Source organism: Pezoporus wallicus, unplaced genomic scaffold, assembly GCF_028554395.1.
Source record: "Pezoporus wallicus isolate ANWC-B61680 ecotype Strahan unplaced genomic scaffold, APGP_CSIRO_Pwel_v1 contig_6814, whole genome shotgun sequence".
NCBI lineage: Eukaryota > Metazoa > Chordata > Aves > Psittaciformes > Psittacidae > Pezoporus > Pezoporus wallicus.
The window spans coordinates 2,214,439-2,358,617 of record NW_026639755.1 but is presented as its reverse complement, the minus strand read 5'-3'; the positions used below and the strand labels follow the sequence as shown (position 1 = coordinate 2,358,617).

At 41.5% G+C, this 144,179-nt stretch overlaps 4 protein-coding genes across 11 annotated transcripts in view; 2 read left to right on the top strand and 2 right to left on the bottom strand.

The window, feature by feature from the left end:
- The window catches only part of KEL (Kell metallo-endopeptidase (Kell blood group)), a 17,766-nt gene extending 13,677 nt beyond the window's left edge, over positions 1–4,089 (top strand). The window contains exons 15-18 of the mRNA XM_057415952.1: positions 1,785–1,852; positions 2,091–2,248; positions 2,490–2,585; positions 3,864–4,089. Coding sequence (XP_057271935.1) covers positions 1,785–1,852; positions 2,091–2,248; positions 2,490–2,585; positions 3,864–4,040 — 499 coding nt within the window. The 3' untranslated portion in view covers positions 4,041–4,089. The remainder of the gene's footprint in view (positions 1–1,784; positions 1,853–2,090; positions 2,249–2,489; positions 2,586–3,863) is intronic.
- A 2,159-nt stretch (positions 4,090–6,248) lies between these two features.
- Positions 6,249–7,816, bottom strand: LLCFC1 (LLLL and CFNLAS motif containing 1). Its single transcript, XM_057416007.1, has 2 exons — positions 7,619–7,816; positions 6,249–6,488 (listed from the first exon to the last, which is right to left on the bottom strand). The coding sequence occupies exons 1-2, from the start codon at positions 7,788–7,790 to the stop codon at positions 6,310–6,312; spliced, it is 351 nt and encodes a 116-aa protein (XP_057271990.1). The 5' UTR covers positions 7,791–7,816; the 3' UTR covers positions 6,249–6,309.
- Positions 7,817–22,332: 14,516 nt separating this feature from the next.
- LOC130602741 (transient receptor potential cation channel subfamily V member 6-like) lies at positions 22,333–47,885 on the top strand. Of its 4 annotated transcripts, XM_057415929.1 has the most exons (16): positions 28,504–28,642; positions 28,724–28,834; positions 37,836–37,933; positions 38,438–38,560; positions 39,499–39,639; positions 40,189–40,287; positions 40,490–40,665; positions 41,518–41,664; positions 42,438–42,650; positions 42,974–43,060; positions 44,182–44,258; positions 44,512–44,677; positions 44,936–45,002; positions 45,917–46,185; positions 47,215–47,321; positions 47,603–47,885. In XM_057415929.1, the coding sequence occupies exons 4-16, from the start codon at positions 38,485–38,487 to the stop codon at positions 47,874–47,876; spliced, it is 1,899 nt and encodes a 632-aa protein (XP_057271912.1). In that variant the 5' UTR covers positions 28,504–28,642; positions 28,724–28,834; positions 37,836–37,933; positions 38,438–38,484; the 3' UTR covers positions 47,877–47,885. The 4 variants fall into 4 exon arrangements, with proteins under 4 accessions (XP_057271910.1, XP_057271911.1, XP_057271909.1 ...); XM_057415927.1 differs by lacking the exons at positions 28,504–28,642; positions 28,724–28,834 and adding an exon at positions 22,333–22,543; XM_057415928.1 differs by lacking the exon at positions 28,724–28,834 and having other exon boundaries at positions 27,974–28,642; positions 42,438–42,476.
- A 24,504-nt stretch (positions 47,886–72,389) lies between these two features.
- On the bottom strand, positions 72,390–138,696 carry EPHB6 (EPH receptor B6). 5 transcript variants are annotated; one of them, XM_057415944.1, is made up of 19 exons: positions 138,415–138,429; positions 129,104–129,201; positions 122,153–122,371; positions 116,279–116,351; positions 111,440–111,504; positions 108,013–108,709; positions 102,291–102,446; positions 99,922–100,260; positions 92,995–93,119; positions 91,766–91,928; positions 90,828–90,942; positions 88,139–88,194; positions 87,904–88,023; positions 87,250–87,497; positions 86,118–86,333; positions 85,110–85,259; positions 84,742–84,935; positions 83,465–83,620; positions 81,945–82,436 (listed from the first exon to the last, which is right to left on the bottom strand). In XM_057415944.1, exons 4-19 carry the CDS (start codon positions 116,283–116,285, stop codon positions 82,328–82,330), a joined length of 2,916 nt encoding a protein of 971 aa, XP_057271927.1. In that variant the 5' UTR covers positions 116,286–116,351; positions 122,153–122,371; positions 129,104–129,201; positions 138,415–138,429; the 3' UTR covers positions 81,945–82,327. The 5 variants fall into 5 exon arrangements, with proteins under 5 accessions (XP_057271929.1, XP_057271927.1, XP_057271925.1 ...); XM_057415942.1 differs by lacking the exon at positions 116,279–116,351; XM_057415946.1 differs by lacking the exons at positions 116,279–116,351; positions 129,104–129,201; positions 138,415–138,429 and adding an exon at positions 72,390–72,557 and having other exon boundaries at positions 82,332–82,436; positions 122,153–122,367.
- Positions 138,697–144,179: the final 5,483 nt, after the last annotated feature.

Sequence of the window (144,179 nt, the reverse complement as noted above, 5' to 3'; positions counted from 1 at the left end):
TTTTAGATAAACCTTTTCAAATAAGCAAATACATTTTTAATTCCAAGTCTTTCCCTGCTACAATGACAATTCTGTAGACCAGATTTTTCCAGTTGGGTTCTTTCATCATATAGAACAGATCTGTTAAGCATTTTTTTTTTTATGTTAAAAGCATTTAAAACAGTTGACTGTAAAAATATTATTTGATGTCTTTTTTTTTTTTTTTTGCATGATAATGTTCAGATAGATTTCCTAATCCCATTGTACTGAAAGGTAAGTGGGGTAGGCTATCACTTACAATATTCTTCCTCTCTGAAAAGGTATCCATAGCTTCTGGTTCTTTTTGTATTCCATGTTAGTAAAATACATTTTTCTCACTGTCATCCCAGTTGAGTAGACTGGTAAGTCAAACCTGATCAGCTTTTGGTGAGTTGGCACAATAGCTTTTACCTCGGATGATGCTCCAAAAGTTTAAACCTGACTGACAAAAGCCAATTCAAATGACTGTGAGGATAGCTTTTAAAATAAGAAGTCAGCGAAGCAGTACAATTGTTATAGAATCATAGAACGGTTTGTGTTGGAAGGGACCTTTAAAAATATCTGGTCCAACCATCCTGCTAGATTATGTTCCTCAAAGCGCCACCCGATTGGACAGTTCTAATGGTGAGGCATCTGCAACATTTTTGGGCAACCATAAGAAGTTATCAGGTACAGAGCTTCTGAAAGATCAGTTCTAAGAGAAAATGAGTTGTTCTGTTCTTTTCACTTCCTACTGAGTTGCAAGCGATGTAATAATGATCTACTACAAACATTTCATGCTTCAACAGCATTAATAAGTGCATGCAAAGAAAGAATGAGCCCATCATTCCATATTATGGAAATATATTTTGAGGGTACTCCTGCTTGTGTGACTATTTTAGATTCATTGCATAGAATGATAGAAATTCAGATTGGAAAGAACTGCTGGAGATCTCTATTACAAATCTCTATTTTCATCAGGGACTGTAGTGATAGGACAAGGGGAGATGGGTTCAAACTGAAACAGGGGAAGTTCAGGCTGGATATAAGGAAAAAGTTCTTTGCTGTGAGGGTGGTGAAGCACTGGAACAGGCTGCCCAGAGAAGTGGTAAATCCTTGGCAGTGTTCAAGGCCAGGTTGGACAGAGTCTTGGGTGATATGGTCTATCGTGAGGTGTTGCTCCCAATGGCAGAGGGTTGGAACTGGATGATCTTAAGGTCCCTTCCAACCCTAACTATTCTATGATTCTGTGATTACAATCTCTTGCTTGTAGCAAGATCACCAGTGCTAGACAAGAGAAACTGTAGTCAAATCTTCATTATTTTAATTTGTCTTGCCATTTTTATATTATTTTTCACTAGAGAACTGTTGCAAGATTGTTTCTCCATCCATCCTGCTCTTGTATGATTACCATTGCCATCACTGTTTGTGCAGCAGTTCAGCCAGTAATGGGTAAATAAGGACGTAACTCAGTAACAGTAGATGTCATTAGAATTCATAAAGGCAGAATCTCATTCGCAGACTCTTCATTATTATGATGACTTATTAGCTATAAATACTTTAATACAAGTCCATAGTAAAAATTTAAGCATTGGTAGAATAATTTGCACTAGTATTCGCATTTTTACACAGTGTACCTTGTCTGAGAGACAGTAAATAGGAAGTGCTTCTGAGTGCTCTCAGGGTAGAACGCTTCTGTGCAGCCCAGTTGTGCTCAATGGCCATAAGGAATGCTCACCTGCCCCCTTTTTCTTTCCAAAAGCACTCCTTTCGTGTTTCTTTTTCAGTGCTGTGAACTTCGGAGCCATCGGGGTCTTCATGGCACATGAACTCCTTCACACGTTCTATGGTTATGGTGGGTACCTCCTGTGGTGTCTTTGTTTATTCTTCTAGGTCCCCTCTGGTACTTTCTCTCAGGGGATCTTAAATCCTGGCCCCTCTACGAATGTACACCTATACTATTAAGGTAGATGAAGCTAAGAAAAACCTACTACAGGCCATGCTGACTGCTAAGATGACTCAATGATTAATGTGAAGAATACAGGTGAATGCCAGAAAAACCTTTACTTTTTAGTATATTTTTTCTCCCACAGTGCTGCCTGGGGGCTGTCCTACATGCAACAGGGGTGCACTACAGAACTCTATAGACTGCTTGGTTGAACAGTATGAAAGCTATGGCTTTAAGGTCAATGGTACTTTTACACTGTTGGAGAATACAGCTGACACTGGAGGGCTTGCCATTGCTTACCAGGTATTGTGGGATACTTACCTCTCTAATCTCACAGTCTCACCACACAACTCAGCTGCTGTGTCTCAAGATTGTTATGCTGTTTTTATTAAGGCCATGGTCAGCAGCAGAATGAAGAGAGAGAGATACAAAATTACTAATTTATTAAATATATACTAGATTTATATATTTCACTGAGAGAAGACATGGGTTTGGGACACTATCTGAAGGGGGATTTAGTATTATTGATTTTCTCTCTCCACAGGCCTATAAGAATTGGCTGAAAAAGCACAAAGAAGAGAAGGATTTACCTGATATTGGACTTTCACATGACCAGCTTTTCTACCTCAGTTTTGCTCATGTAATGAATTTTAGGCTACTTGTGTCTCTCTCACTCTCTATTGTCTTTCACATTATTGCAGTTTGTCTTTCTCAATATTCAATCACTTTTTCCCCCTCCTCCCAGAACTGGGAATAACCAGTGTGTTCAAGAGAAAAGAAAACTAAAATTCACATATAGGACCCCATACTGTTATGGATCTCAAAGCTAACAAAAGACCTGTCTGCAATTATATTTTTTCCAAAGCCCTAAAGTCTACAAAAATTAAGTTGTAGCAAGCAAGTTGTATCAGTGAAAGCATGCTTCACTGCCAGGTTCTAAGTACTTCTTTACTGTTGTGAGCGATCTTGAACATGGAAAGTGGAATTTTACTGGAAAAGGCACCTATGTCTCCATGCCTTCCTTCACTCACATCTCCGTCATGGTGAATAACTAGAGGTCATATCATTCTGAGTAACTGAGAATGAAAAAAAGGATTTTGAATGTTAATTAGAGGTAAAGAACTAGAAGTACATGCACGCATCATGGAAGATTTCTGTGGAAACCTGGCTTAATGATTTCTGCAAAGTTGTACCTTTGTCATGGTGCTGTTGATTTCCTCATAATAGATCACTGGATTTCTCTAGTCTGAAAAGTCACACTCTTACAAGTGACTGTAATTGTGTAAAGGAAAAGGTTTTGTGCATGTATTTACGTTAGGTCAGAGCAGTGGGTAGAAAAGCAGTTCTGAAATCACAGATTCCTGGGTCTTGGTGGCAAGTTTTGCATTTCAGAGGCTGTCTGACAGCTATTGCATCATTTGTCAATGAATAAAAACTGGAAACACAAAAGTGAAGACTTAGATTGCTAGTTGAATACTGGTAAAGTCACATAACCTTCCACCCAGTCTTTCAAATAGTAAAGGGATGTTGTCTAAGGATAAGCACTCATTGCTTTTGCTTAAGAATCTGTATCTAGACACTAAGACTACATCTACACCATTATTTTAGATGGAATTCAAGTCTGCATGAGCTTAGACACCAAGCTGGTCTAAATTCTCTGTGTTCTGTACTACGCAGCATAGAAAAGGAGCAGATAGCTAGTCAGATAGGGAAACAGGGACAGAGAGGCTTAGCGAAAGGGAAAAGAGTCAGAAAGCGTGGTGATGGAAGGAAAGACCTGAACATAGTTGGCATCCATGTGTGTTTCCTTGTTTACTCCAGCAGCCTCAGTCAAATGTACAGGGGCTTGAGGAGCCTAAAGTCTTGTTTCTATGAGGACTTTCAGTCAGATTGACTTCCCTGGTTTGCTTCCTTTCAGGCAATGTGTGGACACCAGGATCCTGAGAAATTACAGTCTTCCCTGAACACAGATCCACACAGTCCCCTGCCACTACGTGTCTGTGGGCCTGTCAGCAACAGCCAGGACTTTGCCAAGCACTTCCACTGTCCCAGTGGATCCCAAATGAACCCAGACAAGAAATGCCACATCTGGTGATCTGCATGGAAAAAGAGGAAGAGAGGTGTGACCACAGGGAGAGGAAGGCCTGACCTATAAAAGTATGACCATCTTCTCAGGGCCCCGAGGGTGATGCAGTGCTCTTACTCTCCTACCTACCTTTTCTTAGTACCTTTTTCTCAGCAGTTGGTTGTAGCAAAATCATAAGAGCTCATAAGAGGGTCTTCTACTGCTCTCAACGCTGTCCCAGATGTGACAGCTCTAGAGTTTAGCAAGTCCTAAGGTAGCAAGATGACTACCTAGTAAACAACGATTTCTGAGTCATAAAAAGAAGGACTGTTACATTATTAGTCCCCCTGTTCAGTGCATTCCCTGACTACTCCTGCAACCTCACAGTCATGTTGAATGGGCAGGGCAATAAGCTGGAGCTCTAAGACCTGTTCACATAAGATATGCTGTTAGGGAAATCCTATGGGTTACTGTGTGTCGTGGTTTAAGACCAGCCGGTAACTCAGACACACGTGTGGCAAACCACACATGTAGGTTACCAGAGAGGGAAGAATCCTCTCCTCCTCTACTGCCAATAAATGGGTAAAGGAACTAGGAAAGACTCAAGGCTCTAGCTTCTAGGCTGAAAGATAAGTCACCTAATAATGAAGGTTGCTGAAGACTTTCCCAGTTCTCTGTTTCATCAGCAAAACTCCTAAGGGACAAAAGAGGGAAGAGGAAAGCATCCTCATTAGTGGGAGCAGGACTGGGAGCTGGGAAGAGTCTGACTTTCCTCTTTCTTTCTTCTCCAAAAAGATTCTTTATGTTTTAGTCTATATTTCGAGTTGAGGATGTGGTTGAGGGTGGAGGAACAGTCACAAGGGGTTTTAGAAGTCTCTGAAGACTGAACAACTGGAATTCCAAGAACTTCTCGGATCCTGAACCTGGTTCTCTCATCCCTATATTTGCGAATATATAACATCCAAACAGAGGACTAGAGCTGCTGTAAGGTTTTACTTTCTATTTGAAATTTGATTTTATGTATTAAATGTATTAAAGAGCAAGAAGTACTATATTTTAGGGTAGCAGGAGACACTCGAAAGCATATTCTCAAGAGCAGCCTCATAATTGCATCAAGTTCAGGTTCTGAATTAGAAAATATAGATCAATGTTCTAGAATTTATCTAAGTTGTTAAATATACAAAACACAACTCCCTTATGCATGTTCTTCAGAGTGTTCTTGATTATGGGAGAATTGTGTTTTTACGTCTTATACTGGCTGCCTCGGGATTGTTTGTGGAAGAGGTGCAAGTGGAAATAGCCCTTTTCAATGTAAGCATTGTACAAATTCTTAAAATCCTAATTACTCCGTTGTCCTGTTCCAGTACTGACTAATGCGGGTAAATATTTTCCAAGAACGGACTTTTCAGAGATTTTGTTTTCATTAATTAACTAAAATGCTAGTAAAGAGTTTGCTTCAGTGACAAAAGTTGTTTGGATTGCAAACTCTTTATGACCAGACCTGTTTCTTTGTTCGGTATTTGCACTGTACCCAGCATGACTGAAGTTCATAGCTGAACCTCGCAAGTAATAAATAATAGTACCTAGAATTCATTTTATACATTTGCATCATAACAAATAACAAATTGGGCTTGTGCTTGTTTTTACTCTTTAAACCGTGTATGCTCTTCCTCCACTCATTTGATGAATTTTGTCCTAGCAATATGTCCAGACTATCTCTTAGATTAATAGCAATTAACATTGTGCCAGAACTTGTGTGTAATATAGAAGTTATTTCAGTGTGCTGAGACTACTTAGCTTCTTTGTGGGGTCAGCAAAAGCTGTTGACAGTCTGCATTTTGAAGAGTCCTCAACTTTTCTTGTATCTATCTTGTGCATGACAGGGACAGGTCCCTCGAATATGCAGTTTTTTCTTGTTCTTACTATGTATGATGAATTTATTAATATTTTGTTTTAAAGACAAGGTCACTTTGAAGTTGGTGAGTTGGATCAATTCTTGTTTATTGCTATGATGCTTTTTACACAAAGAACATGTGGAAAGTGTAAGAAGAGATGTTTAGCTTACAAAAAAAAATGCATACACCTTGGACTGAGAATTTATTGTGTTTCTCAAGGAGAGAAGGAAACACTCTCAATAACTATGCAAGATCCCAGCCCATGTCTCAGTGTTGCAAGTTCCTTGGGATCTGATTGGTGAAGAGAAGCCATGCTGCCTAATAGCTGACCATAAAACACAGGTAGATGTTCAAACTGTTATCATCAATTATCATAGCAATTATTTCATGCTTTATGTAACACATTAAAAAAAGAACACAATGCTGCCAGTGCTCAGAGCAAGAGCCAGATCCAGCACCAGATCCTTCACTGCTGAATTCCTCAGTCCCTCTGAATCCTCGTGCTGCACCATGTCGATCACCTCCGTTCCTTCCCCTGTTGATGAGGCCACAAATGTTTCCTCCATTTTCTCCCAGTCTTTACCTAGGGGAGGTTAGGGACAAGATCAGCTTTCTTCTAGTTTTCTTTCTTCATACTTGGATATTTTCACCTCTGTTTCCCTTCCTGTTTTCTCTCCCTGTTTTCTAAACTTTCAACTCTGTTTTCTCCTTCATACTCAACAACTTTTCATTCATAACCCCCTTTCTTTTGTCCTTTTCTTGTTTCTATTCTTCCTCATTCAGTATATATTCTTCTATGCTCACTGTCCCCGTAGCATCCTCATGATTCTCAAGTGTGGTTTCGTGGTGTGTATGGATGTGAGCATGCAAATGTGGTCTAAACTTCTCTCTCTTTACCTTGCAGCAGGGTAGTGAGTGGTCATCCAGGAAGGTGAGACCATCATTGCTGTTTTACAAAGGTATAAAAGGAGCAAGACACTGGAAGAACTGGGGACTGGAATCTGGTTTCCTGTGGTTTGACACCTGCAGGATAGTTTCTTTTCCCACCACAATCTTTTCCTGTCCTCTTGTTACAAGTGTATCTTTTCTTCCACGGATTTTCTCTTTCCTCATTCCCTCATTCGCGTATTTGACCCATTTCCAGTGCTTCACCACCCTCACAGTAAAGAACTTCTTCCTTATATCTAAACTGAATTTCCCCTGTTTCAGTTTAAACCCATTACCCCTTGTCCTATCGCTACAGTCCCTAATGAAGAGTCCCTCTCCAGCATCCCTATAGGCCCCCTTCAGATACTGGAAGCTGCTCTGAGGTCTCCATGCAGCCTTCTCTTCTCCAGGCTGAACAGCCCCAACGTTCTCAGCCTGTCTTCACACAGGAGGTGCTCCAGCCCCTGATCATCCTCGTGGCCTCCTCTGGACTTGTTCCAACATGTCCTTCTGTTGAGGACCCCAGAACTGCACACAGTGCTACAAGTGTGGTCTCACAAGATCAGAGCAGAGGGGCAGGATCACCTCCTTTGACCTCCTCCTTAGGGGCCATCTGACCCCCACTGCCCCTTGACACACATCTTTCCAATCCTCTTATTTATTTTCTTTTTTTGCAAACCCAAGCTTCTGTGTCCATCCCCCATCTCATTTTCTGCTTTTTTTTTTTGCTTTCCAGGCCTCCTCTTTCTCATCCTCTCACTTCAACCTATCAACCTATCCTCTCACCTGCTGATGGACTGTTTTGCTCTTGCTGTTCATTTGTGGCTATACGAATCTTGATCTTGCTTTTCAGTGGTATGAAGGCATTAGAGAAGACTGGACAGTAAGTGGCTGGGAATATGCCCATCATATAGATGGTAAATCCCAGGAAAACTGTCAGGGTTAGTTTACCCGCCATCCAATTCTCCTGTCCAGCACAAGACACTTTTGACCTCCCTCCTTTTCAGCCAGTGGTGTTGTGATTTCTCTAGCAGCGGTCTCACCTGGCACACATTGTGACATCATTGGACTCGTCTTCCATACAAAGGTGTTAGGCAGAAACACTGTGGACTTTGCATCATGTGTAGCTAACAACATCCTAAAGCATGAAAGGAGTGTGAAAGCTGATGTGAATAATCACACAATCCTAAACATCTCCCCCATACAAGCAGTGCTCACAAGTAACCGACTGAAACTGGACAAGAAATGTCCAGTTAAAAGACTGGTGCAACTAGAGGGGAAAGAAAAGTGTAATGACTTTTCCACTTTGGTGCTTAACCAATTAGTGTTTTGAACTGCCTTTGTGAATAGAAATAAGTTTAAAAACCAAAAACCAGTAGAATGACAAGCATGTGTTTTAAAATGTCCTCTAGATGGTGATCTAACATCAGTGCAGAAACAGTTTACCTTACAAAGCACCTATTTCTACTGGGGGAGAAGGAGGGAGGGAAGGGAATCTCATGGCGTTTAAACCCTTGACATTCCCTGTGTCAATTTGCTTTAATTTGAGTCTATGTCCAGACTACATTTTAAGACTCCAATGATGACTTTCCACCATGTAACCTGGGAGACAATTTTCTACCTATTTTCAAACTCACATTTAAGCCCAACTGTCATCTGCTGTGCCAAATATCTTCCACACTTCCTGAATTTATACACAGTTTCATGTTCCCGATGGTTTTCCCTTTTCGTTTTTTTCCCCTTTTCTACCATTAATAATAGTGGTTTTATTCAAGATCCTCCCTTTTTTTTTCCTGAGTTGCCCAAAAACCTGTCTGGAATTTAGGCAAGTCAGGAATTTAGCTTGTCAAATCACAATGACAATTATTTCAGGCTTATGAAAGTCACTACAGAAGTAAGCACACACAAGGGTATGTACACTGATTTGAAGACACTGAGATTTCTACATCAGATGGTGGTCTTGGGTCAGTCGGCTTGCTATCCAAAACATTAAAGGGTTTCTTATATACTGTCTCCTACTAAATACTATGTATCAGGAATGAGATCAATATACTGGGTATCAGTAACTATATACACTGACACAGGAGAAGGATTAAAGCTTCAGCAGATCTGAAGATGGAGAACATCGGACAGAGTAAGAGAGACTTGGACTGGAATGTGGAACTTTCAGTCCTGCAGGGTGTCTAGTAAAGCAACTTCCCCGGACAAGTTCCCTACAGAGATCTCTGAATCTAAAGGAATCTGTATCCAATTCAGTGTAGGATTGTATATCAAAGGTGTTCTGCATTCCTCACAGGGAGTGTGGAATACTTTCAAGTCCTCACCTGCACCTCTGAAATTCTTTATTTAACCAAAGTAGGTAAGTAAATAGATGCCAGATGTGGAAACTCATACTACTGCTGAGGTCATGGTAGTATGTTCATTCTGGGATAAGTCCAGAGTACTGCCTCAGCAAGGGATCCTGTCACAGGAGACTTATTCCTACATCTTTTCCTGTACTGACAGCAATGTTGGTCTGGCTCAGTTAATGAGGTATACCACACAAAAACCATTTTAAATGCAGGTTTTACTGGGTCACTTTTCTAACAGGTGAGTTTTGGATCCAGTTAACTGTGCTTTCACATAAAGGTTAGTCCGCAGCTAGGCAGTAGAAACAAATGATTGGGATGGGATAGAGGAAGGCTAGACTGCTCTTTACTGAGTGCTGAACACTACAAATTCAATAGAAGCTTTATAAAGGTTTTACAATGCCTTATGAAGAGACACAGTGAGTATGCAGCCCTTGCTTGAGTTCAGAGAGTTCTGCTTCTTTTTTATCCTTGGTTCATGGTTATATATGTTCACCAGCAAAGAATATGTGTAGTGGAAATAGGAAATGGATGTACTAAGATGAAATGTGAAATGGGAAAGGTTTAAGCCAATAGAAGTGCTGCTTCAACACAACTCAAAAAATCAAAATGCAAAATTGTTTAAAAAAAAAAAAAAAAAGAAAACAGATGGAGAACAGAACCAGACTGTCTACCAAATAGGCTTTTACTCAGCAGTAGCATATTCAGTTGAGCATCTCAGACATTGTATTGTGCATTTCTCTGGATGTTCCCTGTTAAGGTGTTTTGTGTGTGGGTACAAGCATGTATCCATTCAGTACAAGAAAAATAGAGCCAAAAAAAGGTTGAAAGAATTAAATGACTATTGACTTTTTTCTACTTCATCTCTATTCCCAGAAATAAATTGCACCTTTTTAGCACTGCCACCACATGTGGAAGCAAAGATTGCTCTACACCATAGAAATCTACCTTTAATAAATGAATTAAACTGATTTGTTTAAAACGTTTTTGGATATTGTGCCTAAATTGGACATACCTTGAACTGAGTCTGATGTGTTTGCAGACTTAGTAGGTTAACACCACTTCCTGCATCACTTCCACTTTGAAGAAGACTGACTTCCATTCAAAAAATCTTACCCTACATGGCCTTATCCTTTGCTAGAATCCTCATGGTTGTGTCTGCTTACGGTCACACTGGTTGCACTGGACAACAGATTCCTTCCTAAGGCTGTGTTTTCCTAACCAGACCAAGAGATACAGACGTATTTCTGTAGCCAGTAAAGTGCAGGCTGCAGGACTGCCCTGGGACACCTCTGAAATAGAGGCTTCAAAGTAGAAAAGAACAATGGATATGGATGCTTCTGTCCATACAGTGGATTTAGAGCAGTGGGGAATGAGCAGCCTATGAAACAGATGAGTACATTGAAACAGTTGGATAGACTAGAGTCATAGAATCACAGAATTGATAGGGTTGAAAGGGAGGTCTGGATATCATCCAGTCCCCCCTGCCAAGGCAGGTTACACAGGAACATGTCCAGGCGGGTTTTGAATGTCTCCAGAGAGGGAGACTCCATAATCCCATGGGCAGCTTGTGCCAGGGCTCTATCATCCTCTGTGTAAAGTTCTTCCTCATGTTGAGGTGATACTTCTTGTGTTTTAGCTCATGGCCATTGCTCCTTGTCCTGTCGCTGGGCAGTGCTGAAAAGAGTGTGGCACCAACCTCCTGGCACCTGCCTTTGAGGTACTGATCTGCATTGATGAGACTGCCTCTCAGTCTTCTCCAGACTAAACAGATCCATCTCCTACAATCTCTCCTCTCATGAGAGATGCTCCAGACCCCCCATTCATAGCAGTAATTTATCTTGCTAGGGATTTTGACTCAATATATCATGTTTTCTTCCATTAGCTACTTCTGAAACATAATCCAATGTGAGGTGTAAAGACAATGAAAATACCCAAGCCAGTACAGCACACTGGCCACCGCTCTCAGATTGGGCTGGGGGAGGGGGATAAGACTAGTTAATGGGAGAAACCTCATCAGGTTGAAAGAGCTGGTGCATGAAATGTAGTAAAGCAGCTCTCCGGTCCAGTGAAGCTCAGGACAATTGGCAGCACCAGGAAGGTTATCACTGTCTGTATCAGATGACTCTCCTATGTGAGGTCAAAACCCCATTGGATTTGTAATAAGGAGGTGGAGGAGGCTGTAAAGTCATTCCCAAGATGGAGCAGTGAGGGCCTTGAGGCAAAAAAGAGCCAATGGAGGGAAGAAAGGAAATGGTCTGAAAGATCATAATCAGTGAATTTCTGCATCCTACCCCAAGGCTCTATTCCTCAGAGAACAGGACAGTGCCCTGCAGCTAAAGGCACACCCACTGGCTGATTTTGATGCCAGGATCAGAAAACTGATAGAGATGGAGAACTTCGGATGCTCCAGTCTGTAACGGGGAACTCCAGAAAATGGCTGAAAGCAGATCCCCTTAGAAATGCCCAGAACTACAACAGCCAGGGCATAGGTATGGGGAAAATGGCACAAGCAGATCTGTGAGGAGACCCCGGAACAAAAATAAATGCAGGGCAGGACAGAGAATTGGCAGAGGCTTTTTTGGACCATAGGGTGGGAAGGATGGGGCAGCTGCAAGGGAGGAATAATGGATGCTGGAAGTTCTGGGTTTGAGATAATGGACTGCTGCAGCTTAGGCCACAGATGATGTAGAGTGGAAGTGTGTGGTGGAGTGCCTGCAGACAGTTCTGTATTATGGCTGCTGATCTGGTGCTGCAGGGAGTCCAAAAGTGCACTGCAAATTCTGAGGAACTCATTTCCCCCTGGCAGACAGTTCTTTTTATTTGTCTGTCATGGTCATTATCAGAAGGTAACCAGTCTGTTGGGATGTGGTTTTTGTTACTGTCACATGCATGACACAGGAAGGCATGCACTCTGCTTTCTCATGCAGAATTCACAGCTTCTAAGCCCTACATGGAAAACTTGGGTGAAAAAGAGCAGTGTTTGGAAAAATGTGGCTATTTTCAGTCACTAATATTGGATCCTGAAAATGGAAATGTCTTGCTTCTTCAAACAGCAGATACCAGCAGTCAGGTTGTATCGTCCCATTCAAGAGATGAAGATAATATCCTTGCCCCAAAGGTTTCATCTATCTCACCATGACACAAGAACAACAAACTAAAAGCTCCTGAGCTGGGAGTGATGGTAACAGTGGCTGATGACTTTCTTTTTAAGCGTGAATTGGATTTATCCTGCGGTCTGGGCTGTATTGTCACTTTCTTCTCTCATTCTCTCTTTGTGCCACGTGCTGGGTGTGTTTTCATCTGCTCTTGTCCTGTTTGCTAATAATTATTTAAAATAATAACAGTGGAAGCATATGCAACATACATAGCGTGATCAAGCCTGTATTAAACCTAGCCTTCTTTAACAGCGACTCACGCCTCCAGGAGGCAATCGCTCTCAAGCATCTCGAACAGCTGGATTAGGACAGAATAAATTGCTTTCTACATTAACTCAGACTTAACGAAATCTTAAATACCTAGATTTAAGTGGGACAAGCACCCCTGCTTGTAATTCTGAAGAAAGGGAATGCAGATAACAAAGGAAGTTCACCGCTGGGAGCTCCTAAATCAGACCATTCCACCCCCTGCCGGGCCTCTGCTTTAAAATGCATGAAGAACCTGATGCCTTCAGCAGAGGAGTCAGCAACAGCCTAGGCAGAAGCTTTAACTCTTGAAGCACCTTTCTGTCTGCCCTGTCAAGCTTCACATCATTTCTTTATGGCAATCATCAACCATCTCCCTGTGCATTCAATGAATGTTGAAATGTCTCCATTATGTTTGGTTTAAAGCATTCTTACGCTCTCTCTCTAATTTACTTCAGGCTACCCTGGCTGAATTCAGACACAAGATAAGCCATAAATGACTTCAAGGGAGTTTCAGCTTCTTAGTATTTCAGAAAGTCACAGTCTTTTGAGCAAGTTCTTAAGGAAATTAATAAACTACCTTTTAGATTATAAGAAACACAGTATGAGAAGTTTTCTTTGCCTTCTGCTCTCTGAACATGTTTGCTTAATGTTTCAGGGTTCCTTTTTTAGGAATGAAATCTAGGAAGTCACCTTTTCAGTAGCTGGCAAAATCCAGGGACTCGGTCCAATATGCACTGTAGGTTTCAAAGGTTTTTATGCAGCAAGCATTGTAGTGCTCGTACAGTGCAAGTTATGTTAATTTCCCATGGAATCTGCATATATACAGCCCTCTGGTTTTTATTCAGCTTTTATGATTTTCTTAATTTGTGAAGCGATTTAAGGCCTAAGGAAAAAGATACAATTTCATGATTATTTAATTAAATTGATAACTGTAATTACTCAATTTTGGTTAATAAAAATTAATATATATCATTATGGCAGTAGATTGCAGCCTACAAATGGGTGGAGTCTACATATCCCCAAGGTTATTGCGAATCTGAATGTGAAGCAACTCTCCATGTGCTTACTGAAACTACAGAGAAGAGGAATGGTATAGCTACTGTGGGAATGCAGAAGTCATCAGGTGCATTGTCTGGGCCTTGAATTGCTTTCTCCCCAGGCAAAACATCAGTGGCATTGTTCTCACATGTTTTCTTTACGACTGGGCAATTATACAAGGTTCTGTCTAAATTTCTCTTGAACCTGTTCTAGAGTTGACCACATCATGTAACTATTCATTAGATAAGGTACACAAATCACTGCTGCAGTCTCCTTTCAGGTTGTAATTTGGTTTGGGGTAAACGAGGGCAGCACAATGATAAGATGGAGATCCAAGATAATAAGGTAGTTTGTAAGAAAGACTGTGATAGTTGGCTTCTGTCAGAGGTGTTACTGTGAACTGCCCCTGAAGCTGCACAGTCTGTGTCATGCAATACATTTCATGTATATATATATATTTCATGTATATATATTTCATGTATATATACTCTTACTAGCAAGGAAGAATATTTAACCTTAAAAGAACTAAATAAATAGTTATTGTCTAAACTATATAATTATTCCAAATATTATTATCAGGAAAATGAGTAATTTTATTCTTGATATTCTAATCATGTTTTCTAAATAGCCACGGAACACTGCGTGTTAACCTTAGTGACTTTCACTTCTGAATGGGAACAAGGGATAGACATGATACCACTTTCTCTCTGTTCAGAGATGATTTACTCTTCCAGTCTCATTCTTTCTTCCTTCTGTATTTGTAAGCCTAGATTGGCAATACTGAATTGCTCTAATGGAAGAGAGAGATGTAAGAGACTGCGCTACTCCTTTAAATGTAACTGGATTTGGATTTTGGAAAGAAGTCAGTTGCAAAATAGAAATGGCTTCATTTGGAGCCAAGATTTTGCTCAAGTAGTGACTGCATTTGTGCTAGCTAAGTGGGAGTATTACAAACAGTCTTCAGGGTGCCTGACGTAGGTACTTACACAATACAATACTCTAGAAGTTTGAGCGCTTTTTCTTTTTTTCGCCTTCAGTTTGCTGGAACAAAACCAGTCAACCCAAAATTGAATGTTCCAATGTTGTTTCTTGCTAAGTTACTGGAGTTGTGTAAACAGTGTTGTCTGGAGAGGGAGAGAGAAGTATTTGTGGACTACTGAAGCATTTGGACTCAGAGGACTATCGCAGGACAGACTGAAAAAGTAGTGGCTGCAGCTGCAAAGATATGACCTGAGATGCTTTGCATTATCTACATCTTCTGTAATGTCCTTCTCTTTATCTACTGGATAAAGCTCTTTTAAATCTAGCCCCCCCCCCCCCCCCCCCCCCCCTTTACAGATAGTCCTTCCAAAATGGGAACACGTTGGTTGATACTGTTTATAATGCAAGTGAATGTATTCTGAAATTGTAATCTGTAATCTGTCTGGTTTGGAATGTGAACCGTGCCTACCACTACAGCACCTGAGCTTGGCTTTTTATACTGAGTTTCTTTGTGTGCATCTTGTAATCTTTGTTCTTTGTGTGCATCTTGTAGTCTTGCCCTGGGAAACAAATAGAAGTTGTTTTGGAGACTTTTCTATTATAGTTTCTCCTTCTTTCCACACAAGTGAACCCCAAAGGTGGGGAAGTAAAAATGCCTTATGCTAGTAACTTATGTGACTGCCTTCTGAGCTTCTTTTCATGTGAAATAACCTTTGTTCAAAGGTATATTCTTAGGGGTTTCCCCCCGTAGCTTCCTAATCATGGCTTGAAATGTTTGCTGTTTCTACATAGCATAATCAATATGCTATTAAAATAAAAAATATTTTATATAGCTTCATAGGAAAGGACAATATTATACAGACCATAAGCAATATTAAAGAACTGACACAGAAGATGAAATGGTAGAAATTGTATTTGCTTCCTGGTAGTGAGAAGTATCCTTAAAATTGTAAAATTATCTTTATTAGCTCTGTAGTAACTTACTTCTGTTTTTTAAAGTCATTTGTACATTTGGGTTAAGTTTCATTGTTTATCACTCCTCTGTGGTAGAGAGCTATGGAAAAATTGAGCATTTAATCTATTTAGTGTTAAATTATCTTATAATTTATTATCGCATTATCATTTCTCTATAATTTAAAATTCTTATTATTTATTTATTATTTAAAACTCTGCCACAGTTAATGCAGGAAACCAACAGTAGCTGAATGACTGTCCCAATTCATAGTCATCACCAAGATCTTTATGAAGCACTCATTGTATGGCAACATGTGAACTAACAATGCAGCTAAGAGCTCATCACACCATGGCAAAGAGATTGATGTAGGTGGTTTCAGACATAGCTGCAGCAGCTGAAGGAACTACCACTTCAGATAAGAAGTTTAAATTTATACTGTCAGTATTGTTACTTCCTTTTTTCTTAATGATAAGTAACTCTCAGTCCTGAACTCTTCCGTAACCGTAATGTGCCCCTTCCAAAGGCACTTCCGACCAAAAATGTTATGGAGCTGAAAGTGTCCATGAAATAGCTGCAGAACTGCACTTACGGATCTGCAGATCAGCTGTGCTTTGTGAACTGTGGAAATGGGTGGACAAAATAAGTCCTTCAGGTGTATTGATCATATATACCCGTACTCCAAGTTCTGAGAACGTTACTTCTGAAAAAGAAAGAGGTACCAGAGTTTTGTTACTGGATGATGGGAATGAAAATGTCATTCACAGTGCTGGGAAAAGGAAATTTCCAAATAAGGAAAGATTAAAAATACTACCTAGCCTGAAGAAGAAAAGAGCAAGAGGTGACTTTGTAAAGACTGGAGATAAAACACTAAACAGATGATCTGGTCTGTAACAGAAATAATCAGTTTATTACATTTATATTTTTTCTATATAAATATATAATTTATAATTTATAAGTTTATAATATATGCTTATTTATTTATAAATAAATGAAATTTATATATGGCATCATGTGAGAGTAGATTTGGAGTAAATATTTATAGCTGACTTCAGAAGGAACTTGAGAGGCAAAAAAAGCTTTAATACATTTTAAAACAATTTTCCTTGGCACTCATACATTGAGGAGAGGCCAAACGGAGTAAATGTGTCCAGTTAGCATTTCTTTTTCAGTAAACTTGGTGACTCCAAAGGGCAAATTATGGAAAAATGCCGTGGGGGCACAAGGGATGTTCAGGTGGAAAAATACTTTGTGGTCTTTTCCCCAGGGTTTGCATGAAGGTCACTCAGATACAGTGTTCTTACAGCAGTTCTAGAGACATGACCTCTGATCTTACAGGCTTAAAATCAGAAGATGGGCAAAGACTTGGGCCCTAATGCTGCCATTATTTATCACCTACTTCAGAGGTGAATCAGTGCTTGTGAAGGTCCCATTCTAGGTGAGAGGCCACTCTGATACTTCAAGAAGTTCCTTTTAGGAAAATAATGTGATGCCACCTTTTAATTATTCTTTTTTTAGAGCAATGGCCTTGAACCTCCAGGAACTCAACTCTGATACCATGATTTGCAGCTGAGAAGTTGCTTCTTCCTAACTATATATATGTGTTTTAAGAGATACCAGTTTAAGAAGCACAATGGTTCATAGGGGAATCTTGGGTGCAGAAAAAGCTAAAATAGGAAGTAGGTTTATCCCTGCAGCGTGGAGCGGTGAGATACCAGAGATAGCTCTAAATTAGCTGGCATGGTTGGTGGCAGCAGCATATGTTTGCACTGAATTCTGAGATGCTGTGGCTCCTTGGAGGCAGGTTCTGATCTAAAATCCTTTAGCTAATATGGAGAGATACAATGGTGAGCACAGTTTGGTTGTACCCTTGGTGTGTATATGTCCCACATAGGTCAAGGTTTAAACTATTTGGTAGAGGGTACACCTTGGGAAGACAGTTGTTTCCCAGGTGTTATGAAAGGCAAATTCTCCATTTTTTCCCCCCAGCAAATTGAGATTTTGCAAGTTTATTTTCCCCAAATTCAAATCCTCCAAACCTCGTACATTTCAGGTTATTAAAAAAAAAAAAATTACATATATTAATACTACAAAGTGAATTTCCTCTTGTTTCCTAAGGTCAGCTTTTAAAAAATGTTCTTCAGCAGAAATAAGAGATGTAGCTTTAGCTCTTGCTACTTGTAAGTACAATTGACTGCTTTAATTATACCAACTCATGACTATATCACAAATTGAAGTGTGTTTGTAAGCAGCATTTATGTCTCAGCAAGGGCTGAAAGTACAAATAAAGCTGGTTCATATAAAAACCCCTAAAGGACAACAGAGTCACATTTATTAACGAGCTGTTCACCTCCAGTATCTGCTTTGGCTAATGCCTGAAAATAATGACAATGATGACATAGACCCATATTTAGGGGGCCTATAGGGATGCTGGGGAGGGACTCTTCATTAGGGACCGTAGTGACAGGACAAGGGGTAACGGGTTAAAACTTAAACAGGGGAAGTTTAGATTGGATATAAGGAAGAAATTGTTTACTGTAAGGGTTGCCCAAGGAAGGCGTGAATGCTCCATCCCTGGCAGTGTTCAAATAACAAAATACTAATTATAAAGAGTTGTAGATGTTTTCATTCCGAACAGTACTTCCATAGATTCATAGCCTTTTAAAAGGTTGGACTTGTCCTTGCTCACAGCAGCGCCAGCATCAGAACTCGATCAGCTTGCTCGAAGTGTCATTCCACTGAGTATTGAAAAACTCAAAAGAATGAAGATTTCATAGTCTCTCTTGACAACCTACCTCACTGGTGAGCCACCCTCACTGCAGGGTTTGAAGGTTGTTACTTTTTGCCCTTGGTACCTCTTAAATGAACCTGGCTCTATCTTCTCTATGATCCTGTTTAAGGTAGACCCTGCAATTAGACCTGTGGCTTTCCTTCCCTTCCCTTCCCTCCCCTTCGGCTATCTCCATGGTAAACAAACCCAGCTCCCTCTGTCTCTTCTCACACTGTTGTCCATCTTAGTGGCCCTTATTGGACACACTCCAGTTTGCCAGCATCTCTCCTACACTGGGTGGGAGACAGCCCTGGAAGAAGTCTCTTATGTGCAGTGTAACCTCTCTGAAATGGAAGGGAATAAAAATTTCTCTGACATACATCTGCAGTATCGCTAATGTGTGTGGTTGACCTTCACTGCTGCAAGGGCACCCTGCTGGCTTATGTTCAATTTGCAGAATCCTTTCCGCAGAGATGGTCTGCACCAACCTTTCCCTAACCTGTACTGGCACGTAGAGGTTTTTCTATTCCAGACCCTGTATTGGGTATTTGTTCTTCCTGTTGGCCTGTTACTTCATTTTATCAAGAAGTCTATGAATGGCAGCCCTGCCCTCCAGCATAGCAAAATCTCCCCACACTTCAGTGTCATCTGCACACTTACTTTGAATGTATTTCTGATACCATTAACAATGTGGGTGGAATTTCATCAATCCAGTAGAGGACAGTCAATCTCCGTTAGTTAACACACAGGACACAAGGAATAGCAAAGCGTACATGCTACCCCTACACCAGCTTTTTTGTGTTTCATAGATAAGTAGGTTAAAACCTAGGCCATCTGCTACAGAAACCCTTGAGAATCATTAAAATAAAATATGCATTTGTTTGTTATCTATTTGTGTTTAGTGTCAGTGACCACACCTCCATACTGGGATATTAGGACTGAATCATGAAGAAGTGAGGTTATTACTGAGTCATCTCTAATGCTGTGGTGCTTCGTTGTGATCTTTGTGACACATTACTCATACTCCCATTAGCAGCACAACCGGTATTTTCCTTGTTCACTCAAGGAAAAAGTGTCATTTTGGTTCATCTAAACAACAAAAGGAAGAAATCCTTGGTTAAGATCTAGCTTAAGGAAGATTAAAACATTTTTAATTGCTTGGTCCATTGCCACTGCCAGGAAAACATCATGAATCATGCTTACAAAAGGAAAGGTAACTTTTTCTTTCAAGTCCTATTCTTAGAAACCCTCAGAAAGATAGAACAGTGCTCTAAGAGTTTGCTACCTAAATGTCTGTCACATTCAGAGTTATGTGAGTCGGTGGAACTTCTTTCCCTCAAGAACTGAGCTAGTGGTCACTGCAAACAGAAGATTTCTGTGCTTCAGGAGACTCTTCATGATAGAAATAAATAAACTGTTCCTGGCAGGGGAAACCAAACCAAAACTAAACAAAAAGAAGAAACTTCTCAGAATAACTTGTTTTTTGCTGTGCTCAGTTTTAATTCAGTGCAGGTCTTGCTTTAGGGAACAGCTTTCTGGTATATTCAACATTTTCAGGGGGAAGAGAGGATAATGTTTAACTTTGATCATTCTTCATGTTCTTAATTGTGTGGTTGCAATGCCAAGCCTGTTTTTGCTCTCAGCTTCTTGGAGGGGAAGAGCAAATCACCAATGCAAATACAGCTCTTGTAGCTCTTTGGGTGTCATGGCATATCAGGTTCAAAATTCATTAACTGATGAAGTCTAATTAGATGACATGAATGTGAAGAAATCCTCAATATGTTATGAAAACTGCAAAAAAAAATTATAACAAAATGAAACTTTCTGATCCAGCACAGTGTTAAGGCAGCCACCAAAAAGACGAATTCTGCATTTTTAAATAGGGCAAAAAGAACAGAATCTGAGGAAAACTAAAAATCCAAACAACAAAAAAATCTCAACCAACAACTTTTGCAGCAGAAATAAAGGGGAAAATAACTAACTCCTAATAAGCAACTAAATGTACAAATAAATTATTTTTGGTTTAGTAGTTACTTTAATGTTTCATTAAATCAAAACCAACCAGTTCCATATTACAGGAGATTTGTCATTTCCTTTGTCAACGCTGTTAAAATTTAATTTCAAGTTAATTTCACTGCCTTCTCCCTGAATAGGTTCCATTTTGCGTATAGCACTCTCCAGTTTCTACTATAAATTTTCCATGAGGTGTATAACAGTTCTTTTCCCAGAAGCTTAGGACAATGAGTGCTAGAGTGTTCCAGAATTTTTGTTAACTATTGTAATACCAAAACTGCGCAGAAAGAACAGGATTACTCACACAGTGACACAGTAACCTGAGCCTTACTTGGGTTAGCTAACCGAAGATGATTAATAGACAAATACTGCCACTCTCTATGGACAAGTCCTTTGATGAATATCCTTCTTCAGGATAACTTGCTCAAGAGGAACATTTCTAGCTTCTCTGCTCTTATTCAGAAGAGGCCTTTTCGAACTCTGTCTGCTTAGGATCAGGCTCTGGTATACTCCCTTAATCAAAGGCCTGCCAATAGTTACAGCAAGAAACCACTGGCTCCTCGGTCACTTCTCTACCAGGAAGATTCTATAAGCAGTTCTTCTGGTATCAGAAGTGAACGCTACCATTTTTTTCAGTAATTATTTCTTTCCTGTTGTTGAAAGCAACAAGTTCATGTGAGCAGAGATCATAGAATCATAGAATAGTTAGGGTTGGAAAGAACCTTAAGATCATCTAGTTTCAACCCCCCTGCCATGGGCAGGGACACCTCACACTACTTTAGGTACAGTGGGTTGTCGAAGGTAATTTCACAGACCAGTCAGTCAAATGTGGCCTCTTCCCATGCTCTCTTGTACTGCCAAAACCTTCAGAACAGGTCAGGACTTCACTGGGACAATCCCTGATACTGCAATCTGAAGAGTGGTAAGGGCAGAAGTATTTATAGGACCTTTGAGGGAAGTGTTAAGAAGTAGCAAGGATAGGCTGTGCCCTAAGGATAGGATGCTGAGCATGACTTCACACCAGGCAGTACAGGTGCCTCATCACTAGGGTACAGCCCCACACTACTTTGAGTAAGCAGATATGGAGATGGTAGCCAGGTTCAAGCAAGAGCCTAAATTGTCTGGCAATTTTGTGGTGATAAGGCACGTTTCAGATCAACCTAAGAAGTTAATCTGTTGATTAGAATGATGTCCAGTGATAGCACCAAGGTCTACTTATCATTACGTAGGTCCACATTGACAAAGCAAGTTTGAAGTCAAATTAGGAGTCAGGGTTCTGATACCTGGAGCCCATGACCAAGTACAAGCATAAACGTACCTGAACTAAAAATTTAGGTTCCTACAAAATAGCTGAGACAGGAACTGAAAGCTCAAAACAGATCTTAAATGGGGCTCTTATGCTTGGGGGGAAGGCATATGTGTATGTGCCTATATGTTTGTGAAGGCTCTGGGTTAGAATGGTCAGGGCCATCAAAACCTATTAGTGTGCTCAGGAACCTAACAGTAGTGTCCCCTCCTAGCAACACATGTCCTCACACCTTGCAGGGCCAGAGAGGACTGTTTGTAGAGTGGTTTAATTATTGTGGGTTTTCATAGGGCTATTTCAGGGGACACAGAACCAAGGATTGGGTACCGAGAAGGACAGAAGGCATGAGACACTTGGGGTTGGGTAGCGGAGCTCAGGCTGCCTATGAGGTCCCTAAAAGCTGCGTGGGCTTTGGAAGCAAGGGTGGATAAAGGAGGCAGACATTCACTATCCTTAACAAGCTTTGGAGGCAGGGCAGGGTGGGGCAGGAGGAAAGGTCCAAACTACCACCAGGGAAGCCTTGGAGGCTCATAGCCTGTGATGAGTACGTGTGTGGATGCCACAGGTGAGGCTGGTCAGGGCCATTAAAGCCAATTAGTACACTCAGGGGCTTGACCAAGGTAGAGGAAGGGAATAAAAAGAAGTGAAATGGTTCAGCTTTGTTTTGGGATGTTACAGATGTTTGTTGTATGCCCTGAAATCTGTGGTGTATACTTCAATGGCCCTACCAAGACATCAGCAGGACAGATATTTAACTGGGCCCAGATTTGCCATGTTAACAAGGACCAAAGCTGAATCCTTGTCATCAGCAGGGTCTACCAATTCCAAGACTTACACAGAGGACTTTGCAGTTATGGAATTAAGGGCTTTGGTATTATGGCATTCCTGACCATGAGGTAAGACTAATTAATGAGGTGTTTTTTTTTTTTTGTTAATGTTTTTTCCCCTTTGTGGTGGGAGTCAACACATTTCCAGTAACACTGTTGGGCTATCTTAAAATTGCAGACCTCTTTTGAGGAAATCCAAACGAGAAAGCTTGCAGTATCTTACAGCTTCAAATCCTCCTGTCACATTTTTTGTGTAAATCTACAATCTTGGTGAGCTTCCAAGCCCTCACTTGTTCCATCTTTTCCAAAGGGATATTCTTTTGCTTTTATTGAGTACCTGAGACCCTCAGCAGGAAGCTGGGAGATTGGTCTGTTACCTAAACTGTGGTGAGCTTCCCAACTCGCCAACATAAATTTCTCCAACTTAAGCTAGTAGCTCAAATCTCAGTAGCAGGAAAACATCCAGGTCACTTGTCTGGGCTCTCCAGTGAGGTGAAATCCTACTGACCCACTCATTCAAGGTTAATTAGGAAGTTTCTTGGTGACTCTATTTTACTAAGAGTTCTCCTTTGTGTTGCCGATATAGCTGCACTCACCAGAGGTCTTCAAAAGTCTGTGGCAGATGCTGGTGAGGTCAGTTTTATGAAACCTAGTGATCTTTGTGCTGCTGCACCAGGATTTTCCGTAACAGCCAATGGAACTATTACTGATCTCTCACTCAACTCACTGGAACCTTGGAAATGCATCTTTCAAAGTGGTCTGTTCCTCTGCTGCTGTTCTCTGCCACAAGTAGGTCATCTTGCCTCTGCCACTCCAAGTCTTTTCTTAACCAGGCTTACTACACGCACATGTTCACATACAATAAGCACATCTATTAATAAAGATAATTCAGCATATTTTTTTATTTGAAACAAGCTTGCCTCCAGCCTTTTGCGCCCCTTAAGGACAGGAGACTGAATTACAGAATTGCATATCAGGATTGGTTCCATAAGATATAGTAGAATCTTAAAGGGCACCTATGTCCTGATGTAGTTTATGATGCATTGTCAAGTTACTTCTATTTCTGAGTTATCAGTGATTTATTCATGGTTAAGTAATTCCTGCTTACACAGTAGATGAGTTCTGGTGGAGCTGACACTAGTAGTATGCTGCTTCTGGCTTCTTCTGAATATCTAGTTACTTTTGTCTGTTACTTAGTTTTGTTTTCAGGTATATGTCAGTTGTGTGATATGTAACTCTATGTAATACCATGCATTTGCATACAATCATCCACAGCTTTGTTTTCCTGTGCTGCACAAGTAAGGTACTATAACTTGATCAACTGGAAATATCACAGTCCAACAGGATTCCCTAACATATCTGTAATACATCAAGCAGTTGTTGGCTAGTCATGATTACAACCTTCTCAGATGGAAGATCACCCATTATACTTGTGGAGAAAATCCATCACTGTTTACTGCTCACTTTGTGAGTTCTTGACTTTTTTTTCTGCCTTCTGTCTGGACTCAGAAACTGTTACTTTCATTGCTTTTCCCTGCTCTTCTGCTTGCCTCATTCTTTTCTCTCACAATTCACATCTTTAGAGTTTTTATTAGATGCTGCAATTTCAGGCAAAGAACTGCAGTAAGTCAGAAATGTATAGCGGCGATGCTGAAAGACTGGCCTGGTTTTAGGCTGCACTTCCACTCTTGCTCTTAAGATGGTAGTGTAAACTTGGGTATGCATTCCAGGCACTTTTATCTTTGCCGTTGCTGAAATGACAGAATTTCTCTTCTGATCTCTGAGGTAGGAATTTCTTGAGAGCAAATCTTTATGAGAAGTAAGGTGAAAGATTTTTGTGAGCTGGAGCAAAAGATTTTTTTTTTTTTTGTTTTGAAGGTTTGAACATATATGTGATTCAGAAAGAATATATGGAACAAGACAGGGAGAAATATGCAGTGGAAAAATAAAAGCTTCTCAAATGTCCTGGCAGCTTGTGGTTCTGATGCTGTCCCTAATGCAGGCAAGTCATTGTGCTGAAATTTTGTCCAAGCAGAAGTGTAGGGTCAATATGTGTCTCTGACACGGAAAACTTGGGTTGGCTACATGTTAGCCAAGACAACGTGGCTAGTCAGTGACTGTACAGTGATTTGAAGATGTGCTAAGCATCTAGTTACGCTATTTTGTCTACCAGATGCTCAACGTGGATTTGGGGGGCAAATTTGAAAGGCAAATGTAGAAGAGAATTTAAATTCGTCATAATAAGTAAGTTGATTTCCCTTTCTTCCCTTCCTCTTCAAAATCAACTTTGTGTAATTCTTCTTGATACCATTCATTACATACTTTGCTGTGCTTAACAGAAACCTTGAAAATCTTTTTTTTAGAAGATAAAAATTGTGAACTTCTACCCTGCGCGGCTAATATAGTTTCTCTTCGGGTTTAACAGGCATCCTTACTTTTACGGTATATATTTTATCTTCTTCGTTTCCTGCAAACTGCAGTTCACGTTCTCATGGATTTTGTTAAAGACTAGAATTGCACTTTCATCTTTGCAGTAAATCTAAAATAGCATGCAGCTCTTGCAATTCCCTCCCACCGCTAGAGAAACTGTAAGAGAAAAGCATGAAGAGAAAAAAAGAACATGCACTCCCATCCTGATTTGTCACCAGATAAGCACATTGGATTCAATCCTACATACCTTCAGCACTCAAAATTCCCAAGAAGGTTAACAGGAGTTTTGTGACAACTTGGAATGTAAGGGTCAGGGCCATTAAGAAGGAAAAGAATCCATGCCACGTACTGTGTAAATTACATCTGTCTCTACATTAGCACTGAAATTACTTTTATAGTAGGCCAGGAAGTAGCCATTTTGGTTTATCTTTAAAAGAAGGCAGGAACTGAAGAGGTGGCTGGGATGAAAAGAAAGCTGGAGATTATGTAGGAAATTTTCTTGTAGTCTTTTACTGTAATTTTTCATTAATAATTTTTCCTTTTCAGGGTTATTGCTGGACAAGGCTAACTTAGATTCCAGGGTCGCTGAAAGTCAGTGCTTTCATATTCAGATTTATGCTATTGTGGTGGGCTTTTTTTAATCTAGACTAGCCTACAACAAATGCAGTGCACTATAAAAAAGTGTAGACTAGTGTCTCTGGCAAGGTCACAATCCCAAGTGGCTAAGGTAGCCTTCTTCTTCCATTGTATTTGTAGCAGGTAGATGAAAATAGGAATTCCTTGGTTGTTGCTGAAGTATTTCCACATATCAGTGTATTTACACATTTTCTATCAGCTGTGCTATATGCAATATTGATAAATCCCCTAGAACCATGGAGTGACTTAACTGCATAGAATCCACATCGTGCTATCATTGCTACTCTACCAATCTTTTATTGTTAGCACCATGGTGTGATAACAAATTCAGCCAGGTTGTGTTTGTATTTCATTATGCTTACATTGCTACTCATGATCTACGGATATAGGAGAGAAAGTGTGTGTAAGGAGATTTTGACATCAGCTCTCATATTTGTTAGGTAGGGCCAAGCTAGAACCAAAAGATTCCTGGAATCAGGTCAGTCAGAATCAGCCCGTCATAAACAAGAGAAGTCAAGACACACACCAGGAAAGGGCATCGTTGGCAGCCAGGATAAAAACCCTAATTGCAGTAGGAATCTGGAACAAGGAACAGGTAGAACTAGGATAATGTCAGGAGATAAAGAATGAGGGCTAGGAGCCAGTTATGACTGGGGAGCCATGGAAAGGGATACAAAGAGCTTCAAGCAGATATCAGGTATGTGATACATACACCAAAGTTGTATATTCTTATAATGCACCCCTCAACTACTAGGCCTTATCAGGTCCTATATATGAGTTTTCAGAAAAACAGCTTACAGCTTCCTGCTAGATTGAAAGCCCAGCACTGCTTACAATGTATGGCCATGATCCGATAAAGATATTTTGTTCTATGCAATAGTCTTACATATTTCATCCATCTTTCATCTCTGAATTCTATTACCTTTGAAAATTTCCTCTATCTTAAATTACAAGAAAATACTCTTTTGCAGTATTAAGACTTTGTATCCATCCAAATGGGTAAACTATCGAGCCAGATTTACTGCAGTCTGAAGCTATAATGAGAGTTGTAATAGACACCCCTCAACAATGCAGGCAGTCCACCTGAGATACTGGTTTGCAGTTTGGTCAGCCTCTGTTGCCTTCATGGCTAGCTGAGAACTCTATCCTCAGCATGCTGTCTGGCTTCTTGTACCTTAGAGCTGCCGTCTGGGTGGCAGTAACACTGCTGCCCAGAAAAGAGGAATATGTCACTGCTTGTTTGTCCTGCGGATACCAGTCTTCTAGGGCTCTTATTCCTTGGGGAGGCACTAGAAAGTCTTCTCTGCCTGGGAGAGCAGCCCAGGAAAAGAGATGGTGTTTGCCTATCATAGGCACTTAACACTTCAGTGTCTAAATACCTTTGAGTGTTTCTCCCCTCAAGAATGTGAGAAAGGATATATTATTGATATTGTTAAAAACCCCTCACATTTTGCTCATAACATCTGGCTGTTGTACTTAGACCTCTCAAAGTAGCAGCTAATACATTTTTCCCATTATGACAGTTTAACTTTCTCTTAAGTCTGTCCTTAGAACAGGACAATTTAGAAGATCTCACATTTTCATATATGATTCCTCAAGTTTGCCTTAAAGCATTGTTTTGTTGGGTTTTTTTTCTGGGTGGTGATTTAGGTTTTCATAGGATAAAATACACCAAGAGTTTACAAAAGTTTGGATGCGAGACCTGGTTTGATAAGTCTGTTATTAAGTTACTTATCAAAGTCTGCTTGATAAGTAATGTCTGTAATAAGTTTGATAAGTCTCAGTAATCTCTAGATAAACCAGAAGTTTCAAACAGATGGCTCAGCTGTATTACATTACCCACCTTACTCCTTTATCGACTGATTCTGCCTAGGAGCAGGCACCCTGACCAGAATCCTTTTCCACTTACTTCAGGAGTAAAAATAAAGGGACATTTCTGTTGATTCAAGATGCAAGAATATGAGGGAAAGAAGATTAGAAGCTAGGAGCCTGTTTTTTTTGATCCCATTTAGCTTCCAACTTCTTCACAAGGAGATGGATGTCTTTCCTCTTCATTTTGATATTTTGTCTACTGCTTTGCAGACTCTCCCCCATGACCTTGATGGTGTTTTCCCATAGCAAAAACTAGCTTTTGTTAAATAGAAATTTTCATTTGTTTTCCTAAATAAACTTTTCTGGAAGAAATGTGAACAAATGTGAAGGAACAATGAGGGATTTTAGAACATTAAGGGAAAATGAAACATACAAAGTTTACACATTAATCTACAGAAACTCTTCTTCCAACTTGTGAAGTGAAGCGATTTTGTTTGACGTAGAAAAGGTGGAGTCTATAATGATAATTTCTTTAATGGGATTTGCAGACAGTTGGGGTGGGAGGTGTGTCCTCCTCTATACTACCTTCCCAGAGCACAGTGTCTTTTAGGGCACGTTCCCACATGTTCACTCACCTTAAAGGTGTTTTGCCTGACTTGTTCAGCTGTCTATTTCAAAATTGCTTACATGTTGCTCTCCAGAGGAACTCAGAGATACAGAAGGAGAATGATTACTTCTGAGTTCTGAAATGACATACTAGAAACATTGGACATAAGGAGGATGACTACTTCTAAGTTCTGAAACGAAATAGTAGAAGCCTAGGACATGATGCTGTATGAATTCTTCAGGGCTGTATAGGGTCTCTGTGAGGGGCAGGCTGCTGGTGAGCTACTTCTAAATCAGACACACCTCTGGGTTGGGCTATTTTGGAAACTAAGCACTTGATGAGGCTCAAGGTACGGTCTGCTAGGGACAAGGGATTTTATTTTGTGTTTTTACATGTTCTTTGATCAGGTGATGCAGCTGAGGGACAGGCTCCTTTGTCAGCAGCAGACTAGGGCTCAGGAGTGCTGACTTGCAGTGAGCCTTCAGTGTCTTCTTTCAAAGTGTGGATTGCTGGCTTTCAGGCAGCTAGATAAGAAAGGAAAAGGGACGTGCTATGGGGGTGCCTTTGTTTGAGGATAGCAAACCCTTCTATTTCCGGATCTGGAACGGACTAAGTCAGAAGTTGCAAGGCAAAAAGTCCTGGGATAAACATCTGGATGAAATCTACTTACTCCAGCAGAAAAGGTACAGTGAATTTCAGCCTTTTTGTCTTCCCTTTCTTCTGCTGCTCTCTCCCCGTAGCTGATTCTCAGTCTTTTCCCTTAGGCTTTTCTGCCAGTAGATAAACTTTAAACAACCCTGGAGCACTTTTCTGTATCAGATTTCTTCTTTCAAGGTGGAATGCTTCTGGAGTTCCAATCTTATCTGCTTTCACAGGTGGGTTTACTAGGTTGCAATCGAATTACCCTGAGCGCAGGACTTCAGTCACAAATTAATGTACTTTTGTCTTTCCTGCTTCATTGGTAAAGCTTACAAGAAAATGCAGAAGAGTTTGGTTTGGAGTTTTTTGTTTGTGTTGTTGTTGGCTTTGCTTGTTTTTTTTTGCTTTTAATTATTATTAAGAGTGTGTGGGACGTATACTGCAGTCAGCTGAAATACTGGGTATGCTGCAAGGATTGCTTTCTATATGTCTAAAAGCTGTCTTTGCTATGGGATAGAGTGGACTTCGTGTTGGTCCGTCACTTCCTGGGTTGGACTGCTGTTTCTCGCCCCCGTAGCCTGGGTGTCAACATGTACAGTGACACCTCTTAGACCTCACGTTATCAAGAAGACTGCCTGTGCCTTCACATGTAAATATTGAATCTAGGCTGTTATTGCTGTGCAGGCTTGCTCCTTCCACACAGAGTAGTGCAGGGGCATTCATGGAAACCCAGCTGCATCTGTTTTTCATTGATGCTTGTTATTTCTGCATGCGCAAATAGTCAAATCACAAATTGCTTCCAGTCCATGGTAAGAATGGTTTTTTCTTTCCTCACAAAACTCTGAACATCTCTGGGCACAAAAAGGTGGTTCTGTGGGAGAAAATCTATATCTACACATACATACATATGTACATGTACATGCATACGTGTATGGAAATAAGTAGGAAAACCCTTTAAAAGGGACAAATATACATATCTTTTCAAGGAAAGAACTCGCATCTATCATCATCTAACTTCTAACCAAATAACAAAAGCCTCTTCTATTTTACTTCGGGGAAGCGGGACTTTAATACACTTCAAATGGGAGGGATAGTGGGAACAATAGTGTCTCCATAGAATGCTCATGAAAAGCATCACAGGTAACTGAAAAATAAGTTTTCAGCAGATTCTGTAATATCCAAATGAATGTGTGCATAAGTCTAAATATATTAATATTTTCATAATTATAACATTTTCTTCACATTTTTAAGTCATAGGTATGTGGAAGGGTGTCTGGAGGTCCCTGTCTAAGTTCCCACTTGAAGCTGGACTATTGCCAGCAACAGATCACATTGCTTTGGCTTTGTCTAGCTCAGTCCTGAAAGCCTCCCAGGACAGATACTCTACTATACCTTCAGATACCCGTTACAGTGTTGTAGTAACCTCCTGCTGAAAAGGGTTTTTTTTCCAAATGCTCATCCTGAACCTCCAAAATCATTATTTGATGCTGTAGCCCCTTGTTTTACCATGTACTGTTACCATGAAGGGTTTATCATAGAATAGTTAGGGTTGGAAAGGACCTTAAGATCATCCAGTTCCAACCCCCCTGTCATGGGCAGGGACACCTCACACTAAACCATCTCACCCAAGGCTTTGTCCAACCTGGCCTTGAACACCGCCAGGGATGGGAACGTTCACAACTTCCCTGGGCAACCCATTCCAGTGTCTCACCAAGCTTGGCTCCTTTCTTCTTGTTGCTTCCTTTCAGATAGGCTGCTACTGAATCGCCATCCAGCCTTTGCTTGACAATCCTCATTAGTCACATGCTGCAGGCCCACAAACATCTTGTGTGTTGCTAATGATGGAGGAAAGCAGAAAAGCTGTTAGGCATATAGATCCTTCTCAGTAAACTTCTCCTAGAAGAGCTTGGTGCAACCCCAGTGCTCCCCAGAACTAACATTTCTGTGTTTCTTTATAAAACTCCATGTAACAACACATGTAGTGCATAGAATATCATTGTGAAATCTGGGTTGCATGAGGACACAACTGTCCCCTATTGGTTTAGGTCTATGTTTCCCACAGCTTTCAACTGATGTTAGTTAGTTGTCTGGTATTTGGTCAGAAATTACATATTGCTAGTGTATGGATACCCTTTTCCAGAGAGGGACAGGCCCATTTCTCCCTGTTATCATCCTACTCTTTCCTTTCCTTTCTTGTCCAGAGATACTCAGAGTTTGAAGAGAAAGAAAATGAAGTTTTTGCAGAAGACTGGAATTGGTTTTATTGATTTCATGTTCTTAATTATGTGCAAGAGGAATACATACCAGGAAAATGTATGTGGTGACTTGTATATGGGAAATACTCTAATGAAACTTTTGCTTCTGTGTAGAAGTTATTGTAAGACGAGGACTCTTACTTCATCCTGTTAAGTTGTGTGGAATTGCAGTGTTGTGGCTTCAGCTTGAGTTCTTCTTGGTGTTAATGGTGCTGGACTATATACGGTAATAAACAGCAATTAAATTCTACCATTATCTTATTGAAAGGTAGTGGTAAATATGTTACTACTTAGTAACTAGTTTGCTCTGACTACACACAAAGTCTGCAGGAGAACAATGCTTTTCCCTGTCCTGCAACTGGTGATGATTATACCTGAAAGCTAACTCCTTTTGTTATTCTCACCTTCACTTGAGTTGCTGTTCATTCTCTTTCTCCATGTGTAATAGTTCTTTGAATCTTATTAGCAGTTGATCTCATAATTAAAGAGGACTTTGAATTTATTTTGCCTTACTCTGCTGGTTTCTTTCTGTTCAAAACTCTTGTTTTAAACAGCCTGTAGGTCAGTGCAGAGTCCCAGAGACAGTGGTCACATCTCATGTGGCTTTTCTAGTATTATCTTTGGACATAAACTTTGGGATCTATGCAGCCTAGAGATTACAAACATAAAACCCCAATAGTTCATAATCATGGGGAACAAAGTGATAAATATGTATGAAAATCCCAGTCTGACACAGGGGAGCAGGAATCACATGCCTGTCACAGTCTGATAGATCCTCTGTAAGAGTTATTGCTTCCTTTCTCTGTTTTAAGTCTGGCCTTCAGAGGAAGAGGTTTATCTCTTTAGCATTTAATTTTATAAATTCTACCATATGAGAACTGCACTTTTCATAAAAAAATAATAAGTTAGAGCAAGTGGGTATATGGATCAGGAGACAATTACATGATATTTGTCTTTCTGCTATTGCCTGCCTTTATAACTTTGATAGATAAATAATCTATGTTCTGTGTGTCTCCTCTCTCTCTCTCTCCCAGTTGCTGCTAGGGATTACTGGTATCACCTGGCCTTCACCTCATGTTCTGAGGCTTAATTATTCTAATGACAGTAAAACATTTGAGTGGTACATCAATAAAAATAAAACCAAAGCATTTTTGCACATGAATTACCACTAAAAAACTGCTTTGAGAAATAATGCATTGGAGGTGCTTGAGAAAATCTGCAGAACTTGCAAAAAGCTATGGTCATTCAAAAAATGTTGCAATAAAAACTTCAGGTCCCTGCTAGTTTCGAGGTTTTTTTTGTGGCTCTTTACTCTCCTGTTCTAGTTGACATTATTCTTGAATGATCCCTGATGCAGAATTAAAAAAATGAGGTTCATGCAAGGAGATTGCCCTGATGGAAGAGACTGAGCAAGATTTCTGTTGCTTAGTGTGGTAGATAGCTAAAGGAGTAAGAGATAATACTTCCCTATCAGTTTCTTCTCTAGTAGTGTTGGTAATGAGTAACCTGTTAATTTCCAGAGGAGCTCTGTTTACCGTGAGGGAGCTTCAACATACAAGAGGTTGCAGGTAATTTGCTGAGTCTTTCTGTCAGTGCTGAAGAAATTTGCTGGCCCTGATTGTCCAAGCTCTGTTACTTGTCTTCTTTTTACTTCATGCTATTAATTCCTAACTCATTCTCTAGCATCTTGTTAGATGATTGCTTTGATCCTCTTTTTGGCTGGTTAGCTTCCTTTGAGCACCCCTCTGCTCTCCTGATGTCTAGCACACATTTACATAAATATACTAGCAGAAGGGAGGGAGAAGATGGTGATTTCATGATAAGGTATCAAGCATGGATATCCTAAACGCTGTAACAGGGAAAGAAAAGAAAGCTGAAATAATACCCTGATGATGAGTTTATAACTCACACAGAAAGAATTGCTTTAGACCCTCAGTAACTGACATAGACATAGGGATAGACCATGAAGCCAGCAGATGCTGAACTTAAACTAGAGCAAACAATAGGAAAATTCCCTACAGTGAATGACTCGAGTAGTAGAATGTGGGAAGGGAAGGGAAGAAGAGGAAGAGACGCTCTGTTACATCTCTGGTGAGCTCAGTCTTAGAAAAGAAGCTTCAGACTGGTTTTTGTCCAGACAGTTCACATATTTAACATATTTCCTTGTTTTATTAGAATAATCCCATAAATCCAAACTCTTATTTTTATAACAGTTAAGACTTATGGACTTGTCATTGCATTCTTTAGCTCTTCAAAAGAGCAGGATGCACTCCAAAGGAAGTGCTTACGAAGCTGTAAATCCAAAAGGGTACATATTACCAGCAGAAAGTGCTTGTGAAATCCTTAACCTTGTTTAAAACTGTTTTACATGACTCCTTCAGTCAGAGTCTGACCTATATTTTAACTTCTCTTTGTTTCACAATGGATTTTGGGGTGTTCCTGACTTTGTCCTCACCTATAGTGAAAAACAATTCACAGCTTCCTGAGCATATCATTGAATCACCTGTTAAGAATACTGGCTGACAGTAATGCATGATCAAGGTTCACTAAGTGCCCCAACATAGCTGTATTACTTAGCTCAGTAAGAAGAACTCAGAAGCACTTCTGGGTAAATAGTGTTGTGGTTTTCATAGCTCATGAGAACTACTGGTTAGCTATGTAGCTGTGCTTATCCTTAACTGATCCTGTAAGGCAACATCAGTACTACCTAGTGTTACCAGACCTAACTTACCTGGCTAAATTAGTAGTTTAGTGTCCCCTGACTCCATAGCTGAAGAAAGGAATGATTTAGAACCAGAACTTAAGTGTGCAGAATTATCTTCTCAGAGCATCTAAATAGGTCTCAGCTGAATAACTCTATGAAAGCCACACTCTCCATGCAGTGACACAATGGCACTTTGCAGAAATGAAGCACCTACTGTAGGCAGCTCTGTTAAGAGACTAAGTTACAGATTTTGCCCGCTGCCGCTTTGATGCGCAGGAACTAGAGTTGTAAAAAGTAAAATTTATGCTGTGTTTGATGGGTCAAGAATAAAATTGATTAAATGTCCAGATCTTAAAGAAATTAAAATATTTTGAAGGATCTAGATTCAGATGACTTTTTTTTTAACTTTTTCATATTAGTGACTTTGTCTCACCTAGTAGCTAACATTTAAATGCTCAGTACATGTAATGTGTTAAAAATGAGTTTATAATTATAATGGTGTATTTTAAATGAGAGTAAAATGTTTCTGCAATCATGGGACAGAAAATTAAATGAGAGTAAAAGCATATGATATAATCACGTAAGTCATGGCCCCTTAAGGCATCAGAGGCAGTGTGCCATGACATTCATCAGCGCTTCTGAGATCTTTACCAGCTTGCTCTTTGGCCTCTGGTTCTTCAAGCCCAGTTGGAGGTCCTTATAGTGAGTAGAAAGGCTTGACAATTTTGCCCTATATTTCTCATAGCCATGAATGGTAGTTATTAGGTGTCTCCCTCTTAGTGGGCTTGGAAGTTACTTAGCTGTTTACAAGGGCTTTGGAGAATTTTGTGAGAAAGGTATTTTGTTTGCATCCTCCCACACTGTCTCTTAGCCAGTCAATCCTCCTCTCTGAGGTCATTTGAGGGATAAAGGCCTTCCACATAAAGCATCAACATATTAATTATGGCATTGTTTATACTATTGAAACCCCACCTCCTTCCCACTTCCTGCCTTCTGAACCCTGACTTTCTTCAGGAAGACAGTATCTTTCTCAGCCAAAATAATGGCAGAGGTGGCACCCTGCTTCTCCGATATTGAATCTTGCAACTTTTGCTCAGAGCTACACTTTAGTTTGTTCCTGTTTGTCTGATCCTAGATGCAATGTTCTTATCAAATCATCTTGTAATTAGCAACTAATGCAGCTGACATGTGAGTAAGATAAAGAAAGAATTCTTCCCAAAACAGCAAGGCAAAGAGTTCCAAGGACACATAAAAATACCTTAGAATAGTTCCCTTGTTTGTTTGGGATGTTTCTTTATATCCTGAATGGTTTTATTTCTCCTTTGTTCATTAGTGTTTTTCTAGTCTAATTTCTAGTGACTTAGACAACGGGGTGCTGTTGGTGACAGGAAATGTTCCTTTTATGGAATGATAAATATAATGTTTAGTTACTTTTATTGCTTGTAGCCCATGCCCATTAATTTACACTTATTCAGATGATTCTTATTTATCCATGTAATTCTGATCTTTTGTTCCTTTTGCTTTATCTCCCAAGGTCTCTCAAGTGGGTCAGTATCTTTCTGATATAAAATGCACAGAGCTTGCACATTTCATGTAGATAAAATCTGGAGACAATGGCATATAAAATGATTTTTCTTTCTCCAAGATTCTGTTGTTCATAAAAGACTAACTTACATCAAGAAATACATCTTTCTGTGAGCCACAGAATCTATGCACCTGCTTTCCTATCATTTTAGGGTTAAATTACTCTATACCTAATAAGCAGAAGTTCTGAGAAAACATTTTGTGCAATGGACCATTTATATTCTCTCTGCCTCTTTCTCTGGTGTGGGTTTGCTTGTGGCTTATGATAGTTACTTTCATAGATAACATATTCGAACATCAGTCTCATTAATAATGCAAAATGCCTGTTGCTTTATATAGTATTTGCCCTATAAACTAAAATTAAATTTCAAAAAAAAATAATCTTGTAACTAAATAATACCAGAGTACAAGGAGAAAAATCTGAGACAACACAAGGAGAAAACATTGAATATATCTCCAGGTATATGGTTGGACTAATGTGTTTGTCCCACATGCTTTTGTGTGCATATGTGTGTGAGACCAACATCCAGTCCATTGGCTGCTGTTATGCTGTACTGAAAGGACAGACTGGGGCTGATAGGAAAAGAAGGGTTGACGTTCTCCTCGTTCATGTCAGCTTGAATTTGTCATTGTTCTACTGTGTTTCTTAGACTGGTTCCACATCACAGATTACAGCATGGCCTGGGCCATACTTGATAATTAAGAACAAATTAAACATCTGCATTGCAAGAAAGCAGAGGTGAGAGAGCATAAAACTTGTACCTGAACAGAGATTTAAAACTGAACTTACCTTATTCTGAGAGAGGAATCTCTTTCTATTTCTTACTGGAAATTCGTAAGAGGTAGGCTGTTTCTTTGGGTTTGAGGATGTTCTTAAATCTTTAGTTCCTGAACTTGGGCTGTTTAGAATTATTTATTCATATAAAAACAAAAATAAGAAAACCACCCAAGACATGTTTTAGAAATAAAAGATAAATCTGAAAATGTTCAAGGATAACATAAATGTTTACCCCAAATTAGTAGATTTTGGTTTTTGTGGGTTTTTTGTGTGACCAACTCAGTATTTTGAACATTGGCAAAGCTTATTTGGATGCTGACAAGCAGGTGTCGCAGGTAACTCTTTGCACCGTCCCTTCAGGTACTTACATTGACAAGAATGGCTCTTTCTCCAGGCTAAACAGTCGCAGTTCTCTCAGCCTTTCCACATATGACAGATGCTGTGGTCCTATAATCATCTTGGGGCCCTTTTGCTGATCTATTGTCAGTAGGTCAGTATGTCCTTTGTGCTGAGGATCCTAGAACTGGACAAGGGCTCTAGGTATGGCCTTATCAGAGCTAAACAGAGGGGGAGGATCACTCCCCTTCACCTGCTGTTTGCACCCAAGGATCCTGCTGTAGTGAAGTTTGGCAACTGTACTTGTAAATTCTTCATCAGCTCCAAGGGATCTGCAAAGTAACCCAGAGACTCGGGGGAGACTCAAGGGCATTCTTTAAGTGAACCATTCAGTTTGGCACTTGCTTGATGGCATGCCCAGGACTGGCTGACATTTCAGTTCTCAATAATTTCTTGTATTTTCTCAGTATAAGAGAAAAAAAAAAGTGTTACTGAGCTTCCAAATTTTTCTTCGTAACTTTCTATGATGAGGAACTACATTCAGAACTTACTCTTTTAATTATACAATTAAAGCACTGTTACGATACAGAGTGAATGCTTGTTGGCACTTTTTCTTTTCTGTCCATTATTGGAGTAATTCAGATGCTGTGTGAAAAGTCTACTTGCCTTTACTGGCTCCTGAGATGACCAGTCTACTGTCAGGAGGGTTATATACAGTCATGGAACAGTTAGGGTTGGAAAGGACCTTAAGATCATCTAGTTCCAGCCCCCCTGCCATGGGCAGGGATGCCTCACACTAAACCATCTCACCCAAGGCTCTGTCCAACCTGGCCTTGAACACTGCCAGGGATGGAGCATTCACAACTTCCTTGGGCACCTTATTCCAGTGCCTTGCCACCCTTACAGTACAGAACTTCTTCCTTATATCCAATCTAAACTTCCCCTGTTTAAGTTTTAACCCATTACCCCTTGTTCTATCACTACAGTCCCTAATGAAGAGTCCCTCCCCAGCATCCCTGTAGGCCCCCTTCAGCTACTGGAAGGCTAAGAGGTCTCCACGCAGCCTTCTCTTCTCCAGGCTGAACAGCCCCAGCTTCCTCAGCCTATCTTCATATGGGAGGTGCTCCAGGCCCTGATCATCCTCGTTGCCCTCCTCTGGACTTGTTGCAACAGGTCCATGTCCTTTTTAGGTTGAGGACACCAGAACTGTACACAATATTTCAAGTGAGATCTCATGACCCATCATTTGCTACTTTCTGTACCCCAACATGTAGGATATATAAACCAGGAACATTTTGGAGCTGGTTATTCCTTTCTCCTGTCTTTCCCTTTGCTGCCACCATATGGTTAAGCATCAGTAAATCAAAAGCTGATGAGCTGCCTGGGTTTTTAGAACTACACTTGCTTGTGACAGGGTTTTTTGCATTCAAAAAATACCTCAGATGGTAGGTATGCATTACGGATCTTTCAGTGAAAATGCTGAAGATACACACTGTCTCAGGCAAAGGACACGATAGCTCTGGAGAAAGGCAGCATGTATTTAACTGCATTCCTTATCAGCCACTTTTTCTTGACTATAGGATCTGGGAATCCCCACTCCTCCAGGCTGCCAAAGAGAACAACCTTCCAGCCATTAGGAAACTTCTCACTGATGGAACATGTGATATCTATCAGAGAGGTAACTCAGCTGTTTGTGACAAATGGTTTTCTGTGGAAGCAAGAGTCTGTTACAATGAGTAGAACAGTACATTTGTTAGTTTGCTAAAACATTTACCTTAGCAAACTCAAACTACTTAACTCTGTGTTAGCAGCTTTGCAATAAAGCGAGTTTTCTGACTTGGAGAGCTCATCAAACCCTAAAAGAATGGGAAGATTAGAAGCTTGCAGCTTGAACGGGCCTTTTTTTGTGGAAGCACTGTGCGCTCATCCACTTCATGCCTCAGACTGCTGTCACTTACAAACACATGAAGTCTCTGTTCAGCTTTCAGATTTTGATGGAGTGAAGGACAGAGACTGTAGCTTTGAGGCTGTTACCATGTTGTATGTTGAGGTGGCATGGTCTGGCAGTACTCAAGGAGGGACTAGCACTCCCACAGTTCTCAACCCCAATATACGAATTTCTCTTTTGTCACATATAGTTGACCATCTAGAATGACTCACGTGCTTCTCCTACTGTTTCTAGGTGCAGTGGGGGAGACTGCCCTTCACGTAGCTGCCTTGTATGACAACATGGAGGCGGCAGTGACTCTGATGGAAGCAGCTCCTGAGCTTATCAATGAGAGGATGACATCGGAGCTTTATGAAGGTGACATCTTAGGGAATGAAGATGGGCAGGATTCCCTGTGGAGGGAGAGAGGAAGTACTACCTGTACTTTTAAGGAAGCGGCTTATACTGTTCCTGGTTCAATATAGTGCTGAACTGTTACAAAGCAAAGCCAACATACAAATGGCTCCTGACCATTTGTGGAAGGTGGAATTATATTAACCCCAAGTATGCACATGTACAAACATGCAAATGCGTAACTGCCAAACCCTTAACCACATATGGGCCTGTTTGCTACAGCAGGATTGCAAGGAAATGTACACTTTACTTTCTAGCATACTCGTTTGTAACAGAAGGCACCTCTACCCATCTCTGAAAGGAGAAAAACTAGGGTTTTGGTTGACAAAGAACAGGATTGAAAAAAATGTGGCCACTGCTTTTGAGTCCTGTCTGAGCCAGGTTTTTAAAGGATGGTGCTGATTGACTACTGCGAAAGGCCAGACAGAATCTTGAAACCACTACAATAATAATGGTGGAGCTTTAAAACTTTTAATAACTAGTTTGAACGATTAAAATAAGTCTACTTTGGGAGATTTGCCTTGACCTGGTCTTTGTGTCCCATGAAGGGAAGCATAATCAGTCACACACACAGCTTTCAGTGTAATTCCTGGAAAAGTGTAGCACATCTTGTTTCCCCCCAGCAAAACTCTAGAAGGTGCATCCTGTTGGCATTTTTTTGGCAAGTTGTAAAGTCAGTTTTCATGAATTCATAAGAAGAGTTATGTAGAGTGGAATCCCTGGAAAAGCTGTAGTCCAGCCCTTAGCGCACAACAGGGATAACTTCAAAGCTAAATAATACAGCTATTACGGGTGCAGTCCCAAAACCCTTAGATTTTTCCATGGCTGGAATGTGAACTGCAGGCTACTGATCAGCCTGAAGCTGCTTTCTTGGAAGGCAAGGTTTTATTTCTGTCTTACAGGCCAGACAGCTCTCCACATTGCAGCAGTGAACCAAAACATCATCTTGGTGAAGGCTTTACTCAAGAGAGGAGCTAATGCCTGCACGGCACGGGCTACTGGGCACTTCTTCAGGCGCAGATCCCAGAATCTTTTCTATTTCGGTACAGTCTCATCTTCTTCCCTTGATGCTACGGGAGGGAACCAGCAGAGTGATGAGGGAATATATGGGGGGCTTGCTTTAGTCCCCATCTAAACTGGTCGAGTAGAGACTCATGTCTCCAAGTGTCATCAATCACGCATCTTTTAGCACACAGTAATGCTCGGCCTGAGTATGTAAATACTGCAAAAATACAAATATATAAATCATACAGATTTACAAATATACAGAATATTTGCATGTATACAAAAGTATATATTGCGTTAAAATACTTTAATTTCTTCCTAGCAGCATATAGGAACTTACTTGTCAATCTTCTTGTGAAGGTAATCTTCTGAAAAGAGCATCTCTTTCTTTTAGTGCTGTGGGGGGAAGGCATCCTTTTCTTTCTGAGTAGAATGAGGAGTGGGCAGGAAATTTACAGGTTACTTGAGGTAACTCTTTGTTTCATGTCCTCTAGCTTGGTAGAATGGATAGCTTTCCCTCATCGTACTTTAACCTCTTCTGCCTCCTGGAGACTTAATGTTGTTTCTCCCCATTCCTTTCTTTGCAGGAGAGCATGTTTTATCATTTGCTGCTTGTGTGGGAAATGAGGAAATTGTACAGTTGCTCATTGAAAATGGAGCTGATATTAGAGCTCAAGATTATCTGGGTATGTGCTGTGGGGACTACTGAATTGGACACAGTGTATACGGATGTTTTAAATCAGTTTTTGTTATCTGTGCATGCACATGTTTTTCTCTCATTACAAATGGATGAGGGATGTGAAGAAAATTAAAGCCATCAGTCAATTGCCAGTCTTTGCACAGGGCTGTGTAATTCTACGTATTTTATCTGGTCTGCTTCCTTCATAGGTAATACTGTTCTTCACATCCTGGTTCTCCAACCTAATAAGACGTTTGCCTGCCACATGTACAGCCTGATACTCTCCTATGACAGGAACAAAGAGGGACCAGGATCACTTGAACTGATTCCTAACAATGAGGGGCTAACTCCGTTCAAACTGGCTGGAGTTGAGGGTAACACTGTGGTGAGTTTCTGTGACACAGATGCTTCCATATGAAAAAGAAATGGAGAACTTGAAATAACATCACCCAGACCAAGGGAATTTGTGTGTGTTCTTAGGGGGTAGAAAACACATAACAAATCCTTTATAAGAAAATCCTTCATAAGAAATTTCTTTATCCTAATGAAAGAAACGAGTGCTTAAAGAATAACTCTTCTGACCCAATATTTGAAGCATTTGAGTTGAAAAGGTGTTAACATAAAGATATACACACCCCATTAATGTTTTTGAAAGCCTAGCTGAAATGATTATCTTTGATGTTGAGATTTCATTACCCTAAATGTGACACATAGGAAACTTCTTCAGGGACCCACAGACATTTGTTAATAGGCAAGAACTCAGTATTTAACGTAAATTCTCATCCTTTCACTTAACAAAAAGACAAAGGTGTTTAATGTTACTTCTGTAGATCTATAAAGGAAAGGATCATTTCCCTTGCAACACCTCTTTCCTGATAACTTGTAGAAAAGTATAAATGGGTATTTTTTTGTCCTAATCAACGTATAATTCCATGTGAAATCTATTGTCAGGATGTAGAACTGTGTTAAATAATGTTAGCAGTTTGATTAGAACTTAAAGTAAAAAACACTCATCCTTTACCTCAAGCATGAGCTAATAATCAGATGGGAATCAGAAAAAGTTCTTCAACTTCTTAACCTACTGTAATTGTTCCTGAGAGGTATGAGGATTGCTACAACTGCCAAGTTCAAGGCAAATCCATTGTAATTAATAGTTTTTAACAAGTTTGTTCTCATCGCAAATACACGATATACTGGAAAGTTCCTGGTATCCTCAAACTCCTTCTTTTCTCCCCAGATGTTTCAATACCTTATGCAGAAGCGGAAGCACAATCTTTGGTCCTTTGGCCCCTTGACCACTGTTCTCTATGATCTCACAGAGATTGACTCCTGGGCTGAAGATCAGTCCTTCCTTGAGCTCATTGTCTCAACCAAGAAGAGAGAGGTACTGTAGGCACCACATGCTTTTGGTGTGCAGACCATGGTGATTATAAGAGAAGAGTGATGAGTTTGAAGGTTCAAGCTTTTTTACAGTATCCAAGAGCAAGGACTTTGTACCATGTGCTGCAGGGAATACATAAAATTTATTAATGCTATTAATGACTTAACCACATCAGATGTATATACATCTGATCTATATACGTTTTCTTCTGATGTGTGAAACTTGAAGATGATTGAAAGAACTTAGCATGAGCAAGCTACAGGAAATGACATTGTGTGATTCAAGTAATGGTTCTCTCTTTCAGCAGGCTCAAATGTATCAGTGACAATACTCCTACAGTAGCTCTAGCAAGTAGCTTTCTGTAACTGTGATTCTGTTTAACTCTCACAGTGTCCCTGTGAGACATGACTGTGTTCAGAAATCCTAAACTCGAGCACATTTTGAAACCACTCATTCTCTTCATTTAATGACAGTAGGCAAATCATCTGCTGCTGGCTTCAACACTTGTAAAGGTATCACTAAAAATTAAAGCAGCAAATGTAATGGCAAGCTTAGGCAGGCCTCTAAGACTTTCAAGGGACACCACCCTATCAGTTGTGATTACCTTAAATAATACTAATAGGACAGGAAATAACAAGGAGACATTTTAATTAGTGCAATCCTCCCCATCCCGTATTATTTCCATCTATCGAATCTTTTTTACTTACATGCGTTTTTACTTTGCTTATAAACAAATGTTGTTATGGCAGTTAATTCCTTCTTTCTGTCTTTCTCAGGCACGCCAAATCTTGGACCTAACACCTGTGAAGGAGCTGGTGAGCCTGAAGTGGAATATGTATGGTCGTCCCTATTTCTGTTTCCTGGCTTTATTCTATATACTCTACATGGTCTGCTTCACTATGTGCTGCGTCTACCGACCGCTGAAACCCCGAACAGGCAACAAAACAAGCAGCAGAGACAATACAATCTATGTCCAGAAAATGCTGCAGGTACTGTGTCTATAGGAGTCAGGGCCCCATAGGCAACATTGGGCAATTCTCATCTAACCTACTAAACTGGAAAGTCCAAGTCTTTCCCAGTTGCCAGCTATTGCAGCTTTCCTTCTTTCTGCCAGCTGACCTTTGTCAGTGAGAAATATGGTGCACTCTCTGCTCTCAGTTGCTGGACCTGGTCTGGTTCCTGTGGCCTGGTCAGTCCTAGTTGTATTTATTACACCAACAGTGGGCCTTCCCTTCACCCATCCTCTTTTTTTAATTTCCTTTCACTCCCTTTAAAATTTAATTTAAATTTCCATTCCCTTTTTTTTTCTCAGGAATCATACATGACGTATGAAGATGAGCTGAGGCTGGTGGGGGAGCTAATCACAGTCATTGGAGCTGTAGTAATTTTGATCCTTGAGGTAAGAGAAACAGTGAGCTCTATAGTTTTGAGTTTCATCAGGACAGATTTTACTTACTAGACAGGCGTGCGTTTGTGCTGACAACTTGGGAAGGGTTCTTTGCTTAGTCTAAGTGCTTTGATACAGGTCTGTGGAAATAGATACTGCCAACAGTACCTGTTGGATGAAACAGATTGTGATAATGTACTAGTAAGACTCTAGGTGTGGAAGAAGCGATTAGAAGGATTTGCTGCAATCTCAAGTACTGTCTGCAGGATAATGCCACTGTTCCTCTTAGCACCATCTGTGGATCCAGCTGAATCCCAGCTATTGCATTAGATTATTAGAGATGCTTCACCTAGCACCCCAAAATACTCATGTTTAAGGGTGCTGGATGAAGTGATTTCTGTGCATACACAGAAGTTTGTGCTTAATTGGAGATCGGCGACTGTGTGGATCTGTAACAGGAGCCTTACTCAGCCAGAGTTCAGAGGTGGATGTGTTTAGGTGTTCTTCTTACCATGAACTCTCTCAAACAAAAGGCAAAGTTATTTAAATGAAAACAAACACCTCTCCCACTTGATTTTATTATAATATGAAAAAGAAGACTGAAACTTTTACATGCAAAAACTCAAATGACGATGCCAGGGAGAACTGAAATAATACAGGGCTTGTAAACAGGCTTTTCTTTGCCCATATCTGTTCTGGGAGGACAAATCCTTATTCCTGTGTTTGGTCATGACTCTAGGACTATACTACAATTGACACAGTGAGAATTAGAACAAACTCAAGAAGGTCTTTCTGTCTTAATTTCTGACTCTCGGCTGTTTGTCTGGTCTCTTGTCAGTAATCTATATGAACTTCAGGCTCACAGCTCTGTGCTGCAACATCTCTCTGCCACATACCGAAGTCTCTTGATCTGCCCGAGTGTTCTTAGATTTTCCATCAATCTCTGTCCTATCCCAAGAGTGGTCCACCTGACTTAATCATTCTTTTTTTAAAGTAATATAGAAATCAATCTGTGAATCAGCCAAGCAGATGCAGCTGGTCCCAAGATCCTGTGAATATTGGTGATAACCATGACATTTTATAGTATAACGGAATTCATCTGAGTCCTAAAGTGAATAGGATGTCTCTCTTAGATCCCAGATATCCTTAGAGTTGGAGCAGCAAAATACTTTGGACAAACCATCCTAGGAGGGCCTTTCCACATAATTGTGTAAGTACACTGCTTTTGAAGTATCTCATTTTCTTGCTCCATTCTTTTAGAGTATTCCTTCTCTTGATTTGCTCTATTGGCTTGGCTGCTGTGTAGGGAGCCAGTAGACACGTAGAGTTGACAGTGCTGAGAGTTCTTTGCCTCTGGGGCTGGTGGCTGTACATGCTTATCTTGGAGTTTTTGAAAATGAGACAAAAAGGAGGGGAAGATTCCTCTACTGAACTTTTTTCCACTGTCTCTTCTTCCTTTGCAGCATCACATATGCTTTCATGATTCTAGTAACGATGGTGATGCGTCTCACCAGCACAACTGGTGAGGTGGTGCCCATGTCCTTTGCCCTGGTGCTAGGATGGTGCAATGTCATGTACTTCGCACGAGGCTTCCAGATGCTCGGACCCTTTACCATCATGATCCAGAAGGTATAAGACACAAACAGATACGGGCTTGTTATATCATGACACCTTTTTGCAGATAAGACTGCAAAGGACTAGTGTTAATGGCAAATGGACAAGCTCTTGTTTGCGCAGATGATTTGGGACTTTCACATTCTTTCTTTAGTGCAGAAGTTTTCTTTAGTCCACTCATAGTCTTAGAATCTTGAAAATGGCTTGCATAGGATTATATTGTGACTTGGTGGGACAGTTGGGCCTTATGATGGTTCTGTCTTTGTTCTACAGATGATATTTGGAGATCTTATGCGCTTTTGCTGGCTCATGGCTGTGGTGATACTAGGCTTTGCGTCAGGTGAGTTTGCAAAAGTAAACCAGCAGTATCATAGAATCAACCAGATTGGAAAAGACCTTTAAGATCAAGAAGTCCAACCTTTACCCCAGCACTGCCAAGGCCACCACTAACCCATGTCACTAAGGGACTCATCTATACAGTTTGTGAACCCTTCCAGGGACGGTGACTCCAGCACTGCCATGGGCAGCCTGTTCCAATGCCTGAGCAACCTCTGGGGAAGAATTTTTTCCTAATACCCAATTTAAACCTCCCCTGGCATAGTATGAGGCATTTCCTCTTGTCCTATTGCTTCTTACTTGAGAGAAGAGACCAGCCACCACCATGTGGCCAACACCTCCATGTTAGTAATGCCCTGTCATCTTCTTCAGCATGAATGAAGTGTGGGGGTTTTGATTTGTTCTCAGGTTGTCCTCTGAGGTAGCTGGCAAAGGTGGTGATGATGTATACCCTCTATTTCTTTGAGTATGGTCACTTTCCCAGTACTGACTTCTGCATGCAAGTTCAGTTTTGGATTCTTTCTCTTTCTAGGGTAATAGAAATTAGAACAATCCATGTAATTCCACACACATATATAAGTCGAGGTTTACAAACATACTGCATTTATGATACTTGTCTTTGGAAAATTAATTAACAATCATGATTAATTATGCCCTTGAAGAAAAGAAAATCACTATTTTGAGAGCAAAGGCAATAAAATAATTCTGAGTAATTCTAGAATGAAGTCCAGTGATTCTAGCGAGACATTTGTCTTTGTTATCCTGGGTACTGCACTAGCATAGAAACACATGTACTTCCTTCCCAGACTGCTGTTTGTTGCCAGCATCCCTTACAGGACCCTGTTGTTGCTCTTGGAATGTGATTCCTGTTGTTTAAACTTTCTCTCTCTTTTTTTCCCCCCTATTGCTCTCCTCCAGCTTTTTACATCATCTTCCAGACAGAGAACCCTGAGAACCTTGGACAGTTCTACAATTATCCCATGTCCTTGTTCACCACCTTTGAGCTTTTCCTCACTATCATTGATGGCCCAGCAAATTATGATGTGGATCTGCCTTTTATGTACAGTGTGGTATACTTTGCCTTTGCCATCATTGCCACGCTCCTTATGCTCAACTTGCTAATTGCCATGATGGGTGACACCCATTGGAGAGTGGCCCATGAACGGGATGAGCTCTGGAGAGCCCAGGTAATCTAGTTTAGGTGGTAAAGTGTTCACTTTTAATAAAGAAGGGGAAAAGTTGTCCAAGAAAAATGTGCTAGACAGCCCAGTTACTTACTCTGCCATCCATGCTTTTAAGGAGGTACTTTAAAACCTTTCCCTGGCCTTCATTTTTCTCAGGGGCTAATACAACAAGCCATGTTCCTTTAATTCTGTTTTACAGCTTCTGTACATCAGCCGCCAAGCTTCTTTTTTCCTTTCTATGAATCTGAAGTGACTAAATGCAAGACTCTTCTTCATGTCTTCCCATGTGAAACTGTCTTACAGTATGTCTTTGCTCTGTGGGTATTCCTACCATATTTCAAATAGCAGCTAGAAACCCATTCAACCTTTTTGTCCATCCTGTATCTTCCTAGCTCTTTGGTCATTACACATGAGCTCACTTGTTAAACAGAATTATAGTTACATCCTTTTTTACAAATCCCATTCTGTGTAACTGGGAGCCTAATTATAGGGATTGACTGAGGTGGGATAGAATGCAAGGTAATGATTGCAAGTAGGTCAGTAATATCTTTAGAGCCCTTAAGAAAACTTGGCTTAACTCTTGCTCAAAAGAGGAAAAAAAAAAATCAACCAGATCATTCATATAGCTGCTCAGCAGAAAACCCTTTTCTGTGGGAAATCAGTAAGTCAAACTGTTAAACGTAGTTATGTGGCCACATTGGTAAGTTCTGCCAACAATGAATGCATATATAAATACTGTTCTCTTCTCTAGCTTACAAATTAATTACCCTACCCTTTGCCATCAGGAAAGATATTTAACAGTGTTTTAAGAGCACCACTGCTTCCTCAAAACATGTCACAGCTGTGACTAAAATTGTGAATTGCCCTATAATAGCGTTGGCTCTGATTTTTTTCATTACATACGGGGCTGTAATCAAGTATGGTAACGGGTCAGTGCTCATGAAACTGATCATTTGGAAAGAGAGTTTTTTCTAATTCATCCAAGTTCTTTCTTGGTTGGTTGGTTGATTTGGTTGGTTTTTTATTCTAAAGGTTGTTGCTACCACTGTCATGCTGGAAAGGAAACTGCCAAGGTGTCTCTGGCCTCGCTCTGGGATCTGTGGCCGGGAGTATGGGCTAGGGGATCGATGGTATCTCAGGTGAGTTCTCTTCTAGTGCATGCCTGTAAGGATCCTAGAAGAAGAATCCAAGGTGTGGATGCTAATAAGAAACATGACAGGGATGAAGGTCTAGGAGGTAATTGTATGATAGTAGCTGCTAGTACTGTGCCTATAAAAGATTTCCTGATTCTGTGTAGGTTTTCTGGGATGTCTATGTCAGTAGGCATATGAGAGGGGCTTGCTGCTTGTGGCTGCTTGGTTTTGTTGATAAACTGGCATATTTCTACTTCATTAAGTTCATCTTTTTAATCCTCTTACAGAGTTGAAGACAGGGTTGATCCCATCAAACACAAGATGATGCGGTATACAGAAGCATTTAAGGTTCAGGATAAGGATAACTATGACAAAGGTTTGGAAAAGCTGGAAATCAATAGGGACATCCTGTACAAGAAGGAGCTGCCTGCTCCCTCGTTGTCACGGAGCACATCCAAGACTAGTTCTCACCGTGGCTGGGAGATCCTCAGGCGTAACACCTTCCACCAACTTCATGAGGAGGTTGGACATGCCATGGAAGAGGAGGTCTATAATGTCTAAGAGGCCTCTTCTTTTTTCCACGACACAGACCACTTTTGGCACAGCAGTTGTCTTCTCCAGCTGTTCACACATGTTCCAGCATGCTACTCACATTCAGCCTTGAAGAACTCTGCTGGTAAAAGAGTTCATGAACATTTCATGGTGTCTGTGCTATGATATATGAATGCCATCTTTTCTCTCCTACACTTAGGTGTTTTTGCTCTTGCACTGATATTTGCACCATGCTGGTGGATTTGTTGAGCTAGATCTGTGGTAGTTTTTTATGCTTTGTAATGCCCTACAGAAATGAACAAAAGAAGCCAGCAACAAGATTTCACCCATTTACAAAGAAGTGATCAGTAAGCCTTCTCCCGGACTGTTACATATAGTGTCATCTCTCCTTCCAGTTTCACAAAATCCCAATGTTCTCATAGGAAAGAGGGCTGACTGAAGTTCTGCTTTATGATTTGGTACGAAACGGAAAAAACCTCTGTAAGCTCAGGAATGAAAGTAGTTACTGACATTGTGATGATTAAAAGGACTGTAACTATACAGCTGGCATTCAGGGCCTGACAGATTTTGCCCTCTGAAGAAAAGCATTCTTTACTAGCTGCATTTTCAGTACTGCTATCCTAACAGGACTGGTTTGGTTTGGGTTTGGTTTGCTTCTTTGGGTTTTTGTGTGTGTGTGTGATTTTATTTGATTGATTGATTGTGTTGTTACATGAATGCACTTTAAGGTTTTGAAAAGAAGTGACAACTGCTATTCCTGTGAGGATTCTGAAGGATCTAAAGCGGGAACTTCTTTTCCTAATGAGAGCATGAATGACCTGGTTAGATGACTCTAAGCAACGTGACATTTCAGCAGAGCTATTAATCTCCCAAGTGATCCAAGTGATCCCAAAGCTGGTCTTTTGTTTTCTGTGGAAGAGTAGGGTTCTAAACCATAGTTCTCTGACTGAGCCATGAAGGCTAAGTAGTGAGCTACAATATAGCACTGAAAGAAATGAAGAGGAAATGTTGGATAGATGAATAAGAGCTCTTGCAGAGGCAGTTCAGAATATGGTGTGTGCCATCTCTGCCTCAGAAAGTCTGAAACTATCCAATAAACAACTGAGTCATCCACACGGTTCCTTTCCAGATGATGCTGTGCCAGTTAGTCAGTTTGTCATCTGCCTACAGCCACTTTAAGAAAAATGGATAAATGTTCAGAGAAATGGACTGTCATTTCAGGGTTTTCTTATTCTCAGGAGTGTGGAGTTTCATTCTGATAGCAGAAGTAACTGGAAAGCAATCCATGGTCTTCACATTTCCTTCCCACAGGACTAGTAGCAGAAACTGTGTGCACAAGACTTTGAGCCAAATCACCTTGTGAGAATGAAAGCAGACAATGAAAATGCTGAATCCAGTGGATTTCTGATTGTACTGAGATATCACAGCAAGCATCTCCTCCATCTCCTCTCTTGCGGGTGCAATGAGCATCATTATCTTTGCAATTAGGTGGTTTTATTTAATTGCCCTGTTTCTTTTACTTGAATGTGTATTTATGCTCCAGTGGATGACCGGCAGAGGCTGTCTCTCTGGAATGCAACTACATGCTTTGAGTTGACTCGTTTTGTTGAATTGAAAGTTTTGCCTGGTCTCGTTCACTTAGGTATTGTCAGTCCTTCCCAAAACCTTTGGAGTTGGTACTGGTGGTCTCTGGAGATGGGAACATTGTGGTACATTAACCAGAACTGTGAATTGCTGCTGTAATTGTAGGTGAATTTTCTTTCATAGTGAACAGGAAATAGCAGGAAGAGGAGGACTGATGGCTTCCCCTTCCTTCCCAGCCCCCAAGTATAGTAGTCTTCTCACTGGTTTGAAAACCTGGCGAGATACAATTAAGATGGAGCTGTATATAGCCATTTCAACAAAAGGACTCCTCTTTGTGACATAATAATAATAATTTAAAAGCTATTTTGAAGTAGTATAAGATGTGCAAGCCTTGGTGCTGATTTTGTGTTCTTCATTGCCATGAACAACACGAAGAATTTTGATCTTGGAACTCAAACCAGCATGTTGACATTGCAGGAGGCAGGACAGAACTCAACTGTGCTGTGTCTGTACAGATTTCTGTATCTGCTCTCCATAAAAATAAAGGAGAAAATCCAGTAGCAGATAGTTTTAAGCAAGTGCTTTCTCTGTAATAGCTTTCAAAATCCTTGCACAGAACAGCATTAGAACTATATGAGTTCTTTTCTGGTTTTTGAGTTGCCTAATGTAAAATAAGGTAATCATAGAATATTTTGGGTTGGAAGGGACCTTTAAAAGCCATCTTGTCTAATCCCCTGCAGTGAGCATGGACATGTTCAACAAGATCAGATCTTGTTCAGAACCCTGTCCAACCTGACCTTGAATGTCTCCAGGGATAGGGCATCTGCCACCTCTCTGGGCAACCTGTGCCAGTGCTTGACCATTCTCTCTGTAAAAAATTTCTTCCTGACTGCTATTTGAACTTGGTTTTCAGCTTCCTGAGGTGATGCATATTAAAAAAAATAATCCTGGAAAAAGACCTTATACGTAAGGAGACAGAATATTTTACCAATAGTAAATTATTCCCCAGACATCATCTTGATGATGTGTGGTGCAGAATGTATTTGACATGATTTATTAAATCTGGAGGATAAAGAGCTATAGAAGAAAACGTGAGGTGAGAAAAGCCAACGATATAATGGGCACACAAGAAGTTAGAAAAATACAATATATAAATGTGGAATAGCTACTGTTTTCCATTAGGACATATACACATGAGCTGTTCCCATGTGAACCTCAGATGATGAAGTAATAGCAGACACTAGACTAACAGGAGGAGCTGGAAGCCACTGTACAGCAGGGAAGTCATGACATAATTGCCATCACAGAAACGCGGTGGAATGATAGGCATGATTGGAGTGCTGCAGTAGATGGCTACAGGCTCTTCAGAAGAAACAGGCAAAGAAAAAGAGGTGGTGGAGTTGTGTTGTATGTCAGGGAGTGCATTAACTGCCTTGAACTCAGTGTTGTCAGTGAGAAGGCTTAATGTTTGTGAAGATCAAGGGGAGGGCCAACCAATCAGATACTCTGGTAGGAGTCTGTTTATAGACCACCCAGCCAGGATGAAGCTACAGATGTAGTGTTCTTCAAACAATGGGGAGAAGTTTGATGATCGCTTGCCCTTGTTCTTGTGGGGGACTACAATCTAACAGATGTCTGCTGGAAGTGCAGCAGCAGAGAACAAACAGTCCAGCATGTTCCTTGGAGGGTGTGGGATATAACTTCCTAACCTATCTGGTGAGTGAGCCAACTAGGGGAGATGCCTGGTTAGATTTGCTGTTGGCAAACAGAGGAGGACAGTGGGTAATGTGATGGGTGAGGCCCTCTTGGTCAAAGCAATCACAAAATGACTGAATTTTCAATCCTTGGAGAAGTCAGGGCGAAGGTCAGCAAAGCGTCCACCTTAAACTTCCGGAGGGCTGACTTTGGCCTGTTCAGGACACTGATGGGCAGAATTCCTCAGGAGACATTACTGAAGGGCAAAGGGCTCCAGGAAGGCTGCATGCTCTTCAAGGATGAAATCCTTAAGGTGCAGGAGCAGGTGGTCCCTTTGTCCTGAAAGTCAGCCCGTCAGGAAGAGACCAGCCTGGATGAACAGGCAGATAGTGCTGGAACTCAGGAAAAACAAGGGAATCTATCACCTGTGGAAGGAAGGGACTGTCACCTCATGAGCAGTACAAGGATGTTAGGTTATGTAGAGGGAAAGTTAGAAATGCAAAGGCAGAGATGGAACTAAATCTGGCCACTGCCATCAAAGATAATAAAAAGTACTTTTTCAAATGTATTAGCATACAGGGAGACCCAAGGAGAACCGCCATCCTCTGCTGGACATATAGGGGTAACCTAGTGACTGAGGATGAAGAAAAGGCTGAGGCGCTTAATGCTGCCTTCATCTCAGTCTTTAATAGTCACACCAGCCATTCTCAGGGTACTCATAAGTCTCCTGCTCCACTTGGATGCATATAAGTCTATGTGTCCAGAGGGGTTCCACCCAAGAGTGCTGAAGGAGATTTCAGAGGATCTCACTAAACCACTCATCATCATCTAGCAGCAGTCCTGGTGTATTGGGCAGGTCCCAGGGAATTGGAGGTTGGCCAACATGATGTCTTTCCACAAAAAGGGCAGAAGGAAGACCTTGGGAACTACAGGTCTGTCAGCCTGTCCCAAGTGACAGGACAAGAGGAAACAGCCTCAAGCTGCTCCAGGGGAGGTTTAGACTGAAGAGAGGGTGTTCAGGCGTTGGAACAGGCTGCCCAGGGCAGTGGTGGAGTCACCATCCCTGCAAGTGTTCACGCACCCTGTATGTGAGAACCTCAGTGACATGGATTAGTGGCAGCCTTGGCAGTGCTGGGGGAATGGTTGGACTTGATGGTCTTAAAGGTCTTTTCCAACTGAGTTGATTCTAGAATTCTATTATTCTGTGATTTGAGCTGCTTCAATGCAATCTGGCTCAGACTTGGAAACAGCAATAACTACAGTTACACAAAAGCAAAGCACTTTTGCTGTGATATTCTGCATGAATGTGCACTTCAGGATTTGCTTCGAGTTTTTGCATTTTGTGATGCAGTCATATCCTAAAATTCTCAGTGTTGTTTCTCCTTGCTGTTGCAAGGTGTGTTTTCCCTCTCTCTTAACAATATTGCAATGATTTTGAAGTAGATGTTCCTTCCCTCCTTGAAACCGCTAACTTCAAACTGTCTTCTACATTACTGAAGCAACTTCTGAGTTTATGATCATTAATGTGATAAGAATGAATGTTTTGATCCAGTTGCTTGTAGTAAGATGAGAAATATTTTCCTGACAATAAAAATATTATATATATGGACTATCTTGCCTGCTTCTTTGTGTCTAAAACAAAATGGAATGGGCCATTTTTTGTATTTGTGTCTCTGGTAGGAATTGCATCATGCATGAGTGGAAAAATTGGATTGTCATGGTTGGGTCCATATTAATTTCTTTTAGCAATCCACTTCAGAAATCTCTTTATATAAAACTTGTAGAGAGTTTCTAAATTGGAGTGACATCAATTTGATGGATTGACCACTCAGTGGGTAAAGAACTGGCTGGATGGCCACACACAGTTGTGGTCAATGGCTCAGTATCTGGCTGGAGACCAGTAGCAAGTGCTGTCCCTCAGGGATTGGTGCTGGGACTGGTCTTATTAAGCATCTTTGTCGGCAACATGGGCAGTGGGATTGAGTGCGCCCTCAGCAAGTTTGCCGATGACACCAAGCTGTGTGGTTCGGTTGATACCCTGGAGGGAAGGAATGCCATCCAGAGGGACCTCGACACGCTTGTGACATGGGCCGAGGCCAGCCTCGTGCAGTTCAACCAAGCCAAGTGCAAGGTCCTACACCTGGGTCAGAGCAATCCGAGGCACAGGTGCAGATTGAGCAGAGAAGAGATTCAGAGCAGCCCTGCACAGAAGGACTTGGGGGTGTTGGTTGATGAGAAAATGAATATGAGCCGGCTTCAGTGTGCGCTCGCAGTCCAGAAAGCAACCGTATCCTGGGCTGCATCAAAAGGAGCGTGACCAGCAGGTCAAAGGAGGTGATCCTGCCCCTCTACTCTGCTCTCGTGAGGCCTCACTTGGGGCATTGTGTGCAGTTCTGGTGTCCTCAACATAAAAAGGACATGGAGCTGTTGGAGTAAGTCCAGAGAAGGGCCATGAGGATGATCAGGGGACTGGAGCACCTCCCATGTGAAGGCAGGCTGAGAAAGTTGGGGCTGTTCAGCCTGGAGAAGAGAAGGATGTGTGGAGACCTCATAGCAGCCTTCCAGTATCTGAAGGGGGCTATAGGGATGCTGGGGATGGACTATTCACTAGGGCCTGTAGTGACAGGAGAAGGGGTGATGGGTTCAAGCTTAAACAGGGGATGTTAAGATTGAATATAAGGAAGAAATTTTTTACTGTGAGGGTGGTGAGGCACTGGAATGGGTTGCCCAGGGAAGCTGTGAATGCTCCATCCCTGGCAGTGTTCAAGACCAGGTTGGACAGAGCCTTGGGTGCCATGGTTTAGTGTGAGGTGTCCCTGCCCATGGCAGGAGGGTTGGAACTAGACGATCTTAAGGTCCTTTCCAACCCTGACTATTCTGTGATTCGATGAAAGAACTATCTAGACTCTTTTTTTTTTAAAAGTCATTGAATATTTAGTGAAAAATGCAGTAAAAGCTCGTTTGGAGAGGAAATCATATTTTCATGTTGGTGGAACAGCCTTTTTTTTGGAATGGTGGTACCTGCTATAGCTGCTTGAAATAAAATGTGCGTAAATACAGAGAGTTTTCTCTGTAATACACATACAAAGGAGATACTGATAGCCCAGTTTTGGGTTGCAGAATTTGATGTTTACACCATTTCCTAAATGATTACTATGATTTCTTTTCTAGTGTGGTTAAGGGCTTCACCTCATATTACCCATTAAAGTAAATAAGGCAAAGAAGCTGCAAACCAGACTAATGAATTCCCCTAAACTGCTACTGAAGTGTATTCTGCACTGTTGAGGAACTCGGCTGTAAACAAAGGGTCTTGCTTGCTTATTATATAGCAATAAAATTGCTGATATACTGACTCAGTAGTTTAATTTGGCTTTGTATTTGCACTTGGTTTTTCTCTTGTTTGCAATATCTAACTTTAGTCAGTAATATGTGCTATTTTTTCAGTTTTTTATAATAAATACAATAACAAAACCATTATTATTTATGTAGAAGTAAACATGTTAAAACACTTCAAGTTTATTTTTGAAAGCTTTCTAAATGGAAATAAACCAATCCAAGAAGTGGTTCGTAAGAGATAAAGGAATATTTAGAACCATTAACTATTGAGATTTTAAGAATAAGGTTTTTTTTGTTTCTGAAATGATAGCATTTTAATCAAGCTCTCCACTGTGCACAGAGAACTCTTCAGCAAGAGTTTGAGGCCTGCCTTAAGAAATCTACCCAAGACAAGAAATTAGTGAAGATGCAAGCAAACATCTCTGAGATGGGCCATACGATAAGCCTCAGGCCTTGCTATCATTTTGTGCTGGGTTGATAATTACAAAGTATGTAGATCTGCTGCTATTTTGTCTTCTTTGCTGCTGCACATTTTACCATCATCCTTCTGTATGCATGAAAACCTTGTCTTTAAGAACACCTTCCTACTCACTGATCAAATGCATGGGTTGGCTGAAGTTCCCTTTTAGTTACAATAAATTGCCACTGGGTTTCAGATAGAAGCAGAACGGGAAAAACAAAATATTACAGTGTTCCATAAGCTCAACCACTCCATAGCATCAACAGGAATGATTTTTAAAACCTCTGAGAAGCTCTAAATTGATTTAGGAATTTTAATCTGAAATATCAATAAGCTAAAGTTTCTAGGGGGACAATACATGCAATACACACTACTCAACTATGCTAGCGATACATTCAGACTGGACTAACCACTTGCCAAAATCATGATGTGCATTGATGCAAGCTCCACTTCTGTCTGGGATGTGGCAGAAAATTCCTAGAGTTTTCAGTAGATGCTGAAGAATGACTTTAGAGGAAGTTGCTCACCATTTTAAAACTTTGCTTTCCAGCAGGAATGCATATTTATAATAGTGCGATGTTGTGGTACATTTTAATATCTTTGAGTTGATAAAAAAAAAAGAAAACCAAAGAGAAACAACTCTTTGGAATTTAGTAATTATAAAAATTTAGGAAGTGCTAATACAGACATTCGGGATTAACACGGAAATTATAAGAATAGGTTTTAAGGAGGTGCAAGGCAGAGGCAAGCAGAAGAATTTAAACATGATTCTGATCACAGCTGCTCATAATTTTCTCAGAATTCCATCTATGCTTCTTCTGCACATAGATGTAAATAATGCTTCCACATATCATCCTTTATGACAAACAAACAAACATAAAAAATCTAATGGATTCAGGTAAGAGTTCATTCTTTATTCAGGCTCATGACACTGTTAGCTTGCTTGATCTCCTGAGCACAGTGCCCTGGGCTGCTGAAGCAATAGAAACTGGCTCAGTCCAATGTGATACAATAAGGATGTAGTTGAGACGTTTGAGAACACTGGCATGCTTTTTCCTCCTATGTCTCGACGTTTGGGATGGGCCTTACAAATTCCTATTGATAAGACCACATGAAATAATCAGGAATGGATCAATAACCTCAATATGCAGAAGGTCACCTTCATGTCATTGTGTCAACAGCTGGCATTGGCGCTGGACAGTCTCGCACACACATCTGGGTGTCTCTCCTAATACTAAAGAAACTGACCTTTAACAAATACTAATCTCACCAGGGAGGGGCTGATGGGAGGAGCGGCACCAGTTTGCAGATGCACAACAGTTTCATCAGACTCATGGTCTGGTGGAATCCATGCTGAAAGAAGGCATGTGGTCAGTCCGGGTTATTAGCCACCACCTTTTCACAATAAGCCTAGATGTTCTCCTGTTGTCTGTGAAGAAGAGAAATAGGATACTTTGAAATGCTTTTTACATACGGCAGCACTGCATTTCCCCTTCTTCATCACTCCAAGTAGGAGTTGCCATTTATGGCTTTGTTCAACGTTTTCCCTTTGTTAATATTTGATCTACAGACTTGAACACTGCTCAGGTAAAGCAAGCATCACTGGAAGTGATTTTTGAGTGTTTTTAAGAGGGCTTTCCAATATCAGTGGTTGGTGAACTGGGTGCTAGGGGAGCCTGAGGGAGCACTCCCTTAGAAAAGTACAAATGCAGCCACAATGGTGCTTCACTTATTGAGAGAAAAATCAATACAGACCAAATTATCCCGTGTCAGATCGACCTCCTCAGAATACAAAATAAGTCACCTATTGAAACTCATATTCATATGAATATATGTATATGAATATATATGACTGTACGACTCTTGAATAGTGAAGGCATTTTTTAAACTGCAGCACCATGCTTGACTATGAAAAGCAAAAGGATGAAATGATACAGTCAGGAACTCTGCATTTTCTTGGGAAGATCTCTACTAAAACCTTACCTCACCAATGCTTTCCAAAGACTTAAGTTCAAAGAGTCAGGCATATTATTGAATGCTAAAGTAATAAAGTATTTAAAAAATATATTACATATAAAAATACAAAAGTAAAAATAAAATAAAAAATAATACAATAAAAAATATATATAAAAATATTTTATGTGTCTGCCTATGTGAGACAAGCCCTTCTATTGACTGGTCAGAGGATACTGCTAATACCTAATTAAATAAAACCTTTAATTTACAACAGTTGCATCTGTGTTGTTGGTGATAAGTGGTTCTGAGACCCATTTTATGATCTATGCTAAGAAATACTTCCTTTAGATGTGCTTTTATCTTCATATTTTAACTTCCTGGTTATGTCTGGATTTTCTTTAGTAAAAAGGAAGAAGTAATTTTCAGTTTCTGTCCTTCTCTTTGTTCACTCTTCCAGCAGCTCCTTTCCTATATAGAATCATAGAATCATAGAGTAGTTAGGATTGGAAACAGTATAATTGAAACAACAGAACTGTTTCAGCTACCTTGTCTTTTAAAGCTCTATTTTTATTCCAAATGCCTCCTATATCCCTTTTAATATCACATGTAACCTGATACTAAAACTGATGTACATAGCCTGTTAGAAAATGAGATTTTATTAGGAAGATCTTATCCTGGGACTAAATAGAGTAAAAACTTCAACCTTTTGAGGTATTCATCAAATGTACACTTCCCTCTGGTCTTCTAATCTTCTGTCTACCACTTAACTGCATCTATTTCATCTTCAGACACAAGTTTCTTCTGGACTAGCATACAATTTGAGGAAACCTAGAGCTGGGATTTCTCCCCCCTGGTATCTTCTGTTGTCATTTAGCCATCCAGGCTTCCTGCACAATAGTGTGCAGTTGAATGTCCGGGTTTTGCTTGGAGCAGGGTTACCTTTCTTCATAGTAGCTTGTGTGGTGTTGTGTTTTATGTTTGTTATTAAAAGCAGGGAAGTTTTACCTATTGTTGAGCAGTTCTTACACAGAGTTGAGGCCTTTTCTGTTTACCACCCAGCCCCACCAGTGGGTAGGCTGGGATGCACAAGAGCTTGTGAGGGGACACACACAGCTGGGACAGTTGATCCCAACTGACTGAGGGGATAGTCCATACCATATAATACAGTGCTCAGCAATAAGGGCTGGGGGAAGAAAGAGAAGGCAGAAGGGGGGATGTCTGGAATTATGACATTTGTCTTCCCAAATAACTGGCTACATGTGATGGAGCCCTGCTATCGGAGAGATGGCTGAATGTCTGCCTGCCAGCGGGAAGGACTGAATGAATTCCTTGTTTTGCTTTCCTTCTGTGTTCAGATTTTGTACTGCCTATGAAACTGCGTTTATCTCAGCCTATGAGTTTCACCCACTTTTATCCTTCTGATTCTTTCCTTCATCTGTGACTGTTCATCCAACCTCCCCTTAGATTTTGGCTAACACAGCGCATGCTAAGGCCAGATGTGTGCCGGAGAGAGCACAGTTAGGTCAGAGGGAGAGCATCACATAAGCCAAACAGGTGCCCAGAGAGCTAAAGGGCCATTATAAAGCCATTATCACCTGCAAACTGCGGGCTCCTGCAGCCATTGTCTTTTGCCTGGCAATTTCTTCAGAATCTGCTGCAATCAGAAATAAAAGCTGGGGGATGAAAGATAGAGTGAAGGACGTTTGTCTTCCCAAGGAACTACTACATGTGATGAAGTCCTGCTTTCCTGGAAACGGCCTAACACCTGCCTCCTGATGGGAAGTACTGAATGAATTATTCATTCTGCTTTGCTTGCACTTTCAGCTTTTTCTTTACCTATTAAGCTTTCTTTACCCCAGGCCACAGGTTTTCTCACCCATCTCACTGAGAGGGGGAATGAGCAAGCACCTGTGTCTGTGTGAGGCTTAACTGCCTGCCAGGGTGAACCCACAACAGTGAAACACCAACACCCAAGGAATTCATAGTGCACAAAAACTTGGTTGAGTCAACAAATAAGAAATGCTTGAAGGACAGATGACCAAACAGTCCTGCGTGTTATTGGCAGGTAATATCAAAACAAAGGGACTTAGCAGCTCCAAGAACTTCTTTGGTCATAGGGGGGTCTAAAAATGGTTCATCTGAAACACGGGAGGCTCTGTTCGAACTTCAGGAAACACTGTACTTTTTCTGAGGATGACTGAGCACTGTTTTGGGAGGGCAGGACACTTAGGCTCTAAACAGAACCCACTTAAAAAGGACCCTCATGGGATAAAGAGGATAAGCTACCATATAGACTGAGTTACGTTTGTTCCTCCCACCCCTTTAAAGTCACTCATCTATTTGCATGAAGATGGATCTCTCATCCTGACTGTTCTTGATGCTAGGAGGCAACAGAGGTTTATGTTTCCAATCACTGAGGTTCTCACACTTGTCCATATACAGGTTCACCACCACCCTTCCCCTCCCTCCCCCGAAATTCCTTTGAAAGGAAAAGCATTGGTCTTACATCCATCAAGAGGGTGAGACTCTCTTGAGTTCACAGGGTTTCTCCTCATGTAGTTCAGCAGACAGCCTGTACCCAGAGACCTGGTCAGCCAGCCTGCCAAACCTGCAGCAGATTACAATCATTCCAACTCATGCTTTACAGATCAAAACAAGTTTTCTTTGATTTCTGGTCATGATTAGGGAATGAGGCTGTCATCCTTGGTTTATGGTGACAGCTAGATGATACTGTGGCTCTGTTATGTCTAACAAGAGACCTGTGACCTAACTCAGCCTCACATATCAGTTTTGGGTTGGTGTTTGGGTTCTCATGCTCATTCAATTGAATAGCATGAGAGAGAAGAAATGATAGCCTGATTCCTGGGCCTTCACATTTTGTTATTGACAAGCTAGTAGGATGAGATTTTGATTCAGGGATACCAAGTACCTGCAAGGATACTTTTGTAGGTGTAACAGAGGCCGGCATTAAAGAGAGCTTATGAAGGTGACTCCTTTCAGTCTCTTTGCTGATACACTTTTGGTTTAATTACTCAATCAGGGTGAAAAGAACATCTTAGGATAGCTGAAGGGCACAGGTAACTGTTACCCGGGACTGGATTTTAAGTGTAAGTATGTGGTCTTGCTTGTGGTGGAAAGAGACACAAGAGAAGTTTGCTTGGAATTTAAAGGAAAAGAGTTTCAAGAAAACTTTCCCATTTGGTCTCCTGTCACTCTCATTGTTCCCTTTTCTGAAGACTGAGACAAACATACCTGAAAGAGAAAGAAAGGGAAAAGGAGAGAAGGTGAAATGGAGCCCCTGACAACCCTTGCACTTCCATCTCTGCCATTTCTCTTGAACATCTGTTCTTGCAAATATGGGCTGGAAGCCCTGTGTGGAGAACAAATAAGACTCCTTTGGGAACACAGAGACATCTCACAGCTTCTGAGGAGATCTGCCTGTCTTTAAATCGGGAAGCGGTTTAGAAGAGAGGTGCATGCTTGGTGCCTCAGCAACTCTCCAGCAGGCTGTCTCTGAAACTCAGCCGAGTTGCCTACCTCAGCCAAGAGCTGCACCTCTGTCACTCTTTTGCACTGATCTTTTCTACACCTGTTTCCCATTTGGATTGTTTTATCCCAGGTGGAACAGGGGGAGGAATTGCTATTTACACATTAGAGGTGGAGATTGCTATTTGAGTTCAGCTGGGAAGGGCACTGAAACATGGGGATGGTCCTGCTTAAGTATCCTTTGGCTCTGGAGCTCTCTTTTTTACACAGGTCACACTGTGAAAGACCTCAGGCTAGAACTGCATGAAATAAGCCTCCTACAGCAAAAAAAAGGTATGCCCAAGTCTTTCTGTTACTTTCTGCCTTTTGCTTCAGGAGTTTTGTTTCTTTCTTTGGTTGGTTTTGGTAGCGTTTGGGTTTTTTGTTTTGTTTTCATTGTCTCCTTCCTCACCTGGTATTTACCTCTTTTCTGCCCCAGAATTGGATGCAGACAATAACTGCTGTCTCCAGGCACCTTGGAAACAGCTCTTCTTTTCAATTTATCAGGTGTTAAGAAACTGGCATTCCAAAGATGCTAAGGGCAAACTACAGAACAATGGCAGACCTGATTTGACAGCCCAGAAGTCAGACTCTCCAAATTGTCAGAGGAAGCACAAAAGGTTGTAGGAATCTTTTGCCTTCATTGGTAGTTTGTGGCTTTGAGGGAGCTGTACTCTGACCTTTGACCCAATTGCAATCAGAAACTCGATCACACCCATGATTATTATATATCCTCTCTGAGATGTCTCTTCCCTGCTGAAATGTTTGTGGATGGGGGCGAATTTGTAAAGCATTCTAAAACTGTGTGATTGTGGAGAAGAATAGAACAGAGACAGGGGAATCTTCCACTATCCACATGCAAAGTCCTAGGGGAGGAAATTCAACCAGTGAGAAAACCATAGCCTCTTCAGTGAAACTGAATTTATGTGGTCACAGTAAGCTGATGTTATGTGCTTTGGCTGCCACTGAAAGCACAAGTCTTCTCCCTGTGTCTAAAACATTCTGCATCTATTTTATCACCTTCTTGTGCCAGCACTAAGGCTAATGTGGCTGTGGTGTGAGCTGGAGCAGAGAACTGAGCTTGCTGCAGACTAGAAACCTGAGAAAAAGGTTTGTTTTAGCTGGATTGGTTCTTGATGTGTGGTGAACTGAACAAGAATTAACCTGGGCACAAAGAGGTATGGGAGAATGCATACCATGGGCAGAAACAAGGACGAGGCTAAGCCCTCTGGTCCCCAGTGGTTTTGCAGCTGCAACCCAAGACACAACATACCAACATCCACCTTGCTCTGCTGCCATGCTTTTGATGGTGATGTCCTTCTTCTGATGGTGATGTCCAGGGAGGTGGGAGATAGCCAAACTGGCAAAGGAATTACCACTTCAACACTGAAGCGTGCTCAGGGAATGGGTAGCAAACTAGTTCCTCTGAGAAGTATCTTATCCTTACTTACATGTAGGCTAGGATCCATAGCATAAGGGCATTAACATCAGTGTTACTTAAATGATATATATGAGAAGGAGGGGATGATCAAGACAAGCTGCTGCTCTATTGCTGGGCAGTCAGAATACAGCAAGAGGAAAAAAAACCTTTTGTCAGGACAAAAAATATCACAGGGACTGCTGTAGGCTCTCCTCTTGCAAGGTACTTGGGGAAACTGACTACTGCAACGTGGGCGATTATTTCCTGTGGCTGGCCAAAGAGGTGAATCACAGGACTGGCTTGATCAGTTATTTATTGTATTAAATCTCGGGGTGTGCATACTGCAATGCTGTTTGGCTTGATCACGATGGCTTGCATCTGAGGAATTTATGAACATGAAGGCAATAAAACTTGGCCAGTAATTGTACAGTAACTAGAAGGTTAGCAACTAGAAAACCTTTCCTCTAAGCTCTTCTGCTCTATTACCAGCGTTCACCATGACTGAATTAATGAATTGTTCAAAGCAAATCATGAAATTAATGGAATGTGACGGAAACAGGAAAGGGGTGAGATGTTAGAATGTTGTCATTGTTAGTGACTTTGAATTTTTAGCCTATTTAAAAGTAGGAAAAGAATAACAATGTGAATATTGTCATGCTTACGGCTAGAAGTAGCCAGAAGCTGAACGAGAGGAGTGAACAGTAATACAGCCAACATCCTTCAGAAAACTTGCTCCTCTCCAATCCTGTAAATGAGTGAGACAGCTTTCTGCTGGAGTCATGTGTACAGCACTGGTTATCCTGCCTCAAGAAAAACGAGGGGAATGCAAGAATGGATACAAAACCCCCAAATATTCAAGGCATGAAGAAAATACGATGTGAGACAGAGTTGAAATGGTTTTGTCTAGAAAGATAGCGAAGCGGGAGGGTGTGTGCATAGAGGAAAGATTTCCTAAAGCAGTGAAAGAGAGCGAGAAGGGTGATCCTGTACTTCATAGCAGAAAAAAGAGGAGATATTGCCAACTGCAAAACAAAAAAGAAACCAAGCTTTTTACAGGAGGTGTAATTTACTTCTGGAGCAGGATGTAGTGAGGTAAAAAGCACAACATGATCAAGTTTAGATAATCTAAAGGACTTTGGGGCTCTATATTCTTTTTGTTTATGAGGTAGATTGCATTCATATCATGGCTAGTAGCATAAATCTATAGCATAATTCTAGGTACTGTATGCTGTCTGAGATGCAAGAGACTCCTTTAACAGCATTCTCAAGATGAAGCCCTACCAGGAAAAGGACAGTTAAATGTACTGAAGGCTGTTCCATCATCAATGCTGTTATGCTAGTTCGCATGACTGTTGCACAACAGGTTGCCACATTAGGCCAGTGGACAAGACGTGATGGGGAGTTTGCACCTTCTTGCCCAAATTTGTCCTGCATGCCAACACTGTGACATTATAAGGGGGGTTTCCTTGAGCCCTTTGTATTTGACCAGCCTGACAGTTTCCCCAAGAAAGATGGGACCCTTGTGCCTGACCAGCCTGTCCATGTACCGGGCAGCCCACTGAATGGGAGGGTGATTCACCTGACCTATTCAGGGACCCCCACCAACAGCATCACTGAGTCAAATCCCTTATTTCAAAGATTCAAGTTCTGGAGACCTACACAAAACGGATTTCAGCTGAAGGTTTTAATTATACAACATACAAGTTTGTGAAAGGATGAGGTTCAGAGATTGCAGTGGTACACAGCCAAACTGTAATCACTAACGGCTAGAATGAGTTAGTCATTTAGCATTTACAAGATAGGGATGCCCATTGGGTAAGAACTTTATGGGGGAGAAGACAAGTTCAGCCTGTTGACTGATCCTAGAAGTTACGATGGAGTCTTCCCTGCTTTCCCCTTCCTAATTTCGTATATTTATACAATTTGGTTCAGGTTAGTAACTCTCCATAACCCTCCCACCATGTACAGACGGGGCAGTTAATTTGCACAAGGTTACATCATTTCCATCAAAAAGACACCATAGTCATGTTTTGCCGATGCGTGAGGCCATATGTTGATGATGTCCATGCACTTCCAACATGTACAAAGCTTCCAGGACAATCTTTTCCTGATTAGGGATTTGTTAGCCCTGACTCTTAATCTGTCAGCACAAGGGCAAAACCTCCTTTCCCCCTCAGTTCTTTGTTCATCAGTGTTGCTCATCCTGACCTTGTAGGAGGCCCTTGGATTTTCCAGGCTTTTCCATATTAACACAGGTTTCAATGTTTTAGCTCTATGCCTATGGAGCTGGAGTGGCTCCAGTCACACGCACTGATGGGTGTGAAATCCTCTTGCTTTGCTTTTACAAATACAAATCTCTTTTCCTTGTTTGGCAGCTGCTGTGTGGTTTATCAGGACATGGTGCCTTCAAGTTCCTGCTCCTGCAGGGACTGTAACAGAGCCTGGCCGCAGAGCCTTGACTGCACTCCACCCCCTGGTCAGATTCTCTTGGCATAGGCCAGGGTTGCAGGGTTGCCTGGGGAGCTATCACCATGTAGACTCTGTAAAAGCCAACCACATCACACGTTGGGAGTAGCAGTACATTTTACCCTAAGCTTTCCTTAGTGTTATAATGTAAATCTGGGGGGACTGGGAGAGGTGGTCTTTGATTTCTCCTATGTTCCCACGATGACCCTGACCTCCCTCACCTCCCAACCAGCACATGAAACTGTCTTGTATACTTTACCACTGGATCAGATCCTGATATTAGCATTAAAAAATCTCTAGCATCATACATGCCACTGGCCATGGTCTCTGACGGAACACCGAGTTAGTGAGCTGCCATTGTGTCACAGCATGACCGAGGCTATGTTAGCCTAGTTTCACACAATGAAAAGGAAAATCATTACAAGCATCATGTAACCCTGAATTTTAATTGTGGTGTGTGGCCTTGGGTAACTTGTATTACCTCTCCCCATTTTCAGTCTTAGAATCTGGAGCCTCCCTTTTGGTTAAATCATGTCTCCCAGTAGGACAATGTTGATTAAAAACTTTTACCATATCTTAATGGACAATGTAATTCTCGGTTGTATTAAAAATAGGACTGAGTAATCTTCCAGAGCTTTTCCTGTATTTATTATCTATATTTTGGTCATGCATTTTAAAATTATATCTCATTGGATTACGCATATATAGTTAGAAAAAGCTTAACGTTTTTCTACAATACATGCATTCCTGATGTAGGTAAGGCCAAATGCTGTCAGTGGTGTGCTCATGTCTTTTGTTACGCCAACGCTGTTTATTCAGATATCTGAAAAGCACCTCACTACCTAGCAGGAGCAGGAATTTCATGTAGAACTGTCTGGGACATTCTTCTAGATGATTACATAGATAACATGCTGAGGAATGCAGCATTGCTAATAGAGTATTAGGAAAGTAGTCATTACCATAAATGACTGTATTTTTAAGAGGGACTTTTTCTAACAGGTTTCTCTAAAGGTTTATTATGTAACACAAACAGCCCACAGCCTCTGCATTTTACGAGCTAAATCCTACTCTCAGTGACACTGTCCAAACCCGTTGACCTCAGTTAGCCGGTCCAAGAACAGATAACCTTTTGACCAGTATTAACCTCCTCCTCTGTTGTCTTATAAGGCTACACAAGTTCGTTTTATGTTTGAAATCCAGTTTCCTTTTCTTTTTAAAATAGAATAGAATAATACTGTTCTAGTTGGAAGGGACCTACAATGATCATCTAGTCCAAATGCCTGGTCACTTCAGGGCTGACCAAAAGGTAAAGCATGACATAAGGGCATTGTCCAGATGCCTTTTCAACACTGACAGGCATGCAGCATCAACCATCTCTCTAGGAAGCCAACTTGCTAACGGCGAATTCAACTCCTGCATTGACATCATTGATGAACGTATTGAACAGGACTGGCCCTAGAGTTAAGCCCTGAGGAGCACTGCTGGTGACTGGTCATTGCAATTGTTTGAGCCTTGCTGTCCAGCCAGTTCACACAGTGCACTGTGTACCTGCTCACCTTGTAGCTGGATAACTTGACCAGAAGGTACAGTCAAATCCTTACTAAAATCCAGAAAAATTACATCCACTGCCTTCCCTTCATCCACTATGTGGCTGATGTTATAGTAGAAGATTATAAAATTATTTAGACAGGACTTTCCCTTTGTGAATGCTTTAACTGTGCCTAATGATTGCATTATTCTTTAAATACTTTTTGATAGCATCCACTATTATTTTCTCCATAATTTTCTGGGTACAGAGGCTAGACTAAGAGGTCTGTAGTTTCCTGGATCTTCCCTCATGCCCTTCTTGTAGATTGGAATAAAGATGGCTAGCTTCTAGCTTCATCACTGATTCCAGTCAGTGATGGCCTCCCCAGACTCCCAAGATGAGTCCATCAGGTAAACAAACATGCATAGTAAATTGAGTTGGAATAAATGGGGAGAGAAGAGGAGGGGGATAAAAGCTCCTTAGACACAGTTTTGTGCTCTACTCTGAAACAGATGTGTTTAGCAGGTGTAATTTTAACAAAAGCTGAGGGACAGCTTTAGGAGCCCCACGGAGATGGCCTGGCACAGTGATGTGAGAAGCTCAGATTCTAATATTCATTATGCTTGATTCAAAGTAGGGATAAGTCTTTCCTTGCAGGAGACTGCTCATGTTACTGACCTATTGGATTTTTCCAGCATTAGCAGTTCTCTTTTTACCGTTCCCTTATGATTGATACAAAAAGGGAGAAACCATCTTCCACCTGGAGATACTGAGAGCAGTTTAATATGGAATACCTGGTAGAAGTCTAGCCAGAGCTATTTCCTGAGAACTGGTTAAAATCCTGCTCTGAATCATGTAATAGATAGTTCCAAATTCAGTGCTGCTGCAGAGTAGGTGACTAAACCGGAAGACATAAGGTATTATTTTCCTTTTCTTTTAAATTTGATATGTGATAGTGTTGTCCAAAATGCAGATTTGTGCCCCGAGGGCCAATTCCGCATGCTGAAGAGAGGCACGGTGTTTCTTCAGGCCTGGTGGACTTTTTCACAAGCTGAGCACACCAATGCTGGCTTTCTCATTACATTTATACACAGAAGGGACAAGGTAGGACAGTCCCAGTTACAATAATCGGTTGCAATCTACACACGATTGTATTTGCTGTGCCATTCCTGCATCTATGCATCTGAAGTTCAGGGTGAAGGGGCTTTCCAAAGCTCCATCTTCTGGGACAAAATATAGTAAGGAGTTATAGACATCAGTACCTTATAACGTCATGGAATCTACGTTCCTTCTAAGGAGGGTCTTTCTCAAAGAATGCAAACCCTAAGACTTTTAAATCCAAGATATATTGGAGGTGAGATGATCTTTGTGGGGAGAGAAAATCCTTATTCACTGAGTTACCTATACCTGGAACAAACAGATTAGTAGATATTATGTTTCCAGCTTAGCTGTACTAGCTGTATTTTGAAAGAGAACTCTAGTGTAATAAGGAAAGATCATGAGTTTTAACTGGAACTTTCCAAGTTTTTAATTTTGATGACCATAGCAGAGGGGTATTTGGTATTGTTCCTTAAAATGATTTTCATAGAACAGATCTAAATAAATAAATAAGCTATTATTTTGGTGATTTTCAAATTTGGACTGACTGGGGGCTTTTCTAATCCAGTTTTCCATCTTCATTGATACCTTCTGCTATATGGTTCTGAAGAAGGCAAAAAAGCACTCGTAGTTAATACCTTGAAAAAGAATCTTCACTTTTGCTATTATACTGAAACAAAGGCTGTGTTTTCAAGGTTTGTTAAAATGTGCTTAAGGAATTGCCCCAGATGTATTGTTTCCAATAATACACTGACTATAGGGTGCTCTCAGTCCTGGCTTCTCCTGAGGTGGAGACGAGGATGGTAAAAGAGTCAAGCAGGTATGATCCATCTTGTTACTTCTTTCCTTAGGAGCTGAAAGGATGAAGTGACAGCTTTTCCATGCAGCAAACACAGGCAAAATAGCCACTAATGAATAACCTGCTCAGCACTTAACTCCTAAAGGCTCCTGGTGATGTAAAGTTACCTTTTCTTACAAAACTGTGTGCACTTCTAAAGCATAATGTTTATTTATTCTGGAAAAAAGATTTGTAGTGTTCTGGAATAGAAAAGCTGTTATGTAAGAGTTTACTGAGGCAGTCATTCTAGTCAAGGACTTTGTATGGATAGTTCCTGAATTACATGTAGATATGACCCTGCCCATGGCAGGAGGGCTGGAACTGGATGATCCTAAGGTCCTTTCCAACCCTAAGTATTCTATGATTCTACGTGTGGAGGGGAAAGACAAGGAAAGGAGCAAGAGAGGAAAGACTGTAGTTTGGTTTGCTTCATTTTGTGTCGACTGAGTCACCATAGCGTATTCAGAGTGCAGAACAGAAAGCTAATGAAACTATTAATACATCAAGAGATTATATGTTTTGATCAGAAACAGATGTGCTGAAATGGCTCAGAAAGCTTGTTAGTGTTGACATTTTGTGTTAGATGAATCAGCAGTCAGCATATATATATTAAAATTGTTCCTGATTAGGAACTGGATGGACTTTGCAAGACCACTCCCCAGAGAACAGCTGCTGTTGCAAATAATACTGGTGTTAGGGTTTTGTACTCGTCTAAACAAAGGGACATCAACAAACAGAACTTCAGACACATCAGTTCCATTGGTTGCCCTGTTTGCCTTGATTGTAATTACATATCTGAAATTATTCAAGGTCAAGAAATGCCACTGGGTTTGCTTAAACCTTTCCAGACTCTTGTTTCAAAACCTCTAAAAAGGGGGAAGAAAAAGCCTTAAAAGTCAGCTTAGTCTCTACAGTGTCCTACCTAAAGAGGAAGGGATTAATCCTGTGTATTAATACAATAATTGATCACATATACACACAGGCTCCTAATTGAGAGGAGTCTCTAATTGAAAGCAGAATTTATTCTTTAGAAATAAATTCTTTATTCTATAGAATAAATTCTTTCATTCCAGAGGGACAAAGAACCATTTCTGGTCTGGCTTCATATAATAGGAAGCGATAATGGGTGATGTAGAAAAAGTAGAAACTTCTAGGCCCATGCTTGCTTGCAGCAGGAGGTAAGGTAAGAAGGCAGCGGATAGCATCTGCGGAAGAAGCTTCAGGACCAGGGCACTGCTCCCATTGTTTTATCAGTCTGCTGGGAAGATGGGAGAAGCCCAAAACATCTGCTCATTTATGTACCTGGTTTTCTTAGTTCTGGGAGACTGTGATATGTTTTATCCAGAGGTGGCAGGAGTTTTGTAGTGAGGGAGGATCATTACTGACAAGCTCTTTGAAGGGCTCTTGAGAGCCTCAATGTAAATCATGATGTAGAGCAAGATATTCTGTTCTTCCAAGGTGAATCGCTGTGTTCCACATCATCTTGGGCAAAACTTGCTTTTTAGCTACTAGTCCTCTTTTCATGCAAATGGTTTAACTCTGAGCAGCAGGCACTTCCTCCAGGCAAGCTGTGCAAATAAAAACAGAGAAAGCTTCTCTTAACAAAGCACACAAACAACAGCCTATGAACACCTGCATAGCCTTTGTGATGGTTCTCACAAGCCAGACAGTCATTTCTGTCAAAGGATATAACATTTCAGCAGCTGCCTCTTGTTGAAAAGTTATTTATGAACATAAAATGAGACCAAAAATGAAAACCTGAATGGACTGCAAGAACTAACACATTGCCTTGGCTCTTGTTTGACTAAACGTAGGTTCTGGAGGGCACAATATGTAGCTCCTGGGACATGATGTTCGTGATTCTCAGGGAAGGAGTTTGTACTGTGTGTATGGCACAGGTAAGGAAAATGTAATAAAATTGGGCAGAGGAAGAAGGCTGCATATATTTTTTTCTATTCTAGAGTTCTGTTAGCTGATAAAGTAGCATCTTAAAATGAAATGACAGTCATTACCTGAGCCAGTATGGAGTCAAGCCTGCGGGTGAGGCTCATAATGCCTCATAATGCCCGTGCACATTTTATTCCTACAGTCTGATTTACACCCAGATGTCAGTGGCTGAGCTAATAATGAGGGGTTAGTGATGTTTGTAGAAGTCTTAAGTAAATCGTAGTTCAAATGGGTTATATTTAACCCAGGTTGCCACATATTTATCGTCTATGAACAGACATACAATGAGCGAGCCTTCACATCTCGAGTTCGGGCTTCAGGTCCCTCCCGTTTTCCACTCCGATCTCTGCTGCCACCTTGTGGCCATTTCCTTTCACTGCAGCAGAATGGCTGCAGTACCCTCACCACCAGGCTGCCTAGGACCTTAGAGTACCAACCAAGACTGGGTTTAACGTTTAGAGGACCATTTGAAGGCAGTCACCTGAAGTGGGTCTTTTTGTGCTGAGTCACGCCAGATAGTTCCCAGCTCAGCAAAATCTGTGCAGGTTTTAGTCTTAAAAAATAAAATAGAGCAGATTAGTGGTTTTTGTATCAGACCAAATTAATTACACTTCCAAAAAACAAATCACTCAGAACCTAAATCTTGAGCCTTTGCACAGAAACTGATCTGCAGGATTCCTTTCTGGATGGGCAGCAATTTTAGGTAGATTCATTTGGATTATTGGGCTCATTATTCATCTAATTAATATGCATTAGGTATTGGGATAGTTTTTAATCATCTTTTTTTTTTGTTGCCACCTGTCTTTGTATTTGTAGAAGTTTGGGTAAAGAGGTTTCCCGTTCAGGCCAACAAGCCACTGAATCTAACCGCATGTTCCCAGCCCAGTGGGAAGGGAAAATTGGGGCAAAGTAAGTGTACTTCTGTGAAACTCTCAAGTAAATTTTTTTTGCAGTCCTGAGAAGTTCGCATCCATCTGTTTGTCTGGTTCCTTTTCCATCTGGCATCAGAGTTGCTGTCATTTCAATGTGGAGAGTAACCTACAGTGTTCGTTGGGCCATCTCCCTCCCTTGGATTTCAGCCAGCAGCCTCGAGGTGTTTCATGTGCTCAAGTCTTGTTCTGCCTGGTGCATCTGGTGCATATCTGCACCTGGGATAAAAGAGTGCTTTGGATATTTCCCTAACCAGAAACTGTCCCAGAGCAGATTCTCTACACGGTGAACGGCTACTGTGTGGTGCGTCACTCTTAGGACTTCCATTCTCCTTTTGTAGACTGACCATGCTCCTTTTAGATATATTTTATTTTGAACTGCTGAGCTCCAAGTGGGAACCCAGGAGACTGGAATCTCCCTACATAAACATTGCACAGGGAGGCAATGCAGATTTCCAGCTTACCAACTCCTTTGCAAGCGTTCACATTCAGCATCTTTAGCTCATTCTTAACTTTCTCTAGGAGAAGCAGCTGACAGGAAGGGATTGTGATTGTGAAGGCTTCATCAATGTTGCTGAGGAGCATTCAGAGATTTTTTGTAATGCAAAATGTCATCTGCCTTGTGTGAACCAATTATTCCTTCTACAGTTAGATCAGGAAACTGAGTACAGGTTGAAGGAGGATCCTAAAATTGTGTTTTGTGGGGGAAATGTTTCTTTTTCAGTCTCTGCATATCTTTCATGCCTTCTGCAGCTCCTATCTCAGCCTAGAGTTTTCATCTTGACTCACTGAAGAATGAAAGCTGTTCAACTATTATTCCATGCTGCTCAGGAAGGAGATCTAGTTTCTGCCATCTACATTGCTGCCTAAGAAGCTGTAAAGACTTCAGAGCAGTCTCCTTTTCTATGAAGTGCACAGAAATCAAGGAGAAATGTAAGAAGAGAACATGCAAGACTTGGCAGAAGGGTTTCTCCTATCTTTTTCTGGGATACTTATGGAGGAACAGGGCTCACTCTCCACAACTGATTTGAGGTAAATGATGAGCCCTATGTCAATGTTTCATTGAGACTAGCATCCAAATACACATACAGATACCTTTGTTTCTTTGTGCGTTAAGAGGCAGCAAAACAGAGGTCCTGGATTGTAACTGCAGACGTCCATGCTACCCACTGAGCAATTAAGGAACTATTACAACCATTTTATCTATCTTTTTAATAAATCAGGTGTTGCATTGCTGGTAAAGATGTCAGTCTAGCTACCTAGCGTTATCGAGTGCCAGCAAACGCTAAGTGTTGACCACAGTCAGAATGATTTGTGCCCCTTCTGCTCTTTTTTCTTTGGTTTCTGCAGGTCATTTTTCAGATGCAGGTAAGCAGAGAGACACAGCTCTTTTCCTAATTTAGTTACTCAGCCTTGTGTAGCTGTGGTGCTATACCTGTTGGCATGGTTCTCTGTTACCCCAGTCTTGCCCTGTTAGTGGGTTTGTCAGTAACTTCAGGCTTGACTTCTCATTCTTTTGAAGCACAGCCTGCCCCATTAAAAGCAGGCAGACTGCTTTTCATTCTCTCCTTATGAAAAGCATGATGCTGCATGTTGCTAGTACATTTTCTTAGGGTATCACCTGAGGGTATCATTTTGTCAGGTGAAGCTGGCTCTCGCCACCAGAGATAACAACAATTGACATGTGGCCAACCTTTATTTTTCTTAAAAAATATTTATTTCTATTAACAATGGCTTGATTTTCAAGCTTCCCAGAGGGATCATTCTGTGTTGTATTCAGCTGTGTTTCCATGCTGGGATGAAAGGTTTGCATATTCAATTAGGATTCTTTTTCTACCTGAGTTTCCTGGTTGGAGTAAAGGGATGGGAGTCGAGAGACAGTTTTGTGTTCTGCCAGTGTACTTCCATCTGTCAGAAAGAAAGGATTTGGTTGCTGAATTTTGTCCTATGACAAAAATCAATGATGCAGCTTATTTGAGACTGGTTGATGAACTTGGAATGGGAACCGAAATCCAGGAGATATGTGCAGTTTCTGCATGGATTTCAGATGGTCCTGCTAGAAAATACTGAGGTCTGGCACAAGATCAGGATGTGAAGGCAATTTGACACCTTGTACAAGGTCTAGTCAAGCCCAGTAAGTGTGCAATTATCCTGGAATTCTACATTAGCACCTGAGCCAGAATTGTATTTCCTCTGATATTTTCATCAGGTCTCTGATGCAAAGCTGAATGATGAATCTTCTGCTTATGCAAAATGCCTGATCTTTGGAAGGTGAATCACTCGTGGACGTGCCCTGACAGTTCTCAAAAACGTCTGTTAGGCTGATAGCAAAAAGCTCTAACCAAATCTGCCTTGGTGATGCAGCAAAGCTTGTTTCCTGTAACCACTTCAGTTATTTTAAGACTATGAATGAACAACTTTTATTGCTCCCTGCTCCAGGCCTCAAAGAATAACGATGTGCAAGCTATTCAGAAATTTTTGTTTTGTAAAGGCTGTAGTAGTCATCAGAGAAGCACTGCCCCTTCTTGTACGAGCCTTGGCTGAAATAGTGTTGAAAAGAAAACTTGTGGGGTCTGTGTGTTTGGATAAGCAGGCACAGGACTGTAGCTGTAGCAGAGAATAAACTTGACAGGGTGGAGTGGACGCAGCTGAATGGTTCGTATTCAGCAGTGAGATGGTTAATTTACTATTGCCTATGTAGGTGCAGTGGGGAAGCAGCCAGCCCTTCATGTGGCTGCCTTGTGTGACAATGTGGATGCTGCTCAGGCTGTGATGGAGGCAGCCCCACAGCTTGTCAATGGATTAGTGTGTGGAGCTGTAAGCAGGTAAAAATTCTGAGCTGAAAGGAGAGTGTCAGGACACCTAAAGAGGTGCAGTAATGGTCCAGATCCATGTTAGAGATTCACTCAGGATCCCAAACAGCCACTGAAATGACCTACTCAAGGATATTCTATTTTGTTTCCCATGACTCAGTTGCTTGACACATCTGGATACCCTACTTTCATTCCAAGAAGTAAACTGTATACCTACACTGATATAAAGAGCCTCTGTACCTGAACTGTGTATATATGCTGACCCCCAAAAAGCAGAAGTTACATTTTGTCATTGGAATATATCCTGTTCTAAACCATTTTCTTTACTTCTCACTCCCATTTGATTTGGCTGGATTGACAATTGAGCACGACCACATTGTGGTAACTCCTGCAGGTATGCTTCGGTGCTGCAAGAAGCAGTATGGACTCAGAAGATGATGCTTTTCCTATATGAAGGTCCTTCTTCCATATGTTGCTACACTAGGGCATGACAGAGGAAGCAATGTAAGCAGTCGTGGGGAGGAGCCTCATTCCTGACCAAACATCCCTGAGGAGAGGAAAATGCTCTGATATATTCATGTAGCCCTAGGAGCAGCAGTATTTGTTCTATTATTTTGCCAAATTTCAGGGTGAACATTGGATTTAACTCTGTTTTTTTTTTTTTTCAAGGAGGTTGTCACTTTTTTCCAAATGATTTCATAGCAATTCTGTGCATTGTGTGAGAATTGCATACTCCTATTTCAGAAAAAAGACTGGAAAAATAAGTAGGGAATATACTGATTTATGTGGAAAACCTGGCTATGGTCATTTACCTTTCTCTGACCAAAGTTCTCAGTTTCTCTACGTCACAGTTTCCCCATCTGTAAAATACAATGAATTATTTCACAGCGATAAACAATTCCTGAAGTAAAATTTGGTCAAGTAACATTTCCAAGTGCTTAAGATACTCACAGAGACAGAATCATAAAATAGTTAGGGTTGGAAAGGACCTTAAGATCATCCAGTTCTAACCCCCCTGCCATGGGCAGGGACACCTCACTCTAAACCATCTCACCCAAGGCTTCATCCAACCGGGCCTTGAACACCACCAGGGATGGAGCATTCACAACCTCCCTGGGCAACCCATTCCAGTGCCTCACCACCCTTACAGTAAAGAATTTCCTCCTTATATCCAATCCAAACTTCCCCTGTTTAAGTTTTAACCCACTACCCCTTGTCCTATCACTGCAGTCCCTAATGAAGAGTCCCTCCCCAGCATCCCTATAGGCTCCCTTCAGATACTGGAAGCTGCTATGAGGTCTCCACACAGCCTTCTCTTCTCCAGGCTGAACAGCCCCAACTTTCTCAGCCCGTCTTCATACGGGAGGTGCTCCAGTCCCCTGATCATCCTCGTGTCCCTCCTCTGGACTTGTTGCAACAGTTCCATGTCCTTTTCATGTTGAGGACACCAGAACATCAGTGGAATAAATAAGGCACTAAAACACTTCAATGAGAAATGGTGACTGTGAATATTGTTGAGTGGCAATTGATTTCACAGCTGTAGTATCTGCCTTTGGGTCAACAAACTAAAGACTACATGGATGAGAAAATAGGCCAGATCTTGTGGTCATTCTCAAAGGACAAAGTCCAGAATGTTTTCTTACAAAAAACATTTCTTACTTGTACCATGCAAATGAGGTGAGTCTGAATTGAGAATTTCAAGAGACTAAAGAAATCGTGCATTTTATCTCCTTAGTTCCATAGATTAGTTACTCATTCCCATGCAAATCTTTGAAAATCCTGTATTTTCCTGATCATATCTCACTTTTTCACTAATGAGATATCTGTGGCTGTGCTTTGGATTTCTAATTGTTGAAGTTCTTCTGGCACATTTGGTGTGGTGTGATAAATATCAAGGAAAGTGTGTGTTGAAGGGGAGACTGCTCTTCCCATTGCTGTGGTGAAAGAAAGCATCAGTTTGGTGCAGGCAGCAATGGAAAAGGTATCTGATGTCAAGAATCCCTGGGCCACTGAATAAGTTTTCATACCTTAGTTACTATCTCGTCTACTCTGGTATTTACCTGTGGGCTGAACTGCTGTGATGTTTTATTTCTGACATGCTACCTGAGTGCCTTTAAATATGTCCTCTTTTCTTCCGCTATCAATCTGTCTGATCAGTAGCATGCCCATGTGTCTTCCATAAACACTAACTTCAAAACTGCCAAGGAAGACAAATCTTGTAAGAGAACTTTGGTCCAGGAGTTTATTAAAAAAAGAAAGTAGTCTTTATCCATGTACCAAAGTGGAAGTGTTACCCGTGAGGAAATGCCAGTCTGAGCCTGCAGGCAGCTTAATGCAGTTAAAAGCAGCACCAAACTTTAATCCTGGGTGTTAACTCTGTAATACAATGATACTGACAAGAGCTGTAAATGACTTCACTGTCATCTGTTACAGCACTAATACAACTGATCTGAAACTTCATAGCATGATTTCTCTTCTGCCCAAGAGCATCAGCTCTTCCATACTCGACTATGAAGAAATTCAGCAACCTCAACTATGAATGCAATTATACAATATGAAATTCTGGTGTGTGTGGAAAGTAAGCCTAAATCAGAGTCATCACAAAAATGATCTAAAACCCAAAGGGCAGATTGTGCAAATGTATCCATATTGTCGAATGTTTTCTTCTCAAATGGAACTTTTGTTCTGTCAGTCCACACATGTTGTAAGAAAACATTTGAGATCAGCCATGGCTTCATGGTTTCAAGTAAATACAGATGGCTTCATGTCAGTGATATTGTTCATTTAAAATGTAGCTGTCTGAAAGTATATATAATATATAGATATGAAATGATTACAGAATTTCTTATCTACCATTTTGAAATTAAACGTCATTGCTTTAAAGCGAACAGAGACTTCTGGTTTAGTCATCTGTCTTCCCTATTTCTTTCTTATGTGAATCCATGTCTTTCTCTTGTTCTCTCCTATAGGCTACGTGTCATGTCCTATCTCATCTCGACCCATCCCATCAGAGATAGTCAATGAAGAGCAATTTTTCAAAAAGGTGTCAGAAAATATAACAAAAGTAAAGGATTGAAACTGATTGAAAGCAAAAGCGTAGGCTGAGTATCAGGAAACATCTGTGATAGTACAGAACTTGGGATACAAAGTATTAAGCAATTAGCAGATATTTTAAAGCTCTGGACACTTAAAACTGGAGTAGAAAAAGCAAAGAAGAGTTGCATGTTTGCTAACAGTTACTACAGCTCTCACTTGACACCAAACAGAAATCTGTGCATCAGGAAAAAGCCTCTCTGAAATGCTGCAACAGTTTTGCTGTCAGTATTTGGCAAAATAGAGAAGCATGGCGCCTTGCTGTGGGATAACATCATCTTTTCATTGTATTGTTAATCTGAATTATCCCCAAAGAGCAGAAAATCTCTGCAGAATAGATGGAAAAGAATGCAAACCCAGAACTGTTTTCATTTACATATATAATTCCTGCTTTAATTTCTCCAAATTCTGTAACTTGCTTCTATTTCTTCTCTCTAGAAAGTTGTGTTTTTTCCCTTAATATGCTTCTGGGCTGAATTGTTATTTGATAAAAGGTTGAATAGTGCAATAAATGACATTAGTTGATTTATGTTAGGCAATGACCTGGCCAGTGTATTTACTCATTATCAATGCCATCATCTGCAAGTGTAAGGAAATAAGTTTATACTTATTTCCTTACACTTGTAAGTAGTGTTAAGGAAAAAGAACAGAAAGGTCAGCATAAAAAGGGGATGTGTTAGTAGTGCACTGAGGTGGTGCAGGGAGCTGGCAAATTGCTTTCTCTTGCTGAAGCTAAGTAGGGACTATCTGTTGTAGCAAGGAGATGAGGCTTTTTATCTTACTGTTTCACAGAAGAGGATGCTGGAGAGGGACTCTTCATCGGGGTCTGCAGTGATAGGACAAGGGGTGATGGGTTCAAATTGAAACAGGGGAAGTTCACATTAGATATAAGGAATAAGTTCTTCCCTATGAGGGTGATGAGGTGCTGGCACAGATTGCCCAAAGAAGTTGTGAATGCTCCATCTCTGGTAGTGTTCAAGGCCAGGTTGGACAGAGCTTTGGGCAGCATGGTCTGCTGTAAGCAATCCCTGACCATGGCAGGGGGTTGGAGCTGGATGATCTTAAGTTCCTTTTCAACTCAAACCATTCTGAGTTTATGATCCTAGGATTTTCTACCAGACCTTTACAGGTAACACCATTCTTCATATTCTGTTTCTTCAACCCAACCAGACCTTTGCCTGCCAGAAGTGCAATCTAATCCTCCCTTATGAAAGGAATAACATGAGGTAGGAAGCCCTGGACCAGATTCCTAACAACAAGGGATTCGTTCCCTTCAAGGTAGCAGGCATAGAAAGAAACAAGATAGTGATAGAGAGTATGTGAATAGGATTCAGATTACCTCAAGCTGTTGTCACTGTATCACCTCCCGAACTGAAGGAGTTGATAGAGTTCCATACCTGTGTATGGAACTACTTAGATGTAGACATGCAGCTCCCCAAGGGAAGTATCAGTAGACTGGACCTGACCTTCTCAACTCTTGCATCGTCATCAAGTTATCCTGCAGTGTATCGGAGCATTATTCTGGTCAGTAGTGACTTAGACAGTGTCAGTACTGTCGCTGACTCATCACCTAACATTACAGCAAGGACTTGGGTCAGTCATGGCTGAGGGAAAAGAGGACCTCTGTTAAACTGATAATGCTTGCTACACGTGCTCATTTTTGGAAGTCTTTCAATCCTGCTTTTGACCCAGCTCAGCTTACATAGCTTGAGAACCTGGTAACACCAGAGACAGACAAGTCCCTTCTCCCTTTGCAGGAGATAAAGGCAGCTGGGAAATCTGGGGAGACTCTAAAGAAGATTGACTTAAGTGCTTCACTGTTTCAGCTGTTCCCATCTCACTGATTGGATGTTTCAGCACCTCATGCAGAAAAGACAATAAGTCCCCTGGAATTCTGGCCTTTTGACCTCCACCTTGTATGACTTCACTGAGATTGACTCATGGGAAAACGCCCATTCACTCTTGGACCTCACCAACACAAGGAAGAAAGAAGTACGCTACTTGATCTCTAACTCCTTTCACTGAGAAAGTTCTGCACACTTTCTAAATACCTCTGGATATTAGAATTGTCCACATCTTAAAAGCAGCTGTTTCAGTGGAACATCAGGACTGGCATCATCTCAGAGGCATTTGGCTGAATGTCTAAGAATGGTCTGGCCCTGGTGTCTTTTTTTCCTCCGCAGTGCCTTCTTAGCCTACCTTCTTTCTCTGTTGTTGTGCCACTGTTTATCCAGTGAGTACACTGGGTCTTTTTGTCTTCAAACAGATGCAGTGGCAGGAGTGAATAGGAGCTCATTGAGAAAAACTTCTGCTTTTCCTACTAGTTTTTGTCTGCCTGGGGCATTTCAATCGTTTGTATTTGAGGGGAAGAGGGAAGTACAGCCAGGGCTGGGAAGTTCTACTTCATCTTGGTTTGCATAGCTTTGGCAATGGCAGTTTTGCTATGGGGGAATCAGAATTCTCTTGACTGACAATGTAAATTTAGTCTGGTTTCTTTTCTGAGGCCCAGATGATCCTTGATCTTACTCCTGTTACTGGGTTGGTGAGTCTGAAATGGAATAAACATGGATGTAACTGTTTCTGTATCCTGGTGCTTTCCATGATCTGTTTCTATGTCCTCTAGATGATCTGCTCCCGCATATGCTTCATTTAATGACCTCTGAAACTTCAAGATGCCACCAAAACAGATAAAAGAGACAATATTATATATGTGCAGGAACTATTGCAGGTACCTGATTCTTCATGTCTCCTTATTTCAAAGTGATTAAGCCTACAGTCAGGATGTGGAATGACTGCAGAAGACTGCTACCCTGCAGACATAATGCAGTGACTCAAGAGTTCGCTGCAGCTTTCCCAGCTCAAAATAACAAGGCATTCATGAATGTACACTGATACCTCTGCATTTAATTTACTCAGTCTTCTTATGAACTGCATATTATAGATAGCATACGGTGTAAACATGGGCAATAACTTGTTCATCTCCCATTGCTTCTCTGGCAATGAATTTGGCTGTTTAAGACTCCTTTGCTTTATTTCTCACTCTTTTTCTGGTGAAAGACAGATGTCAGGCACCTAGATGAGCCTCATTCCTTTCCTTCCCGATTCTCATCCCTACATGTTGAGGGTGCTCACATGCTGCAGGACATCCCAGGTGATGTCTGCGGAGACAGAATGTAGGATTTCTACTTTTACATGACTGAGGAAAGTGAGATCAGAGTATTTCTAATGCTGCCTTTCCTCCATGCTTGCAGAGCTAAGGACTGACGTAATGACAAAAACCACAAGATGCATCATGACATGAGAGCCTTTGCATCCCAAGTTATGAAATAAGTACTCTGAGAACAGGGAACTACCTGGGAACAAGACAAATGGAGAGACTTCTTACAGAAAACAGTTACCCTTTTCCACTCCATCCGTGACCCCAAGCTTGTCCCTGTGCAGTTTGGGCCACAGCCAGGTTATCTTGATGCTTGACCCCTTGGAACTATCACAGGGCCATTTCAATCTTGCTGTAGAACAGGAGGAGGAAGAGATCTACAATGCCCAATCACTAGATGCCTGTCTTGGTATAGCAAGCAAATTCCTTTCCTCTGACTGTGAAGACAACTTTGCCATAGACTTCATATGGAAAAAGTAAAGGTTCTACTCCCTGGACTACCACCATTTCACTGCAGCTCCACATAAGGGGCTATCAAACCTCATTGTCATTGGTATGAGATTCAGACAAGGCTCCCATTTTGTCTCCCTCTGCATGAAGAGAAAGAATGTCTTCTCTGCATAAAAGTTTCCATTAGGCTGAAAAGAGGCCATAGGATTTTAGCTACACAACTAATTTCTCCAGTAATCTTAACCACCCAGGGCATGGAAAATATAGCTTACCATGTTTCCCCAGATGGCACAGAGAACTTCTAGGATACACTCATACATGAATACACATATATTCCTTATTGTCCTCTAGTGAATACATATGGAAGGCACTAGAGACCACAGATTCCTCTCAGCATCTTGTGCTCAATATGCTTTTCTGAAGAGAGCAGCAGTTGTTCAGCCTCAGATGCTGTAGGTGGGACTGACAGCCAGTCAGGATATATGTAACTGGATTTGTGAGGATTTCAACTTTGTAGAAACCCCTCAAAAAGCAACCAACTCAAATTTTCTAGGGTGAACTCCCCCTGCTCTGAGAAGCCTCCCTAAACAGAGAATTAACATTACTCTGATGATGTAACAAGGAGTCTGAACTGTGCTGGCTATTCTAATGCAACTATTCTGGAGCAACTCCGATCATATTATTGGACTCTTCTCAGTTTTCATTGCTGGGTAAGCTGAGGGAATCCTTAAATCCATACAGGAGCAGTATTTGCAGAACTTGTGCTATTCTAACCTTGACAGCTGAAAAAATACAGTAAGGTCACGACTAATTCACAGTGAGGCAACAGATGGACACAGATCAGAATAACCAGGGTTATTTCTCCCCACACACAGAAAGCAACTTTTTATGCAGCCTTCACTGGCATCTTGCTTAAGAAAGCCATTTCCATTTCCCTATCTACATGTCAGTGAGGTGAACAAGAGGCAGAGGTGGATATTTCCATTTCCTTTCCTATGTGTTGGTGAGGTGGACAAGTGTATAGCTTATGAGTGTTCCTCTCAAACTCAGCTTCATGCTTTCATACTCCTGCATAGGGACAGTTAGAGAGATACAGTTCTGAAGCTCTGCTCCTCCTAAGAGCAGACCTTTCCTGAAACGGGTACTACTCTGTCTAAAGGGAGACATAAGCTCTGTCCTTCAGGTCATTCTCATGCACCTTTGCCAGGCAACAGAGCCGATCACAAGGACATTGTTAATCTTTTTTTTAAGGGCTGAAGTGACTTGCAAGATTGGGACCTTTCCCTGATCACTCTTGTCAAGAACTTGTGAAAGAGTTTCACCTCTCTTGCTATTTTAAGTTTACTGCAGGTCTGAAGTTTCTTCAGCAACAACACTCGACCCGCTGTGCCCACTGATGTAGCTGGTTAGGGTGAGAAAAAGAGCAAGCACTTTTCAAAGGGCTTCAGACTTTTTTTTTGTCATGCTCTTCACTGTTTGTGAGAAGGTCAGAGGAGAACAAACCCCAAATTCTGCGCGCTCAGAATATCACAACTTATGCCTTTCGTCTCAAGAATGGGCTTGTGAGGACTACAACCTACTTGTTTCCCTCTCTGCTTGCAGATCCAGCAGGATGGATTCCAGGAATCCTTACTGTTCCATTAGGTTGCAGTCCCATAAATAGAGTTGTGTACCACCAAGGACTTGCTGTTTCTTGCATCAGCCCAAAAGGATTAGCAAGTTTTCCTCCTGGACCATGGAGCAGACTCAAGAATTGCACATGAGATAGCGTAGAAATTTGGAAAAAAAAATGGTAACATTTTGTTGCCTTTATTATGTCTTTGTAGCCTTGCTGGGCTCCCAGCCACAGATAAAGCCTGCTGATGGCTTTGTAAAGTTGTCTGATAAGCTTTTGTTGGCAGAGAAGAGGCATTGTTACTGTAACATCCCCCCCCCCCCCCCAACCCATTCCCAGCCACATTTAAAGGCCACAGTTATTCAGCTCTGCTTTCAAATCATGGTAAGGCTTCATTTTTGTTCATGGAACAGGACATGTAACGTGCACTCTGGGTGCATTAAGTCTTCAAGTAGCATACTGACAACTCTTTCTTACAGAGAAAATCCCTCTGAATTCCCCTAGAACCTTTCCAGAGCTTGACACTAGTGGAATAAGGATGGTGTAAACATCACACTTCAACTGGTTCAAGCTGATTCAAATGGACTCGCATGAGCTGGATGCTGTTTAGAATCTTCTTCTGGTGACCAACAAGGGTGATGCCAATACGCTGGATATCCCTGCAAGAGAATAGAGGATGTGGAAGGTGTTAAAATGGGCTTCTTGTTCTGAACAGTCCCAGTCCATTTCCCTGTAGATCCCAATACAATGTGTATAGATATACATGTATGTATATCTTTGAGAAACAGTTGACAAGTCTTCTGCTGTTCTCTGGCAAATCTGCATGGGTGGATGGGTGTTGGCAGCACTTGGTAGGTTATGACACAAAAAGAAGCAGTGGAAGGGGGCAATGAAAATGATCAGAGAGCTGGAATACCTCTCTTATGGAGAAAGGCTGAGAGTTTGGGGTTGTTCAGCCTGGAGAAAAGAAGCCTCCAGGGAGACCTTCTTGTGGCCTTTCAATACGTAAAGGGGGCTTACAGGTAAGATGGAGACTTTTTACCAGGGCCTGTAGTGACAGGACATGTGGCAACAGTTTTAAACTGAAAGAGAATAGGGTTCGATTGGATATAAGGAAGGGTGGTGAGACTCTGGAACAGGTTGCCAGGAGAAATTGTGGATGCCCCATCATCGGAAGCATTCAAAGTCAGGCTGGGCCTTTGAACAACCTGATCTACTGAAAGATGCCCCTGTTCATGGCACAGGAGTTGGACTAGACAGTCTTTAAAGGTACCTTTCTAAGGTTCTAAGAGTGTTCCCTTTCCTGGCTCCTGTCTTCTACAGAGCACTTTAACCCAGTATACGTCATGGCTGGGTCTACACATCTTCTTCAAAGTGGTTATTACCTCTGGCAGCTGTCATGAGCATTCTGGTGTAACAGTCTCTCTGCAACACTGATAATAAGTTTTCTAGAGTACATGGGATCAGTATTAGCGCTTACAGAAACAGATTGCAGATATACAGTGGTATGGAGGTTGTCCAGAGACTCTAATCAGATAGATGTAAAAAACAGCAGCTACTTTGCTCTGGCTGCCCTCTCCTATTTCATGTGTATATATTCCCTATATAGCCACTACTAAATGTTTCTCAGACTCCTTTCACTTTCTGCATGGAAAACTCATTGTCTGCTCTCTGCCCCAATACTTACTCCAGAGTCATGCGGGATATAACATCGAATGTAATCAGACCAGCCTGGTCAAAATTCTCCTTATAACGGCCCATCTTGATAGCATCCAACCACTCATGGACGTTGCTGAGTGAAGGGAAATCTGGAGGACTGTTGCTCAGGAGAGGCTGAGATGGTCTGTAAAAGAGGCAGGTTCTAAAGATCCAAGCTGTCAACATGAGCTGACAGCACTAGTAAGGTAAGAGTTAAGACAGGGAGAGAATGCAACTTCTGAAGAGCGCAGAATGGAAAATGCTAATATTTGTTCTTTGTGCCCCGATTCCTAAAATCCCATCTTGATACCCTGTTTCTAGACTACCTTTTTTGCCTGAAAACAATCAACCCAACCCAAGAAACTGATCCTTTCTTCCCATTATATACTCTCTCAGGCACACTCTCTTCTTGTTGCCTCAGATCTTTCCACACTTTCTGTGTCTAGACCTGTTAGCTGGACAAAGAGTCGCAGTGAAGATGTTTCTGAGGCAGAGATGAGACCTTTTAACTTTTGTAACTAACTCCCCCTCTCCTAGATGCACTCCTTGGATCAGGAAGTAACCTACGCGACAATGAGTGTCTTGTTTCAGCTCCAACACCCATCTCATAAAGGCATAGCAATAAAAGGCCAAAGAAAGGGCTGTTTATATGCAGCATTTGCTCTTCCCCCCACCTCTGTCTCCCTTCGCCTTCACCTGAATTGCTCCAAGGCTATAACTCTCTTTATGTGCTGGTTTTGGCAAATTGGGCATCACTAGGCACTTTTCTCCTCCCCCAGCTTGTCTCTACTGAGAGCTTTATAATAATGGGGAAAACCCCTCCAGGCCAGCAGGATGTAATTACATCATCAGCCCGATATCCACCTAATCTTAGCTCCCCAAGACCTCCCCAGAGACTTCTCCTTTGCTGACCTCTTGCCTTTGGTCCCACCAGGCCGCAAAATGCAGTTGGGAAAATACGGGACGGAATCTGCAGTTCTAATCAGTCTTATCTACAGAATTCCTTCCTTCTATAAGCTAAAGTCTTATCTTCCTTCATCATCTCTTCTGATCACACAGTGTTGTGTGATCACAGAATATCTTGTGTAGCTGCACCCAGATAAGTCCCTCTATTCCCTAAAATCCCTCAATCATTCATCCTCAGTGCACCTTATCAAGAGATTCATCTCCCCTCACATTCAGCACCCACAACTCCTCATCACCCTCCCTGAATCAGGCCTGTTGAAAGACAAGACCTTTAATTTTTGCATTAAATTCCCATCTCACCTGCTGCTCCCAGTGCCAGTAGCTTTGAGGGCAGACGGTTTGCGGATCATTTTATCTAGGGCACTGACAAGTTGCTCAAATTTGGGTCTCTGGACCCGCTCCTTCTGCCAGCAGTCAAGCATCAGCAGGTGTAAAATTGTTGGGCAGTCTGGGGGTGGTGGCAGGCGATAGTCCTGGTCAATGGCATTAATCACCTGCAGGAAAAGAAGAACAAAGCTGGGAAAACAAGCAAAAAACAAACAAAAAAGAACAGAGCTGGGAAAAGAAAAGATAAAGAAACAATCCCTTGGTGGTACATGACCTTCTTCTACTTGAATTGGTACAGGGCAGAGGGGCAGATGCACGTTCTCATCACTTCTCAAACTTACATCCTGATTGGACATGTCCCAGTAAGGCCTCTCACCATACGACATCACCTCCCACATGACAATGCCATAGCTCCAAACATCACTGGAGGAGGTGAACTTTCGATACTGGACAGCTTCAGGAGCAGTCCAACGGATGGGGATTTTGCAGCCCTAGAAAGCAGAGAGCAACCAGAATGCTAGTGAGATAAGGACTATTAGTTAAAATGACATCACTGAACTGATCAGATGCCAGTAGCACAAGTCCGAGGATGGAGTGCCAATCCAGCTGATGCTGTCCTGTAGACATTGTTGGTTTAAATTCAAAGGACGTTCAAGGTTTCCACCTTGTTCTATTGACAGATAGATGAGAAAAGATCATGCCTCCTTGCTGCTATAAATCCCATGACATAGTAGTTTTTAACTTTTATAGCTCTTTGCAGCATTTGAGAGGTGGCAGATAATAAAAGCCTCATGAAAGTCACAATCATTTGGAAATCTAAAGCTATTTAATCAATCCCAACCTGCAACACTGAGGACAGATACACTCAGTGGCTAGCATTAACTCCTTCCTTTTTCCACCTTGATCTCTCTGAGTGCAGGTATGACCTGCCAGACAAAATACCATTCAGGTGCTGGTTCTTCAAAATACATACATCTAAAACTTGTTTCACTTTTCAGTGACTGAATACTTGTTCATCCTCTGCACACAAAATCGTAGTTTTAACCTGCCTGTTATAGTCTCACTGTTTTTGTAGTATGTATAGCTGGTATTAGAACTTCATAGTCAATAAGTTCACTTGATGGTTGGTTGTAAGCCCAAAAATATACTTACGCTAGGTATTTTTTTGTGGAGGAAAACCAATAACTTTTTCCTCAAAGGGTGGTAGTACAGGACTTCAACGTCTGTTTCAGTCCTTTATGCTTTCTTTAAGAAGCTTTGGAAGAGGAAAGATAACACCTACATCTAGTTATGAGGTTGGTCCTATTCACCATCATTCCACAAAGACTCACTGCATAGTGGTAACTCACCAGAGCTCCAGTATAGGTGGGATTTGAAGCATCGTCCTCCAGGAAGCGGGACAAACCGAAGTCTGACACCTTGCACACAAGGTTACTGTTGACTAAGATGTTACGTGCTGCCAGGTCACGATGCACATAATTCATGTCTGAAAGGTAGCGCATGCCCGCTGCGATTCCCCGTAGCATTCCCACCAGCTGTAACACACTGAACTGTCCCTCCTTCTGCTGCAATAGAGGAGACAAACACAGGCTTTTATGACCACGGAGCATAAAGCAAACAGAGAAGACTTACAAAGAGCAAGGAGACAGGGTGGATTTATGAACTCAGTGAACATGCATCTTGAGTTTAGACAAAATGTGAAAGTTCAGGGACAGCAAGTAAGAATGGAGAGTGGGCTCAAAGCAAGGAACCTCAAATGAAGTCAGGCACTGGTGATCTTTTTTCTGAAGACAAATCTCATCTTATGGCCATATCCTCCTTTAGCATTCCACACCATTAACTACTAAGATGACTAAATGAATGGGAGTAGACAAACCTGCTCCTATTTTTTAAGGTCTTTACAATGAGTTCTATATAATTCTAAACAATGGGTTCACATGCTCTTCAAAATGTACCTACCAAAGCACTTGTGGTTGAATTACCATAGCAGTCAGTGAAAAAAAGAAGTGAAGCATCTATACTACAAAACTGTCTGTATTTATTTTACATTACTGAAAAAGCACCAGAAACTCTAAGTCCAAAAATAACCACAAGTTTCGTTACTTCATCACAATGTTGAAACTTTAAAACATTCAGTGGAATGAAGTTTGAAAAACATCATTAGAAAGGTAAACTCTGGAGCATGCACATAAGGAACCGGAAGACTGTGTACAAAGAGAAACACTTCAGCATTGTTTACCATTCATTATTTGAGCTGGAGAAGGCCGAAATAATGAGGAAATTTTATATGGTGGCTGATATTTTTGCCATGCTGGCACAAAAGCACTTACTCTCGTAATTTGCTACTATTTCTATTGCACCTGAAGAGGGTTACTGAGGACTTATAGAGTGAAGAGGAAGGACAGGCAAAATTATCAGATCTGAGACTGGCACACAGCAAGATGAAGAGGTAACGGTTGTGGGAGACTCTGGTTGTGGTACCCTGAGGAAGGAATCCAGTGATCCGTTCTCCATGAACTCTGTGACAATCATGACTGGTCGGCTTTTGGTGACCACCCCCTCCAGATGGATGACATTGGGGTGCTCAAACTGCCCCATGATGCTCGCCTCACTCAGGAACTCCCGCCGCTGTTCATCTGTGTAACCCGACTTCAGGGTCTTAATAGCTACTGTGTATTCACGCTTCCCTGGGTGTTTTAGGCGCCCAAAGCACACTTCTCCAAACTCTCCTGTCAGGGAGGGAAGATACACACCTCAAATAAAGGAAACACAGCAAAGAATTTTAGCCAGGTGCACTAAAGCATTCTACTGTGGAAGACTCCAGGCGCTTCTCGGAAATAAGGTTACTAGGACTGTTTCGATAAAGGTAAAGTTCTTAAGGCAAAGGCTCAGACTGGAGACTATACCTTCCTAGTTCAAATGACAAGCTCTGAGTCTTCAAAGCATGTTTTAAACTTGGTTTGGAGAAGGCATCTACTACTAAGTAAGTTCAAATGCATTTTGGTGGAAGTGAAAGTAAGCTACTCCGAGACATTTGATGTACCATGGGTTCATGACTCCACTTCAGGCCATTAGTGTGCCAAGTCTCAAGGTGAACAAGGAAGGCACTTCAAAATCTGCAGATTGTCACAGTACCTGATCCAATGACCTCCTCAATCTTGATAAAGGACACATCAATCTCTTTTGCAAATTCTCGAATAGCTTCATTGGGGTCTTCGTAGGTTGAAGGATCAATGTAATACTTCACTCCAAGTCCTGCAGTGGAGGAGACAGCCCACAACATCACCAGAATCAAATCCTGAGAGACATGGATGTTAATAAGTCCTGAAAAGAAACAGTCCCTTGTCATGCGTTGCTCAAGAACACTCACCTCGTGCGCTGATATACTGCTGCAGGCGGTCTGTGTATGGAGTCTCTCGCCTTTTACTGCAGGACATAAAGGAAAGGAAAGTCAAAACACACACAAGAGTCTCTCAGAATGCTGAGGTAGAATTCTCAATGCAAGACGCAGAGAATCCTTGAATTTAGGGATAGAAGATGGATGTTAAGATCCTGCCCATCTCTTTGTAACCACAGTATGCTTGTTTTCTATACAGTCGTTATTACACCACTATTTGTATCCCCGCTTTAGATATGACAAATGGTAGGACTTCCAGCACTATCCTGAAAAAAATCCAACAGTTTAACATAAATGTCTTTGAAGTTTTCTTGCTATTCAGGCTAATTTTGCATTTTAATTTTATAGAATCATAGAACGGTCTGGGTTGAAAAGGACCTTAAGATCACCCAGTTCCAACCTCCCAAATTATTCTTTTCAATACAAATCTTAGCCATCTCCTGTGATGCTTCAAAAACATTCTAAGAACCAATTACTTTAATACTAAATTTGTATACATTTCCCCCAGAGATTGAGTCTTTATTTTTAGTCCAGGTCTCTTAACAGCATTTACTTTGACTACTCTTTTAGCAAGTGTGGTACCCAAAACCAACCACACAAAGTCAGATGGACAGAAATCTGTTCCATGATGTGAATTTTGCACGTGCAGATCAAAACAAATACGGTCTTTATTACTGTAATATTTACTGCATATATGCATTTAATTTCCAGTAAGCATAAGTTGTTTTCAGCAGAGGCATTTCTCAGATTTCAGTCTCCTCTTGTATGTGTGTGATTCCAGCATTTTTTCCCACATTATCCAGTTGTTTTATAAGTTTCACCCTATTTTCATCTTGCTCTAAATGTATTTTCCATTTTCAAATCACTTCTTTTGTTCCCAACAATATTTGTATTTTTTCTCCAAAATGCTCATTTGCAACCATTTCTAATTAGACCAGATTGTAAATCAAACCCTGTGGTGTCCTATAGTATCCCTGCTGTTTGCATGGGTTTGTGTCAACTCATACGCTTTGCTGTTTCAGCACAAGACCTTCTAGCTGCTGATCCCGTTAGGATCTGAAGACGGAGTATCAAGAAACACTTACTTTACTAACATAACTAATTCTGTCATTCCAACAGGTAAATGTGTGTTATTCTTGTCAGGCTTCTCTCTTGAAATTCTGCTAAGATTGCAAAAACAATAACTCTACTTTCAAAATCTGTTCTGTTCTGGAAAGAAATTGCCTAAAATAGGTGGTTTTACATTGTATATTGCCTGGAAACTGTGTGCCAGCAAGTTACAAAACCAAGTTAAACTTACAGCATTTGACTCTACATACATGCAACCTTTTAATGAACTACTCATATCATGTGGTGTTCCTCATTTCCTACACCTTCAAACCTTCTTTGCCCATCAAAGACACATTTAAAACAGAAATTTGGTATTTCCACATTTCCTGAACAACTGTTTATTATTGCACATGATCCTTCAAATATAAAGGAATCCATTTTTTATGGTATTTCCTTTTATGTAAATACATTTACAGACACTCATCAATGTCTCTCCCCAATACATATTAATTTATTCTGGGTTTGTGGGGTATTTTCTTTAGAAAAATATATGCTTTATTGAGTTGTGCGCATCACATTTCCAGCTGTAACAAGAAATTGTACTTTTAACAGTTGAAAACTACAAAAGGAGGCAGCAATGCAAATAGAACAACATTGAAGAGCTCTTTTCTTTCCTGAAGGAAAAATATTTAAAAAGAATATACACAGAAGGAGAAAACAAATGTAGAAAAGGGAAGAGAACAAAAAAGAAATAACTAAAACTAAATGTCGCTTTCTCAAGTTAAGTTGTTCATACATTTTTCAGGCCAGCTAAAAAAGTTAGTAAGTACCTCTTGTGCAGAGGCAGAGTAGAGCAAAGTACAGAAATCCATTACTGTTAATCTAGGGGATTAAGCTCAAACCTTAACACATTCAAGGAGTGGGTAATGACTTTCTTTTCTTCAAACAATAAAACCCCCACTGGTTACTTTTATGCCTCTACACAAGTATTGACCTCCTATTTTTTTTCTCTTTAAAATTTCTGTTCTCCTTTTTTTTTTTTAACATAACTGATCATCTCTACATTGTCCTATCTGCCCTTCTCCCTTTCCAGAACAGGAAGTGGGTTTTGCTGTCTGTAACCTGTATTTTATGACTTAGTGTTCTATGGAACCATTGGGATTGTACAGATTTTTTATTTCATCACGTGAGCTTGGTTAAAGGTCCTCAGTTAAAGGGTATTTAGCACCTTCTAAAAAGTGGATCTAAATACTTATTCCACCAGTACTTCTTTCATTACAATGTTTGTTTCTCCACTTGCTTGCCTAAAATGCAATTTACAGTCTCTTCTTGAAAGCAATGCATTTAAATACCCTCTGAATACTAGATTTAAAATGCTTCCCTTGTGTTCCAATTGCTAACTAGTCAAATATTAGCTAAGTACATGAGCAGTTTACCAAAGGAGAGGCTCCTCAGATAGGACTAATGGGGCAGCATCTTTCCTTAATTAGAAAATGGCATCTCAAGGACATCTGGATAAATGTAGATGAGGCTGTTTCCCTTGGGACTGGGTAATGTAGCAGGGGCTATGTTCCACTGTCTGCAGTGCACATGAGCAGGTCAAGGAATTCACCTCTTGAAGATGATGGCAAGGATGGCAATGGCAGCAATTACCAAGAAGGCTAGACCACCAAGTGCTGAGCCCACGATAAGCGGCAGTCGGTCCTGGACCATCTCCGAGCGCTCTCCTAGCAAGGAAGACACATGCATACACAAACACAAATGTAGAAGACAGGAACTGTTAGAGTTTGCTTCTACTCAGCTAGGTCTCACCCATCCTTACCAGCCCTTTGCTTCCCAGGCTAGTCCTGGCAGTTCAGCAAATCCTTGACTTGGTTGTCCCTTAGCACCTTCCATCACTCCAGTGACTACCTTCCTCCTTCCAAAAAGCCAGTGCTCCCTTTGAATACAATTTTCCTTCCCCTGGTCCACTGACACCTGACGAGTCACATAAGTATAGGCTAGCTCTAACCTGGGCTTTGATCCCGTTCTCCCCTATTAGTTCAGCTTGTAGATGACATCCATTAGCACCTTTGATCCAGATCAAATTATGTCACAAGGTATTATGTAGCTCTCTGCATGAATGGATGGTGATACTGCTGGAAGGCAAGCTTCTGGGTGTATGTCCTGTGTCTACTTGTCTTTAAGACGTTCAGAGAGCATTAAGCTGTAAGATGCCTGTGACATCTGAAGATCAAACTACAGCAGTATATAGTGCCATGTACTTTAACACTCTCTTACAGAATCTTACAGAATGTTCTACTGACACACTCTGCTCCTGATGGTCTGAGGCACAGAGGCAACAAGGACTAGGACCAAGGAATATGGCTGTAGTATAAACTATATGCTCTGATAGCATGAAGCTCCTTTGAACAAATCTGCATATGCAAATTATGATATTCAGAAATACAAGTTGACTAGGTAGCAGTCCTCCAGAGGATAAGGTAATATACTCAGGGACACAAATGAAAGAGTCACAAGCAGATCTGAGCACAAAATGATAGCACTTACCTCCCATTAATGTCTGGAAATACATCTTTCCACTGTATGGCCCATAGCCCACTGCTGTTCTAGCTCGTACTTGGAAGGCATATATCTTTCCTGGGCTCAGATTTGATATGGTGGCCATGTTGGTTTCACTAGTCAGGGTGAATGAATTATCCTCATCTTCTGCCTGTGAATGTCAATGATCAAAATGGAATGTGAGACTTCTGCCCACACGGCTCACTCACCTCAACAAGGAATACAAGTTTCCATGTCATTCCAGTATTTGAACCTGTACAGAGCCTCCCAACCACAACCTCTCTTCTAGAACTGACTTCCTCGCACTTCTTGTTCCTCATTGATACTTTTCATTCCCTTAAGCCTGGGCTTCTGAAAAAGTTCTGCCAAAGCTCTTCGGTCCTGACCTAAACAAGAGTGAGAGACAAAACTACTTTGTCCTCTGGTTCCTTGCTAAGAATATAAATAGAAAATTTTGCTTTCTGCAAGCTCCAAACTCAATTATTCTCCTAGAGGAATCCAGAGCAAAACAACATGTAATGGAAGCAGGAAGCTGCTAGACATCTTACTACAAATAGCAGGCCTTTTTGCTGCTAGAAAAACTGCAGTCCTGCACAATCCTACCAGAATATTTATGAGAAAGATCAAGAATATGGGATGTGAGCTTGTCTGAGCAGCCCTATGTACCTCTTCTCCTCAAGACAGCTAGATTAGGAGTCATGAAAGATGTGAAAGGAGAACAACTTTCTATTTGCTACCCTTTAATTCCAGCACATAAACAGGTAACTGACATCCACCATTAGTAAATGAAAGCGTGCATTCCTCCTTCCAAAGTTTCTGAGAGATGTCTGTCGAGGTATAAATGGGAACAAAGGACTTCCCTCCACAAACATATGACAGAATGTTGGAGTGAGTCCAATTTATACATTTGGAAACTTCAGCTCTTTCCACTGTTACCTGTGTGAGCTGATGTTAAACTTTCCAGGCTGCTAGCCACAGCTTTTTAGCTTAGATACAAATGTCTTCTCTTTTTTATATTTCCCTGTATGGTTCTAAGTTGGGAAACGCAGATGGACTGATGTTAGATGAAGCATATGTTACAAACTTCTGCTTTTGCTCTAGGTTGTTCCATCATAACTGAAGCATCTTTCTCCACCTTATTCATCCTGAAAGATTTCCCTGTTCTCTTTTGCATAATAACTATACAATAATCAGCATCGCATCAGCTTTCTGCTCACCTTGTCAAAGTAGCGTAGCTGGTAATCCAGGATGATCCCATTGGGCTGGTCTGGCTGAGGCCACGATAGTGTGATGCTATTGGTAGTACGACTCACCTGATGCATCATAGGGACGGCAGAGGGGACTGGAATAAAAAAAAAGGAAGGAGATATTGCAAAGATATACATTTAACAATGAATTATAATTGCATATTCATTATGCTGAATTAATAAATTAGGTCAGTTCTTCCTTCCATTTCCTTTAATTTGCATTATAGAATCATACAATATTTAGGGTTGGAAAGGACCTTAAGATCACCTAGTTCCAACCCCCCTGCCATGGGCAGGGACACCTCACACTAAACCATCTCACCTAAGGCTCTGTCCAGCCTGGCTTGAACACCACCAGGGATGGAGCATTCGCAACATCCTTGGCAACCCCTTCCAGTGCCTCACCACCCTTACAGTAAAGAATTTCCTCCTTATATCCAATCTAAACTTCCCCTGTTTAAGCTTTAACCCGTTACCCCTTGTCCTATCACTACAGTCCCTAATGAAGAGTGCTTCCCCAGCATCCCTATAGGCCCCCTTCAGATACTGGAAGGCTGCTCTGAGCTCTCCACACAGCCTTCTCTTCTCCAGGCTGAACAGCCCCAACTTTCTCAGCCTGTCTCCATACAGGAGGTGCTCCAGTTCCCTGATCATCCTCGTGGCCTCCTCTGGACTTGTTCCAGCAATTCCATGTCCTTTTTATGTTGAGGACACCAGAACTGCACACAATACTCCAGGTGAGGTCTCACAAGAGCAGAGTAGAGGGGCAGGATCACCTCCTTCAACCTGCTGGTCACGCTCCTTTTAATGCAGCCCAGGATAAGGTTGCTTTCTGGACTGCGAGCGCACACTGAAGCTGGCTCATGTTCATTTTCTCATTGACCGACACCCCCAAGTGCTTCTCCTCAGGGCTGCTCTGAATCTCTTCTCTGCCCAACTTGTAGCTGTGCTTGGGATTGCTCCAACCCAGGTGTAGGACCTTGCACTTGGCTTGGTTAAACTTCATAAGTACTTCATTATGAAGTACTTTGCAAAATAATCAGAAGAAATACAAGCACAATTCTACTCTGCTGGGAGATACAGTCACTGACAAGTTGGGCAGACAGAAATGAAAATAATCCCCATCCAACTGGTCATGCACAGGAACGATGAAGTTCCTTCAGCTGTAGCTGGAACATTATTCTGATCTTCAAATCTGTAATTTTTAAATGCAAGATGACACGGTGTTCAGTGCCACTGCCTTGTTCTAGGATCATGCTTGAACAAACAATGTGACAGCGGTCAGAGCAAAAGCAGAGCACACTCCCTCTCTTCTCCTTCTTCCCCAGATTACAATTCTTTGCCTCGGGAAAAAAAATCTAGGCTATCAGAGTAATGGAGGCCTTTCATTACCAGGTCACGGCTGCAAACCAGAAGACAGAGGCAGATGAGAACACTAATGCGTTAAGGAACAGGCTTTGAAGCATTCCTCAGTTCAGTGGTTCCAGTTCAGTCACAGATCATAGAGAATAAAATAATTACCTCATTGTCACAGCCTGTTTGCAGCCTTGCGTTCAGACTGCCTCCTGAATCTCAGGCCAACCCCTGTTAGGATTGTTGCCTAGGTATGAAAACTACTGCTGTGTTTGAGACTCTCAGTCCCTCTGCGGGCCACTGAACCACAGAAGTCCAATCTCAACGGGCTTCTAAGTAGCACTAGTGCCTGGAACCACCACCTAAAGGTCACTGTTAAGTGTGCATGTGTGGAAGCTTCACATATAGTTTTTATGTCTGCTCTTAATAGCTTGCTATGTTTCTGTCTTTTGGTGAACAAGACAGCTTGGTACACTACCCAGATGGAGCTGTTAGCTCTCTTGACTTGACTCCATTGCGATACTAAATGCCTATAGTCTGTGTCAGATGCTAATTACTATGTGAAAATGCCAACTTTCCTTTATGTAGAAAGCAAGGATCTGGACATCAAACATACAAGAGGGCTGTGGAAGCATGAATCTAAACCAGAAAGCAAGCAAGAACTTGTGTCTACCAATTTTAGAAATCCTTTGACTGGCCATTCTAGAAGTCTGAAGTTGTTCAGTTCAAGACTTTGTGTAACTGACATTACTTCTCACTACCCTGAAACTCTATTTGGGGTAGTTTTGCTTTTCATTTTTTTCATCCACCTAAAGGCACCATTCACACGTTCTGAAGACAACAAAAGCACATGTTTAACAGCAGGCCCTTTCCTGAAGTACTTATTTCTTCTTAAAAATGTCCTCAGAGCAGGAAGGGAGATGCCATGCAATGAAAAGCTGCCCCTCGACTCCACTGGAAAAAACCCTTTATGCCACAAGGTGCCATGTTTCACTATGCACCTCCTAGTTTTGCATGCTCAAAACGTTTCTGCCTTCATTTAAACAGTTGCTGAGACCTGAAATGTGAAAACAAGCACATTCATCTTCTGCTCATGGTGCAGACAGGGCACAGTAAAGACAGAAACTGGAATAGTTTCTTTTTGTGGTGTGGCCATAAACATCTTATTAAGTCCCAATCATAACTGGGCAAATCCACTGAAGACAGTAAAGTTAACACATGTCATTAAGGGACGAATTAAACCTTAAGAGTATTTTTGCTGTTCCTACGTAAGAAGAAAACAATACAGTTAAATTCTTAGGGACCTCCAGTGAGTGCTCAGGGCTGGCAATTAGATCAGAAATAAGCAAACAGCTTGGCACTTTAAACTATAATGTAGTTCATTCAGAGGACAATGAACAGAGGTCACACACCACTTGCTTTACCTGCTGGTTTTAGTTTGGTATAACATATATGTGTAGCTTTTAACAGCTCTTTTTATTCTTTCCCTCCTCCGATCACAAAAACGCCTTGCCCGTGACCCTGCTTTTGACAACCAAGTCTACCGGACTCCTTTGTCTCTCTTTGGGAAAGCGAACATCTTCAAGCAATTTATCCGTTTCCCTTTGTAATCTCATAATCATACTGGGCATTTAATTCTTTTCCGCTTCTCACACCACTTCACCTGAAAATCTTATATCAGGTCCTCTTAAATTTCCTAGCACTATCCGTAACTGTCCTTCAGTGTCTTACACAAGCCTTCAGACTGTCTAGCTTTCATTTCTACAATTCAACAGCTTTTTGGTATTGCCAGATTTTGCTGTTCACTGCTCTGAACACAAGTGATGTAGAAGGCTGCTCTATACCTCTTCACAGGTACGAGGCAATCTGGTCAGAAAATCTTTAGTGTCACCTATCTCCATTAGCTCTTGTAATGTCTGGATCCAGTTAAAAAGAAAAAAATCTACTTGCTTTTAAAAGTCTGCACAGATTCGCTCCAACATTTGAGTCTCTGCTGCCTTTATCTCTGCCTCTTCTTTCTAGGAATGTAACAAATGTCTGAATGAATAAGTTCAGTAGCCTGCCTCTGGCAACAGACATTACTACATGCTTCAGTGGAAGGCATAGGGAAAAAAAAATGGACATGCAGCTATAGATGTGCACAGAGGAAGCTTTTTCACAGTTTTTCAAATGGAAACCTGACTTCTGTCCTGAGACATACAAGGAGATGTTTGTTTACCCTGAGACACACTTAAACATCTTAAAATAATGATTACAATTTTTGCCAGGGCTCTTTTTAATAATGTGGTTGGATATTCAGCTCTTTGCTTTGTGTCAGCTTCGCCTCTGTGAGGAAGCACAACTCCACTACAATTACATAATAGCTTTTCCTCATGCAGTTCGTGTTATCTGGAGCAGCCTCCCAATGTCTTTCTGTATATCCTGACACTTCTCTAGGTGTTCACCCACAAGACTTCAAACCCGAGTTGAAAGCAATGCCCTTTTCTCTTGCCTCATCTCCGAGGTTTTTTTCTTCTGGTAATTTCCATGTCATACTATTACTAATCCAAACAGATTTTATCATCACTATCCAAATGGGTTTCAGATGCTTTTTGCTACAGAAAGTTAAGTGTTAATATATTAGAGGATGTTTTCCATGACAGCCCTTCTAATTCTGTCTTCAGATACATACTCACGGAAGAGTAGGAACATGATAATCAGGCTACCACAGGAAAATATGATTGTGTAACCAAAGGATGCTATCATACTTTGAAGCAGGGCTGGCAGACTGTTTTTAAGGATAAGCCATCCTTAGATGAACAGTGTTTTGAAGACAAAGATGAAGAGTGAATAAGTAGCACGGAAAAAAATAGCACTGTTCCAGCACAGCCTGAGATACCTCTAACAAAGGGGCAGAGGGTGGGGAGGAGGATTTTTTTGGATTAGCAACTGGAAGAACTGAGAGAACTCTGACTAATGTATGAATATGCAGAATATTCAGAAACTGCCAGCTCTGGAGGGTCTTTGGTCACCTTAATTCAATGGAGAGAAAAATTTTGCTATGGCTATTTATTCTGAAAACTTATCTTTCTCTAGTCTGCCTTTTTTATACCCTCCATGCCTTCCTGTCACCTCCTAGTCTCTTTCAGAACATAAGATTGTGAAATGACCATCCCTTTTTGTATTATAATAATGCTAGTAATAATAATAATAATGTAGTAATACAACAACAATAAGCCATGCTAAAGTGAAAAGCTGCTGAAGGGATAGGAAGGGACATGGATGAGACAGACCACGTGATGGAGGAAAAAGGGCCTTGTTAGTATGAGCTGTCAGTATGAATTTAGGCCATCTCATCTCAAGCTCACTCCTAATGATCTTGAGGAAGAGCAAGGAGAACAAAAAAACCCCAAACATATGAAGAAGCCATTCAGCACACATTGCTGTGTAAGTGTGTTGGCCTCCCCTGAAACTATTTCAGTTCACAAGATACCTTAGACACCCAGCACACCCAGAGACACTGAGAGAAGAGGGTAGATTTGGTGATTCCAGGCAGGAGAAAGAAACAGCTGCTCAAATTACGCCACATACACATGGAGGAGGCTGAGATGAGAAGCATGAAGAAAGGGAATTCTTTAGGATCTAATAGGTCTCTAGCAGAAGACAAAGGAACTGCCTGGAATTACCACACAAATTACCCAGCTGTATCTTTTACTGTAAAGAAAAACTGATCACCTACTTGCAGCCAGCCTCTTAAGGGGACCAGTTATCCTATACACACTCTGCTACGCAGTGACTGTCAGATAACATTTCAAAAGGGAGAAAGGGATATCAAACCCCTGGTATCTGCTAACAGTAGGGAATTACTGGGGTCTATATATATTCTTTTCCTTTCCATAGTATAGTAGCAGAAATGACAAGATGTGATTTAACCAAGATCATGATGCCACATCTGGTTTTGCAGCATTTCTCTTGAGCTTCGCTGAAGCCTGTTTTTGCAGGAGTTTCTGCAACTACACTGTGGAATTTCATTAGGGATTTGTTTTGAGTTTAACATTTACACATCTCTTAAATGTTTACAGACATTTTCTCTCAGTTCAAATTATTCCCCCTCTTTCTCCTCCTCTTCACATTACCCCTCATTATATTCTATTAAGCAAGCTGTGTACGGTTCCTCTCCCGACTAGTTTATGCATGCTTGTAAAGAACAACATATGCCCATTCTCTTATTGTTGACATGTAACAGAACTGTATGCCTGTATGCACGTGGCTCTCTCCAGCTCCAGTCCTGGCATATGATATGTACAGAAAATCAGAACTTGATTGATGCTGTTCTTCATTTCCCTCCATATATATAAAGCCTTCTTTATGCTATCTATCAGCGTGACCTACTCTTCAACTCTTTAATCTCTCCCTTTCCTTCGAGTGCCCACACAAGCCATTAGTATTTTAGTTTAGTGATCCATGTGGTTTAATTCCCGGTTAGAATGACCACAACACCTCTGATACAACTGTACAACACATTTAAATATTTCTACCATGTAAAAGGGAAAAAAAAAAATCTCTGTTTCCTACTGAAAGGAGGATAATATTCCAAGACCACCTACATGAACAGCAAGGTTGAAAAAGCAAGTACAAGGTAGAAGACAATACATGGCATGCAGAAGAACCCAGACCAATTTTAGTAAAATAGCAATGGTGATTCTGCCTCTGGATCCTTCATCAAAACTCCATTTTACACCTCTCCAGGAACTGTAAAAGCTGTACTTTCATATCCTTTTATGACCCACAGGACTGCACAGTGTTCACATATGCCCTCCCAGGGTCATGTATATTTAGGTGATGAGTAAATATCATTGTATACATTCTTTCTTGTCACAGAGCACCTATCTGTGACTGTATCTTCACCTTAAGAAAGTGCCTATCTGTCTGTTTTCCACTTCCTTACTATGATATGCAGCAAGGCAAAGGTGGACAGTTTTGATGTGAGACTTAATACCACTAGTATTGTGCACTAGAATATGAACTGAAATGAGGAGAATGGAAGGTGGTGAATAGGAGCTAGAAAGGAAGCACCTCAAAACAGACAGGAAAAAAAAATGCATGGGTGAAAAATGCTACAAAGACTGAAGAAGAGGAGGTGGAGAAGGGTAGGAGACACAGAAGGTGAAGAGGAAATGAAGAAATGCTCTCTAAGAGCTGCTGTGGCAAGCTGATGCTCACAAAATTCCCACCAAACCCTGATAGTGTCACCTTCTCTTGCACCATGAAGCAACATGCTTTCTCTGACCTACATCTCCCACAGCCATCTTCTCCAGGGCAGCTTCTGCCCCAGCAATTCTTCCCCATATACACCAACATCAGCTGCAAACCCAGTTCTTGCAACAAGAGGGAAAAAAGGAAAGCCCATTCAGAGAAGGGCAGAAGTGAAATCATGGAACTTGCAGGGCAAGATAAAAAAGGGCACAACACATAAGTAAGAAGACAAAGCTCTGGGATTCCAAAGATCAAATGAGAGATGGAAGTGGAAGAAATTTTGGGACTCAGAGGCAGGGTTCTCCTCACCTGACTGGCTGGTGCTAACATTGATGGTGGCATAGTGGGGTGCTTCTGGACTCAATTCAGTCACCAAGTTGACAGCCTGGATCTCAAAGGTGTACTGCACACGGGCCAAGAGGTTGGAAACTTGCACGCGACTTTCTGTCAGGCCTGCTTGTCGTGGTTCAAACTGTATGTTGTCCGCACAGCGCAAGCATGGCCCTGGGGACCCTGTTGGGCATACTTTACAGATGACATTGAAGAAAACATCCTTGCGGCCACCCAAGTCCTTCGGGAGACGCCAGGTCAGGAGCACGCTGGAGCCAACGATTTCGTAGCTAAGGTCACGAGGAGCAGAGGGGATGCCTAGAAGACAGAATGAAAGATCAAAATCCTATGAGAGAATGGGAAAGGCCAAGACAAAGCAGAGGGGAAAGAACAGACAAACAAGTTGCTTTTTCTTATTCTTACTCTTCTCTGGTCATTTCTCGGAACAAGGCTAAGAAAAACACATTCATCGCTACATCAAATATACACTTCCACATACGAAGGAAACATGGTACTATCACATTTTAGAGAAACAAAATTAACAAGAAGGGTCTTTGTTTCCAGGGTGTGACTTTTACCTTTTCCTAGAAGAACAGCCAGTGTTTGGGGAAACTGCAAGCCTCTGAAACCTGAAATTTTGCACAAGCTTAGTATTGTCCTTACTAAGACTTCTATTTCTCTCCTTTGAGTGAGTAATGAACTCTCTCACACTTCAGTTAGCTTGTTCCATCTATTGCAGGAGTTCAACACCAGTTTCCCCATGACTGTTCCTGCTGCCAGCCAGGTTCCTGAATGGCATTGGGAGCAGACTCTAACAGCTAAAAAACTGCTCATTCTGTGCATCCAACACTTCTGCTGGCATAAAAACAGTGAAGGAAGAAAATGCAGAGTGTGAGAAGATGGTGTGGGGATGAGAATGGGACAAAATGCTGGTGCTAGGAAGTGAAAAGCTACGACAGATAAAAATAAGCAGATGTATTATGTTGCTAAACCTGGACGTAGACACAGAGCAAGACTGGAAGGGACAGAGAGCTGAGTTTAGTAACAGGGAGGGGCAAGGGAAACATGATTTACAGAACATTTCCCTCCGAAGGCTGTAATGAACTACAAGAATCCTCATCCTCACAGTTACTCTATAGTCAAGGAATATCAATGAAAACTATGGGCAAAGCCTTTTCTTTGTCTAATGCTTACACTCTGTACTAGGTACAGGTGGATGAGGTCTTTCTGGGGGATCTCTCCAGATGCAATCAAATTCATTGCTGGCGCATTTGAGTACATCAGACACACAGAAGACTGTTTAAAAAATGTATTACTGACAAGATGACACATTTGTACAACAAAAAATGTCAGAAATCTCTTTTGTGATCTTAACTGGGCCACTCAGCATTTGCATTGTGGTATAGTATTTAACTGCACGATCACATACTAGTTTCCTTAAGGAGTCTAATCACAGTCAATGCAAAGGATGCTTAATGCTGCTGCAGATGGATTCTGTGCCGTATAGGAAGCAAGGGATTACAGAAGCAATCTGTGTTTCTCAGTGTTTAACTTCAGAGTCATACAGTGTTTGGGAATTGCTTTAGAAAGTAATTCTTTTTTCTGTCACTTCCACAAAATTCAAGGGTGATGTTTCACATATTACTGAAATTCTATTTTTGAGTGCTAATCACTAACCTTATTTCATTTTCTGCATCTAATTATTCTTTCTTGGCCTATTAATATTCATAATCAATGACTGTGAAAAGTTGTAACTGATGAGAACCACAGAGAAGCCAAGGAAAAAACTGTTTTCCCATAAATAAAATCTGTAGAATTTGGATTCTGTGCAGGAAATGTGGTTTTCACATTGTCATGGTTTGAGCTTAAACCATGACACACATTTTCAGTGAAAAAGCGAAGAAAATACTGGTTAACTCCTTCAGCAAACAGTATTTACCACGTGTATGAAATTTATTTGCATTTCATGAGAAATGAGTACATTATTCTTTCATTAAAAGTAGCTCCTTATGCATATTTGCAGTAGACTTAATTAAGATTATATGAGTCATCTAAAAGCTGACATTTTCAAATTTCTGAGCATCTACTATTGCAACACCCCAGTGTTCTCAGAACAGAGTTTCACCTGTGTATCAACATCGTAAAAAGCATATTAGGAACGCTTCTGCCTTCCTGTCTGCATTCAGTGAGTGGCTATACCCTGTAGTCAACTGGAGAAGCAAAGGGTAGTTTTGGGTTATTTCACAGGTCATGAGAAGAGGTGAACTGCAACTCTCCTGGATCTGTCAGGCACATTCTCTCTCATTAACTGCTCTTTGTGCTTTCAGACCCTCCATCCAAATACTTACCAGTGCAGGGAGCATCAGAATTGTCTGAAGCAGATCGATAGTAACGGTTCTGACACACACATTCACTGGAACCTGGCAGTGGAGCGTGGCTGTGGTCAGGGCATTGATGGCAGGGGTCATCTCCCACAGATACTTTAAAGAAGCCAAGGGGACAGGCTAAAAGGAGGAAAATAAGAGGCAAAAGCAGGAAACTCATTAATTCAGATTTCAGAAATAATGCAATCTTATTTACATGTGACTCGTGCTGCTGCTGTAGGCAAAGGTTATTACACAGAGTAGCTACTACAGGTTTTGTTGCTTTATGGAGCATGCATTGTTAAAGTTGCCATTTCAAAACAGTTTATTCTATAGAACAAGTGCTTAAACTGATTCATAGGCAGATGAAAGAGAACCAGTCCAGAGACAGCTCTGGCCATCTGAAATTGTCTTCTCATTACTCGCTCAAAGAACTGAAGCGTTGGAGAAGCCGAAGAGCATCCTAGCATCGTCACGTCTGGAAACAGTCAAACAGTTACAGTTATTATCCACAACTCCTTCTCCCCACCCAACAGAGGCAGAAAAATGCACTTTGTCTTTTTATGCTGCCTTCAACAGTTTTATTGTTTAAAGTAATACAAGCTACCATGGCTGATTTTGCATCAAAATTAGGAGCAGGCACTAGGATTCTTTTCCTCTAGGTCTGGAAACTTCCCAATAATGGATGAAGGACTCCCAATTTAGTCAAATTTAATCTGCAAATGCATAGGAGAATGCCTATGCAAAAAGCTGAAACAAGGACGGAAGTACATCCTACATGGAGAGAAAATGGAAAAATAGTCACTTATGAACAGTATGGGAGTATTCTAGGTTTGGCAAAGATGCAGATGCTGAATTAACTTCCTAATGAAAAGATGGTAAAAAAGAAACAATCCAGAAAAATGACCTAAAATTAGTAGTTACGTGTTTTACATTTGCAGTTTTTGCCAATTAGGCTGGACTGACTACAGTGGACACTAACTGGCCTCCATGTAGCTAAAGAATGACCTCCAAGGGACTGCAGCTAACACGCATCTTTTGCTTCCTCCTAAACCCTCACCCCTGTCTCTGCATCCAGTCAGGGAGCTGCTTACATTCACAAGCACCTTTATTCCTTTCCAAAATTGCCTAAAATACGCTAGCTCACGGCACTCGGGACTGTAGCCCATAGATGGCAACGATAATTGTTCCCATGACATGGAGCTTTTCCTGGCATTGCCTCAGTCCAGTCACTCTATAAATAGTATATCAAAGGTCAAACTGGGAGGAAAGAGAAAAAAGTCCCCTGACAATCTACACAGGCAAAAGGCACTTCCTTTTATTCTAGCAGTTACAGTGAGCCTAGGGCTGTCTTTCCGCACAGAGACAGAATCTATACCTCATTTGTTTCTGAATGATCCCATTTTTCACACCTTAGGATTTTTCAGTTTTCATGTACTTTACATTCCCTTCTTATTGCAGCCCATGGCATCATATCCACTTGCTGTGGTCCTACAACCTCTACAGATGACTACTGTACTCATTAGATACAGTCACAGTAAATACCCAAGCAGAAACAAGCCCACCACTTTTCTTTAGTGAACACTATCATTTCAGGACCATCCCGGAGAAAGGTAGAACAAGAACAGCTTCTCCAGAAACACCTCCACTGTGTGCCTGCAGAACAACTCGCAAAACACCAGCTAAAACCACAGGCCTTGTGACTGGGTGTACTATGACTTGATCATCTTCCAGGCACCACTACTGAAACACGGATTCAGCTCTCATTAATTCACAGCATCTAATGCAAGGACAGAGGGTTGCAGAGCTGGCACCTCAGGGTGCAGAGCAAGCTGCCACTTCCCATCAAGCCAAGGTTATTATGAAAGGAGAAGGCAGAGCTCGGAGTGCACAAGTGCTTTCCTCTCAGCTTGTCTCAGTCATATTTCATACCCTGGCACAGTGTCAGGATGCCACAACATTCAGCTGGGCACAGCTCATCTCAGACATGTTGACCCAATTTTCCTTAGCTCCCCCTTACACACTCACCCCTGAGCTGCCTGTTTGCCAGCATCAGGCACCTAATGGGAGGACATGAAAAAGGTGTAGGCACAAGGTGGTAGAACATGAGACAACAGACACAAGTTGCAATAATCTCTGATTACATCTTATTACAATCTCCTTCTATATTGGATAAAGAAAAATGTGTCATCAAACACTGGAACAGTTGCCCAGGGACATTGTGGAATCTTCATCTTTAGGAATAATGAAAACTAGACTAGAATAAGCTTTGAGTGACCTAACCCAATTTGGTCCTGCTTTGAGCATGGGGTTGAACTGGATGACTTCCACAGATCCCTGAAGTGTAAACTATTAAAGGAGCATCTTTTAAGTGATTAAAATTTGAGAAGAGATTATTGTGTTTTGTTTGGGTTTTGGTGTTTTGGTGTTTTTTTTTCTGCATATGTATATGCATGTGCAATAGTGTATGCACATTTTTAGCAGACTACTGAAGCTTATGCTTTAACACAAATCTTAACACTTCCTTAGCCTCGCACACTGAAAAAAGTTTATGAGGAAAAGACATCTTTTAATAATACAAAAATAATCATGCAGTATTCTTGCGGGATAAATGAGCCCTCAAACAGCTGTGTGCTGTAGCTGAAGGGTAACTGCAGATGCAGGGGTATGCTGATACAGTATTGGCACATTTACAGTGATGTGGGAAAAGCATCATATTGGATACTGCCATGGAGAAAACTAGATATGGAACTTGACTGGTGGAACTGACTTGGAATCGATTTGTACTTGGACTTGAAAGACAAAAAAATGAAAATATTAACTTTGGATTATTAAAATAATAGTTCTGTTTCAGTGAGGTTTCAAGCCAAGAGCTCACCTTCTCCATTTGGAAGCCAACTCAGCAGTTTATCAAGCAGTCTTTTCTCTTCTCTCTTTTTCTCCCCATAGTCATTTTTGAAATATTTCTTCAAACATTTCAGCCATGAATTCGCAGTATTATTTTCAAAAGCATCTGGTAATTTACATCCCACGTGACTTTTAGTTAAAAGGCAACGAAAAGTAGTGGGCAGTGAATCCCAAGAAACACGTTGTATTGCAAAAGGGTTTGTGGGGACAGAAACCAGGAATAACTGTTCTCAGTAATGAACCTGTTGATCTGAGAGAAGATTTGGGAGAACAGCCAATCAGCCTGGAATTTTGGAAACCCCTACCCTAGGACAGCATAATCACCCAAAACGTTCTATTTCAGGCCTTCTATGTGGAAGAGTTGCAGGAAACCTTCCAAGGCAAGGCACCATGTGTGTATCCATGTAGAGAAAGAAAAGGAGCTAAAGTCCCAACCTTCCTTTTTCCTCTGTAAATTGCCATTCTACTTTCTGACTGTTCAGCATGAGAACAAGTCTACCTGGATAAAAGCAAAAGTGAATCCCCTACACACCATATCCCACATCACCCCAAGGGCTTACTAAAGGATGCTGTTTCACCCTTCTATGTAGCTGGAGGAATTTGCCATATAGTAAGAAGCAGCAGGTGGTCTTATGAAACAAACAAAAGTATCTTAACTCATGGTAGGGGGTAGGGAAAAAAATAAAATGGGTTTCTATCTGCTGAGAATGGGTTTTGTCAGATTCTTTGCTCAAAATAAACAGGTAACAGCTGGTCAATGGAGGATTCCACAGGCTTCCATATGGTGAGGGGGAAGGCAATGCCCACACACTCTTCTAGTAAAGTGTAAGAAGGAAACTTGCTTCTCCTTCCCATCCTTGGTGCATTCTTCAGTCTTATTAAGAAGAGCTCTCTGCAGGATCATCAGGAGAAGTCTGCCCTTGGGCTATTGCTTTTGTTCTGTATTTCATATAGAACACTGTAGCAACTCCGTATCACAGTGTGCTTCTGATCTTAGGAAGGGAGAAAATACAGAGAAGTCCTGGAAAGGACTCCATGTGAAGAAACACCAGTCATAGGAATTAACTACACTAGCTGAGCATGGCTCCATTCAAACTGGACAGCAAAGTATTGGCAGCAGGAGAAAAAAATCAGGAACAGTGATCAAGCTAGAGGAGTTTGTGAGAGACAGGAGAAAAGTCTACCTTTTGACATTAAGGTTCATTATTTGGTTGCCTTCTGTCCTTAGCTGCTCATGGAATCTCAGGAAGTAAGCAATGCGAGCAGTGCTTTGTAATTTGATACGCTATCATTATTTCAGTTATTCCTTAAAATATTTACCATTTTCTTCTACCTCCATCTTCTGTGATAATGGGACTGCAAGGGAATATTGCCTGTCATTGAATGCTACAAAAAACAGAAGCTGTGTTGTCTAAAAGTCCCTACTTTCATTTGCCAAGCCTAAATTCCATGTCTTTTGAGGGCTTAAGCCTACTATCTAAATTATTGACTTGCAGTTTACCTGGATTATGAACTAGGCATGCTGTTGATTCAGACAACAAAGCTAGTGCCATATAGAGCTGCTCTACGCCTGTTTGAGCTTCACTCTCAGGGGCAGTACTGTACGAATATATGATGAGCAGGATAAAAAGGCACACACATTTTAATCATTCTCAAAGCTTAAACAAATAAAAAGCACTTACCAATTTTAATTCCTTTATAGGTCTCCAGTCCAGCACAATGAATGGTATCTTAATAAAGTTATTTTGTATGACTGCAATCACTTCATGAAATAGAAATTGAAGGTAACACATTGACAACCATTAACTATCCCTGGCATTTGCACTTGGAGTTAACCAGAATAACTTGTACTCCCAACGTCCCAGTCAAACTGTTACTTGAATAAATTAAAATCCAATTTTAAAATTGCGTCTGCAGCCAAAACTCGGTTCCACATCACATTTATTTTTTGGAGTACTAAGTGTGATGCAGCAACATTTTACATTGCTGAGAGAGCTTGCGTAGACACAGATTAAAACCAAGGAAGTACCAGAAGAACGTTACACATAAAATTATACAACCAGCGTAAGCCGTTGGGTCTAATGGACTGTCGTAAGCTTCATAGTCGTGACATTAGACTGGGTGTCCAGGTCTGGCCAGATTTTGGCCCAATACCATTACTGGGTACTGCAATTTACTCTACTTCTTCCTACAATCATTTTACAGAAAATACTATAGGCCCCAGGGCAGAAAGGATATTAGAGGTAATGATAATACCATTATGTCTGTTTTTTCTTACTGAGCCAGGCTCATAGATCCCTGCTGCACATTCCCTGTCCCATGACCAGGCTGCTGCCATTTCCCTTTTACTTTTGTTTTTATCACCAGTTCCAACAGCACTGGCAAAAGGCCCCAAACTAGTCAGGACACAGAGTTTATTATTAGCTCTGGGCTCAGCTTTGTTCCATGTGGCATCTCTTCCCTAACGCTGCTGCCTCTTAGTAAAGAAGTGGAACTATGTTAGATCTAATTATTGTTAGTTACAACTCCTACCAATTCTGTACATGTAGCTTGACAGGCTGTCTCTGGTGGCAGCTTGAACTAAGGCCTCGAGTGGAACTTCTAGACATGTTCTTAGCACAAACAAGTGGTCACTCTGACTCATCTGAGGTGCCAAAGTGTCAGAAGAGGGTGCTAGTAAGTGTTCTTGGTGAAAAATGACTTCACCTCCTAGCACTGCAAACTTAGCAAATGCCAACTACTCCTAACACAGAGAACTTACAAGGTGGCAGCCTAAGAGGTGGGGTAAAGGGTCTCTCACCTTGGCAGGCTCGTTCATCGTCAACAGGCTGGTAGCCAGCCTTGCAGGTGCATCGTCCAATGGCCACCATCCACTCGCCTTCTCCATTGCAGTGCAACCGAACACCCATAGACCCAGTCATGCTTGTCTCTTCAGCATTTGGTACGCACGTCCCTGGGGACTCCACCAACGAGGTCCTCTCTCCTCCAGCAAAAGTTTCAGGGAAGGAAGCAAATCCTTTCACCACAGCTGGGCACTTGTAGAAAAACACTTGGACTGCCACCAGGGACATGCAGGCTCCCGAGTCCTGGAAGGCCAGGTAGAAGCCATGCTTGGTGAGTGGCCCAAAGCTACGCACTTTAACATTCATCTTTACCACCTTCCCAGTGCTGTCCACTTGCGAAAAGCTTTCATCAGCTGCAATAGTATCCACTTTGGTCCAGGGGCCCTCACGCCACTCTGGCAGTTCCTGAGAAGCTGTGTCAGCCTCTGATTGATGGTAATAGAGTGTGAAAGTCTCTTTGCAAGAAGAGGCCACGGTGCGCATACTGGCACAGTCTCTCACTGAGAAACGGAGGCGGACGTGGACTCGGTGGGCTCCTCGACGCTCTATGAAGTGAGTACGCAACCAGTTATTCTGACCGGGTTCAGCCACGTTACAGACTTGAAAGGTTCGGATCAGGCGCTTCTTGTCATCCCAGACACTTACCTCGTCCCACTGCACATATGGGAGAGAAAAGGAAGAAGAAATAGTAAAATAAATATGGATTCAGTGTTCAATTGCACCAAAAATACAGGACAGGCTTTCTTCCCCTCACTTCACCTTGCCATGTCTATGATAAGACATGGACCAGGTGATGGCATGTGTAGCACAGCACTCTATATAAGACAAAGTATGACCCTGTAAAGAAGAGCTGTTAAAGTTTGCAAGTAAGAACTGTTGTGAAAGAAAACATAATTCATGCAAGCCTGTCATATGTCATGCTTGTTCCCTCCCTTTTCCTGCCTTTGGTTCCTACCTTAGAGCAAGCTACCACCTTCCCACCAAGTTTTGTACAATACTCAAATCTTTCCTGCATCTCCTGAATGTCAGGCCCATGTAGGTAGTAGCACTCTGCAAAGCGATGCAAAGAACCTGTGTCTTTCACTCAACTGGATGGCTTTCATCCCTGGACAATGGTTTAATCACCCTCCTAAGGCAGCCCTGGGAGGACCTAATCGAGGTTGCTCTGATCTCTGTTAAGGTGGTTTTGCTGCCTCTCACTTTCTCTCCGGCTATGTGGTTGTGGAGAGTCTTTCATTATTAACAGAACAGTTTCTATACAAACAGATCAAACTAAAATGTGCATTTACAAATCAGGAAATTTTGGATATTCTGCTAGCCTGAGATTTAAACAATGATGTCAGACTGAGGATGAAGTTTTACAGCCTTGTTATCCATTCACAGATGAACCCAAAGGTACAGTTAAATGTTACAGCAATTTCTGTCAAACCTTGCACAATGGCTGAATACAATACTTGTTTTTCCACTACTGTCTCCTACATTTGAATGCATCATGATGTTTGTGGCTATAGAATGAGTCAAAACATTTTATTGACCATAGAAAACTAACATGAATAACACACATCAAAAGTAATCACTTTTCACATAAGGATTAAGAAGATCTGGATCACCCAGTGGTCCCCTAATCTTTAGGCATGGGGCAAAGGAAGGGTGGGAACCTGTGACTGGAGGTGGCAAGAAAGGGGATCCACTCCCTTTGGTGATAGCATCTCTGATGTCCATCATGTTCTAACATCTGTCCATCTACATAACTGTTGCTCCATTTTTTCTGCTTGACCATAAGCACGCAACAGAAAACAGGAACTTTTTGAAGCCTTATGCAGCTTTCTGGGGTCACCTTAGTCTGTTCTAAGTACGGAGTACTTTCAACACTTACTGAAGCAATAAAACAACGGGATAATTGCAGTTTATTTGAGCCCCTCTTCCTTCCAAGTCATGCAGACAATACTGAACAAAGTACTGTGCTACTTTGTCTGTGCTATTCCAGCAAGAGTCTGCAGTTCCTGTTCTTCACAAATCCAGCAGAAACTGGAAATCTCATGCTTGGTCAAGAACTGGGGTCACAAAATACCTCCCAAGGAAGTGAGTAAAGCTTGGAACATGGATCAACAGACAGAAAAGGCTAAACTCAGATGCTTGACAGAATACAGAGAAGACTGCAATATACCTTCACATTCATACCTCCTAGAGAGCTCACAGTCAGTAACAACATGTGCAAGATAAATATATATCTCCCTCACTTATGGCTGCACATTTCTGGTTCTGAGCCATGGCTGTAGGGCTCATGAATTTTATTCCCCCCCTCCACCCTTTGACAGCTTCAGAAAGCCTGTAGTGTCTCATGCTCCAGTAAGCTTCAAATTCATTTCCTAGCTCTGGGCATGAAGGTAAACAGCCAGCAGCCAGTATTGAGCGCAGCCAGCTGGACTGCAGGTTTACACAGAATTGACTAAGTATACCCCTCAGTGCACCAGTCGTGGGTTCCCAGGCAGCTACTTCTCCTATTAAATGCTCTCCACATCCCGGCATACAGCATACATGACTGGTTTATGATCTGGTTTATGAACAGTAACACTCAATCTGCATGATGATTGTGTCAAAATGCTTGGAATGCATAGGCAGGCTCCTAGAAAATGGATAAATGAACACATTTAGACTGGAGCTCCAGTGAACTACCACAGGTCTAGCTTTACCTTTGAGCCTCTAATGAAAGCTTGCAACTGGCCAGTGGCAACTGAAGAAAGAGGTTAGGATGCAAAGTATAGAATTACAAGGGAAGTATTAATTCATGTGCATGTGTCCCAGCAAATGGGGGCAAGCCAAACATAGTTTTACACACCATTCATCTACCCTTTACTGCACAATTTGACTGATTACGGACAGCCATATCACTGATTATCAGTCATAGTATAACTCTGCAAAGCAGATTTGTCCCCCAGAAGAGCATTAAACAACCCTACCTACAGAGAAGGCCACACAGACTTCACCGCATCATTCCACAAGGATCAGGAACCTCCAGCAGCACCAACCTACCTCTGCCTTCCTGCTTCACAGACTTCAAAGGCAGAATTTAGCTAGGGCTCTTCAAGGAGCTAGAGACAGGGAGCAACATCACCCATGGGAGCAGACCAAGCACCCCATGCATGTGTGGAAGGGATGTGGCTTTGACAGCAGTTTCCATGAGCAGAGAAACCGTGAGGTGGCAATAGAATTCCACCCAGTATCCTCCTATCCGGCTTTGCACCACATACCATGTTTGAATTGTTCATGTGTACAAAATCCATTAAACACATTTCACTGGCTCCAGTTTGCCGTTCTTCATCAGATGCATGCACGCCTTCCCTGCACAAATGAAGTTAAGTAGAGCACAAAGGAAATGCTTACCCCATCAGAAGGGTGGGTGGTCCAGCCGATCTCTGAGGTCTCTCTAGTTGTATCCAGAAGTATTTCTGTTTATATTTAAATAAATAGATAAATAGAGAGCCAAACAAACAAACAAACAAATACTTTGTGCTTTTCCAAGTCAGGCTAAAACCCTACTTGCCTCTCGTAAGATTATCTCTGAAAAAAAACCCCAACAAAACACCCAGAACCCAACCCAAAACCACATCTTGGAGAGGGCTTCCACGCACCCAGAATGTACATTCATGTTTTGAGATACAACAGGCTACATCCATACTAGTAAATTAAGCAGGCTCAAGACGGGGGCAGAGGCACGGGGCATGAAATCATGCTAACTCACGGTTAGCAGGTTGCATGGCAATATTCTGGCCACGTGAAAACTTCCCCAGGCAAAGCATAAGCACACTGACGGCACAGAGAAGAGCTCTCATAACAAGCAGTACAGATGGGGCCACCCTCTTTTTGGAAAGGAAAGGGTGAGATAGAGAGATGAATTGCATGAACGCATGCCAGTCTTCTCAGGACCATGGTTGATCATTTTATTTGCAGGTGTAAATATGGACACAAGGCAGGACACTTTTGTTTCCAACTCTGGAACCAAATTCTGTGGCAGTTTAGGATGATGACCTCGTTGATCCTGTAATGGATTCACCTTGTTCAGGAGCTGGGCATTGATCAGGCTGCAAACCTGTGTACGAGTCCCAGTTTTATCAGAAAATCAGTATTAAATGGTCTCTTGCACTGTACTGCTCAGGAGTAGGGTACGTGCAGAACTTCACAGGCCTAATTTATCCCCATGACTAGTCTGCATTTCCATTGTTACTGACTCTACCACTGGAGACAGTGCCCTGAGCTACTTTACTTCCCAGCAGCTGATAGAGCGCTGTGGTCTGGCTTTATCTGGCAATAACACTGATAACACACTGATGGCTTAGTTGTTGTTCAGTAGGGCTTACCTTGATCAAGGACTTTTCAGTCTCATGCTCTGCAGTGAGGAGGGGCACAAGAAGCAGGGAGGAAGCAGAGACAGGACACCTGACCCAAATTAGCCAAAGGGGTATTCTATACAACAGCACATCATGCCCACTATAGAAACTGAGTGGAGTTACCCAGAAGGGAGCGATCAGTGGTTGGGTCAGGCTGGGTATTGGTCAGTGGGTGCTGAGCAATTGTATTGAGCATCACTGCTGCTACTTGTGGTTTTTTGTTTTGGTTTTATTCCCTCCCACTTTTAGTTTTCACTCTCTCTCCTTGTTACTTCCCTTTTCATTATTAGCATTATGTTGTACTTTAACTATTGAACTATTCTTATTTGAACCCACCGGTTTTACTTTTTTCTCCAGTTCTCTTCCCCATCCCACTGTGGGGAGGGTAAAGGGTGAACCAGCAGCTGTTAGGCTGGGGTTAAACCATGACAGGCAGATACTAGCCTTGACTGCTCTTGGAGATGCTGTTTTCTGTTCAGGGACAAAGACAGCGCATGCTATACTATGCTATGCATAAGAAAGACTCCATCCAATTGGTATTTACTTGTGTTGTAGATACTGAACAAATCAACTGCTTTTCCTTACAACTCTGAAAAGCCTCTTTTATTTGTTTATTTTATTTTTTCTATCTGGTTGCTTTGTTTAAAAAAATCCCCAAAACAAACAGAAAAAAAACCAAACCCCAACAGGAACATCCAGCTTATTTACAAACAGGATTCATTATTCCCCTTGTTATGATATGATTGTCTATGTCTTACACAGGAGAGATCCTCAATATTTTCTATTTCCAGATTATGGATTGCTGACTCCACTATCCCTGTCAGTGTTCCTGGGGATTCATTCCACATTAATCAGTGTAAAGGAAAGACCAGACTCATCCTAAACCAGACATGATCAAGTGAGCAAGTTTATCCAGATCTTAGGCTTCATTGATGTCCCCAGACTGATGTTCCCTATATTCTTACAGGAGCTCATTTATTTCTTAGACCTTTGTGAAGAGCCGATGATGCAGTTCCTTGCTTTAAAAGTGCAAAATATCTGGGCTGGCTACTTTGCCAGAACTGGAAATAACTGCTGGTTAAAGCTAAAGCACAACCCCCTTTACCTAACAGGCCTCAGGAAATGCTGAGCAGTTTGGTACCCTTGGATTATTTCAGCTCAAATGCCTCCTCTGAGCATCAGAACATCTGTGAAAGGCCGATGCTCCTTAAGGCATAATCTTCCCCTAGGCTGTCCTGGCAGCAGAGGGACTTGGCATTCCCCCATGCACACTACTGTCTCAATTACAGTCTGGCACAGGGGGAGCACTCTATTGTGTCGGTACTGTGCCACTGAGTTCCCAAACCTGGCTTTGATATGCTGGAATAATGTACAAGGTCATTTTTCATTAAAGAAAGAATCTTTTTTTCCAATCAGGTCTGGCTCTCCCATTTAATAAAGTATAATGCAACTATCCCATGGAAGCTCAAAGCCGAAACAAAACAAAGTTAACCAGGGCAGGGAAAGCCAGATAAAAAGTTTGAAAGCAAAGAAAAGAGAAGATAGAAAAGACTTCTCAACAGCCTGGGTTCTGCCACAGTTAGCGGGAAGTACATTTTTGAGATGGCTTCTCATCACTGGGCAAGGTAATCTTTATCAAGCACATGAGTGTTTCACAGATGAAGAGACACAGGCAGCCTGAAACAGAACTGTCCCTCTCACAGTAAGTAAATTCAGTCAGAAAGCATTAGCAAGCCAAGAAAAGCACACAGGAATGTTATGGGCATAAATCTTATTTGGTGACTTACTGTCAAAAGTCCCTCACTGCTTTTCTTCTTTTACTCCCTCTTGTACTGGGTGCGTGCCTTGAATCAGATCCCCAGGCACACTTAGCTGCATGTACACTCATACACCTAACAAGCTGTTAGACTGCTTTCTAATTCTGAGGACAACAGGCGCACTATGGTTTATGTCCACATGGCTAAAAACTCCAAACCCACAGACGTGCATGGCTGCATCCATACCATCTCTCAGAAATGGTCCTTGGTCCACCCTAACCTCTGACCTATGCCTAGGCACTGTTTAGGATAAGGTTAGTTGGCATGGGCCAAACCCATGACTGTGCTCATAATTTAACTGTATGAATGACTATATAGCAATGTCCAGGTATGAGCCTTCACTTTCCCACCTTATTAGTACTGATGCAGCATTCCACATCCTCACTGTGCTGCACCAGACCAGTATTCTGCTGCTCTAAAGTGCAGGTAGCAATGATCTGTTCAGCTGAATTTACCAACCTGGAAGAAAAATGGCTTACACCTTTTCTATGCTGCTCAAAATCAAGGTCTTACAAGACTACATCAGGCCCAGGCCCAGGCCAGTCCATGATGTTGCTGAGTACAACTGATTTGAGGTGACCTCAGGGTATCAACAGAACAATATTCCACTCTGGATTAAAAATAGAGAATAATTAAGGCATCTGAGTAATCTGGAGGCTTTTAAACACATGAAATTATGACAGCTCTTTGATTCCTGCTTTAATCTTATATTTTTTGAAGACTGAGATTCCAATTTCTTACTAGACTTATTTTAGTTCAAAGAACAGAAAAGTCGCTGATGAAACATCCTCCTTTATTTCTCTTCCCTGAACTAAAAACCCCGCATTTTTTATAGAAGACTCAAATGGATCCATTACACTCTTCAAACAAAATTCAGAATTAACAGCACTGTCATTTCAGTGTCCTTTGTTCTTGGCAGTCCAGAAAGGGTGAAATAAAAATCCCAAAGACTTATGCTAATACCAGTCTATACCTACCACCACAAACCAATCTCTTGGGCTACACTGCGCTATAATGTCAACATCAAGGTCAAGTGGGCAGAGGCTGGAAGTTGCTTTCACAGATCAGGCTGTTCAGAATAGGCACGTCAATGATTATCAGATTTTGGTTAGCCTATACTTTCATGCAAGACAGCTCGGTGCTTGTGTTACAGGCAAAATGTTCCCTGATGCAAGTGAATGACAATTCATCCAAAGATGATTGACCCTTGCACAACCTTCATGTAGGCAGGCATGTTCTAACAGCTTTTGGGATTGCAGAGACGGTCAGTTTTCTGGATCCAAGAACACTTGCCCTCAGTGTCTCAACAGTGGAGTGGTGCAAGAGGGAATTATACAACCCAAGTCTAGGCAAACCATAGCCACTGAAAAAAAAGGTTGATACTGAGAAGACAGCGAAAGAATCCCTTTAGCTCTGGAATAAGGAAGCTGGGGCTAAGAATGACCACACCATAGAATCACAGAATGAAACCAGCTGGAAGGGAGGTATAGAGGTCATCTTGATCAACACCCCTCTCAAGACCAGGCTAAATTACAGCATGTTTCTCCAGGCTTTGTCCAGTTGAAGTCTGAATGTATCCAGATGTTCATGTACATTGGCAGACAAAGCAAAGGGCAGTAGGGTAAAAGGTAACATTCAGAGACACTGCTTTGCTATGCAGCGGAATGCCCCAAGCAGCAAAGCTCTCTGGCTTAACAGACTTCTTGAAAAGAACTGAAATATTACTGGGTTTGTTCTGCCTTATATGATCATGCCTTGAACACGAAGAAGTAGGAAGATTGTAAATGCTCTCTAAAAGGGCTGTAAAGAGAAAGCGTTCTCTGGGCTTGTACAAAAATATTTTTAGGGGTTGCTAAATCCAGTAACCTCACATAAGCAGGGCTGCTGTAGCTCCACGTCCCCAGGTCTAACCAATAGCAAGGTTGAGTGGCTATTCCCAATAGGCACACACACAAACAGATGCAGGCACTGCACATATACAGCCAGCTACAAAGATCAACACAGACAGAAACACTCACCAGTCATGCAAACAGAAACAGCACCACCAACGGTCTCATCCTGTTCCCCTTTCTGACTGGTCAGGGTGAAGGTCTGTTAGTGGGAAATATATATGCATTTATATATAATATGGATCCCTGCAACAACTGTTCTTAAACATTTGGTCTCCAGTAGCTGACCTCTGGATCTGTGGTCTCCCCATTTGCTGGCACCTGCACACACAAGCACCTGAAGCTTGCAGCCCCGCTCCTGTTCCTAGTTTCAGACACCCTCACTCACTGATACATCAATTCACACACAGGCACGCTATGGATCCTTTACCAACTGGCTTTAAGCACGCAGCCTACCCAGTAGGTGGCCCTGGATTCTTCTTCTCCTAGGTTGCTGGCACTCAGACATGAAAGCCTCCAAGGCTCACAGGCAGTTGCTGTAGCACTGCCCCACTCCACAGAACCCCACTTACGCATACAAACACATGCTTAAGCACAAGCACTATAGATCCTTCCAGGAACTGGTCTTGGACACTCAGCCTACCCAGGATCTGGCCCTTGGGATGTCTTTACTCCATTTGCACAGAGACACACAATATACAGACAAGACTCTTTGGGAACTCCAGAACTTCAGGTATCCCTGGACCTCCTGATCCCTTTAGTAGATAACTCCTCCAGCTGCCTGGAGGTCTCTCTAGTCCCCACTGACTTCCCAACCCATTTACTCTACTGAATAGCTAGTCTGGCTTGATATTTGCTAGAGATAACAGACTCACTCATATAAGCTTGCTCATTCCGGATGCTGGCATCACAGATGCACTGATCTTATGGCCTGTGGTCCAACTTGAGTTCCTGGCACTTGATTTTCATCCATTCCAGCCTCTCTGGATGCTGTCATTTAAACACCATATAGACATATACGCACAAAATAGAGCCCCCTCACCTAGGTAACCGGTGAAATACTGAATTTAAGAAGATAACACAGACTGTGGTGATCAGGTGCAGGTCAAAGCCTGGCAGGCATACTGACCAGCAGCCTGTTTACACATGACCAGGCCCTCATTTCTCTATTTTCTCACACTCAATCCTCCCCCAAACCACTTTGATCCCTCCCTTTCACCACCTACACCTCCTTCTCTAAAGCGGAGGGAAGTTTTGCAGAAGCCCCAAATGATCTTCCCTACATCAGGTAAGTCCCATGCCCCTGTTGGCAGTAATCCCCCTCATTCTGCAAGGTGTTCCAGAGAGCCCTTCCACTGACTTATCTTAATGGGCTGCATTCCCACACTCCTGTGACAGCCCTGGAGAAGCTAGGTCAGGGTGCTTATTTCTCTACTAGGTTACTCAGGTTCCCATGCCTTTCACTGTTCCTCTGTGCTCCTTTGAGTGTGGGGAGAGGAGCCTTTTATCAAACAGATGAACAAACATATTTATATAGATGGGGGCTATCACTTGGAGACAGAATACAGTGAAACCTTTGGGAAGCCATGAATACACTAGAACTGCCAAAACTAAACAGCTGTTGTGAAGAAGTATGCGGCTAGTGACATATGCAACTGCAACAAGTATTTTATTTTCAAAGAATTAGTTGATGAAACAAGTAAAAAAACCAAACAAAAATAGATCAAAAGTCCCACTTGCTCATATCTACTCAAAGATTTCTGTTCTTTTCTAAAAGTCAGCTATGACTTAACATGAAACACAAGCTATAGAGTTATAAAATAAGCCTCCTAGTAGAAGAGGATATGTACAAAACCATCCTATATAAGACAAATGAGTTTGATCTTTTTTTCTTGGCTAAATCTATACTGTGAAAGATATTCCTGCAATTAACGTTCCTGTATCACTTCTCATAAGCACTCATAAGCAATTAATAACAAAAAAAGCCATCTGGGGGCAGTGGGATATGTATTTCCTGCGTTCCATGAAATACAGTGTTTTTTAACCACTCGCTATGTCAGATCAAAATGTTGACATTGTCAGAACATCAAAGTTGTCATCCACATGGAGGAATTCTCACACCGCAATCAGGAGTTACGTGCCATCTGTGAAAGACAGAAATGACAGCCAAATGGGCTAGGATATGGAAATGCGCAGCTATTTGCCAGGTGGCAGAGCTTTTAAGCTTTATGAATGACTGTGTTTTTCTCTTTACCTTTTCTACTCTTTTGTTAAAGCTTTAGGGAAACTGCCAAAATTAGCTTGATGCACTAATTCCTCTGCTGATGTCAAGCCTGCCGCTTGTGAACAGCTTCAACACAGGGTTATGGTACATACCAGGGAATGGGGATGTCCTAGCACAGGGACTACTCCAGTGTCATCTACTCTGGAAGAAAACTAATCAAGTAGAGCAATTGAGACTGACCGATGAAATAACTCAGATACTCCTCCCCTTTCAAACAAACTGCACATCCAGCCCAGTCCCATTCGCCTTCTGAATGTCTACAACAGGAGATTCCTCTGTCCTGGGCTTTCCAAGCATGTGGCAAAGATTTTGGCATGCAGGGAAGTGTCAGGAAAGAACTGGGAAAAATATAACAGAAAATCTTTGATAGGATTTTAATATTTAACATGAATCACAAGCAAATGAAGTAAAAAGAGAATTTTACCTTTTTTTTTTCCCCTTGAAGTAAAAGAACATCCATTTAAATGTTTCTTTGTATATAACAAAACAAAAGGCAATAGCATTTCTCACACTGAAGATTACCTTTGAGGATATGTAATGATATGGTTTTCCTCCACTTCAAAGTCAAGCCAATTTGAGCAATCAATACGCTATTTTCAGGAACCCAAGACAACAACCAGTTCACAGAAAAAAATAGGGAAACCAATGACATAAGAATGCCTGACCTCACCATGTTTTCCTTGTGCATTCCCTTTTGCCAAGGAGACCCTTTTAATGCAAAAAGTTTCTCCCTAAGCAGAAGAATTATCCTCTATCTTGAACTTGCGGAAGACGTTTGGAACGTCTGCAGGCTGGAGAGTTTCTTGGGGGATAAATGCAGTCTCTCACATGCAGAACACATCATTCCTCTGGAACGTAATTAATGAGTTCAGCAAAATGAACTCTGCTTGTGTTTACAGCTGTAAACATTTATAACTCAGTCAAAGCAAAACCAATATGCAGCTCTGTGCCCTAGTAAGAACTATTTTGTTAGCAAGTCATCACTTGCTTTCAGCTACTTTGACTGTAGCCCATCAGGCATTCTTCAATTCTATGCATCGCTAACATTCACAATCAGGAAGGAACCTACAAAAATGATAAAACAGATATAGATACTCACAGAACTAAAATTTCTGTGTATTAATATACATATTTTTCAGAAAGAGGACAAAAAACTCGATTTTTTCCACCCAGCAGGTAGCTCACAAATAATGCTTCCAAAACTAAAACCTCAAAAACTCTTGCAGAGCCATAAACACTGGGAAATGTAATCTTAAGGAAAAACTTTTGTGCAATCTCGTTTCCTTTTATCAGTTGTGAATGTTCCATCCCTGGCAGTGTTCAAGGCCAGGCTGAATGGAGTCTTGGGTGACACAGTTTAGTGGGAGGTGTCCCTGCCCATGGCAGAGGGGTTGGAACTGGATGATCTTAACGTCCTTTCAAACCCTAACTACTCTATGATTCTATGATCATAGCCAAAATAATATGTTTACAAATGTCTTCTATTTGCAATACAATTTTCCCTCATGCTTCCCATGAAGGTTTTTTCCTAGTCTAAAAATCATCTCTGGAAAACTCTGGGCAGACATGGTCATTCCTAGTGAAATCAGTGTGTCCAAAATACTAGATCTGTACCAAATTAGTTGAGCCGAATTCCTTTTAATGGATCAACAAGAGCAACTACAAAAACATTTTCAATTGCTTACAAGAGCTTTACTTTTGAGTCATGAAGGTGTTTAAAGTCCCATTAGGTCCTGCAAAAGGGTACTGCCTTCCTTATATCTGAAAAGCATTCTACATAAAAAGCATTTACTCTCTTCAAGATGTACAGAACGATGATTTGAATACTTTTGGTATTTTTCTTCCCCTTTCTACAGCTTCTCCTTCTATTCTTAACAATTTACATTAAGGTTTTAACAACACTGTTTTTCCCATTAGAAAATTTCAAACAAAGCTTAGTTTGAGATAAGAAAACGATTTACTTTCAGACGGTTTAAATCTAACTCAAATGGCTGAGAAACACTTCAAAGAGAAATTATCTTGATTGATTTTCAAGCTTCTTCAGTTTGAGGCGAGACATATTTCAGACACCACCTAAAAACTTACACGAAACCTTGCAAAACTAAAGACCAAAGTGGATATTACCTATATTTTGCAACTTATATCTGAAACATGAAGTTCAAGTTTCTACTATATATAATAATGAGTCAACAAAATGGCCACAGGCCTTTTTGATTCCTTATGGATAACTCTGTAGTAAAGCAAAGCCTTCTACATAGTTATCATCAGATTTTCCATCCCCAATGCATAATCCTTCTTTGTCTCTTGACCACAACAAAAATACTTACCTCTGAGATGCAAATTAGCCTTAGAGTTCAATCCTAGGATCATGTAGTACAATCATAATGCAAGGTGCTGACTTCCCTGACTCTGAATTAAGACTCAAAATTCAGCTCATTGGGTGCCTTTACTGCTTCATCTCCATAGGCAGAATTTTACTGTCCTATTTTAATCCAAGCAATTCAACTATGTGATCTATGAAGCTGTATCACACAGTGTTTTCTAAACTCCACATATTTACAGGAGTAATCACTGAATTCCAAAAATGTCAGTTCCTATAGGCATCACTGACTTACTTCATATATGCAGAGAACGGACATTTTTCCTCCCTTTTCTAGTTATATTCCTCTACCAGTTACACTAAAAAATAACATAGTGCTTTATAAAATCACTCTTAAGTCAGCAATTAGCAGTGTTGCAGAGATTTAAGAATTTGTATTATAATTTTACATCAATTATTTCCTCCCTGAACCTCCTCTTTCTTTCCCTTCCTACTAAGAGAAAGGATGCTTTAACAAGCTTTCCTCTTCATCACCTTCCCAGTCTCCACCTTCTTTTTCTTAGATCTCGCACTATGCCCCTTTCCTTTCCTCTAGGGAAGGTCTTTCCTTCCTTGTCTCTCTTTGATTCCCTCTCCCTCCTCCCTTTTTTCAGAGGCTTTCACATATGCAAGAGATGAACATTCACCACAAAACAGTGCAGTTCACTGAGCACATGTAGCTGCAAGGGTATTTCTTGGAACAAACAAGAGGATTGTTTACAGTACCTCTGCCCTTCTCTAACTCTCTCCTGCAGTTCTCATTTAACATCTTGCTCTCATCACCCCCCCTCCTATAATGTCTTCTTTCTCTTCCCATTTTCTTGGCCTCTCTTTTTCCCTGTCCACCTTTTTTTCTACCCCGTCTTCACTGGTTGAACACAAACTGCCTCTTCTTGTTAACACAGAGCATTCTCTCCATATAAATATGTATATGAGGTCAGTTGTTCAGATGGGAGAGACAAAAAATCCTGATTTCAGCCCACTGGATGCTGCCTTGTAGAACAGTATAAACGTCAAGAAATTGTGTCAGAGAACGAACATGGTGCAAGAACAGGGATCAAATACATGCAACGCATAAACAAGGAGCTTATTCCCAGGGCAAGAAAAAATATTCTTTGCTGCTATAACTTCTAAGGTAGCTAGTAAAAATGTTCACTAGAGGTCCTTCATAAGACTGTTTGCCTGCCCCACTAGAAACCTACTAATATCTTTTTACATCTCATGAGACAGCGATCAACCATCGAAGAGGAAGTCATGTGCACAATGCTCATCTGGAAGAGGATAAGCACATTGGCGAGCACACTTTTGTCTCTAGAGAAATTGCTGTTGAGTTGTTGCATTACACAGAATTTCTTCTTACCTTCTAGTGAGGTTACTAGATGAAAGCAGCAGACCATCCAGAGTGAACCCATTCCCGCCACTCTTCTTGAGCTGATGCCAGCATTAGAATCCATGAAGACTCTGTGTAGATACCACCATCTCCAAAAAACACACACTACTGACTTGAAGTGGCCAGAGATATCTTGGACTGTTTTAATATCTTCCCAAATCAAAGCACAGAGTCCTTCACACAGAAATACTGGTTAACAGAAAACAGAGGGTGGAAACAGAAATCAGGTCACAATAATACAGAACTGGCAGGTTTCTTACACCCACTCCATCATTTACTACTTCCAAGATACAGGTGAAAAAGGGTAGCCCGGACCAGTGTTTACTACACACCCACACCCTCCCACCCCTCAAGACTTCAGTCCCAGTTGTTTTGTACGCTGTCAGTGCACACAGATTTTGATGTATTTGAGGCATCAGGGAGAGTGGAGTTCCCAGATCAGTGTTAATTTGTTCCTTAAGTCCTGACCCTTTGCGTCTTTGGCAATGTCTCTTGGAAAGTCTCCATTCAGTTTCCCCTGTATGCTTTCCAAATTCTGCCTCTTACAATTTACACTTTGCCTTTTCAGGATCTGCAGGGCTGTAGCCATGACAGGAGTTTCTGCCATTTATGACAATACAAATCTGCACTGCTAACACACTTGTAATTGCGTTTCAGATGCAGGCATTTGTCCCTTTAAGCACATGGCTGTACAACACTATTGAAGCTGGATAGGTTTTTTTCCCATTAATACATCATAGGCGACAAACTGACATACAGGCTTATCTCACAGTCAGGGAGCAGTGTGTAGCCTAATCCAGCACTGCATTAGATCAAGCAAGGCATTTCTGGCTCCATATGCCCAATTCTCAGGCCAGCAGAAAAACATGGCAATATGTAGGTTACATGCAAAAAAGCCAGCATGTATTGTTTCTTTAGGCTCCCTTAGTGCAGAGCATTGAAAACACTTCAATGTCTTCAGTGAGACAGTGAAGCGTCGCTAAGGAGAAAGAAAAATATCTCGGGCAATATGGAGAAATGGCTCAATAACTGGGCTGAAATAGGGGGAAAAGGAGGTGTAATTAAAAGGGGCAGCCTCGCTGCAATTATCTGAAAACCTAGCAGTGGGGAATTTAGCAAGATCGGCATAGCAGAGCAAAAAGCAGCCTGAAGAGTATGAGAACAGGCAATGGAATGCAATTTTATTTGCTTTACTAAAGAGGGGAAGAGATCACTGGACAGGATGGAATAGTTCTCTTTTATACTGTCCCTAATGAGAAGCTATAGCACCAAACACAGATGAATCAAAGGCACCGTGGGCATCACTAAAATGTAAGAAAACTAAAGGGACCTCCGAAAGAAGCAAAAGCTTTGATTCATTATTTATGAGGAAAGGGAAAAATAAAATCAATTAAGTATAACTGGGGAAAAATGAAGATTAAATGGGAGAATGGCAGAGAAGGAAACAGAACCCAAGTACGCCCTGGCTGTTGGATCTTAAGCTAGCGTCTTGAAATTACTGGATAATGAGTAAGGTAGAAATCAGTTTGCTACCACAAAACAGAACTAAAAACCCCTACTACCAAGAAGCAGACACAAAACCATTTCTGGCTCCAAGAAAACCAACTGTTCTCCTTCCATCCCACCTGTGCTTTTCTCTTACAACATCTGTTCGGCTTACCCTGGCAGACCCTGTATCCCAGTAATTTTGTACTGCTCCTCAGGAGGCATCATACAGGCTTTGTCTGAATTACACCGGAAACCTGTTTTTCATTGAAAGGAACTGTGGTGAAACCAAAAAGCTGGGTTTGATTTAGCAGTTAAAAAAGGTAAATCTTTATTTTTGTCTTTTTGGTTCTGCCTCTTCCACACCTCTGTGAAAAATGCTTACTCCATCATGAAGGGTAGAGGAGAACATTATGGAAGCATTTAAGGGAGAGTAGGAGGGAAGTACCAGCCTCTCTGAATTAAAGAGTACCAAACCCTAAATTGCCCTGCCCTTCCCCCCAGCACTTGATGTATGCAGAATCTGACTACACCCAAAGACACTCATCTTTCATTCTTCAGTTCTCCTACTATTTCTTCCCTACACCCAACTACTTAAACAGAAACCTCAAACCATCCCAACTTTTAAACCACCCTCTTCTCTTGTCCACACAAGCACCTTTCCATGGCCTTCTCTGCTTGTTACTTCTCATAAAACCGGTTTCAGACAGATTTCTCCTTGCTACAGAATACACCATTCCCCATTTTACTTCAAATCCTACTGCAAAGTAATATACCTTCCACGCACAGGATCCTTCAACAAGCTTCCTTAAATGACTTTTCTCAAGCTCTCTCTCTTCCAGCTACACAGAACTTGCTATCCAGCTGTCAATCCTTCTTATGCTAATCCTTCCATAAAGGATTCTAAACCATTTTTGGGTATATACTTCCTAGTAGAATGATCTCAAACTGCCTGCAAGTCCTGAAAATCATACAGTATTTGAAAAGCATGACAGGTCCTGAGGATCCAAATGTCTTTTAATAATTCAACACTATAAAACAGTGAAGATCCCAAGGAGTCAGAAAAGACCATTTATATATTGCCTTTGCTTTAGTATCAAACTCCATGGAATGAGAGATGGAAGACTCCAGGTTATCTTACATTATTCACCAATGCTATCATGGTTGTTTACTTTGGCACCATCACTGTGGTATCCGGATTACCAAAATGTAATTATGCTCAAGATCCCGATAAGAGCTATGAATACAATCATCACCAGTATTTCCAAAACCCCTGGTTTCTTAGGTGAACAACCAGAAAGGGAGAAGAATTGCTCAGGAAGATTTTCAAGGTGAGTTTGAACATCTCCAAGCATGGAGATTCCTCAGCTGCTCTGGGCATCTGTTCCAGTGCTGAACCACTACTGGGATCTGTTTTTTCTTCCCTACATATACATATATATACCTTCAGGATCTCCCTTGCTCTCCTGGTTGTATATCTCAATAGAAGTGTCAGCTTTTGCCCAGCATCTCAAGGCTTCTTGTACACAACACAGCAAACACAAACTGCGTCAGCTGGAAAGCCTTGAATGTGAAACACAGTATGCCTGGCTTAACTGGCAGTGTTTAAGCCTGTTTCTTCTCACCAGACCAAGCCAGTGCTGTGATTTCTCACTTTTTCTGAAGTGGGAACACTCTAGTACAGGCTCCAGGCAAATGATGCTCAGTGCTACAAAACAGATAGTGAGAGTGCTCCCATGTTTACTAAGACAAAAGACACTTGTACAGGTCTGTGCTTGAGAGATTTCTGTCACAAAGGGCACTGCAATGTGCCCATCTTGCACGTAAACTGTGGCAAACATGAAGTATTTCATGCAACCAGTACTCCTGCAGTGGTTTCCTTATATAAATACAGGATTCCCTCAAAATTCAAGCATTGGCAATGACGACACCTGATGAGCCACAGGGCACTAGTGTTGCTAAATGAGTCAAGCACTGATTTGAAGTTCTCTTCCATCAGTGCTTTTGTTTTTATTAGAAAATAAGTTCCTAGGTTTGTGTAGTCACTCATTCTAGAGTATTGCAATGGCTTACGTCTTCAGTCTCGATGGAGGCAGTAATGCACATGGCAAATCTAAGAGGGATCTCCCTGGAATGGACTGAGTGGTTTTCTTCTGGGATCGCCTGGCACCCAGGGACTGATCAAGAACAGTGACAACTACATAAACGATATTAATTCTCTGCTGGTCATAGGTTCTGCTGGACCTAAGCTTTAAAGAAAACCCCTTGCTTTCTAATCCTTCCGATTCAACACTACAGAGCCTGACATCAAATAGCAGTTAAGCTTTCACCTGAACAACGCACCTGTCTGGGTTCAGAGCAGGAATTAGGCATTTAGGATTAAGAATAAAGCTAGTTTGCTCAGGGACTGCACAAGCCTCCTGGCAAAGAGATGAGGACCTGACAGTTTCTTCTTCTCCATGAATGAAATGTAGCTGTTTGAGTTCTGTGAAATCAGAGCAAAGCAGAGGGAGCAGGAGGAACTAGTGCCATAGCCCCTAACTCCTACACAAGACCTAAGGGTAGTTCCAATATTCTATTCCCTAAAAGCTGACAGGAGCTTGATCCACTGCAGGGAGATTGCTCCATCCTGCACTACTGTCAAGAAATTCCCAACTCTAGTGCTGGTCCAAGTATTCTCAGGAGGCACAGAGGCCAATGGAAACAATGGGGCTGTCAACACAACATAAAAATTGACAATTCTTACTCAAGAGCTCCTGAGAGCCTTCCTTACTGGAAAAACACTTGCTGTGGTTTTGAATGTGCAGTCAAGAGAATAACAAGTATGTGTGCTTCAGTGCAAACTACTTTTCAAAACACACGAAAGAACACCGAAGCAGTTTAATGTCCTTCTAACCCACATTTTCTCTGTGTCTTCAGTGCAAGAAGAGGTGTTACCTGGGGACAGCTTGCAAGCTAGGGGTCTATGTGGTCCACTCCACTCCCCCACTATTCCTCCAACATCCACAAATGCAAGGGTAGGGTTGCTAGGGCATATACCCCAATCCATTCTCTTCAGTGTCTCTATAAGAACTTATTTAATCCTTGTTTTGATCTTGCAACAGATTTGAAAAGATACCTATCCCTGTGCAAGAAAGTACTTCTACCTATTTAAAGTTGTTCTACTAATTGAAGCTGAAATTATACAAATGCCAGATTTTTATTCTTTCTATTCCTCTTAATTGTTGCAACAACCTTTCCAAATCACCCCGCTTTCTCCCACTGGAACAATGCTTCTTCCTCCTTCGCTGTTAATTGAGTCCTCTAGGCCTATTTCACACTAGAAATCATTATATGGGTATAGCTTCCCTCTGCAACACTCAATTCAACAGATTTCCCTAATATTTGTCATATTTGTTTCCCACACAAAGCATCTAGATGCAAAATGAATGCACCTCAACAGTTCTTCAGGGCAGAGAAGAATGCTGTACCTTTGCAGGCACAGTCTTTCCACCTCTTGCACATTTTGCACTATGACTCATAACAACTTAATATTCTATAATTCTCAGTGAGAAGCATTAAAGAGATAAATGAGTACAACATCTGGCATAGTCAATAAACTGTAATTCCTATTAATTTGTACTGCACACCAATTCATCACATTTAGGCAGAGCACAAAAAGTGGAATTAATACTTTTTCCCACTCATGATAAATAGGGAACCATGACTGTGTTATACACCAACCAAGAGGCCTTACCTCCTCCCTTCCCCCCCAGTTCTCTCCTACAATTGTTCCTTCACCACTGAGCTGCCTTTGCAGCTATGGCCACTAGGATATATGTCGCAATGCTGTTGTGAAGAGCTGTCACTCAATGCCTGTGCAACTCTTTGAACATGACATAACACTGCCTACCTTTCCTAGACATACAATAACTGCTATTCATAGAAATCTTTCTACCAACCCAAACAGTAAGTGAATGGAAAACAGGAAGCAACTCATCATTTATCGCTCAGGATTTTAATATTATAGAGTTATGTGCTTTTTAAAAGAATTTATCACTGGGCATATATAGCAGCACAGAGAAACGTTTAATTAAATATAGAAATCGTTTCAACAGTTGCTGAATACCCTTCTGTCCTCTGTTACTCTCTGAGATTATTTTGAATGACTCCAAAGTATCTTAAAACTATCTGAGAGTGGAATTTGTAACAAAGCCTTGAGGATCTTTTTACAGCCCATTCGGTTTATTAAGTTAATTTGGAGATAAATGCTATAGGTGTTAATGTATAACCTTACAGGAATTATTTCTCAACAACATATGTCATAAAAGATTTCCTCTAGCCAGCTTGATCATTTGTTTCTTACAGATTACCTAAATAGGGTTGTGTCTGTGTCTTTTGGGATTCTTTAAGTTTACAATGACACTCCAAAGGCTGATTTTTGAATGCTCTCCAAAGCTATTTATTTCCTTGTTTACCATGGAAACAACAGGAGTCTTGAAGATGATCTTCCATGCTCTGATTATGCATTTCCTGGTGGGATACAACTTAAGAACTTCCACAGCCCTTGAAGGGAAGAGATGATTTTTTTTTAAGCCCTTGAGGCTCAGATACAGTGCCCAGATTAGAAGCATAATCACTCTACAGTCAGTGGACTGAGCTGAATCATCTTCAGTGGGTAGCTAAGAGCTGCACTGATTAAAAAAAAAGGAGTGATGGACAGCTAAGCAGCCCCCTCTGAATGACTCCTTAGGTACACCCTAAAGGTATCTGGGGAGATTCCAAGCCCCTGTGCTGTCTTTCAACCCATACAAGTGGCCGTGTTAGCATTTCCTTAGATAACCACAGCGCTTTCATTTGACTCTCTTCTCTTCCATGACACATATACTCGGCTAGAGAAAGCTCACAGCTTTGCTTGTGACCCTGCTTTTTCTTCCTAACCAAGACTGATTCACTGCTGCTGCTCTGTGTTTCCACACACTCTCTCAGCCCTTCCCATGATGTTTCATGGTTCATGATTAAAGATACAGATTCTTTCTCCCACATGCTTTTCAGGTACTTGACTTATGTGCACATCAAGTACAACAAAGCTCCTGAATAAAAACTCTTCCCACCTCACAAGATTTGACTTAGTTGGCAATTTCTATAGTGATTCGTGTACTTTCAAGGAAACATGGGTAATTAGACTCAAGTTTTTAACGTTAACACCTGGAAGCAAAATCCCACTCTAGAATATTAATAACATTATAGAATGAATGCGTTGCTGTGTATGCTATCCATCATTTGCCTGATAGAAAGTCTCCTAAAAATAATACGAATTACAGTGATACAGAAATTACTCCACTGAATTTTCAAACAGTAAATAAGGGAGTAAATAAAGAAGAGAGAGAGAAAAGAATCAGCAGGTGCCCATCACATTTCTCATCTTTGATGGAAAGAGAAGATGGCTGTACTTACTGGTTATGGTTTCACTGCGCTCTCATAAATTTTAATGCAAGCTCTCAGGACACTTCTCTCAGTACAACTCCGCACAGATCCTTGCAATGCACTTCTACCTATGTGGAAATAGACACGATGTTTTCAACTTCAAGTATGATTTATCTTTAACCAGTATACCTTTATCTATACAAAAGGAAGATGTAAGGCTTCAGAGAGGATAAAAATAGGTCTTTTACAAGCTCTAGGGCACAGAAGCAAATGTTTCCCAAGCACTGTCTAAAAGGCTGTGTTTCTAAAATGTTGAGAACAGAACTTTATGGTTAGGGGATTGGACTCAAGTGTCCCTGAAGATGGACACGCTTTCCCTTCTGGGTGAAAAACAGCTGTGGTAATAAGAATTCTTTGAAAATTGACATTTCCTTCACCAGTACAATTTGCTACAGCTCAGTTTAAGTAAATGCTTCAAATTTCACAGTCATTTTATGACAGAACACGTTTGAAAACAACAAGGAAAAAGAACTCATTTTGGCATTTAAAAAGAAAAGAGAAATAGAACTTTTTCACAAACAGTATTCAAACAAAGGATGTGTGATGTAAAAGAGAATGTCCCTAAAATCATATTCTCATCTACTCAGCAATGTTGATCTTGCTCCTTTTTAATCTCAAGTTTTATTATGTACCAAGTTCTGATTGCTGATGGATGGCAAATGATGAAGAGGCCAATCACAGTGTTAGCAATGGCCACAAATCGAACAAATAACCCTTCCTCACCAGTTCTCTGAAAGCATCTGCAAATCAAGGGCCCAAAGTGTTGTGTGGGTGTAAAAGTGACAGCGGCTTACAAAAGATGCAGATAAGCCTAAAAAAAGGGATGTTCTATACTACTGTTGTTTCCCATTTTAAATTAAGAACGGAGCCTTACAGGGCATGTCTAGAAATGTATGAACCAAGATCTATGGAAAAACACTCAAAACATACATACAGAGCAAAAACCAAACTGAGAATACTTTTCTTAACTGCTTTTTGGATCAAAGTTTGCAAAGCCCTTTAGTGAGGATTAAGCTTTTCTTCAGCTGCAATAAATAATCATTTTTTGTAAAAATAAACTTATTGCCTTCACCTCCAATTTTGCTTTTGACTTTATGAGGGTTTTACAGTAAGGAATATTTAGCATAAGGAAAAAATGCATGCTATTCCTATTCACAGTATCCAAACTTATCATGGCACCACTGACAGTCAGTTAAAAGATAACATTCCTCTTCTTTGGGAATTCCCTGCATTTTGAAGTTGCCTTTCATTCCATGACAGAAACTGACATTTCAAAACAGACCACAGAAGGAACTAATAACTAAAAACCATCTTCATTTCAGTGCTTCTCTTTTTATTAACCTCTTTTCTGGCTTCAAGGAGGCAACTTCGGTTTTCAGAGAATGTGCTTCATGATTTAAGGGTTAATTATAACTACTTTTTTTTCCCATTTTAATCGGTTTCACAGCCTCAGGCCATCATAGAACTTGGTTCTCAAACTGCTGCATGCATCTGCAGATAGAAGCCACTTTAAAATTATTTAATTATTAGCATCATCATTATTATTATTTATCAGCACTGCTTTTACTCCTGTTAAGAGAAGCAACGAAATAATGCTTGGTAAAACAAGGCAGAAAAGCACTGAAGCATAATCACTTCACTGACTTGCTCATTGCCCTGGTCTGCTGTCCAGACCTCCTACCCCGTGCAGTTGACTACCATGTTAGCTTCCACCCCACACCTATTGCAAATACCAGTTTTCGAGTTCATAACAGAGGCCGGTAACATAAGATCTTCCCTGAATGGAAGTAGGAATAAGAAATTATCTTCAGTCAAGACAATTCCCTTAAATTTTACTGACTGCACCAACAGGCTACAAAATACACAAGCTTTAGCTCTAGCATGTAAATTAGAGTGTTTGATGTGGAAATACATGCACAAAACTAGGAAGCTATGAAGAAAATGGCTCTGAGAAGACTTCTAGTACACAGTTTTTCATCCTTATGCAACCGCTGTTTGTCTATATGGGAATTCTGCCTGTTCCACCATTATGTTGAGTCTCTTGTTCATGTTAGACACTATAGAATAACCCTGCACTGCACTGGTCATGCTCCACAGAACCATACACCAACACTATACTATACTGTAGTCCTACCAATTTTGCAGGAGGTGTTACTGCACTGTGCAGTAACAAACAGCTAGGGAGCCACAATCTCCTAGCTAGCAATCTCTCAAGGCACAGTACAAATGCAGAAACAGGAACTATTAAACCTAGAATTTATTCTGGGAATACTTGAAGAAAATAGATAGTTTCTGCAGTTTCTCTCTCTCTTCAGTTCTAGTTTTTAAATCCATAATCTTCATTCAGACTTGCTCTCCTTCCCTCTTACCTTGGTCTCATTGCTGAAATGACTGAACTGAGCAATAGGAACAGACAATATGAGGGTCCTATTCAAACTCAGAAGCATCTGACTTGGTCTTTAAGTTTCTTCACCTCTTGTCAAGGACATATGGATAAATCATTATAGAGGACATGTAGAGGACAACATGAATCGTTCATGCTGGTTCAATGTTCAGACCAGCCTCTGGCTTTGATTTTGGGTATCAGGCTGCCCAAAATTGGTGCTTGTCTAGGAGACAATGGAGAGAACAGTGAGGCAGAAATGGCAGCTTGAAGAAAAGTGAGATCAAGGCTGCAGAGAGATGATCTGAAAGGAAATGGCTGGGTAAAACAACTAGCTGAAGCACCATAGGGAGCCCATGTGTAGTGAAAGTGGGTTTAGAGGGCCCCATTAAACATTTGAACTTGTTACTGGCAAAGCCTGCAGAGCAGCCAGTTCTATTCTCAGGTCCTTCCCTCCTCCTCCATCCTGCATTTCCAGTTTGTTGTTTCCAGCCTCAGGAAATAGGAACATTATGTGCCACTAATACTTCAGTAGAACAGAAAAAAGTCTTAACAGGAAAATGGAAGGCCAAGCAGGTTACAAGAAGGATATATAATAGAAGAATATTTCAGGCTCATAGCATCTCTTTCTAATGCATGCTTGTATTATTTTTCATGCCAGGGAGGAAAACAATAACACATAAATCTCAGCGCTCATCCTGCCTCCTCTGTGCCTCAAAGCCTTATTTATATTTCAGTGTCGATGCTGAGGCTTACTGCTCTTGTTACAGCCATGTCCAACTTCCAAGGCAAAGGATTACACTTCAAATGTAGCAAGTACAACACACCCTTTCTTTGGATGCCAACTAGACGTAGCTGTAACACAGCAGAACCAAGATGTATTTTCTGTCAGTAAGGTAGTCCCTCTCCCAGTTGCTGTTAAGACTGTAATAGGAGACACTACGAGGGGAATGGGCACCTTTATTTAGACAACACCTGGCCCACAGTCCCCAGTCAACTGAAGGAGTTTTGTCTGTTTATTCCCTTAAGTTTTTCTAGTTATATTTTTAAATGACATAAACAATACCGCTTGCACTACCTCCTACAATCTACCTAGACCCTTGCTGGAAGAAAATCTGCCTTAATGATGAACCTGAAATCATTTATACTTTGGGCAATTTTGGCCAGCCCTTTTACTTCAGCCACATCGCCTAGGATCCTGTCAATAGTCTCTCAGGTGGTACAGATACTCCAGAGCAACCATTTCTCAGCCACCACTAAGCTAGTTCTTTCCAACAGCGTGTCACAAATTCCATGTAGTCACTTCTGTTCTTCGTGAGCCTCCCAGTTCACCAGCGTTGTGGCAGAGAAGTTCACACAGTCAAACACAAACAGCCCATGTGCATTTGCATTAGTCAGGGATTGTCCAATTTCAACACCATGCGTTCAGAGACATGAAAGAAAATACAGCAGAGAAAACCAAGCTGATCTCCTATGATCTGGGGAGGGGGGAAGCAAAGTCCTTTTAAAAAGAATCATCTAAAACTTAATTTAAAACAACATGCCAAGGTTTCAGTGCAAGTTCCCCCTTCCCACTCTAATTTCCATCCACACAACTCTTCATAACCCTGTTAGACACAGTGGGCTGGTACAGACTATCAGGCAGGAGAAATAAGGCAGGTACACCAATTCAATGATCCTATTTTGATCCTTTCAATTAAGACCTGTCCAGTAGGTGTTGTTTTACCAAAGAGATTAAAACCTGCTTTAGCTTAGTTAAAGAAGTGAACACTTTTATTTTTGCTTTGTTTCCACGACTGTTTTATTTGCTTTACATCCCATCACGTCACACACTCTTCTGGGGGTAATTCATTAGACAGAATTAAGAATTATTTAGGAAACAATGTTTTAAACCATTATCTTCAGGTAACAAGGCTCTAGTGAGCAAATCACTGCTCCGAGTTCCTCTGCTGCAGGAACCTGCAGCTCTCTTGAGACCACCCAGACCCATTTCTAATTCAAGACAGGTAAAATTATCCATGAGAAACATGCAATTATGAACACAACTCTTCCAGTCAGCATTGGGAGTACTTTTGAATGAAAGGAGGAACACAAGTCATGCATCATTCCCATTACGTTATTTCACTAAATGTCTTTTAGTGCTCAGCCTGGGGCCCTGCGGTGCTACACTAAGGCTCCAGAAGAAAATTAATTACTCTTCAGCATCTGACTCCATATACGTGCCCCAGCAGAACACAACAAGAGCACACCAAGGCACATGCAAACTACAGTGAATTCCCTCTGTCTGCTCAGCCTCTGTCTGCTAGATTTTAAGAGACTTAACTTATTTCTACTCAGTTCAGCACAGTTTGTTCTCAAATCATGTTGTACTACGCTTTTGCCGATTTCTAACATGCTTAGATACTGGAGGAGAAGGCCACTAACATCCCTGGTAATGAAAGCAGCATTCCTCAACAGAACTGTTCCATTCCTAATAATGATGGCAATGATAACTGCTGATATGGTAGCCCCTTTATGAACAAAATATGCCCCAAACAGGATTAGAAAACTCACTGAAAAGTGAAAATGGCAGTACATATTTGCATTCCCATTGATGCTGGCGCCAGCTCAAAGCTTACTGACATTAACAAGGGAAGGGACTATCTGGGAGACAACTGCAGGCAACCATCCCAATCCAGCTGTGCTTCCAGCAGCTTTTTCCTGGCTCAAAACCAAGAAGGAATAATTTTAAACATCTTTCTGGTGCAGAAAGCATTTCAGATTCTGCTTACTGGAATCAAATCGATCCTAGCTGTAAGTGAAACTGAACATTTGAAAATTCAAATGGTTTTATAAACAGACCAATTTGAATTTCCAAACGGAAATTGAAGATCTGCCCAGAAATCTCTGCAACAATATCCCTCTTGTGACATCCTACCTTCTTCTTAAAGAACAGTTAGGAAGATAAGAGAGTTCTGCCAAGGTACCCTGCTTCCATCTGTAGACATCCTCAGGATCTGAGGTAAGCCTGATGCTAAAGGTCTGCATCCTACACACTGCCCCAGACAGGTCAAATAGAGACATATCATGTGAGTGTTTTACAGTTAAGTGGGAGAGAGACCAGATCATTCAGGGAGCTCTGAAGGTTTTACAGTAACTTGGAGGAAGATGGGTATGCTAAACCTGAAATAGGTTACAGTCAGTAGTCCTCCATCTCCAGCTTCTACGGTTTAATTACCTGATTTGGACACACTGGATGTTTTCCAGAGACATGGCATAGAAAGAAAAAAAAAGCATTTGGAAACTGCAGAATCAGCAGAGGAATCATTTCTCTGGCAAGCCTGGGGAAGGGGAAGTCTGAAAATGAAGTCATCTATGTTTCAATATACAGGTCTGGGCTGGCAAGAATTTCCATCCTAAGGTGAACTAAGACCTTAAGCCTCCATATGTAAGGCTACAGCTTTCAGACTGGATAGACTGTGTTCTCACAGTCTCCAGCATCTTCTGTACTCCCAGGACAGCACTTTTTCCCCTCCTCTTTAGTTGTTGTTGTGGACATACATGGCCATGTGCATATATGCATGCATAGGGGACGGAGTGTGTACATGTGAAACATTTGAACAAAACATTTCTTGACAAGCAAGCCCTGAGCAGCAGCATGAACAGGGGCCTCTGAAGGCATGGAAAACGGAAAACAGTAACTACAAGACCTTGACTTCCAAAGCTACTGCTTTTCTCAGAAGTGGTCTCCAGAGCAATATGCTAGTAGCACCTCTGCGACAGGAGCAACAGCCTACTCCACAGTGACCTTTGAAGAGGCAAGACAGCATCTTCTGTGCCAAATACTGCACCAGTACCTCCATCAAGTGTACACTTTTAGGTTTGTACACGTGTCAATAGTACATTTAAAATAATAGTTCCTGAAAGCATAACACATGGTTCTGAGAAGCAACTACTCATGTAGTTAATCTTTGTTAAGTTTAAAACTCCCTGTATAAATCAAATGCGAGAAGAGCAACAATATGCTAGGCACATTTTCTGCTCACTTGTCAGGGTACCGTGGCTGACAGGAATAATTGCAGAGTTTTTATCCTTTTGGGGTCCGTTCATGTAGCACTGTTGGCACCGCTAGAAACAATGACACTGCATAGCTGCCAAACAGCAAATATGGAGAGAAGAGGGATGTCCAGGGCAAGACTCTACAGGCAGAAGATACATAGTAAGGCTGCAAAAAGTTAGAAAACTGCTGAATTTATGGAGTCACTAGCTGGAAAAAGTATGTTAAGTGTGTTGTTTTAAGATGATATAAAGCTTCCTAACAATATACAAATTTTAAAACATTCAGATATAATATATGAAAGTAGGTTTAAGTAAAAAACATTAAGAGAAAATGACAAAACTACAGGATGTTCATTAGCTCCCTCCTAAAGCTTTAACCAACTTTTCTCTTCACAGAAATGAGTCCTTTAGTCTTTTTATTCCAGGCTATCTGGAATATCCTTAACAAACACCTTTTCACCATAGTGCCCTTTTTGGGTAACACTGACATGCTTTTTGGTGATTAGACCACATTATAAAGATCTAGCTTGACCATAAATACCAGTTGCTACTTCTTCCATCTTCTATTAGTTCTGTGTGCAGTAAATATACACAATATGGCCACAGAAATCAGAAAGAAACTGTGCAACCTTAAATGTGCTCTCAAAGTACTTTGCACTCATCTGTAAGGACTTCAGGAGAATCTTCTGCACAGGGGCTGCTGAGGGGTAATCCATGGGTAACAAGGAGAAGCAGATTTTAGAGGGAACAGAACTATAAAAGGAAGCATTCCTGAAGCCAGAAGAAAAGTATGCATAAATCTCATACCAGTGCAGGTATCCACGGAAGGAGAGTTGACCTCAAAGTAACTCTATCTTAATGGAGGCACACAAGGTAAGGGGTGAGAAACTACAGAGATTTCTTACATGAATATCTGCATGCGGCACATGAAGTATCAAAGGGGAAAATATATGCACCTGGGCACAAACAGGTGAATTTGTGTGTGTGTATATATATATATATATATATATATATAAAGACAATTCTCAATGGACTGAAGGACCAGCTCTCTTGTCAGGCATGTCTGCTGGCTGCCTATGGGAGCATGCCCAATAAGCTGTCTCCATGGAGCCATCAGCTGCCTTTCCCCAAAAAACACATTTACATTGTGACACTGGTTACCCTGCAAGTCAAATACAGAAGGCAGAGACAGTAGGAGCCTTGAGCAAAAGAAAACCTCAGCCCCTTCCAAAAACAGCCTCTATAACCCAAGCTGTTCTTACACAGATAGCAGCTTGGAAGAACAAGGCCAGAAAACTTGCCTTTCTGCAGAGTTTCAGAGATGAAATTAGAAAGGATAATCCTGCTTCATACAAGCTCCAATGCCCTAAAGTAATGGTATTTTCAAGTATCAATGCACATGGCCATACAAACACTTCCGTGCAGCTCAGAGTAAGTGCGAGAAAGTCAAATGGGAGAGAACTCAGAAGACAAGAAAAACTGTTTAGTGGATAGAGGGGCACAATACATGTCAAGGGATTAGAAACCGCACATGCATAATATGGCTCAGAAGACACACACACAAAATGCAGTAAAGGATGCAACTATATGCAGTTATCTGAGGCTTGCCAAAACACTAGTGAAACAGACTGAAGTGGTGAAAGGGGTTGATTTTAGGGAATTAATGTCCAGATAAAAAAAAAAAACCAAAACCAATACTTTGGAACCTCACCACTGGAGTTCTTTCAAACTAGGAATGAAGAAAAGCCTAAAACCAGCCACTAAATCTTGTATTAGTGGCTGAGGCTGGTCCACCAGATGTAACTAAACAAGAGGTGCCCTCATTTCCAGCTTCCATGTTTCTGATTAGAACCTACATAGAAAGGAAGAAGGGAGCCTTCCTTGTTCATCCCAGCTGAGGCTGCAGATCTCTCGGTAGCAGATGTGTCCGGTGGCAGCTACTCTTTCCACTGTCTTCACTTTGTTGTTTCTGTTTGCCCTCTCACTTTTCCTTCCTCATCAATCTGCATGACTTGGTATCACTCTAATGAAGGACACCCTTGGGAGATTTGCTTCCCCATCTTTACTCTCTTATTTCTACAACTTGTAGGGAAGGCAGGTGTGGGAAGAGCAAGAGAGACTTCAGAGTAAGTTAAATCATTTCAGTGCATCTGTGAAAGGCAAATTTAAAATTACCCATCACAGCAGCTCCTCCCACATTCAGATTTATTTAGCCTGAGTAGTAGTAACTTGAACCAGCTTCTTGAAAAATAGGTTAATACGTCTTTTCTCTACCACAAGTACTCATACAACGATTTGTCCCCCAGAAGAGCATTAAACAACCCTACCTACAGAGGAGGACACACAGACTTCACCGCATCATTCCACAAGGATCGGGAACCTACAGCAGCACCAACCTACCCCTGCCCTCCTGCTTCACAGACTCCAAAGGCAGAATTTAGCTAGGGCTCTTCAAGGAGCTAGAGACAGAGAGCAACATCACCCATGGGAGCAGACCAAGCACCCCATGCAGGTGTGGAAGGGCTCTGGCTTCGACAGCGATTTCCGTGAGCACGGAAACCGTGACCAATTTCATGCAGCTTTTCTCTCCCAGCCCCAACACGGCCGGAGAGAGGAGAGGTGTGCTCGGGGGCGGCCCCTGCGGGCACTCCCCACTCCCAGGAACAGCCTTTACACAGCAGCAAAGGGCAGAAACCCCACAGCCTGCGGAGTTTTAATCCCTTTCACTCCTTCCTTGGGTCTTCCCCTTCCCCCCCTCCCGAACGCAGAGATCCGAGGTGATCCTCGACCACGGCTCTTTCTCAGCTCTCTCCGGCCAGGCTCACAATGCCCTTCCCCTCCGGCCCGCCAGCCACAATACCTTCTGCAGGGCTCCAGCATCACCCCCTCCACTTCCCAGCATCGCTCATGTAGTTTTCGCAGGAGCCCTTCCCGCTAGAGCCATGCCGGCCGCTCTCCCGGCATCAGGAAACTTGGACAAAGACCATTTTCACGGTGCAAGTGACACCGCCTCCATGGGCCAGCGCCAGGTCCCTCTCGCTCTGCGCCCACTGCCTCTTTGTCCCCTGGCCCCGGGCACAGCTCTTGGCCCTCGACCGATGCCTTCCACGGGTTGGATGCCTGCGAGCGGTCCCGCTCCCCGCACTCCTCTCCAGGAGCGGCTTTTCCTTCTCCTCTCCTCTTCTCACCCCGATCCCTCTCTCCTACAAGAGTCTCTCCCTCTCTCTCTCTCCTCCTCCCTCTTCCCAGGAGCTGCCTCTCTCTTTCCTCCCCTTCCTCCCCTCCCTCTCCCGGGCTCATCCCGCTGCTTTCCCCCTGCCGCCCGCTCCTCCCCTCCCCGCCCCTCCTCTTCTGCTGCCCCCCTCCCCAGCGCTGTTCAGTGCCGAGGCCCGGCCCAGCGCAGCAGCGATCGGCCGCAAACGAGGGTGGGAGCGGGCTGCGCGATCCCGCACGGAGGCGGCGGCCGCCATTCCCGGCCCCGTGGCGGCGGGCAGCGTCCTCTCTCCCTCCGTTGCCGGCTCACTCGGCCCCCGCCGCCTCCCTCCTGCCGGCTGCCGCAGCCGGGGGTACCCAGGGGTCGAGCGGGGCGCGGAGCCCCCGTCGTGTGGCAACCGCTGCACTGGGCGGCACCGGGTTCCGTCCTCGATCCCGGCCCTTGCTGCACAGGCTCCCCCTCGCTTCCTCCGCCGCGCGGCTTCCAGAGGGGGATTTCCCGGTGGGTCTTCCCTCGGCACCGCGCCTTGTCCATCCCCCGTGTCGTACTGCGACCGCTCTTCGTGTGAGGATGTCCGAATGCGACTGCGGGTGTGCGAGCCCTCCTGGGTTCGTGCCACAAGATACAGTGTGGCAGTACTGGAGTAACAGCATCAACTACTGATGCTCGGTCACTCTCACTTCACATTGCTGAAATCCGTGTTGCTGCTGTTCTGTGGCCACTCAGCTTAAAGTTAGCACATACGTGCTTACTTGCACTACACTTCCAAATGCTCCCGATCAAGTATCACAGAACTAGGTGCTTCCTTAATTTTAGGTACTAACAAATCTCAACTCAATTGGCAATGGTGTGGGTGAATAAACCATGGTTCTTCAATTAACCTTAAAGGAGAACCTCATCTGCCATCGCAGAAACAAAGGACTGGAAGCATCTTTTTGGTTTGCTCCTGCCTCCTGGTAGTGCAAGAGAGTCTACCTACTCAATCTGCGAATGGTAGTGGGCTGAGTGTAGAGAAATGCTGGAGGATGAGGTATAACCCTCTGATTGTACATACCATTCTGTGAGTTACATGTACAAGTGGCAGAAAATGAGGGTGCTGTGAGCTACAGGGCAAGCAGAGCATGCCCGTCGGGGCTGAAGGGAAAATATACCAAAATTCACCAGAATTTTGGGCCTCTGCTACCAAAGTAACTCATGTTACATACAATATAAAGAGACACTGATTCCCTTCAGTGTAAAACACTGGTACACATACGAAAGCACAAATAAACATTAGATACCCTGCTGCATGATAAAATATATAAACTTGTGCTTAAAAGAAGTACTATCAGTAGATAGCAGCCTATCTCTGAATTCAAAAAGCTAAGGCTAGTTTCCGCACAGCAAAGCCTTTTCTAGCAGTTCTGTATGTATATACAGAATAACACAAACACCCTCTTCCCAGACACCATAGTTACTTTCTTAAAACCTCTCTGTGGGGGTTTCTAGAGACAAATCGGAGCAGACCTCTTTCCTGCCCTTCCACCCCCCTTCCTACCCACTCGGCCATCCTCCCCCCACCACTGATTCTAAAATAAATTGACTTCAGGAGAAATTGCAAGTTCTCAGCTCCTCATGGCATCTGGACCTTACTAAGTTCCGTAGTAAATTTTGGCACATATGTTTTCCCTTCTTCTTCGTTTTAGTAGTACGAGGAGCATCTGGCTCCTAGAAAGGAGCAGTAGGACTCTACCATTGCACCGGGGTCGTGAAAGAGGTTAACCAGCTGCTTTGTTCAATAGCTGCAGAAACACTTCCTCCCCTTTATGGTAATGGATTATTCCCCCAAAACCTCCTCCTCCTCCTTGTGTAATGAAAGCCAAGCATGAACAAGCTGCTACTATGAATGGGGAAGTTTGGGGAAACTTCCCGTGCTACAGGGATGCAGGCATGCACATGCAACACCCCAACCCTGTTTGAATTCTCACCTGGTGAAAGGCAAGACAACAGCCCTTTCCTAGAGATTATTTTTAAGGCAATGTTTAAATGTTCTTTCTTCAGTGCTGGAGGTTTTTGCAGTCCATGCATTTCTATCTTCCAAACCTTTTCCAGTTTGTGAGACCTTCATCTACGAAGCAGATTATCACATCATAGCAGAAAAAGTCGCCCTTCTCAAAATGTAAGCAATTACAGCCCAGCCATGACACAGGTGAGAAACAAAAGCTCCCTGTTGCAAACCACCATGAGTGGATCTGATTCTTAGGGCAACCTCAAACATGACAAAACCAGCACACTTTATGCAACAGTGTGGCTGCATGATACAGGTCAGTGGTCTCCAAAGTGGGGTGCAAGCATCATAAGGGGTGTGCAAGATGACCCATTGCGTGCAAGAGAAAAGTATTAGAATTTCAATAGTACATTTATATAATCTATAAATAAGTAATTATATATATACATATATATATACACATATATACATATACGCTAAAGTCTTTTAACAGTAAGGGTACATGATCAAAAAACTCTGGAGACCACTGATACAGATAATCATGCACCAGCTTACATAGACAGACATTCATGTTATAGAACACAAAATTCCACGCAAGATTTGCAAATATCCAGATGCACAAACGGATCTCATAATATTTAAAGCAAAAGAAGAAGGTGCAGTTATTAAAACAATGGTCAAAATAGCAAAGAATAATCTATTTCATAAATAATCTCCTCACTGCGTGAAACATGTTAGGTCTTGAAGAGAAAAGAATTGGAATGTGCAGGGCAGACAGCGTAAACTAAAGAGAAGAAAACCACCCATGAGAGAATAACTGAGGAGGATAAAAGGGAGGGGTGAGGCTAAGACAGGGGGAATAGAGTTTCAAAAGAAAAAGAGAGAATAAGGAGGGTAAGAGTGAGAGAAGTGTGAGACAGATATAGAGGAAGCAAGATACACACAGAGCAACTATAAAAGACAGACAAGGAAAGACAGGAATGCAAAGAAGGGGAGGAGCTGGGAATAGCAAATAGTATAGCAGGCAGAAGAAAGAGTAAGAAGGGCACTATTTATACATGAGAGGACATGTCTGACAAGCAGTTTTGAAGCAGAAATATTTTCAGGAGATAAAAATCTTCCAGATTTTTTCAAGGGCAGAGTTATCATTTCAAAAGTCTAAACTAGCACATTTTCCTTCCCAGATTTCTAAAACCATAACCATACAGATCAGTAAATGAAAACCTTATAATACCCTTCTGGATACTCTATATCATGGCCCTGTTTTGATCGTTGATGTGCTGGATACAAAAGTATCAAACCATAAGAAAGCCCAGCATAGAAAGAGGAGCAGCTTACAGAAAATGAATGAGACAACTGAAGGGAAGTTAGGGAAGCTCAGAAGCGTAAACAGACTGAGGGGCAGCCCAAAGTGGAGTGTGAAAGACCAGACCCTGCAGATTCACAGTCTCTACACTGGCTCTTGGTAGGCATTAGTATATAGTCATGGTTTTTTAGTTGTTGTTTACTTTTTAATCTCCATTACAAATAATGAGATTTTCTACAAGCAAAGTGACTTCTTCTGGGTTTCAGTTCTCCCTTTGAAAGAAGCAGTGTGGTTTTGCTTACACAGCAGACTCGTTCTCTGCTTTGTTCCTTCTCTGCCATCACTTAGGCATGAATGTATAGGTATATTGCAATCTTCTTTGTAGCCTATCAAGCATCTGAGTTCAGCCTTTTCTGTCCGCTGATCCATGCTGATCCATGTTCCAAGCTTTACTCGCTTCCTCAGGAGGTATTCTGTGACCCCAGTTCTTGACCAAGCATGAGATTTCCAGTTTCTGCTGGATTTGTGAAGAACAGGAACTGCAGACTCTTGCTGGAATAGCACAGACAAAGTAGCACAGTACTTTGTTCAGTATTGTCTGCATGACTTGGAAGGAAGAGGGGCTCAAATAAACTGCAATTATCCCATTGTTTTGTTGCTTCAGTAAAAGTGTATTTAAGTCCTTCATACTTAGAACAGATTAATGTTGCCCCAGAAAGCTCCAAAAAGTTCCTGTTTTCTGTTGCATGCTTATGGTCAAGCAGAAAAAATGGAGCGACAGCTACAAAGATGGGAAGTGACATTTCCTAAGTGTCCTGGGATTTAAGAAAAATTGCCCTGCTAAAAAGATGCCCTAACATACAACTTATTCTTGGAAGCTCAGTAGAAAAACAAAGACAATAAATTACTGGAGTTGAAAGGCGTAATGAGGAAGGTTAAACACTGAAGAAGCTGAAAGGGAATGAGGCTTAGGTTCTGTAAGAGAATGTAAGGTACCAATGGACTGTTTCTCTCAAACTGGGAAGCTTTCATCATCCTGTGTCAAAGCAGAAGGTCTCTGAGCCTCCTCAAGGTTATAGTAAGGGGTTATATAAATGACTGCAGTTTCAGTTTAGCTTTCGGCTGAAAAATGAGTAGGAAAGGAGAACTGCAAATTTAGTTTGGATTGGAATAAAATTATTTCTTTTCTTTCTGAGGGGAAAAAGATGTGGGGAAGTGCTAAAAGAACATCCTTTAGCATGAAACACTCAATTCAACTTATTTCAGAAGCTCTTCAGAGGAGGAAATGAATGGCTAGATACCTAAAGGTGCTGGCAGAAGAAGCGTTTCAAAACAGAACAAGTCTGTAGCCTGGCAGTTCCTGGGTCCCAGCCTGTAGCCTAGGTACCAGTTTCTTTACCAAGGAATGCTTAATTACCTGTAAGATATGGAAACATCTCAACATAAAACATGAATTTCTCCCTTCACACATTCCATCTCCCATGCACGCTCAGAAGCCTGGGGATGACAACATATTTGTAGAAAACAGTTTAAAATCACCATAATGCAAAATGGGAATTGCTGCCATGGCTATGGTCCCACAGACTTTCCAACCCCACAAGAATACAGGCCTCTACTGAGACAGACAACCTTACTCTTTCTTTTCTCTGCCCTGAGCTGTATGTCCTGATCACCTTCCCTGTGCTGGCCGCAAAGATTTGTGCAGTGATCTGGATCAAAGAACTGATCTGGCTGAAAACCAATTCACCAAAAATCATACATAGAATTATAGTGTAGGAGCCTTTATGGAGCTGTCTAAATGCCACAGCTGAAAGACTGGTGGGAAGGCAAAGGTTGTGCAGGTGGGGAGTGACATGCAAGACCACCCCTTTAAGTAGCAACCCAGTTGATGTGTGTTTAAAGTGGACATATGTCAGTTCCCAGAGTATGATGCCTTTAATACTAAGTATCCCATAATAGGGATGGGGTTTTATTACCCTCTTGCAGTCTGTGACTAAAATTGTTCTTTTCCCACAGAAAATAAAACTGGAAAAAGAAAGGAAATCTTCCTGCAACTGTGCAGGAAACTGAAGCTAAACTTGAAAATGCCTTCAGAAATTGTTGAAATGCCATTGTTCA

Excerpts from the sequence above, each read along its gene's own strand:
- LLCFC1 (XM_057416007.1), bottom strand. The coding sequence starts at position 7,790 with ATGGCGGGTAAACTAACCCTGACAGTTTTCCTGGGATTTACCATCTAT. Across the intron at positions 6,489-7,618 it reads GCAAAACAGTCCATCAGCAG|GTAAAGACTGGGAGAAAATG; the intron begins GTGAGAGGATAG and ends AACCTCCCCTAG.
- LOC130602741 (XM_057415926.1), top strand. The coding sequence starts at position 28,512 with ATGGGGGTGCCTTTGTTTGAGGATAGCAAACCCTTCTATTTCCGGATC. Across the intron at positions 40,288-40,489 it reads TAGAGCTCAAGATTATCTGG|GTAATACTGTTCTTCACATC; the intron begins GTATGTGCTGTG and ends CTTCCTTCATAG. Across the intron at positions 44,678-44,935 it reads TTACCATCATGATCCAGAAG|ATGATATTTGGAGATCTTAT; the intron begins GTATAAGACACA and ends TTTGTTCTACAG.
- EPHB6 (XM_057415946.1), bottom strand. The coding sequence starts at position 122,246 with ATGGATTCTAATGCTGGCATCAGCTCAAGAAGAGTGGCGGGAATGGGT. Across the intron at positions 91,929-92,994 it reads AGCTACGCTACTTTGACAAG|GCAGAAGATGAGGATAATTC; the intron begins GTGAGCAGAAAG and ends TGACATTCACAG. Across the intron at positions 90,943-91,765 it reads TTTCCAGACATTAATGGGAG|GAGAGCGCTCGGAGATGGTC; the intron begins GTAAGTGCTATC and ends CTTCCTTGCTAG.